The sequence below is a fragment of the Athene noctua genome, chromosome 5, assembly GCF_965140245.1.
Source record: "Athene noctua chromosome 5, bAthNoc1.hap1.1, whole genome shotgun sequence".
Lineage (NCBI taxonomy): Eukaryota > Metazoa > Chordata > Aves > Strigiformes > Strigidae > Athene > Athene noctua.
The window spans coordinates 48,534,800-48,647,446 of NC_134041.1; the positions used below are offsets into that span (position 1 = coordinate 48,534,800).

A 112,647-nucleotide genomic window follows, 5' to 3' on the forward strand; every position below is an offset into this window, starting at 1 on the left:
GGCGGCGCCGCCGCGCCCCGTGTTCCGCCGCGGCGCAGCCCAGCGGGGTCTCCAGCGGCGGCCGAGAGGCGCCGGGGGCCGCCGGGCCCGCAGCGCCCGAGTCAGGCTGTGCCCCAGTTTGTGTCCAATCAGAGAGTGAAGTGCGTGCACCGAGCGGGGCGGCAATGCGTAAACAAGCCCCGGGAAACTCCTCCGCCCCCCGCTCTCCCCTCCGCGCCGCTCCCGCCCGCTCCCCGCGCCGCCCCGCAGCCTCCCCCGCCGCCCGCCAACAACTCCGGCGAGGCGCGCGCTCCCGCCGCCCAACCGCCTCAGCCGCCCTCCCCTCCCCCCCCCCCCCCGCCCAGCCGGCGCCGCCCGCGCCGCCACACGCACCCCACTCCCGCACACGCCCGCGGGTGCCCGTGGCCTCTCGAGGGGGAAGGTAAGGGGCCCGCCGCGCAGGCCGGCGGCAGGGGCGGGTGGGGGCCGCCGGGCGGCGGCGGGGTGTGGATGCGTGCGGGAGGCGGGGGGGGAATCATGTGTCATAACAAGTTGTTGAACGTGACATTGCTCTTGAACTGCGCGGCGGCGGGGAGCGGGGCCGCGAGGGGCAGGGGCCGCCGAGTAACTTTCTCCTCCAATTCGCCGCGAAGGAGGGAGCCGACGCCGGGCCGGGCAGGGCAGGGCAGGGCAGGGCGGCGGTGCTGGCTGCCGGCGGGGACGGCGGAATGCGCTCGGAAGAGGCTGATGCCGTTCGCGATGCTTGTCGCTTCCTGAGGGGGCCGGCGCGCAGCGCGGCTGGGTGACGAGCGCTTCGCGTCTGGCTGCCGCGGGAGCCGTTTCCACCCCGCGAGGATTTTTCTAGCAAGGCGCCTGGGCGGGCTAGTTAGCGAGGAGTAGGTTCTGGTCCAAAGCATCTGTTCCTGCGGGCAATTATCCCCGGCTAATGCTCCGTGGCAGTTTGGCTCGCTTCCGTCGTGATTATCTTGGCTTATTATATAAGATGTCACCGGAGGAGGAGAGGCACAAGTCGTCTGCGTGGCGGCGGGGGGGGGGGGCGGGACGGGGGGCACACCGGTCCGCCGTGCCTTCCCCGCGCCATATACCGGAGCCGAGGGAGCAGCCCCGGCCCGGAGCGGAGCGGGCGGCCCGGGCAGGGCGGGGAGCTCACCTCGCAGCCCGCCGGTGAAATACGGCAGCTCGTTTTCCACGTGGGTTGGGTGTGTTTCACAAACCTTGCCTTTGAGCAGAAACATAACTTGTTCTGGTTCCTCTCCGCACGTTTGATTTATTTTCCTTCTCTCTTCCCTCCCCCCCCCCCCCCCCCCCCCCCATTTGAGCATAACAAAGTTTGATAACTTGGTTTTGCTCTCTTTATCTGCATGTTTAGTATGTTAACGTGATCTGGAGACGATTGAATGAATCATAAGTTCCATGGAATAAAAGCAAGTGAATCATCTGTCATACACACACACAACTGTGAGGGAGCGGAGTTGTTACTGTAGATAGTGAAAGGTTAGTGTCAGTTTCTGATATGCAATGGGATGTAACAAGTATAGACAGTGCTCAGAAACCCACCGTTTCCTGGGGCTAGTTTGTAAACTGTGAAAGTTTTGCAACACTCAGTTGCAGTTTTTCTGGATCAGTGGTTCAATGGTAACCTCCTTCTGTAGCAACTTGCTACCCTTCATTGTAGCCAAATTCTCAAAAGGGGGATGTTAATGGGAAGATTTAACTAAATCTGTTATTTAAAGTGTATTCATTTAAAATAAAATTTAAACACACCCCCACCCCCACCCCCCCCCAATCAGACTATGTTCATACCCTGAAACCAGAGACAGATCCCAGATGCTTTTAATGTGGGGTTTGGTTTGCTTAGTTTTGTTAGGCAAAAATAGTCTCTGTTCGAGTAAAAATTATATAAATAGATATTTGGAAAAAAAATTAAGCCAGTTTATTTAATAGACATGTTAAAATTGTACCTAGATAGACTTCTGTTCCTGGTCCTCTTGCCTGCTACTGTTTGAAATGGAATTGAGGCTGGGTGCTATATATAGTTTTTCTTTGAACTCTGACTTGGTTCCAAAGTGGAATTTCCATCCTCCATGTTTTCTTGACAAGTCTATCTCTTCCTGTACAGAGGCAGATCTGTGAATTTTACAAGATTAATTCCTCTTTTTTTCCTCAGCATATCTGCCACTGTCAAGAAATGAAGTCACTGTTTACAACAGTGGTAGTGCTTTACACATACACTTGGTTTTACAGTATGAGTGTTAGGTAAAGTTCTTTGTATGTCTTACTAGTAAACCATTCTGTCTCCTTTGGCATCAGGTATACTTTATGTCACTGCCCCTGGTTTGTACCTCTAGCCATTCTCCAAACAGCAGTGGAATCAGTCATGGAAAGGATTGATTTGGGTATTTGTTACTGTTGGAGAGAAAGGGCATGTTACCATTTTTGTTTGTCTAGAACTGAGAGCACTTGCACTTCAAAAACAGTTTTATAGCATTAATTACAGGATTGGAACAGCTGAGTGTGGGAAAACTGTATTACTTCGGGGTTCATTGTGTGACTTTTAACACCTCACTATCAAAAGCTAACCAAGTTAAGACTGCATGCAACTGTGAGTGCTGTTTGTAGTAGAGATTCTCTTAAGTTAGGTATATTGGGCAGTCAGAACAAACAGGGAAAATATAATTTTACATTTGCATTTAGATCAACAGTCAAATAGAATGAATCCTTTTTTATTTAATTTTCTTACAAAGGAGATAGAAACATATAGTATGTATGGCATTCTGTCTGCCCAAACCTCAGCTGAAAGCAGTAAAGCAAATAATACTGAAAGTGGACTCATGACTGCTCCAGCTGTTTTTGCCTGCACTGTATGTGCTCTAGGCTTCAAAGTAGAAGTGAAAATTCTAGGTTTCACTTTTAAGCCTGCAGAATGTGCAAATTAAAGTGAGATAAAATGGATTGGTTTAAAGTTGCTTCTGTGCAGCTCCATTTTTAGGATTGATAAGCAGATTACTGTAGGATGCACAGCAGAACTTTGAGAACAGCAGAGGGCAATGCAGATAAAAGTGGAGTGTCTGAACTTTGTGTCTTGGTTTTTGCTGTGTTGGGATACATAGGCTTTGTTCTTAGCATGATAAATTTATGAATATATATCAAATCTTACACTGTCTTTTATCAAAAAAAGAGAGATGAAGTTATAATGTTTATTTGAAATGAATATTACTTTGCTCAAAAAATCGTTCAAGTTATCACCTGCTTTTTAGATTTTGTGCTCTGAAAGACTGGTGCCAACATCATCTTTATATGTCCTTCCAGCTATCTCAACTAGAACCGAATGGCTAACAATAGAAAAATAAAATAAAATTCTTTCCTTTTTGCAGTTTTTGCATTACAGACCCTTTCTAGACAGATGCAGCAGTCCCGAGCAAAGTTTTGAACTATTCTGTAGAAAGGCATACTGCTGGTGTTGAAAAAGAGAATCCTTTCTTCATCTGTTGAAAACTTTGCACCAAATGCACATTAGCATGGGGGTTATTCCTCAGTTAAAAACATTTGTTAAAATTGTCTGGGAGGAAGTTTAATTTCTATTACTAGTCTCGGTATTTAAAACATTAATGGTTAGAAAAAGTTGATACTATACCAAGGTGTATTGCTTTGTATATTAGAGTTGTAACTGATCTGAATGTTGGCAGATAGTGCCTTAGACATTTTTTACAATGAAGTTTATTTCCCTGATTATTGTGTTTTTCCAGTAAATGTAGTGGCATGAAAAGTAACAGCTTGACAGACTTTGAGACTGAAGCCCATGATGAGCAGAGCAGGTATAGCATGGGCAGCAAGTTCTACCGTGCTATGACAAGACTGCGTATATCTAGGTGCATGTGGGAAATACCAGTGTTACTGTCTCTATCTTAATTATTGTTTATAAAATAAAAATTGTTTACTGCCATGTGTAGGACACTTCTGGAATGAAAGATATATAGTGTTACTTGAGCACTGTGGTCACAACAGCTGTCAGTATTAGCTTTTACATGTGAAACAAATAATTTTCATAGAACTGTAGAATAATTTGGGTTGGAAGGGACCTTAAAGACCATCTAGTTCCAACCATGCCTGCCCTGGGCAGGGACACCTTCCACTAGACCAGGTTGCTCCAAGCCCCGTCCAACCTGGCCTTGAACACTGCCAGGGAGGGGGCAGCCACAGCCCCTCTGGGCAACCTGTTCCCTCGCAGTGAAGAATTTCTTCCTTATATCTAACCTAAACCTACCCTTTTTCAGTTTTAAACTGTTACCCCTCATCCTATCACTACACTCCCTGATAAAGAGTCCCTCCCCCTCTCTCCTGTAGCCCCCTTTAAGTACTGGAAGGCTGCTGTAAGGTCTCCCCGGAGCCTTCTCTTCTCCAGGCTGAACAACCCCAACTCTCTCAGCCTGTCCTCATAAGGGAGGTGCTTTAGCCCCCTGATCATCTTCATGGCTTCCTCTGGACCTGCTTGAGCATGTCCATGTCCTTATGCTGGAGGCCCCAGAGCTAAACACAGTACTCCAGGTGGGGTCTCTCCCTTAACCTGCTGGCTACGCATCTCTTGATGCAGCCCAGGATACGGTTGTCTTTCTGGGCTGCCAGTGCACACTGCTGGCTCATAGTCAGTTTTCCATCCACTGATACCCCCAGGCTGCTCTCAATTTACTCATTGCCCAGCCTGTATTTGCACATGGGATTGCCTCAACCCATGTGCAGGACCTTGCACTTGGCCTTGTTGAACTTCATGAGGTTTGCACGTGCCCACCTCTCAAGCTTGTCCCGGTCCCTCTGAATGGCTCATCCCTTCCCTCCAGCGTATGAACCGCACCACACAGCTTGGTGTCTTTTGGCAAACTTGCTGAGGGTGCACTCGATCCCACTGTTCATGTCGCCAACAAAGATATTAAACAGCACTGGCTCCAATGCTGACCCCAAGGAACACCACTTGTCACTGCTCTCCACGTGGACATTGAGCCATTGACCACAACTCTTTGAGTGTGACTGTCTAGCCAATTCCTTATCCACCAAGTGGTCCATCTGTCAAATTCATGTCTCTCCGATTTATAGATGATGTTGTCATGTGGGACAGTGTCAGATGCTTCGCACAAGTCCAGGTAGATGATGTCAGTCGCTCTTCCCATATTCCACCGATTTGCCCTTAGTGAAGCCATGTTGGCTGTTACCAATCACCTCCTTATTTTCCATGTGTCCTAGCATAGTTTCCAGGAGGATCCACTCTATGATCTTGCCAGGCACAGAGATGAGACTGACTCATCTGGTCTGTAGTTCCCCAGGTCTTCTTTATTTCCCTTTTTAAAAATGCGTTATGTTTCCCCTTTTCCAGTCATTTTGACTGTTTGCCTAAAACTGAAACCATTTATCCCATTATTAATAGCTGAATTCATACGTGTTTTAGCAGTTTTTCTAACATCTGGCCAAACTGTTCATTTGCTACTGTGCATTGGTCATTTCTTTCCTGTTACAGAATAATTTTCTTCCTTTGTTTGTCATTGTTTTATATGTGTTATGACACATGCATTATATGTGTTTATAGGTGTTCAAGTTTAGCTGAAATTAAAAAAAATAGCCTGCTAATTTGCCATAATAATCCTATTTTTCTAAAGGACCTAACTAGGAAAAGATGAGAAGACTTAATTTCTCGGAAGAGGTTAAAGATGAGAGTTGAAGTTACTGAGAGGATCTTCACTTCCTTAAAACACTGTTATATTAGTGACTGATGCATCACAAAGAGGGAGGCACCAGGCTTCAGAAGTTGTTGCAGTCTCTTACAGTTCAAGTACTGGTTTCCCATGTTGAATCTTCACTGGCAATTGAGTTTGCACCAGTCGTTTTGCAGAGTGTACCACATGGGCATTGAACAACGACTGCTGAATGCTGAATCCACACTGCAGATGGGGCGCCTTTGGTGACCCCTTGTGCACAGCTTCAGTATTGGTTCTTCCAAAAGGAGGAAAACCACTTTGTAGTCATACCACTTCTACTCAAAGCAAATTCTTACCTAAAAGAACACTTCCTACACGCTAAATCACTAATGGGGATGTACCAAGAAATAGTGTTGGGATCTAAATGGTGAAGCTATGTTTTTCTCCTGATTCATGGGTATGATTCATTCTATGCATATTATTGATGGCAGCGTTACAAGATTATTTTCTGACAAAGATACATTGTTTCTGGCAACTTTCTGGCAGTTATCTGCTTCCTCAGAAAAATCTATGGCTCTGTGCTTATGGATAGCAGACAGCTGAATCCGTGAGTACAATCTGATACCAGCAGGGAGGGTAGTAGTTTGTAATTGCAGTAGAATTGCTTGCATCCAGTTTATTATTCCCATCTTCCAAACTCCACCCTGCACACTTGTTTAGTTCACCTGTTACCGCTTAGCTTTTGTATTATGAGCTGTTGGGGAACACTTTGACATTCATTCCATATTTGTAAAATTTGTGGTGCTGATTTGGCTTCCAGTCTCTATGGAAATAAGTAATAAATCATAGTTTTCATTTTAGATGGTTTTGCTTGAATCTTTCTATCTCAGTGAAAAGAAAAACCAAAACAAGCATTCTGCGGTTTTACTAGAACATTTGTTCAAAGACCAACTCTATAAGTAAAATATGACTCCAAATAGACAACAGTACAAATGAAGGAGAATAAAAAATCTAAATTCACATTTTTGTGAGTCATGTGAAGTTCCAGTGAGGGAGACCATGAATACCACCAAGAGCAAAATTAGGCCCTAAGAAAAATTAGACTTCCGTTTTGTTTTAACATAGTTCAGCAGGAAAAATCTCACAGGAATTTTCAAATGTGTTGAACTTTGGTAAGGGATAGATTGGTTGTAATTTTCATAGTATCTTCTGGTCCTTCAAAAAATGAAAACCAAAAATTATTTGTGAGTTTCTCCTGTAGCCAAAATACCCTGTGGTACCTTGAGTAGAGGTTTGCTTAGTGGTGGACTTGGAATCACACAGTTTTTGTACCTGAGCTGTCCTGGTTCCCTTCACAGAGATGTGGAGTTAGGGACTGCTTACACTGATTATAGACAGATGAAACTGCTACAGTTGACTTCTTCCCTGAAGAACCAAATGCTGTGGTTATAACTTGGTGACAAGAGAGGCAATTTATCTTCACCTTGTAATTACAAGGGTGATTTCACATTGACACGGTATCAGAGTATAGGAAATATATGGATTTTCAGTGTAGTGTTACCTGGTACATTTATATTCATTTCTCTTTGCAGTGGTCTTTAAAAGTATTCATGTTCATGGATTACTTTTTCAGGACTAATATAATTGTTCTGTAACAGTTTCAGTCAGTACTAATGAATTCCATTTTACCGAACAAAACAAGACAATACCCAGTAGTTTGCAACAACTGTGAACTAGAAGTTGTATGATCATATAGATGATTTTATGACTTTTTATGAGACAGTAACATATTTCCCAGTTGCTGCAGCTGACAAACTAATTTGCAGAATTAGAATATCCAAGATTTATCTTAGAACTATAAAATGGAACATTTTAATATGCATTAACATTTACATTTTTTAAACGTGTTTCTACCATCATATAAGAAATCAAAGTGTTTTAATAGGTATTCATACAGGTAGTGTGGATGCATGAGAACACACTTAGATTAATTCTTGTGTTTTCATCTGCCTATAGACGTTTCATTTTTGTTTTCAGTCATTTTAAAGCTGGGATAATTTATGTAAATAAGAGCTTTTAAAAAAAGCCCCTAATATAGGACAAGAACATAGGCTGTATTGTGTATTCTGCCCCAGTTGTTTTGTAGCTTTCACTAACCCAAGAAAAAGTTCCTATTAGGGAACAATCTCAATTTCCAGTCTTGACATTCTCCTAATTGCTGCATTTTTCATAGTCTGTGAATTCATGATGCAGAAGGGAAGCACCTGCAGATTGAAATTACTTGTATGGTCATAATTCCTATTTTAGCTTTGTCAGTACAGTGATAGCGCTTACTGGCCTTGATCAATAGCAGGGCTCGATTCATAAAAGCAGCTGTCCAAGACCTAACACTGAGTCTTCTTAGCAGTTGCCGACATAATAATACAATGTAAAACTGATGGCATGACTTATAACAAGATATTCATTTCCTGAATCTGAAACTCTGTGTAGAATAAAGAAAAAGCATTGGAGTTCCTTTCCATAGCAGAAGACTGCATTTTGCTTTCTAGTTGTTTTAAACAATACTGGTAAAATATTACTGCCTTATGAATTTAATTTGGATTGGAAAATCTGTTTATGAGATTATTCCAGTATGTGTTCAAAGTCCCTGAAAGAGAAATTATCACTTTTCTTTGGGATGTAAAATGTGCTGGGATTATCTGTTTACCTAAGTTTCTTAGGTATAATTTTTCAGATGACTTTCTGCATTGTGTTACATCTCTTAAAATCCTTGTGTACTAACAAAGCATATTAAAGTAATAGAATCCCAAAATTAAATATTCTGAAGGTACATTTCAGTGCTAGTTACTACTGATCAGATCTGACAGATAGATGAATTCTTTCTGCCACAAAAAAGTAGTTGATCTTGAGATACAAGTCTTGAGTGATTCTTAGAGATGCATCACCACTAATTAAAGCAAGTGCAATTATATTATTTCCTCCCTCAAGAAGAAGAATGGAATATGTAAGAAACCAGGCTCTTGATTAATTTTGTAATGAAAACACTTTTTTCAGATGGAAGACCAGATCTTAAATAGCCAATGTGTGGATTGAATGAAGTTAAAGATGTTTCTTTCTTTCACGGTTTTATAAAATTGTTATTTACTTTTTTGAAGAATCATCAGTACTAGCTGCAGAGACAAAAGACCCTTTATATGATATAAATGATATTTTGACTAAGTACTCTTGGTTGATTCTGGCTTGTAGAATTTCCTTGCATACAAAGTGATTTTGAAGAGCTACTTAATCAAACCAATATTTTTCAGCTTTCCATCTTAACTCTTTTGATATATCATAGATACAGTAAATTTTCATGCTTTCATCCCAAATACACATTTACCAAAATTTGCAAGTGTTTTGTGTGGACAGTGATCACAGAATGCAAATGGATTTATTTGAAATAATGTACTCAGTAATGGTGCCTCACACAGGCAAGTGTTTAAAATCTACTACTGATGTGTAACTTTTGTGTGTTCATTGCTGAAAATGTAGAACATAAATTTGCATGGGATTAGTCTACAATTCAAAATTTGTAATAATTGCAGAGGATCTTTTCCAGTAAATTCAGTGTGAAGCTGGATGAAATCAGTTACAAGTTTGTAAGAGAGGAGCCTTTCTATAACACCTGGATTCTTAAGGTATAATAGCTCTTATTACATTAACTAATACAATAGGGAAGACCACACAAACTGTTGGGCATACAAGCCCTTCTTCAGGTCTCAGTAGCAGCAAACCTTGAACTAAGGGTGTAGTTTCAGAAGACATCTGTAGGCACTGCTATTGAACAAGGGAAGTGCTGCTACAATCCTTTATGCTGTCTGAGCCCTGGCAGTTGTTGAACCCCCAAATAAATTAAGTTTAACTAGCCCAACAAGAAACTAATAAAAACAAGGTTTCTGCTGTTTTTACTGTGTTTTCTACTTTTTTTACTGTGTTAAATGGACTTACAGATGGATCAACAGGCTCAAGTGTGGTGTTTCCCTTTTTTTGATACAACCAGTCCATTAGATCAGCTCTGCTGTTCAGTTAACTGAAGAGTTAGGACAAGTTGGGAGTAGTTGTTTTGAGTTTATTGTATTATGGCAATCAAATATCTAATTTGAGGGAAAAGTGTGGTTATCACCTGCAAAAACAGGGGGGATATTAGTATAGGGAGAAATTGTAAGGAGTGCTCCATCATGATCAAAAAGAACACAGGTCATTACCACCAGAACACTGAAAGCTTTAGCTGCAGTGTTATCATGCAGTAGAGGCAATATCTTGAGTAAGTCTATCATTTATGATATCTAGAAGATCTATGAATCCTTGTTTCCAGGTTTGACTTGGTGATCAGGACTGAGAAGTGAGAGGTGGAATCTTCTGATGAAAAACATTCTCATCTAATTCATTCTGGCATCTAGAGGTCTTGCTAATACGCATGTAATTACATTGACAAAAGAACATCATGAATAGAACAGTGTACATCAAGAAAGCAGTTCTTTAATATTTATTTAAGGTAATCTCTGGTCTTCCTTTCTTAGATACTTATTAGGCTGCTGCACTACAAATGAGTTTGGGTCACATGGACATGAGATACTGGAGCAAGTTTGATGTTCTCTGGTTCTGGATTACTAGCTGCAAACTCTGCATCTGACTCTTTTCTTGGCAGTGCAGAACCCTTCTGGCTTCCCCCATCTAGTTGTCCTATACCTAGATTTCTCTGATATATAAAGAATATTTTCAAAGATCTGCTCAACATTGGGCCTTTGGGTTTACTGTTTCCATCTTTTTAGGGGGGTAATACGTGGTAACATTGACAGGTAATGTGCTGACTGAAAAGAAATTTCCTACCAGTGATGATAGCTGCTTACCATGTCATTTTTACTGTATGTTTTCAAAGGAAGTGTCTTGTGTCTCATGAACCCAAGGTAGAATCCGTAAAAATAGAAATAATTTAGAACTTTAGCCTTAGCTGATGAAAACTGCTGTAATTTAAACTTCAGTTGATCCATTTGACTTTATGCCAATATTGAATATACCTGTAGATAGAGGAAAGCCTAACCACAGGTACTGCTTGTACTTACTGTAGTTAAGTTACCATAGACCTGCTTATAAAATTGTCAGTTACTAAACAATTCCAAGAACAAGATTAGGGAAAAGTTGTCGTCTTGCCCAGTTAATCAAATTTTTGTAACCTTTTCCTTAAGTCAGGAATCCAGATTTGGCTTAATTATTGCCCTTGTATTACGAATGTATTTTTTCCTGTTCTTGTGAAAATAGAACAGTGTTTGATCTAAATATAAGCCTTTGAAAAAAAAACCCCTAAGTTTATATATGTACTTAGAAGAGTCTGGTGAGATTTTGGTAGTGACATTTTCCAAAGACAGCATCTGCAGCCAAGTAGTTGACTGTAATTTTCCCTGTCATTGTTCCTTCCTGAATCCCAATGTGGACTCCAATACAAGTATTAAAAAGGAGGAGATTACCTCTGCTTTATCTGTTAGGGGCATGGATACCATAAAGGACAAAGAAGAGGTGACTGCTCTGCAGAGGAGTGAGACTTGCAAGTGGCTTCTGTTTCCAAGTATCAGAGGGTAAAGGAAGTTAGAAAATTAGGAGGGTCTAGACACAGGGAAATGTGGAGATGGATGTTGAGTGATCTGTCTGGAAGGGTCCCCTGCTCAGGGGAAGGTAGGGCATGCAAAAGCAGTAGAGAGCATACTTCCTAAGCCTTTTATTTCCTTTGCTATCAGCAAATAGCAGAGAGAACAACAGGAAAAAAAAACCCATCTCTTCCCTTCGGTGCTTGCTCGTTGGGTATTGCTTCTGTTTATTCATACAGGTGAGGTTTGTTGGGCAGGTGCAGAAGTCAAGCTCCTGACAACTCACACTACACAGAGTCATACTGACTGCAGGAGAATTCCTGTAGTTTGGGCATGATTAAGTGTAAAAATTAGACTATTCTAATATATCTATTTTAAGGCTAAAGGGCTTAAATGTTAAGACATTTCTTATTTTAGGCTGTTGGTGTGACCATAATTTATCCATTGTAGTGCTCTTCATTTCTGTTCTTATGGCTTTCTCCCCAGCACCCCCTTATTCACTGCACAGTTGCAAAGAGTTTGGCTATTTAATGGTAGGAGTTGTCTGCAGCAGGGTGTAGAATGGGCGCAGAGGAATTCAGGAAGACAAAAATTGTTCTCAGTTTAGGGAAGTTGAATGCCGCCTTGGAAGACAAGTTTCTGCCTATCTTGGATGCTAAATTACTGTTTAATTAATTACCTATATTAGGTAATATAGGTCAGCACTTCACAGATGGCCATTCAATTTGTAACAGTTGCAAGACACACTTAGCAAATTTGCCATGTTCCGACATCACCAATACAACTAAAATCATGCAAAACTGAGCTGTTTACTGTTAAGAGTGAGTGTCCTGAAAAATTGAACCTTAAAACTTACATCAGGTGTATGGAACTAAAGAGTACTTGGGACAGTTTGGACGTCGACTTCTATGTCTCCTGTTTCTGTATCTGTAAATTATGGCTGGCACTGTTGTCTGGTTGAATAGGTTGTGGAGAAGATACTTTTTTTACTATTTGGGGAGCACTGAAATACTAGAGGAATGGGGGGGGGGGGGGGGGGGGGCGGCGGAGGGGTGTGGTATCAACCACCTGGCAGTAAAAAAACAAAACAAAACATAACTGCCTTTTATACTAGGTTGTTTGGTAGGAAATACGCATTCATAGTATTAAAACCAGTGTTACAGTTCACATATGCGAAGGCACAGATTTTTTTCTTCAACTCTTTTGGAGCCGGTAATTTTACTGAAGTGATAGTGATCTCAGAAGGCCCATCTAGATACAGAGTTCTGTTGTGTTTGGTTTCATGGACATTTATGAGATTGATTTTGCCTAAAGGTTGTGTATTTACACAAAGAAATGTAATAGACAAATTGGGTTCGGGGAGAGGCACTGGTCATACAGGTATATTTTTCCATAAATGTGCTTGGGTGTGCTGCTTGGAGGTACAAAGGCGCTATTTTATTACTTAATCTAAATATGCATTGGGGCACATCTATGTGATTTTTAAGCAGATGTAATCTCCTGCTGCCTGAGCTTGAAGAAACTGAGAAGATATCTGCCTATGGTTAGTGTAATATGAAGACAGAGTGTATTAGCTGTGACTCAGTGCCATGGTAACACCAGAATATGGTTTATAGTCAGTTTACAACACAGACATATCTCACTGCTAGTAGACCCAGCTTGCAGCTTTTCTTGTCATCAAAACAAAAAAAACTAATTAAAAATACTTTATTAAAACAAACAAACAAACTTTTTTAGGAAGCTGTGACAGTGATCTTATGGATGAGTTCTGAATACGGTATTTGTGGGAAGAAACAGGCAGAGTTAAGGAAGGAACTAGTGTAACTGTAGAATAATAGAGAGAAGCCCACAATACTTAAACTTGTACTATGCAGAACCTTCTTTTCTCTTATACCTCAGTGAGATGTTATTGATCCTGCTTGTTGGAGTGGGTGAGATTTACCTTGTTCAGAGCAATAAACCTACATTGACGTTTAAATGTTGATTCCTGTGCTTTCCTACCAGTAAGAAAAGCGTAAACGTTGCTGAGCATCCTGTATTGATAGCTGTCTCAGGAGCTTGTGCTGCAGGAGCTCTTTGTAGGTCAGAGTAGATCAGACAACTTAGTGTGGTATTGCTCTAAAAGTGAGTGGTAAAATGTTGGCGTTAATGATTGTGATTATTCAGTCAGATGTCTGACAGGAGTGTTACATGAAGTGTTACATTGCGTCCCATATGTTAATTTAGCTGCTAAACTATAGTAACTTTTCATTTTAGTCACTCATTTCTATGTATCTTGTGGGCTGCACAGGTTTTAAATAGTGGCTGAAAAAACTGATAATCACTGCTCATTTTACCATGTTATCATGAGCAACACTTGGAAGACACCAGCCCTGTATTGCAGCAGTCCCTGGACCTAGACCAAATACAGGAAAGCAGCGATTCCATATAAGCTATATAGCTAAAGAGAGCAGGGAAATCCAGCTGCTGACTGTGCAGTTGCTGCTTTTGTCTCACCATGTTCCAAAATGAATCAGTATAGTATACCTGGAAACAGAGCATAGAGCAGGAGCTCCAAAACTTTTTTTGAGTGCTACTAATATAGAAGGAGAACTGTGATAGAATAGTTGCTTTAGCAGCTTGTACTTTTTTTTTTTTTTGGACCATGCACAGATGCAGGAGGAGATGTTTAGGCTGTACTTTCTCTAGAGGAAAGGCAGTGGATCAGTTCTTTGTGGGATACTGGTTAGAAGTACTTTCATAGTTAGGAGGTCCCTGCAGGAGTGAGCTGCATTGCAATTACCTGCAGAAGAGACTACCGGACTTAACCACTAAGAGTCTTTTTCAAGGTTGTTTTCCTGTGAGCAAGTAGGTGCTAAATATTTTCAGTTGGGGGGCTGGAGTTGCTGTCTATGTAAAACATATGTTTGCACTCTTTTGGTTTTTAGGGCTCATGCTTGTGCTTTTCTCTGCAACACTTATGTTTCTGAGTTAGCAAGCTTTATTTTTTCATTGTCTCCTTTTGTTTTCTTTCTTTGCATGTACCCACTTATCTCACAAGCATAAGGAACTGATCGAAACTCCAAGTAGAAGATAAATTTCAGAATAAGAAGAAACTTGCATACACTGAAAACAAATCACAGAGGGATTGTGGAGAAGAATCTGGAGTACAAGTCCTGGTATGAAATTCTAAATATTTTCCTTGGAATTTAGGTCACTGTCTGTTCTGGAGGACAAACCTCACTTAGTATAGAGTATAGCATGTAAAATAGTTCTACCAAATCTGTGCTGGCCAGGCAAAGATTACTTCTTACCAGAAAAACTATATTTAAATGGGTTCAGACTAGTGTAGTTCCTACTCTGTTGTACGTTGTATCCACTAAGATACTTTTCATGCTTTATCCAAATGTTGAAGTGTCTTACATATAAGAAAACTTGTTTGTATGAAAACTAGCCAAAAAGTCTGGGCAACTTTCTAGTACTAGATTTTTTTGCCACTGTTAAGAATATTTTGAGTATGATTTTTTCCCTCCTTAAGATATCAGAAGGAAAAAAAACATATGTAAGTACTATTGAGATGCATACTTCCATCTCCACAATATGAAGTCAAAAGGCAATTCATTTTGTTAATACTGAAGGTGTTGAAATCTTCCACTCATTTAAATAACACTGTATCAGTATTCACACTGAGAATACCTTGGTCTATTTCTGGCTCCATATTTCCACTGAAAAGGCACTGGCAAGAATTTCTGCTAATTTAAGGGGCCACAATTTGAATCCTTTATACTTACGGTAGAAATTCTGAATTTAGACCTCTGAATTTGCATGAAGCAAATCCTTGAAGTCAGTTTATGTTTAAAACCCAAGAAAGCTTATTTAAATTGTAGAAAACCTTAATTGCTCTTTTTTTACTTCTGTAGCATTAAATTTGCATTTTTTGATGAGTAATTATTTCTAGAATTTGGCTATGTGAAAGCTCGTCAGGCTAAAACCAGGTATACTTGCATTACAAGTTGACTGCCTAGAATCAGTCACCTAATCCTAGAGAAATGGGTTGATTATTTTTAGTCTTATGTAGATAGACTTACTGATAAAATTTCAAAAGCTTTCTCTTTGTAAGTGCAAGTCAGAAGACTACAAGGTCGCCATGTATGTTTTCTAGGCCCATATCCTAGGTGCTTTTATATAAAAACACCCATGTAGTGCCCACTGAACTGAAATTCAAGTTATGGTCTCATTGTTGCTAAGTACTGGCTTCAGCTGGTATAAAATGCTGCAGCTAGAAGTTTGTTAGTTCTATGTTCAGGGTGACCAGAAGAAAGGACAGGGAGCAGAGAGAGGAGAAAGTCATTACAGAAGTTTAGTTAGATGACACAAAATCTTGAATAAGGACAAGTGCATCAGCAGAAATTAAATGGAGATATAATTTGGCAGTATTCCTAATATAATTGTGATTTCCCTACAGTAGACATTTGATTTAAATGTTAGACTAGAGTAGCTTAACTGTGAATCAAAAAAGCATCAGAAAGGAGATGGGAGCCAAAGAATGCATACGGGGTGGGGGCTAGGCATTCATATTCTACCAATTCTTTCCTTGCTTGAAACTGCGGAATCAAGTACATGGTGTTTAGGTGTTCATGAGGGGAACACTAGGAAAAAACCTGTGGGGGTAATTCTATGTATTCCATATAAATGTAATTAAGCTCCCTGACATTAGATGAGTTCAAATAGTTTCATACACTTCCATGGGCATATTCCAGATCTCTTGAAGATCTGAGATAATAAAATAGAAGAATAGGATAAATAGCAAAAGAGAAATCACTATGTAGAAACTATTTGTAGGTTCTATATACAGAGTGCCTTATTCTTCCCTCACAAAGCACGGACTTCTAAGAGAATTTTGAAGGGTCATGGTATAATCGGCTGCCAGTGTCAAGAGGAGTCAAAAGAATGAAGGTAGTCTTGGATGAATGGGAAGGGGAATATCAAGCAGTTCTTCTGTGGTTATTAAGGCTGTGATCACTACTCAAATACTGAACTTGGTTCTGCCAATTGCAGACATAAAGGAATGACACAGGACTTGGGACACACGGTTTATCATGAAAGACTGGAGGCACAGCTCAGTAAAAGTAAAGCTAAGGTGGCACTTCCAGCCAGTAGAAGCCATCCCTTACTATTATCTTTGGTAAAGTAAATGGAAACATTTGAGATAAAGTAACTGATATTCAAAACCAGATAGTTTAGTCTTGCAGATTAAAAGAAAATCAAATTATTGCAGTTTAGCAAACGAGGTAATAAAAATCAGACTAATTCAGACTGCAATTAAGGGGGTTTTATTATTAACATTATTATTTTTTGCTAATGATTGTGGTAGGTTTCTCAGTGCTGGTAATCTTGAAAATTAAGAAGGATGATTTAGTCAGAATAACCTGTTGAATTTCATGTGGGAATTAATACAAGCCCTATGGTTTGTGGGTTTTTTAATGCAGCTCAGACTAGATGATCACAGTGGTCTTTTTTTCACTTAATATGTATTACAGTAAAAGTTGTCAGTCAGTTGTTACTGTAACATTTGAATGTTTAATTATAGACAGCCCTGGCAAAGAATGTTCTGCATGCAATCCACCAGAATTCAGATTACTAATTCAGTAAAAGCAGAACAGGACATATATGTCAAGAAGGCGGTAGGATGCTATTAGACAGATGAGACATTTTTAAGAACAGTGTATCTAGTGTGGTTTGTCAGCATTTTATAAAGGTATGACAGGGTCCCTTGTAAAATACCTGGCTATTTAAATTTAAATGACCTTTTGTCTTCCTGTGTGGTGGGTAGTATTCAAAAAGTACATGGAAAGTAAAGCAACAGCTAGTCCTGTAGCTCTGAAAAAGATATCCCTTGGATACAAGGGAGCTACGTACTGTATTTGCATAACATGTTGGTCTCAAAGTATGTTAGATATTTGCTTGGCCATTAGGTTTTCTGTAAAAATACTGTTCTCTATTTGTTCTGTATTAAACCTTTCTCCATTTATATTTTTATGTACTTTAAAAATAAACGTAGACAAGATGTTTTGTTTTAACAACCGATAAAAGCAAACTAGCTAAGGTGCAGAATGGTCCAAGATCAGCGTTCCAGAATAGTTCTTTCTGAAAGAAGAAAGCCAGACTTGAGTGAACATCTCATATTTATTTTGCAAACAATAAGGTTGGAGAAAATAAATGCTGTGTAGAAGCGTATGCCCTAGCTTTCCTTGTATGTTGTGTAAGTAGAACTAATAGATACTTAGGAATCCTAAAAAGTTAGGATTCTTATGTTTCAGGTTTCTTCTCTTCATTTTGGCAGATTTTTTTCATACTGCTGCTAGAAAAAGAAGTATTTTGTTATAGCTGATAAATATCTTTGTTAATTACCACATTCTTTGAGTCATCTTTGTACTATATTGCAGTGGTATGCAAGAAAGAGCTTTGCCTCAGATGTACAGTAATCTTTAAGCCCCTGTAAGAGATACTCAGTTTGCTATAACAAGTAGATTACACTAGTTCTGCAGTACACTTCAGTGTTCATACATTTTTCATACATGTGACAGTGATGCGGTGTTTATTTTAAGAGCCTAAAGCCACAGGTTCAAATCCCCCTAAAGTCAATAGGGAAAATTGATTGCAACAACTTCTAACTTACAGCCTGTGCATTTTGATTTCTGTTTTATCCCTAAAATTTCTGTATAAAAAATTTGTTGCCAAGAGGTTTTTTATTTTTGATGTAATGCAGCATTTTCTTGCTCAGTGAGAGGACATTAAGAATATTTGGTAATACAAATGGTGCTTTACTATGAGTGCAGTAAAAGTACCAAGCAACAGTGAGATGGCACCCAGAAATACTATCATTTGTACCTAGTATATTCCTATTCTAAAAAAAAAAAAGTCAGTATCTTGATATAAATATCTATCTGTTATGAGATCATGTCATTATTCTGTATGGCTTCTTACACCGTGTTTATTGCCATATAAATGAAACATCTTCCAGCAGTATATTAAACAATGTGCCTAACATCTGTCACATGCTTTTAACATATTATGTCCCCAAGGAGAGAAGCATGTGCAGTAGATGGCCATGCTTTGGTAGATTTTATTTTTTTCTTTATTTTGGGGCAAGTATGTTGAAAGTGTTTATGTTGACAACACATAATCACTGTATAGTATTACACAAAATTATTCTCATATAGCTGACTGACCTATAGGCAAACTACAGACTGAGCTGGGTACTCTCTAGGTTAAGTAGTTCATCTGGCACCCAGCCCATTCCCACATTCTTTCCACAGCGCAGAGTTGTTGGTCATGTCATACAATGCACATCTGTATCTGTCCATGGAGAAATGGGACAGCATACCTCTGGTTGTAACACAAATACAGGCTTAGTCATGTCACAAGTGTGCATAAACCCTCGATACCTACTCACACATCACTGGACAACACAGCAGAAAGGTTGGACAGTATTAATAATCTCATTTATGGTTTTTTTGTGGGTTAACCCCAGTAGGCAGCTAGGCACCACAAGCTGCTTACTCACTGACACCCCAGCCTCCTGTGGGACAGAGGAGGAGTAAAACCAAGAAAACTCACACAAGAAAGTGAGGCAAAGGCAATCACTTTCCACCTCCCACAGGCAGACTGATGCCCAGACAGTTACCAAGCAAAAGACAGCTAACCTGCCCAAACCCCCCTCTTTATATGGCCCATTATATAGCATGGAATATTCGTTTGGTTAGTTCAGGTCATCTGCCTTGTTGTGTCCTCTCACAACCTATTGTGCACACCCCAGTCTTTGCTGTGGTGGGTAGTGAGAAAGAGAGAAGGCCTTGATGCTGTGCAAATACTGTTCAGCAATAGCTAGAACAGTAGTGTGTTATCAGTGTTGTTTTGGTCACAGATCTCAAACACAGCACCATATGAGCTGCTATGAAGAAAGTTAACTCTACGCTAGCCAAGCCCAGTGCAGTTATTTATAAGAATGACCTAGGAAGCGTTTGAGACTTAAACTATGAAAACCTATAGATAGCATCTGAAGAACAAAATATTTGTGAGGAAGGAAGAAGACAGTCTTTTATGGATATCCGTACTGCTCTTGAACACATTTCATACTTCTCATGGTGTGGGAGATAATAAGTATTTCTAACTCAGACTGAGAAGGGAATCCACACATCAAAGATATTCAAGGTACATATTTAAGCAGTGTGTCCCACTGAAGTTTCTCAAGACTTGAATGACTCGAAAAATAAGAATTCAGGTTTGTCTTGGACACAAATTTGTACTTAGGTCAGTAAGTGTTCTGTTTCATTTCTTTTACTGCAGAAAACAGACTATTTATATAGTTGTGTGCATTGCATAATGCCCAACTTTCTCAAACTGGAGTGTTTATTTTCTTGTGCAAGAGTCTTTTCGATGTTTTGCCTAAATGTCTGATGTTTCCACCTACTCCTGTCTAACATAATGCATTCCTTTTGTAGAGAAATGAGATCTGAAAGATCATATTTGGCATTAGTCTCTAGTGAAACTGAAATTTTTGCTGGAATCTACTGAGAGTTTTGCAGGTTTACTAGCAGTGCTGTTTTGGGAACAGAGCAAAAAGGTTGCTGTTATTTTTGTTGACATGGAGTCTGTAGGGATATAAGCAGTCTAGCATTCCTCATGTGAACAGTTTTCTTTCCATAAAAATGTTTAAATATTGCATGAAAACTTTATTCTTTCCTCATCTCTGCTCACATAACATTAGTGAAATGAGTCACTGACTCCACTGTGAAGAGTTTGCTCGAATGCTTATAAAATATAGAAGTACTTTAGACAGAGTAGAAGGTACTTATAGTATCTAACCATCCTGGGTTTGGAAGGTGTAGGGAAGGGACTAGAGAAAAGAAGGGAAATGTGGCATTTTCATATGAACAATTTCTGCCTGTGCAGTGGTCATCACAACCTAACCACAAATAACGAAACATCCATGGGATTATAATGCAATCTTTGTGGCTTCAAGACTAAGAGGTGTAATAAAGCAGTAGACCAGAGGACCACTTCAGTTCTTAATAGCATCCACATGCTTCTAGCACACTTTTTGTTAGATAATGTAGTGGTGAAATAAGGAATGCTTACAAGAGTTAGAAGGACTGACACTTTGTTGTCCCAGAGTTATCAGTGCCCTGTGGACACTGGTGGTATCCTCTATTTGACATCTTCCCTCCTAGTTACTGGGAGATTGTGGTACTTGTGCGTGTGTGGATTAAGAGTAGTTTACAAGTATAGTTCTAACCGTGCTGCAAAGAGTGCAATCATGGAGATGTTATCTTTAAACCTTGATGCAGAGTATGATACGTGAGTGCGCTTGAATCTGTAATAACATTCTTCTATTTGCAAGCAAAAATACTTTCAGTTAATTAGAAATATAAAGTGAGACAGTATTTCAGTTTCAGCGATTGTTAATATTAACTGTTGCTTTGGAAATGAGCATAACTGCATTTTTATTTCCTTTTTAATAATGAATGTGTAGCTGTAAAACACTCTATCAGTACTAGATGTGTATTAACCAACAACCTCTTCATCACAGCAGAAGTAAAAGTACATTTAATTACATCACAGAGACATAAAAATAACTTGTTTTAGGAAATTATGGTGGTATTGCGAGGGATTAGACTGTGTAAACAGTGATATTCACATTCATGAGATGTTTCTTAATATGAAAAAGAAAGATGCGTTGATGGGTCTGATTCTTTGTCATCTCAAGTGGTCATTTACTGTTGCTTAAAACTGAGTGCAAAAATGCAATTAAAACATAATGTTCTGTTTCACTCCCATTTTGCAAGTGCATAAAATAATGTATCTATAAATACACAGACACATACTATATAAGGTATTAAATTCTGAAGAATCCATCTTTTTATCTTCAAATATTTTAGCTTGCAAAATCTTATGCCTGGCTCCATATGCTGAAAAAATGTGATTTACCTTTTAATTCCTTACCAATCCTGTTCTATATTTAACTGCAGATATCTTGATTATTTTCAGGAGCTAGTATCAATAGCAATATGAAGGCAATATGTATGTTAAGTGTTCAATATGGCTATTTTTTCTCAAAATAAAGTCTCTCACCTCAGACATTAGGTTTTTGGTTTAAATGCCTGTCAAATGAACATTCAGATGAAGAATAATGGGATTAACACATTGTATTGGAATTTGAGTGTTGGAAGTTTAATTCCTAGGCAGTCATGTCTCTGTGTGTGGCTGACATCAGAAATTTATTAGGAAATCAGCTAGAAATATTTTACTCTGTGTAAAACAGGCTCAGTAGTACATCATTTTCTTCACACTGTTTAGATTGGAGACTCTTTAGACCAGATGGACTCTCAAAGGGTATATTTCCACTGCAGCTGAAGGTATATTAGCTGAATGGATATATTTGCACTAAGTGTAATCTAGCGAGATTTGTTAAATAGTGTTAGGTGTTTCAGTAAATGGGACCCAGCTTGCCCTGGACCCTTGTGTGGCTGATGTACATTCTGTATGTTCACTTCCATAATTACTGGAGTTAGCTTGATTAAAGAGTAGATATGCTTTTCCCTTTCAAAAAATTTGTTTTATTTTGATCAGCTTTTGTTTTACTCCTTTACTAAATTTTGCAGTCAACCTTTAGATTTTCTTCTGATTTCTTCCCCTGTAGAAGCAAGCTTTTTCCATCTTCCCTTGGCCCTCCCTGCCCTATGATACACAGGTTCTTCCTTTACCCACAGAAGACCAGAAGGCATGCCTCTGTGGCTGCTTCACTCAACAAAGGTGTTTTGCTGGGCAATACTAGTTGACAGTTGCCCCAGAATTCCTAAGAAAGATGATTTCCTTGGTGCTTTACAAAAAGCAAAAAATAAACATAATTAAAGCTTGAGTCAGTAGAGATTTGCACAGATTTTCTTAGGGCTGGATAATGGTAATACATAGCCCAGACCCTAAATGTAGTTACCCTCATTTTCATCCTGAACAACCTCTAACAGAGAGCCCATGTCCTGCATGAATTACCCACTTTTGGAATTCAGTTCTCCTCTGTGACAATTGGGCTATGGGTGTTCAAAAGATGAGTAGTGCACTGAATATAAAACTTGAGTAGACTTCTGTACTATGGAAGGACATACTCTGCAGTTTGAGATTGTTGAGTTTCTTCTTCAAGAAGGATTTAGACTCCAGTTACATAAGCGACATGGAGTAACACATCTACCCCAAAGCTGTAATATTTTGAAAAGACAATTATTTTTCTGGAAGTGAACAGGTAAATTTATTCCTCAGATTTTGAGTTAAAATTTGGTGCCTCTTAAGAAATGCATCAACCCATAGAAGCAGAGGAATGCAGAAGGGGCAGGAGAAAGGGAAAAACTTGAATGAAGGGGAAGAAGAGGGAAGCTGGGACATGTGAAGCAGCTATTAACCCAGTTTAACAGGACTGTGTATTTTGCTGTTATGCACTATTCCAGAAAGCTTACTGTAATGGTAAATCTGTCTTGAAATTATTTAGCATGTACAGTAGCCTCTTCATAATTTAAAGTTTTTAGACATGTCATGGAGCAAATGGGAATGGACACAAAGCTGCTGTGTAATATGATACTGATCTGCAATGATTTTTAGGAAAATGAAGCAGCTTTTGTATAGTTTACATTATGGTGCTCACCACAGTGGATTACATAGGATAATGAAGGCAAGGAGGTGACAGAGCCAGTGCATGCTTGGGTGTATCCCTAGTACCCATGCTGCACGCTCACAAGGGACCAATGTCACGGCTGTGAGACAAGACCCCAGCATTCACCGTGGCATACACCTCTGATACACTTCATATTCAACAGGAATTGCTAACACTTTCTGTTCACAGGGAGCTAGAACTGGATGTAGTGAGCATATTCCAAACCTACTGAGTAATTCTGGTTAGTATTTCACAGGATCCCAGAATCACCGAGGTTGGAAAGAATATCTGAAGGTCATCTATTCCAGCACCCCTGCTTAAAGCAGGGTCAACTAGAGCAGGTTGTTCAGGACCTTATCCAGTTGGGTTTTGAAAATCTTTGAGGATGGAGACTCTGCAGCCTGTCTGGGTAAATAATTCTCACAATAAGACCTTTTTTTCCCTGACATTTAGATGGAATTTCCTGTGTTTTAATGTGTGTCCATTGCCTCTTGTCCTTTCACTGGGACTCTTGCTCAGTGTTCTTTATTCCTCCCTCCATCCTCCATCAAGAATTTATAGACAATGATAAGATCTCCCCTGAGCCTTCTTTTCTGCAGGCTAAACTCTTCCAGCTCCCTCAGTCTCTGATAGATGTCAATCCCAGAGTCATCTTTGTGGCCCTTCACTAAGTTTGCTCCAATATGTACATGTCTCTCTTACTGGGGAATCCAAAACTGGACACAGAATTCTAGATGTGTCTCACCACCTCTCTTGACCTGCTGGTAATACTCTTCATAATGCAGCCCAGGTTGTTGTTGGACCTCTTTACTGCAAGGGTGCATTGCTGGCTCATGTCCACCAGGACACCCGGATCCTCCTCTGCAAACCTGCTTTCAAGCCCATCAGTCTCCAGCTATGCCTTGCAAGTACAAGTCTTTGCATTTCCCTATGTTGAACTTTGTGAGACTCCAGTAGGCCCATTTCTCAAGCCTTTTGTGGTCCCTGTGAGTGGTGGCACGCTGGTGTATGAACTACTCTCAGTTTTGCATCATCTGAAAAATCGTTGAGTATGTACTCTGTCCCATCACCAGGTCATTAATGATGATGTTAAGCAGCACTGGCTCCACTATCAACCCTTGGGGTACTCCAGTAGTGACTTACCTTCAGCTGGACTTTATGTTGTTGATAATAACCTTTGAGACTGGCAGTTCAGCCAGTTTTCCATCCACCTCATTGTCCATTTGTCTAGTCCAGTCCCTCTATTCAAAGCAGGGTCAACTAGACAAATTGCCAAAGATGGAGACTCCACAGCCTCACAAAGCACAATTCCAGCTTTTGTCAACCCTCACAGTGGATTTTGTTCCCTTATGTTTAAATGCAGTTTCCCATGTTTCAGTTTGTGTCCACTGCCTCTTGTCCCATCACTGAACAATATTGAGAAGTCTCTTTCTCCTTCTTATTTACTTCCCCCATCAGGTATTTATACACATTGATAAGAACCACCCTGAGCGAGGCTAAACAACCTCAGTTTTCTCAGCCTTTTCTCATGACAGATGCTTCAATCCCTTAATCATCTTAGTGGCTCTTCAGCACTTTGTATGATAAAATCATAAACAGAGGGAGAAAATTATGTGGTGCAGTAGTAGTTGCCTTTCACTCTTTATTGTCAATATTTGCATCTTGTCTGATTAATGTTACTGTATTCTGTGGCTTTCAAGAAGAGTCACTTATCAAAGAAGTAGGGATCTTAATGCTAAATAAATTACTTACAGTATTCTTGTAAGTGGTTACAAGTTTATTATTCTTCGGGCACTAAGTACCATTTGAATTGGCTCCTGTTTACATCAGTGACAGTGGTTTGGACAATGACATCACTGAGAGGTCATGTTCATGGTGAGAATGTTTGCTCTAAAATTATTAGTATTGACCTTGTTACTAAGTAAAAATTATGTTTCTAAAGATTTGGACAGGTGTTTCTAGACTCCAGACAAACTATGGGGCTACTTTTTCCTTCATTAAAAAGTGACTGTATGTGATCTATATACAGGAAAACAGTATACCTCCCATTTCTCTTCTTTATGATAATCTTTGTTACATGGTTTTGCAAGCACCATATTAATTGTACCAAAAATTGTCATTTTCAGGAATATTATTGGGTCTCTCTGTACTAAAAATCATTAGTTCATTAGGATTCATTAATTCATTAGGATTATGTAGAAGCAGTTTCAATACCTCACCTTGAGTGGTTTCAACTGTTCTTACATTTTTTACACAATTCACTGGTATTTAAAAAAAAAAAAAGGGGGGGGGGAATTTGCTTCACTGGTACAAATGTGGAGAACAACAGATGCAGTGAAGAAATATCTCTTTTTGTTGTATTTTGTAACAATCATTTCTCTCATGATTTTGGTAAGTTGCTGCTTAGTGGAAGACTTAACCCCAAAATACATATTTTAGTTCCTGACATGGAAGGTTATGATGGCACCAGTGTTTCTGACAAGTTTAAAAGACACAAGGATAAAACACTAGACAGCATTCCAGATTTCTCAGCAGGAAAATGTAAATCTCCTTAATTTTATTCCTACTGAGCTGTGGCAACTAAGGTCTTGTATTTAAATGTGAATTATTAACTAGACAGCATGATGATGATAGGAGCAGGCTATGTGTTATATGTATCAACAAGTTCCCATAAGCCAAATACCGTGTCAAAAATTCATATTCACATCTATGCATTTGTGATAAAAAATTATTTTAAGAGTATTATGCCTTTTATTCTTAAAAGCCTACCAAGGATATTAGATTGGGGAATGTAGTGAGATTTGCCAAGTAAATTGATAGGTGAAACCTTCTAGCTTTAAGACTCTAGAACCTAAACTTATCACAGTGTTGAAAACAGTCACAACTAAAAAAACTCAGCAAAGTGTATACAGGTTGTAGTAATGTAGAAAGGTGTCAGATATTGTATGATATCTTTAGCATGGTTTATCAATTACTTTAGAAAAATGTTCTTGAAATGTATTTAACAGACAGCTCGATTCATTTCCAATTGTGAAAAATTCTGAAAGTGAAAAATTTTGAGGTTCTTTTGTTTTGTTTTGTTTTGTTTTTTAATATATGTATGTGTTGATACTGTAAATAATAATAAAAAAAAAAGCTGGCAATCTCAAGCTGAGGTATTATATCTGAGATAAATCTCATCTCTTAGAATCTCTTAGCGTTTGGTAGTGACTATAGGATTTGGAACTCTTGCAATCCAGATTAGAAATAGCAACAAGTTATGAAACAACAGTAAAGGATGATGATTGCTCTCTGCTGATTTTATACACCTTTATAAAATGTAAGGAGGTGTCTGTTACATATATACATATACTGCTGCATGGACGTACATACTAAGCTTGATGCAAGTGAATAGTCACCAGCTTTAATCAACTGGACTGTAGACTTGCATAGTGAAGCTTGAATCAGTTTATAGAATCAGGGCCTAAATATGAAATATAAACATAATCCACTTGCCTTTAAGTATAGATACCTCTGCAGGAGAATGTAGTGAATTTGGCAAGAATGTGATTACTAGATCACAGCTTTTTGAAGAGGAAATAAGGATCTGTTTTTCTAAATATAAAGCAAGAATCTTAATAGAATGATCCAATTTGAGCATTTGTCAGACCTTTTCAGTCAGTGCCATTAGATATTTAAGCACCCAGACATTATTTTGTTTTATTCAAACAACTGCATCTCTAGAAGGCCTTTGCCTGTACTAGTGTGCTTAAGAACTGATTCTTAGACTCAAAAGCATGTAATCTCCCCAAGTATTACCTACGTTTCTTATCACAATTTTCTTCCTACAGAATTTTCTAGCAAAGTAGTTCATGATCCTCTCTAGTTGACGAGACTGGAGAAATTAGTGATGTGAGAATGAACTTCTGCAGACAGTACAGCTTTTTAAAAGTAGGACTGTGTATATTCTTCGTGTTCTGGGAGGGACTCAGCCCTGCTCTATCCAGAGCCTAAAAAGAGAGGGTCCAAACTGCCATAGCCTACTCAGCTAAAAGCCACGTGATCTTATTAGCACCACACTGAACCCAGACTTCCAAGCATTACAAAAAGGAAGCTCAAGATACAGGGATGGTAAACGTAGTCTCACAGCTTTTGGTTGATTTTATGCACATCAACCCAGAATATGCTGTTTACATGCAGGTGGAGTCTGAAGGACATGATTCTGTAATTGCAAAAAAAAAAATTTAAACATTTTTTGCATACTTGAGAATTGGTTTATACATCTTTTCTTTATAATAGTCAGTGAGGATAATGTCAGACACAGGCACCACTTACGCATACTTTTCTGATTTAGTGCAGTCATAGGACTAAAGTTGGGAAACAGCACTGTCAACTTCCTAAGCTAATATGACTGTAGAACTGGCATATGATGCCAAGTTATGGGCTGAGGACTGATTGTTCACTTGAGAATAGCTTCTGGCTAGAATCCTGAGCTTGTCTCTCCCTAAAACTGGTCTATTATTCAAATGAAGAATCAGTTAAAAGTATCGGTTTTGTTTAATCTTTTTCCATTAGTATTTTGGATAAAATTATTAATATTTCAAGATAATCCTTCCAGTAAAATGTTGAGTGACTCCCATTTGTTAATGTGAACTGTTACAAACATCCAGAATATGTAAAGAACTTCCTAGGGGAAGGCGGCTAATGTCTTTTATCTAACTCAGTAGGCCAAATTCAGCTGTGACTATGGTCATATGATTGGCTGGACTGGATCACATGAAACAAGTTGCTGCACAGAGTTTGACTCTATATATGCTAAATGCTGTCAAAAAAGATCATACCAGGATGTGAAACTAAGATTGGAGTATCTTGGTCTGTCCTCTATTTTCTCTTAATTTATACAGAAAAAGCATTATTTATTTTACAAATTAAAAATGAAATTCATAGAATCACAGAATGGTTTAGGTTAGAAGGGACCTTAAAGACCATCTAGTTCCAACCTCCAACCCCCCTGCCCTGGGCAGGGACACCTTCCCCTAGACCAGGTTGCTCCAAGCCCCGTCCAACCTGGCCTTGAACACTGCCAGGGAGGGGGCAGCCACAACCTCTCTGGGCAACCTGTTCCATTGTCTCACCACCTTCACAGTGAAGAATTTCTTCCTTAGATCTAACCTAAATCTACCCTCTTTTAATTTAAAACCATTACCCCTCATCCTATCCCTACACTCCCTGATAAAGAGTCCCTCCCCATCTCTCCTGCAGTCCCCCTTTAAGTACTGGGAGGTTGCAATAAGGTCTCCCCAGAGCCTTCTCTTCTCCAGGCTGAACAACCCCAACTCTCTCAGCCTGTCCTCATAGGAGAGGTGCTCCAGCTCCAACAGGTCTGTGTCCTTCTTATGTTGGGGGCCTCAGAGCTGGACACAGAACTCCAGGTGGGGTCTCACGAGAGAGGAGTAGAGGGGGAGAATCACCTCCCTCAACCTGCTGGCCACACTTCTTTTTATGCAGTCCAGGATATGCTTGGCTTTCTGGGCTGCGAGTGCACATTGTCAAATCATGTCCAGCTTTTCATCCACAAGTATCTATATTAGGTTTCTAATGAAGCTGACTGTTTCAGTTGGCAGACAAAGCGATGGTTCCCGTGAATGAGAGTCTTCCCATGCAGTTCAAATGAAATGGAGTTCATCCAACGTTGCGTTATTAAGTTGAAGATTTTATTCTTGAGAGAGCTGGAAACAGAACTCATGTTGAAAATCGATTGAAGTAGGGTAGTTAACTCCCTAGGACACTGTGAATGTCATTAATTTGTCTTGTAAAAGATGAAGCTACTTTTCTATTTCCTTTCAAGCATCTTTGTTTGCTGGTTCTGCCATCATAATGGGCATGAGTAGATTTCTTGAGGATTGCTTTTCTGAGCTTTTTGGAGTTTTAAATTTGTTTTGACTTAAGATCTAGGAGCAAGTCTTGTTTTTAATTTGCAGTGCAGGTTGATTGCATAATTGTGAAGCTGTTTGACATGTGCGATACAATTTGATTTGCATTCTTGCCAGTTTTCAACTGTAAGAAACAAAATCTGTTACTAAAAATTTTAGCGGGAGTCACTGGTGGTTTCTTACAGTTTGTTTTCCATTTCCCAGAGATTGAAAGATGACACTCTTATAAAACTATTTGAACACTTCACATTATTCTTCAGCTGAGCTGTATATGTTGATGTAAGTGGCTTTGGTATTTTCAGGAAAAAAAGAGTGAAAAAATATATATTATATATATATCTATCTCTATTTTATTTATCTAAAATGCAGTATAGAGTGGAAGAGACAATATGATGCTGACAGAAACAAGGATTTTTAAAAAAACAGTAAATGAATTATAGCAAATAGCCATTAGGATATCTTGTGGAAAAGCACAGACTTCATTGAGACCCAATTAGAAAGGTCCAAACCTGACATACTAGTACAGAGGTGCTCTTCCCATGGAAGGATACATACATAGAGTTGGCAGAGCGTTTGCCCCGTGACCAGCAGATCCTGGAAATCTGTGGAGGAGACATAATCTTACCTATGCAGACAACAGCTATTTTTAGGCTGGCCTGTGCGTGTTACACCACTTTATTTTTTCTGATAATGTGGCTCTGATTGTCACTGATTGATTTATTTTTTTCCATTGTGCAGTAGTGGGGAGACTTGAAATAGTATTAATTCCCCGAGTAGATTTTCTCTGGAAAAGCCATACAATAAGCAGGTGATACTATTATAGAGATCAGGGTAAAAGGAAACTGAACTGTCAGAAGCATATAATCAGACAGCAATACAGGTAAAGTAGTTAAGAAGTATTGAGATTATACAGTAATAGAAATGACAACACAGGTGTGATTTCCACGAGTTCAAAGGAAGTCTAATAAACTATGCAGTGGAAGTGAAATAACTGGCCAGAGACTAAAAAAGTAATTCTGAAGATGCAAGATCTTCGTGGTGCATGGAGAGCAGCTGATTTAGAACCAAGGAGGGTTGTTTCAAATTATGTGTCTTCTTTAAGCTGTTACCAAAATGTGTGACCATTACTTGCTCTAAGTACTTATACAGAATTGCTATAATTTTATATAAAATATATGACTGTAAAAGACTACTTTGGTCATTCTCTGTGGCTCCCCACAATTGCAGGCAACTGTGAAATAACAACTACTCCGTTTCAGCCACAAATTTTTTTTTTTTAAATACCGTATTAAAAAAATAGAGGTTATGTAGTACAGGAGACCAAAGTGCATGAAAACTACAGTGTGCCATAAGACAAAACCAGGAGAGATTGAAGATACCACCAGTACTTCAGTTGCCTGCAGATCCTAACTCCGCTGCAAATCATTGTTTGGAAACCAAGTACACAGGCAAATGGAGGCACAGAAGCTTCTTGATTGCACATCTTGTATAATTCCTGCTGTTGTGTTACTCCCTGTGAGCAATCTTTGATGGTTCAAAGGCAAACCCCTCTTCACCATGTCACCAAAAATCAATTACATATGAAGAAAAGGAAAAAAAAAATGTTGTGGTGCAATGCAAGGCTGTATACCATAATGAAGAATTTTTGCCTTTGAAGCCAAAGTAATGTCAATGAGATCATTTTCACATGAAGGATCAGCTTGGCTATGTGTAAGCTTATATTGTACCTATACTGCTCTTAAAAAAAAATAAAAACAGAAAGCAACAGCTGATCACAGTTTGCACAGTTGGACATTAGAGTAACTGAATAGAGAATTTGGTTGCTAATATTTTAGAATTTTGTCTCTCTTTCTCTGGGAAGTTTCTGGACATGTTTGTGTTTGATGCATACAATCATGCCTATTAAAATTATACTTCAAAAGAAAAATACAAAATAGTGACAAAATAATCAAGGCAACACAAGGAAAATACTTTTTTAAAATATGCCCATTGAACTTAGATCTACAGCTGCTTTCAGCTGAATAGTTTGAATTCTGCTGTGATAGACTGGTATTTTTATATTTGCAATACCCCTAGAAGACTGTAGCCACAGTTCTTAAATCTGTTATTCACAGGGGAGGTATGTCAAGCTGGTCACAAGATCTTATCTCAGTATGTTTAATGGTCAACTAATAATATGTTCAAAACGAGGTATTTTTTCACTTCAGCTTCTGCATACAAGTGGCTAAATTGTCTCTTTCATGCTAGTGACAATTTCTAGTCAATTTTATTTCACAGCTGTGATTTTTTTTTTCTTGCAATGGCAGTTTCCCTCTCCCACTGCTATGGCCATGTTCCTTACTTATTTTCTGTGTTTCTCTAGCTGGGAAGAGACAGTGTGTGCTATGGGTGATCAGTATTGTGGTGTGCCAATGAAATGTTTAACAGTACAGATCTGCTCATCTTTCTCTTGGTAGAGTAACTAATTTGATACCCTCTCCTTTACTAGCAGCTAATTATTATAAAACCTGTAGGAACTTACTTTACAATTTATCTTTTTAAAATTTGCTTGAAATTAGTTCAACAAAGTTGGAAGACTTTGTGACACAGTTTTACCTTACTCTTGAAATGTATCTTGAGTGCATTTGTCTTATTTGTCAATGGCGTAATAATACACATGCTAGTGTTTTGCAGCCTTTACTTTAGACTATAAAAAGAGAGTAAGCATAAAGAAAGAAATGCTATATATATCCCAGAAATGTTATTACGTGCCAGTGTACAGCATCTTCTATAGAGCTCAGTAGGGGTGAAGAAAAGCCCTCAGAGCAGAAACTCAAAACCTCATTGCTGATCATTTTCACAAATAAGAGATGGGGATAGGAATAGCCTAATTCCTATCATTTCCTGTCAAATCAAAGACAGTCTTCACACCGAGCATAGCAATATTGCTTATACAATAAACAACGTTACTACTCTTTGCCTAAAATCCAAAGAAATATGACCTACAATCCCAAGATAATGGCAAAGACAGCGATGATGACAATAAGTTTGCTTGCTCTTAGTAAATTGTTCATATATATGGGAAAGTACACAAGATGCAGCAAGGAAAATTCCAACTGGACCTAAGGAAAAAAATCCACTATGAGGATTGCCAAGGGTTGAGGCAGATTGTCCAGAGAGGCTGTAGAATTGCCATCCTTGAATATATTCAAACTTTATTTGGATAAAGCCCGAGCAATCTGATTTAACTCTAACGTTAGACCTGCTTTGAACAGGGGCATTGGACCAGATGGTGTCCAAAGGTCTCTCCAACCTAATTAGTGTATGGTTCTAGTCTAGATACTGTTTTAGTGGATAGGGAATTTAACACTGGAAATAAAAGATCCAAAAGTGGTTATATTTGTCTGTTTTTCATACCTGAGTAAATACGCAGTAATTTCAAGTAAGTTGTCAGCAGTTTGCGGGAGGGTCTATCCTCTCTATTCAGCACTGATGATGTGACATCTGGAGTGCTGTGTCCAGTTCTGGGCTTTTCAGTACAAGAAGGATATGAAGTGAGTCCAGCACAGGGCCACAAAGATAATAAAGGGACTGGAGCATCATTTATATGAGAGGCTGAGAGTGCGGGGACTGCTCAGCTGGGAGAAAAGAAGGCTCAGGGCGATCTTATCAGCATGTATAAATACTTGATGTGAGGGAATGAAGATGAGGACATCAGACTGTTCTCAGTAGTGCCCACTGACAGGACAAGAGGCAATGGGCACAAATTGAAACACATGAAATCCCATCTGATCACAAGAAAACAGTTTTTTACTATGGGGGTAGTCAAAACTGGAACAGATTGCCCAAAGAGATGGTGCAGTCCCCATCTGTGGAGATACTGAAAACCCAACTGCACACGGTCCTAGACAGCCTACTCTAGCTGACCTTTCTTGAGCAGAGGGGTTGGACTAGTTGGTCTCAGGAGGTCTCTTCCAAACTAAGCAAGTCTGTGAGGCTTTCAAGATTTTGAAAGCCATAAAATGGCATTTCCATTATTGTGTAAACATAAGCCTAGCTGATAAAATTGTTTAGAAAAAAAAAAAAAAATCTAATAGGGCACTGGATAAACTGTGCTTTGAAATCTAACTTAGAATCTAGTTTATTTTTAAAATTAATCTTACCGGATGCAGTCATTTTAAAACAGCCAGGAGAGTATCGGCAATTGCTTGTTTTAAATGCACGTATATAAGTTTAATAATGTTGTATCATGCTTAAGTCTACATTCAAGCAGGGCCGTTCTCACGCTTATTCTGAAAAATACCAACTTCTGCTAAACTAACAGAACGTGACTACTAATTAAAATATTCCCATGAGATATATATAGTCTATGGTTGTCTACTTTCTCTGTTGAGAGTTTAGTGTTCTGTAACCTTTGACTTGACAATGTGTGCTTTATGGTATGATAATGCAAACAATGGTTATAGAAGGCCAAAACCATCAAAACACAGCTTTTTGTTAAATTATACCACATGCTGCTTTGAAAGGTTTTTAGCTTTATAAACTTTTGTTCATATTGTGGAGAAACAATCATGCAAGATGAACATTTTATCAGGAAAAATTATGCACATTCTGTTGACTTATTCTGTGTCAAGGTTATCATGCCTTCACCACTGTGCTGTAACTTTAATTGTAAGAGTTTTTAATGCACCTGACTCAGCCTGGCAACTGAAATGATGTAAATGGATATCTACTGGAGGGTAAATATTCCGGGAGTGGGAATGGATGGCAGGAGCAGGCCTAAGTTATTAAAGCCTTTTGCTGTTGCAGCACATACCCAAGGATGAAAGGGAGACTGCACTGGAGGGCCAATGCAAAATGAGTATTTATTTCACATGCAGAATGTGAAAGTAAAGACCTGGCACAGTCACAGGTAATGTGATGGTATTGCAGCTAATACAGGAAATGCCTCCTTATATTTTTGCTACTATTGTTAAAAGGAGCGTAGAAGAAATTTTCTAGAAATAGTGCCATTGAAAAATACCATCAAGGCAGCTTTAGTTTTATGGATAATTTCCTGGTAAGATGGTGCATTTCTGTGAACAGGGGAGCAAAAAGCAGATGCATGGACCCACGGACAGCTTTTACTCGTGCTTGGTCGTTCTCTGACTAGTTGGTCCCGGTTAGAGGGAAGCACACGGATAACATCTATAACTGCTTACAGGATTCGGGCCTAACTTAGTCCCGTGGTTTCCTCCCGAGGGGTGGAAGAATGGGTTTAAGTTTCACCCACGGGCAGAAGCCGAAGCTCTTTTTAAGAAACGGCGGAAGGGCCGAAGCGGGGCGAGGGAGGTGCAGCGGCGAGCGGGCTGGGGCTGCGGCCGCTCCTGCGCGTACCTGGGGCGGGCAGCGCCCCGGCTCCGCTCCCGCCTGCCCTCCGCCTCACCCCCCTCCGCCCGCCCGGGCGGCTCCCGCCCCGGAGCGGCGCTGCGGGCCGTGGCGCAGCAGGGCTCGGCCGGGGAGCAGCGCCTGCGCGCCCGTCCCGCCCGCCCGGGGACCGGCCGCGGCAGCCTGGCGGCGAGGGAAGGAGGGAGAGAGGGCGGGCTCGGCGGGGGTGGGAGGTGCACGCCGTTTCCCTTTCTCTTTCGCTGGGCGGCCGCCCGCCCGAGGCCGCTGGGCTGCGCCAGGTACGACGGGGGCCGGGGCGGGAGGCGCCGCAGGTGGGGGGGGAAGGGAGGGACGGGACCGGAGCCGGGCGGGCAGCGGGGAGAGCCCGCTCGCCTCTCCTGCCGGCGGGCCCCCGCGGGGCTGGGGCTGTGGGGAGGGCTCTTCCCCGCGGGGGCACTCCGGGGCCTGCGAGCGCCGGTGGGGGCGGGCAGCGGGGCGCCCGGCGGGGCTGCCCCGCGGGGCTGCCCCGCGGCCCCGACACCTGTCACCGCTGCCCGGAGGCGCCCGGCGACCTGCGCCGCTGGCGGCCGGAGCCTGGCAGGGGCAGGAGCGCTGCCTCGGACCGCGGCTGCCGGGCGCTGAGCTGCGGTTATGTAAATAATAACGCGGGTGCCCCTGCCAAGTTCATGGCGACACTTGTCCTCCGGGGCACCGTCACCGTGCTGCCAGGTTCACACACCTCTCTCTTTCCACGTGTGTTACAGGTAGGAAAATGACTCGCCTGGCACAGGAGCAGGAGTTACGAGCCACGTCCCTGTGAGACCTTCAGAGTTAAGAGCAAATGCCTGGAGAAGTCCAGCTGCACAGAGCAGCGCCGCAGCTGTCGTGAACCGCCGGCATCAACGCCTCTCAGACTTGCTCCTCTGGCCCCGAGCACTCTGCCAGCGTTTCCTACCCCACGAATGGCTACTCAGAGGAAGCACTTGGTGAAAGATTTCAATCCTCATATCACCTGCTACATCTGTAAAGGCTATCTCATCAAGCCAACTACAGTAACTGAGTGCCTCCATACCTGTAAGTAGTACTTTGCAAAACATTCCCTCCTTCATAAGTGATATTTCCTTGAAGTGTTGATGTGTTTTAATATCATCTCTGTTTACTTCTGAAGTGTTATATGAAATGCTACGCGGTTTCAGGTGGAGTTTCCTAGACACTGGTCTGCTGCCTGGGGTGTCTTGAGGGCATGTCAGCTCTGCTTAACATCTTACATAGTTACAATACCCTTCTTCTTTCCCTCAAGCTAGTGGTGATTATACTGGCTCTAGCACCAAACATGTATCACTGTGTCCTGGTTGATCAGAAGTAAGATCATTAGGTCAAGTATGGTATTTTGATAATATAGCTATGCTTTTGAAACTTAAGCCAAAGTATCTGCTGGCAATGTGCATGATGGACACACTAGTTTGGTCAGTACTGGCTCACATCTCTCTGTAATGTGTTCCATGTCATAATGCATAGAAATATTTCAAAGATGGCAAAATATTTTTTAGGGAGTAGATCTCTTTGAATGAAACTGACTCAGAAAAAATTATTCAGGTTGTCTTATGCTCCTAATACTTCTAAAACATTGGTGTGAATTAGATTAAACATATGAATGGTTTTGTCGAGCTCTGTCATCTTACTTTCACAAGCTAAATTACTTACGTGCTTGGCTTTCTTACATTTACTCCTGAATATAAGATAGTTTGCTTCAACCTTCTTGAGAATTTGGCATCTTTCCAAATAAAATTGAAATTCTCTAAAAGAAGAGTAAGGGGAACTGTATGTTTTCTGGTAGATTTCCCATTTTGAAACCTTTAATATCAGTTAAAAGCCTTGTCTTAGCATTTCCTGTCATTTCTATGCAGTGTTGTTCTTGCAGTTGTTATTGTCTTCACTGTTAATTTTTACATTATGATGTTATGTCTCTAGTATATCAAGCACATAGAGAATTAAAACATGTAATTCCTAAAACATGTTATTGATAGTACAAAGATATTATTTACCATTATAGTAATATTACTTTTAGTTTAGTTATTGAGAAAGAATAATGTTGAACTGACTTTTTCAAAGTCTGATATCAGCTAAGGATTGCTATGTGTTTTGTGGTATTATTCTTCTGGTTTGGGTTACTTGGTAAAGGAATTTAAGTTCAGGAGGAGAGAAGTTAAGCAGTGTCCTTATAAGAATTTGAAATAAAACAGGAGGAGGATAGGCATATTAGCTATTAAATTATCTTTCCCTTTAAAGAAAATGGAAAAATTCCAACATCAGTTAATTTTTTTATGGTTGAAGTTTAATGAACAGTAGTAACTTTTAAAAGGTTGGGGTGAGGGGAGGGGAAGAGTTGCATCAGAAATCAGCTCAGAGTTAGGAAAAGAAAAAGTGTTTATTATGGTATCTTTCTGTTTAGACTATTTGCTTATTTACTTTTGCTCCCATTACAAAACAATAATGGCAGAAGGAGCATTTTTTTCTCAGCAGCATCTGTTTCTTTTGTTCACTTGTAGATTGTGAGCTCTTCACTGAGACAGCTCTGTTACTGCCTAGTCCCCAGATTAGTGTATGTGAATTTTACTGAGCTGCCATATAGTTGCACAGGTCTCCTCACATAAAAGCTGCCACATGTTTGGGTCATTAAGCAGAACTGCAGGAAAGACAGTGGTGTTTCTTTAAAGCAAATTTTAATTGCCAAAATGTGAAGCTTACAATGATGGAAAGGAAAATAAAAAACTTCAAGTGGTGTTATAGAAGTCTTATGGCTCTAGAGGAAAAGGTGATCTGTATGTGGCAGAATTCAGGAAGATACTCTGATAAATTATTTTACACTTTGGCTTTTAGAGAATGTTTAAACTTTTTTTTTTTTTTTTTAAGTACAGGTATGGTTCTTCAGTCATATCCAAATAGTTACCACAAAATATGATTTTAACTGTCCTTTGTTATTTGTCTTGTACTACTAATTTCCATAATTCAAACCAGTGTTGCACAAATGATCAAAATGTTCAGATATTAGTGGTTTAAAAAGCAGCAGAAATTCATTAGATACTGGGAGTACAATGTATTGCTCCGGACAAGATGCAAAGCATGTATTGACGTACATGTTTTCCTGTGGTCGTAGAGGAACTAATGTGATCAGTAGTAACCAAATCAGTTAGCGGTTAATTCACATCTTCTGTGTTGCTGAAAAATGTTAAGTAGTAAAGTTCTGCTCTTAGAAATGTGTGCCTTTTTAATAAGAGATGTTTCTGATGGAGTTTTTAGAGATGTTGGACAAACAACTCTACCATTGACTGGGAAGAATAAACATGACTCGAGCATCAGCAGTACAAACTTTACTGTCTGTTGGGAAGGAAAGGCTTATATTACTGCAAAATATTTAATTAATCAGTACTTTGTTTCTTTTTTTACTACTTGCAACAGAATGGTTTTGGGTTTTTTTCCTAGTCTGTTACACAGTTGTCAAGGATGTTTAAGAACTACTGGTTGAAGAAGGCTAGATGTTAACTAAAGGGTATGTCCCATCATCTGAGACACTCCATTGTTTAGTAGAGTGTGCACTTACAAAACTTGGAAAATAAACTTTCCTCAGGAACATCCTTTAGTGTCCTAAAAAGTATCAGACTGTTTACACAGTCATAGAAATGTTGGTTGGAAGGGACATCTGGAGCCTGTCTAGCCAACTTCATGCATGAGGCAGGTTAGTTGCCAGCACTATACCACGTCAAGTCATGGTTCTGTGTAGTTGAATTGTGAATTCCCAAGCATGGAGTCTCCACAGCCGTTCTCAAAAACCATGGCCAGTGTTACGCTATTTACCTAGTGAAGAAATTTTACTGAATGTCCTACCAAACGACAGCTTGTGACCATTGCTTCTTGTGATACTATTGGCCACTACTGAGAAGAGCTGGGCTCTGTCAATCCTGTAACTGCTATTCAAATGATGTAGGCTGTTACTAGATCACCTACTAGCCTCAATCATGATTTACTTTTGGTAAATCAGTACTGCCTATTTCTGATTAAGTTTTTGTCCCTCGGGTAATTGGAAATTGATTCCAAGGGACATGACCTGATCAGACATCTTTCCAGGGAGCTAGGGGAGACTGTTTAACTATAGTTACCTGGGTCATCCTTCCTATACTTCTTGAAGGTGGGCATAACACACTACCCTTTTCCAGTCATCAGGCATGTCCCATAATCACCATGATTTTGGTGATAAACTTTCAGCTTAGTGACTCCTACCTCACAGATAAATTTGAATACATCCAGCTTTTCTCAGTAGGCCCTAACCTGCTGCTCCCTGGCTGCTGGTCGTCCCTCTCCTTCTCAAATCATGCTAGTATGCATGGAGATCTGGGATCGGGGTCTGTTTGTGAAGACCAAGGCAAAAAAGATATTGAGGACTTCAAACTTTTCTATATAATCTAGTCCTAAGTTGTTTCCCTCATTCATTAACAGACCCACAGTTTGTCTAAACTTGCTTCAGCTACTGACCTACTTGCAGAATCCCCTCATGTCCCTCATCAGTTTTAACTATGGCTGGGCTTTGGTCTTCCTGATTTTGTCCCTTTTGTCCCTTTTGTCCCTCAGTGCCAGAGCAATGATTTTGAATCCTTTAGTTTCCCATTCTTGTTTCCACTTCCAATATGCTCTAAACATTTTCTTAAAAAAACAAAACAAAACACCCAGTTAGTTCTCCTAAGCACCTTTCTTCCTAATGTTAGCCTCCTTGGGAAATCTGACTGGCAGTTGCTTGAACAAGCTGAAGTCCTATCTCCTGAAGCTCAGGGTCCTAACTCCACTGTTTAACTTTGTATCTTTCCTCGATATCCTGAACTCAGTCCATCCTGTGATCACTGCAAGGCAAGCTGCCATCTGTGGCTGCATTCATTGCCAGTTTTTCCCTGTGTATGAACAGCAGATCAAGTGGTGCATTACTCCTAGTTGGTGTCTCTAGTATTTGCTTTAAGAAATTGTTGACCAATGCAGTCTAGGAACTTTGAGAAATGTCCTTCCATGCAGCAAAATGACCTGAGATGTGATTTTCAATATCAAAACAATAATCTTGCAACCAGACTGTTTTTCAGATTTTGCTAAAAACTTACACTCTCACCAGGAGATCCCAAAAGAACTTTACTGCAGCAAAATTTCATACCCTCAGACAAGCAAGCCGAGCTGCTTTCATACTTCTCCTACAGAAGCTTCAGTCAGTGGCATGTAGCATGTCTTAAAGGTTAGCAAATCTGTCTTATTTTAAAACAGAAGATTTCAACCCAAAAAGTCTTTCTTGATCACCACTACTGAAATTATCTCTGCTTTTTAACAGAAGGGAATCCAGTCTGAATATGTCTGGTAATGGTAATGAACAGTGGAATAGTCTCACATGTATAGTTTCTGAGAAGGGTGGTTAAATATATTAAAGTTTCCTGTCCTGATTTTATGCAGACACTTTCCCTAAAAGTAAGTGCTTTTAAAGCAGATTTAAGGTAGCTAATTAGATACTTTATTAAATATACCAAACGACTTGTTACATCTCTGTGCCATCACTGAGATGGGTCAGATGTTCCACTAGTGATGCTTATCCTGTGCCCCTCCTTTGCTCACTGAATCAGAGTGTTTAACCTTGAGAGAGGAGATCCTTGGAAGAATTCAAAGGATGAATTCTGACAAGGAATTTGTCCCACAATTAACTAATTAAACTTTCTCTTGTGGAATATTTTGTTTAAAAAATTAAGTATAAAGTTTTATTTAGGTACCTTGTTATTCAGCATTTAAAAAAACAACCTAGGAAGAGTCTTTATTGAACAATATGTGTGTAGATATGCATAAGATGTGTACTTTTTTTGTTTGCATAAGATGACATACAGTACAGTCATGACACTTCTATCTGTATTTTTCAGCTGATTACAAAGATCTGAAAGAATGCATGAACTAGATATCCCTGTATTGGAAACCATAGCGTTGTGTAGTATGTTATGGTTGCCAGCCAATTAGCATATGTCACATGAGTACTTTTATCACCTGTAGCAAATCATCTTATGTGAGTTAACTTTTATTGTGGCTCATCAGAAGTGTCATAATACAACCATGAAAATCAGGTCCTCATTTCACAGGTCTGTGTAGCACATATATCAAAACTCTGCAAACTGTGTACATTTTGGTTAAGCTGTTTCCTTTTGCCTGTTTGCTGCCACACTGACCTACAGTAAAGCAAGAGAAACCATGTCATTTTGTTAAGCTGTAGCAGAAGTGTTAAAGGTTTTTGGTTGCTTGCTTTGTTTTCCCCCTAAGGTGATGAATTAAATACATCTGTAATTTAATTATATGTAACGATTCCCTTTTTCTCGAACCTTTTCACCCAATACAGAGACTTCATCCTGTTCCCTAAAACTTCAAAGTAATAGGCTTTGAAAAATGTTCAGCATTTTATATTGAGAATAACAGGATGATTATACCTATCATATCTGAAAATACTGGTTGATGATCCTACTCCTACTAGGAGTATCACATATCATCAGTTCATTATTCCTGAGTGCAAGAATCTGTGTGTATTTTTTACTTTTACATTGCTATCGGTAAATCACATTTAGTTTTGACAGGCAAATCCTCATAGCAACATAGCTTTAAATAAGAAAAAGCAAAAATTGTTGTAGATTACTACAGTATTGATTTACAATTTCAAGGGTTTTTCATGGTATAAGATGACCTCATGATTTGAGCTGGCTGCGCAAAGACTTGATCCAGATCTGTATGTTTTTTGGGGTAAGGAATACGTCCATTTAGGATTGGCTTAAGGTTCTTGGTTCGTTATGATGTTTTATCTGCATATATTCTAAAAGACCTCTCTTACACTGGAGATTAACCTCTTCATTAATCATCAGTCCTTTTCTTGGACTACACATGGCTTCCAAGGGTGCCATCTTCTCTCAAAAAAAGGTATAGAGAGAGCACACAAATATATTCAGACTAAGGAATTCAGCTCCTTTCCATGGATGGGTTTTTATTATAAATATTTCTTCAAGTTACATCATTGTGGATTTTAGCAGGCTTTACGTTTAGCAGTGGTTAGTATTTGGGAGGTTTTGGGGAGTCAATCATCTGACTTCAAGTATCTATCCTGTGGCATGGAGTTCTTCTGAACAGTAATAATTTCAAATTTCTTCTAGATGTAAATGAAAGCCATAGGTCAGATACCTCCTATTTATCTTTAGTTTGGAAAACAAACAAAAAACCCAGCAAAGCCAAGTTTAAAATATGCTTTACAAGGCAAATGAATGAATCCTTTCAGTGTCATCTCGTCACAGACTTCGAGAACTTCTCTGGCATGAATGGAGCAGAGATCCCAAGAGCAAGTGAAGGGAATTAAATTCTCTTCAAAGAGTTTCAGACATATCTTTCTTAAAACACAGGGAAATACTTTCTGAAGGAGGCTAGTACCAATTGCTTACTGAAACAAAATAAACTACTCTGATAATGATATGAAGCTGGAGAACCTCTATTTAAAGCTCATGGGGAAAAAAAGGCTGAGAATCCTTTTTAAGAATTTTTGTGTTGATCCTCTTGAAGTCTCCATTGCTAAAAATTTCCCAAATAAGAGAGGGTTAGGGGTTAGACTTATCAGTTCCAAAATTAATATTGACCAACACCAATTACATTTATATAATCTTTTCCATTTTTTTTATTCTTTATCAATCACTTAAAATTGGTGTCAGGTTAGAAAGACTAACTCCATAGAGATGCTGCTGTTTCTACTGGACAGGAGGCTTACAAAAAACAATTAAAGACCAATTCCTTCCTTTACTGTAGGAGTTAGAAGAAGAGGAACGCCATCCCACTTGCAGTTCTGCATTGAAAGAGAGTTATCTCTAAGCTGAGTTTCTGTAAAGTTGAGTCAGAAAAGGTCTAGAGTAAACCAAAGCCTTATGTTGCTTACTTCAGCAACTTTCAGTGTTAGACTTCACACTTTTATCATTGTACTAGCTTCTCAGCCTTTTTTTTCCCCATGCTCTTTAAATTGAGGTTCTCCAGCTAATGGAATTTCTGAGATAGTAGATGATTCTTAACATAGTGGTTCTCATAAGTATTGTCATCACTCGCCACTAATCTGTAGACTTTCTCCTGACAGAAGTAGTGTGTCATCTCCACCTTCAGCTTGATGTAGGTATCAGTATTATGAGATACCAGGTGCTGCAGCTGAGGAGCTCTGTTGACAGTAGCATATTTCACATATTCCTTAAGAACCTTCAGCAGAATATGGTTATTTTCATTTACTTTGAAGTCATCAAAGTAGTGCTTATTTTAGGACTCTTGTTTCAGACTTTTACTATACCTGATATCAGATTTAATAGGTTAATCTTATTTAGTCTTTTGATTTGCACCACACAGACTTAGAATCTCTACATTTAATTGCTTTGATGCTCTCTACTTCAGTAATATAGAAGAATCATGCCCCCAAAATATCCAGATGAACAGGGAAAACACAATTTTCAACAATCTTAACTACTTCCATTCATGGCAATACCTCCTTTTCTAGACTATCTTCTTTCTGAAAATCTCTGTGTTGCTTAAATAAATTTAAATGCTGTTTAGCTGCTGTGTCTGCATACAATCTTCTGTTTGAAATATTTTTAATTTTTTAGAGTGATGTTATGGTTTAGGTCCAGAGGTAAACTGAGCACCACCCAGCCTCTCACTCACCCCTTCCCCCTCAGGAATGGGAAGGGGAAAAGAAAGCAAAAGTCTCAGGAATTGAGATAAGGTCAGAAAGGGATGATTCACCTATTATAGTCATGGGCTAAAGACAGACTCATTAGGGGAAGAAAAAGAACATGAATTTAATTCAAATACTAACAGCAACAGCACTTAACAGAGTAGGACAGTGAGAAGCATTACCACATCTTAAAAACACCTTCTGCCCACCTCTCCCTTCTTCCTGGCCTCAGCTTTGCTCCCCATTTCTTTACTTCTTTCCCCACAGCAGTGGAGGGATCAGGGAATGGGGGTGTGTGCAGTTCTCAGGGGGAGGACTCCTCACTCTCTTCCCCTGCTCCAGCGTAGGGTCCTCCTCACAGGAGACAGTCCTCCACGAACTTTCTCCAACATGAGTCCTTCCCATGGGCCACAGCCCTTCTTGAGCTGCACCAGTGTGGGTCACTGCTGCAAGGCTACAGTCCTCCCAGCGCTGAACTACAACAGTGGGGGCTTCTTCCTACAGATCCCAGCTGTCTTTGGGTGCAACCATCTGCTCCAGTGTGGGATCCTCCATGGGCTTCAGGGGGACAGCCTGCCCTCTTACCACAGGCTGCAGGGGAATCTCTGCTCCATTGCACCCTCCCCACCTCCTCCTCCTCCTTTCTTCCACTGACCTCAGTTTTGCATAGGTGTCCTTGCAGCTCTTCCTCCCAGGTTGCCCCTTAATGCATTATCACATAGGTGCAGCATTTGAGCTGAGAATCTTCACATATTTTCAGTTTCAAGGATAACTTCTATTATTTTCAGTTCTAGAGGAGATTCTCAGTCATATTAATGAGGAGAGATCATAGAAATCTTAATTTTAAAAGTTATTTGGACTTGTAATTTAAGCATGTTCTTAAATGCTCTGTTGGACTGGCATGAGGGCTTCTGTGTGGGTGATGAAATTCTTTGTATTCTGTATCTATAGTAGCAAAATGTTTGGTTTTAATTATTATTAGTTATAAAAAGTATATAGAAAAGTGAAGAAATGTTTTAGATATGGAATATCACATTTGCTGCTCTGTACTAGACTTCTTACCCTGTGGAAGTGCTAGGGAATGCATGTGCGAAAATCAGTTAAGTCTAGTAATTTAACAAATTATAAAAGATCTGTGATATAAGAATAGTTCTGTGATTACAGGTTCTTGCATCTGTATGCCAGTGCTAAATACCTCACAACTTGAGGTTAAGAAAAAATTAACTCGTGTCCTGAAGGCTGAACAGTGCTCTCATAGCATCAGTGTTCTCAGCTGGTTTGGAGTCCCTGTGTGCAGAGGACAGCACTGCACCCCACTGACTGGGCTTGTTTGGCAGGACTTGACGGCTTCCTGAGCTCATTTTACCAGGCCATTGGAAATCTGCCCTGTGCCCAGCACTGCTAGAGCCATTTAGCTTGGGGAGAGCATCAAGAGCCAGCCAGAGAGCTCTGAAGTCTGTCCATCAGACTCAAAGGGGAAGGTTTACTGTGATTTCAGCCATAGCTATGAAGTTAATGTCCTTAAGTTAGTGTTCTAGAGCAGCTGTAAAAATAGCTACAAGGATGTTTAATGCATGTGCATTATCAGCATCAGCTGATTTGTAGTAACTCTTCTGAGCATACTAAGGCAAATATAAATGCAGGTTTTGCTTGTTAGATGACATTTGTTACAGGAATTTAAAGGTTCCTTAAAGATTGTCACATAATCAGGATTTACCAGCTTGTTTAGAGGTATTCTTAGTTCTTTAGGTGTTTCAGCAGAAAGCATATTGCAATTGAAGCAGTCCCTTTATTTTTTTCAGTCCATTTACTGATGAATTTGCAGTTCTCATTTCAGTTTAGGTGAAGTAATAATAAACAGAGGGTAGAGTTTATCTCCATCCAGAATGTTGTAACACAGTAATAATAGCAGACATATTTGTTCTCATCAGCTTGGCTTCCATTTTCTTATTAATGGCAGTAAAATCTAGAGTCTGCCATTAATCATTTGGAAGCAACAGTAATGTAGTACCTTGTTTAGTTTGCTTTCAGTTTATTGGATTTTAAATTTACATTGTTGGTGGTTTGGATTTGTTTATACTTGCCATGGTCATGATCCTGATTTTTCATTATAAGATTCAAGTATTAAATGTTTGCTGTAAGTTCTGTCTCTGATTTTGAAGGTGCTATGTCAAAAGGGAAACATAGCCACTTTGAACCTGTGTACAATTTATGTGAACTTTTCTCTTACAATAAGTATTTACAACAGTATTTTCAGTTGCCAGCAACACTGTTGGACAGAAAATAATGTGCATAAGTAATTTTCAAATTGTCTGAAGTGATGATTGGCTCTGCTGGGCTAGAGCTCCCCAGCATGCACTTTCTCAGAACCATGTGCTACATGATACGGGTTTTGCATTTTATGATGCTGGGAGAATTCCAAGTAGTAAAAATATTGCATACTTCCAAGCAGCACTTTTCTAACCTGGGCTGCTGAACTCAGTGTCTTGGCAGAGCTTCTGCCAAGCTACCATTCTAGCTATGGCTTTGAGGAACAAGAAGTGGATAAGATACATTGTAATTACTTGCTTTAAAATAATACTGTTTTATCTTTCATGCATGAAGTTCTTAGCTGGTATCATTAGGTCATGTTCAAGCAATATTATTTAGATCTTAGTCTAAGTTTGTTTTTTTTTCCTTTTTTTTTTTTTTTCCTTCAGTTTGTAAGACTTGTATTGTTCAACACTTTGAAGACAGCAATGACTGCCCCAGGTGTGGTAACCAAGTGCATGAGACCAATCCACTAGAAATGTTAAGGTAAGTTGACATTGTACAACATTTGCTGAAGTGGAAGAACAAAAAACTAAAACAAAATTAATCTTAATATCTTTATCCTGAAAGGGAATTAATTTTTTTTTGCTTATTTGTATAATACATGTATCAACTGCTTTTGGCCACAGATTCTGTCAATTTCTCATCTCCCAGTAAATTGCAAATTGAGTTTTTTTCAGATATATTAAAAGGAGGAAAGATAAGGGAAAGACACGGAAAGACTGAGTATATTGTGCAAATTAAATATTTTAATACCTCTATTAAACAAATAAACGGATCAGATACTTTTTATTCTTTACATAAAATTAAATTCTAGAGTTTCTTTTTTCAAATGGTTTAGGGTGTTCCAGACTGCATGCAACTTTTTTCTTCTTAGAGCAATGTAGAAAATGAATCATGAAAATAACTGAATGTTTTCCAGGGTGTAGATCTACCAATCTTCATTAATCTGACAGCAGATTTCAATTCAAAGACAGTAATGAAAGAAAGTTTTAACACTAAAAATATCCTTTCTTGAGAGTTTGCATTTTTTATATCACAGTAACATCTTTTTTAAACAATTATTTTTCTTGAAATTCTGGATTCTCTTTTAGTGATGTCATGTTGATCTAAAGGTGATAGCCATCCTACAAGTGTAGTACAGAGAAATCAAGAAATGTCATCATAAGGGAAAGAACTTCATGTTTTCCTAAAATGATGAAACCACTCCCTGCTCTCACTCCCAATTCCCCCCAGTATTGTTAGTTTGTAATACTGTTGTGAACTTAGGGAGAAATATTGTTACATCGACATTAAAATAAATATTTACATCTCGAGTTTACTGGGATTGGTATTATTTTCTAGTATCATTCTGTTTGCTACAACTTGTCACATTTTGCTTTGATTTTTGACCTGATATGTGTGTGCATAGCAATTCCCATGCTTCACTTATATACCAAGAGATATATAAGGTGAGAGAGATTGAATTCAGCAACTGTAAAGGTTGTTATTAGCTTAAGTCTTTATCATCTGAATATTTTTTGGAATGGTAGGTCTGAAAGAGTTTATGTAGATGTATATAGTATTTTTCTGATCTGTCAGTGTCTGAGGTGCTGTCAGCCATAATAGAAGATGCTATACAGAGTGCATAAGGCTACTAATAAGCTGAAAACAAAAGCATTTCAGAAATGTTTCTTTTATTAAGTGGAAAATTGTAGAAGAGTGAGAAAAGTTGAGACCATAATCCAGAAATGTGGAAAGAGCTATTTTCTCTGCAATTATTCCCTGAAACTCCTTTTAGAGTCATAGGGTTTATTTGCCAATAAGCTGCATATAGCTAGTAGTTTGCTGGTTGAGTTTTATGAAAGAGTTTTAAACATTTGCTAAACTAATAATCAGAAGAGCACATAGTTTGCTGGTCGCATTTTATGAAATAGTTTAAACATTTGTTAAACTAATAATCAGAAGAGCACACTAGCAGTGTAGTGGAATTATCTTTTTTGGATGTTGCCTGCATAACTGAATACACGTCTTATACTCGGACTGCAGAGACCAGTCCCATCATTGCTCAAGAATGCAGTCATTTTCTGACAAACGGCCTTGAACACTCTAGATAGTAATTTTAACTGAGATCTTTGAGATAAACTTTATAAACTACTTTATAAACTCAGTTCTGAACAACTTAATAACTATGTGAGTTTTTTAGAGGTATCTTTTAGTTGGCAGCATTTAGGGTCTGTTGAAACTATAAGCCTAAGTCTGAAATTCAAAATTGAGCTCTAGAATAAAAATATAGGAAGAGTGTTAAATTTTAGAATTCCCTTTCCTGATTTAGCAAAATTCTGCATTATCAGTATTGGGTAGAGACTGCATTGGTTATACCATGAAGGCAGGCTCCTTTTTTCCTTAGTAGCATGCTGCTTTGGATTCAAGTTTTCCTAAGTGATAGTCTTCATTTGCTTCACTTCAGATAATTAGCAATTATCAGAGAGTAGCTTTGATCTTGTAACTCAGTATTATAGAAGAGGCGAAAAAAGAGGCTATACGAAGCTTGGTTCTTCTTTCTGTGTACATTCTGGTTTGGAGGTTGGAAGATGTGGGGTAGAAAGAGGCATGTCTAAAATATTAATGTTCTTGTGTCAGCATTAACAGGAAGTATCATATTAAATGACTGAGACCAACTTTGGAGTTATGTCAAGTAGTTTCATTTTGGAACGGGTTTGATGCGAATCACAGAAATACAAATCTTTGTTAGAGGGCTCATCGGCATGGATAATAGGAGCACTATGAGATGCATCTGAAATAATATTTTTATAATTCCTTTTTTTTCCCCTATAGTTTAGGTTTAGTTTCTCTGTTCTTAAAGATCAGATAAGTGTTACTTTTTCTGCATGTTTTAAAGTACTGATTAGTATTTACATTTCATAAGGATGAAATAGCTCTTTTTGTTTAGATTTTTTAAGAAAATAAATTCATTTACAAGAGTATGAAGCCAGTTCTTGCTGCTAGCATTGTAAATTTGCTAAGTATACTGGTTTTCTTGCTATGTTAGCATTACCAGTGACTTTTGTTTTGGGCTGTTGAAAATGAAAGTGCTAAATGGGAATTTTGAAAAATAAATGTAGAAAACCCAGCATGTATTATACCATCCTGAGAAATGGTTAATGGGCTTTTGAATTAAGGTAGTAATATTCTCTTTTGAAGTCTTTATTTCTTTTCTCTTAAGTTATGACGATTGGAGCTTTCTTACAGTGTGAAGTGAATTCCATTTCCAAGACAGGTTCTCAAGTTCGCGGTGCTCTGCTGTGGGAACTTCATAGAAAGCAGTACCACCTGATTACATTAGACATTGGTAGGAGAGGCTAGAAGAGATAATATACCATTTGGAAAGGTAGACCTAGATTGTCATCTATGAGAAGCTAAGTGCTCAGACATCCCATGATTTTGATTTCCTTCTTATATGTGAGAAAGTACTCTCTATGCTTCATTGTTTTAGGGGAGGTCTGTTTCACTTGCTGAAGATTTTTTTTTTTTCCTTATAAGAAGAAGCAATTAAAAAAATAGATAATTGGATCATGCTTGTAGCTTAAACATGAGTATTCTTATGGTACAACCATTTCCATGAACTGACAGATAACACAGGGAACTAGTCTCGGAACAAGATGATTGGGTAATAGGTCTAATTGTAAACTTTCAATTACAAATACAAATTCTGTAAAGAAAAGAACCTGGAATGCTCATGTATTTATTATAAGAAGGTAATTATTATCTATTAAAATGGCTTTTAGACATTCCTCAATAAAATCATTGTCACCTCCCTACTTTGCTGCTGCTAGTGAACAAAAGAGAACAGTCATATGTTTTATAACAGGCTTATAGTGTATTTTTAATAACATATACACATATATGTGTATATATATGTAAGTATAGAGATATATATCGAGATGAAAAAATAAGGCAATTGAAAATATTCCAAATGCAATTATTGTACTGCATCTCAAGGTACTTAATTTCTCTGGCTGTATTACTTAGTACTTTGTTTTGCATGGTTTTTTATTAGGCTGTGGACAGTGACAGTTACTCTTCACAACAGAAGATTTAGAGAGCAAAGGAGAGAAAGGAAAAGGAAACAGAATGAGAGACAGAGGAAACTGCAGGATAAGTGTGACAGGGAGAGGAAATGGAACTAGACAGTGGATGCTAAATTAAATGGAAAGGAGAGTAGGTAAAATTCAGAGAAAAGGGAGGAAAAATATTTTAGCTTCAGCAACAAAGGTAAATGCATTGTATCCTCTGGAAGGGACGGTAATAGCTATTCCTGGCACTAATATCGGAGTATCAGAGGTCATGCCTGTACCATGTACGGTCATCTGGTAGACAAACTCATGGCAGATTTCAATAGTTTCAATGAACTGTGTTGGGTACTGAGAACTGTCTATCCAGAGCAGCACGGATGCTCTGTGGTCTTCTGTATCCTGCCAAGACTTGTTTGTCTGTGTTGTAATGAGCAGGGAATAGTCTGTTCAGTTTTTCATAACAACCTTATTACCAAAGCACTTGAATACTTAATATGGTAATGGAGTTTATAATTTTCATGCTTACTACTGGACCTTAAAATTGGATACTACTTTGACAGTTTATTCCTTTTAGTAACACAATTGTTTGAATGTAACAGAAATTAAAACAGTGAAAATTTTAGAGAATAACTTTTTTTCTCTTTTGCGTTATTTTTGTCTTTATACATTCAAAAATAAATTCCTTGGTTATTTCTAAAAGAAATCCACTCAAGAGGTGGTTGAGATGTTTTAATGCATGTTGTCTGTAAAGCTAAAATCAATTGGTTTTTGCAGGGTATATTATTTACCAGACATATTCAATTCATTTTATTATTCAAAAGTTCTTGTCATTTAAAGGCTAAAAATACTTAAAATGCTAGTTTCTACTTAATGTTAAATGTATTTTTTCCCTTTGAAAGGCTGGATAACACCTTAGAGGAAATTATATTTAAGCTGGTGCCTGGACTTCGAGAACGTAAGTTTCTCATTTGGTTTTGGGTACCTCTTTGGATTGATGGGGGAAATACGGCTATTTCTAATAATATACATGTACTATTGATTTAAAATTCACATTACTGTTCTTTGATGTTAACTAGAGGAACTACAGCGAGAGATTGAATTTTGGAAGAAAAACAAACCTCAAGAAAATGGACAAGGTGATGGTTTTTTTTTTCCACATCTTATGTTAACTAACATTGCTCATTAAGCCCTGTTTCTCCAAACACTTATCCATTTACATTGTTTTTACTGAATTAAAAGATACTACAGAAACTCAGAACAAATCTATATAAATGTAGTCTGGGACTTCATGTACTGCTGCTTATCTATTAACCAGTTGTTTTATAAACACTAGCTGTCTTACCATCATTTTTATTTCCATTTCCCTAAGCTCTCACTTCCAATACTCATGCAATTTTCCACTTGAATTCTTAATTTTCTTAATACAGCAAGATGCAGAACTACTTGAGTTTTTTACAGATTATTTTCTGTTACAGAATTTGACCAGCTGTTAAGTAGGAGGTTGTCAAGAATTCGTTATGACAAGTAGTAAAACAGTTTTCTACACATGCTAAACAATTGATTTTTATAGATTCAAAAAGGCTTTTTCTTTTTTCTCTTTTTTTTTTTTTTTTTTTTGTAGTTGACCTATGAACTTTGAGAGCTCAGTATTGAGATGCTAAGTGAGGACTACATTGAACTGGTTTTATGCCCCTTTAATTTGACATCAAGGTTTAGATACCATAGCCTGTTTGATTTGGGCATTTTTAAGAATTTTTGAAAGGCTCTGCTAAGCTAAAGACATAGCTATTTTTAGTAAAGGATCACTGTCAAGTAAATGTCTTGCACTACTCTTCTGCACTCAATTGTTTAGAATATCTTATTTTCAACTTCATAACATTTAATTTTCTTTCTCACTAGTTTTGTTGATTTGCATTTGACATCCATTATAAGGGACAAGGTTCTTTGTTACATAATTAAATGAAAAACTGCAGGACAGTTTAGATGAAATTATATTAGTTTACTGCAACATACTGTGCAGTGTATACCTATGCAGTTTTAAAAATATTTAGAGAATATTTTAATGAAATATAGACATGTATTGACTTAAGAAAATTATTTTCTGCTATATACATAGTAAAAAATAACATATAATTTGCAAGTTTGTAGAATGTCACTTACTTTTAACCAATTTCTTCTTCTGGTTCTTACCTTCTTCCCATAATGTAATGGTAAACCTAATGGAGATCAGTTACTAAGCGTAATGAGTGATTAGATTGTTTTGTGAATCAGAGGGGAGCTCTAACTCTCAAAATATACTTTTAAGTAGCTACAGATGTATCCAGCTCTGTTGGTGACTATCCTTGGGCTATGGAAATTTGGCTCTACAAAGCATTTGAAAGTTGTGACAACTCATTGAGAAGAGTTATGAACATTTAAACTATTTTCAGCCATAAACAAGCAATTAGAATCTTGCCTAAGAGTGAATTATGTGGTGAGAATAATTTCAGTATGAAGGGAGTGTTTTCGTTGTCAATACCATGCCCTGAAATCACATAGTCAGTCTAGTTTAAAAGAGTACATCAGTTATGTCCCGTCCCACAGGTCACAACACAGTTCTCAACCTTAGCATCTAAGATCTGTAAAAATACCTCAGGATTTACAAGTTTTACATATCAGAAGAAAAAAAGCCCAAACAGCAAAGCATATCTCAGGTATTGCTGACTCCACTAGGAGAGTGGTTACTAGAGAGAGTTGATGGATGATGATAGGAGACATACTGTGATATGGTGTCTTTATTGGCCCTCTCCAGTCTGAAATGGAGAAGGAAGAGGACAAACAGCTTTACACTGTTTCACTCTCTGGCAATCAGTTTTGTATTGAATATCTGAGAAAAGCGCAGGAAGTAGACAATTTCCAAGGTTTGCAAGAAAAAAAAAAAAGATGCCAATTTAAGGAGAGAGGGGGTGGAGGTAAATGGCATTTTGGTTTGTTTTCTGTCTTCTGTTCTTGGCTTGATGCTTTTGACTTGGAGAACACTGAGTCCGTTTTGATGAGATTAAAATTTCAATTTTTTCTTTTTTTCACTTCTGTCATATAAATAACATGCCTCTAATGGACCATCACATTGATTTCTGGAGGCTGTCTGTACAAACACCATTAATTCTAGCATCTACAAGGATTTTTTGGTAAATAGTCTGGTGCCATTTACATTTGAATTTCTATCAGAATACCTTGAAAGAAGAGAACATTTTTGTGCATGTACCTGTTTCTGGAATGATTGGAAATTTGCTGAATTTCCTAGTTCTGTAGTTGATTTGCCTTTCAAGACTTTTCAAACTGCATAACTAAATCTTCATCCATTACTCAGCAATGATAACCATTGAAAGTTGCGGATGTGTTTGCATTGCCAAAGAAGCAGGTAGACATCAAGCAGGTACATGCTTGCTTAAAAGACTTTGCTTCCTGGACTTTCACAAAAAGAAAAAAAATAATCTGTAGTTTGATACTGTAAATTCTGTTCATAGCAAGATGATAGGAACAAAGTGTATGAATGGTACACATTCAACTGGATGTGTCAGTAGCTAGTAGGGACTTGTGGACAAATCTTTTATAATTATAAAATACTTCAGTATTCTAAGAAAGAAAAGTAACAAATGTAGATTAAAACTCATCCTGAACATGTAAACTGAACAAAATTAATTACAGTATCTAGAAGCTCAGGCATAGCTTGATATTTGTTAAGGTTTTCGTTCTGTCTTCTCATCTTAACTCTTCTAAATGACTTTAAAAGTTTGTGGTAAATGTAGGAAAACAACAGAATTTGTATGGAAACTTTTTCAGGAAATGCAAAAGTAGCTTATTCAAGTTACTTGTGATAATGTTTTATTCCAACCGAGAGCAGCCTTTGTTTATAAAATAAATGAGAGATACAGAAAAACCCAAATGTATATAATAGGGTTGTTGTATACTGTATTCCAAATCTGTAAAAATACTCAATTTTATGGTTCATTTTATGGTTATTATTTACATACATTGCAGCCTTATCTAGATGTACTTGCTAGTCTTAGCATACGAGTGTTCAACTATGCCGAACCTTTGAAAACTAGGAGATGGTACCTTTTCGGAAGAGTTAGATTTTTAAACTAGGAGTCAGTGTAACATGCAACAGCATCAGTGAAGAGACATAACATGCGGTATATGATTATATAGGATTTATGTGCTCTGCCAAAAAGTTATGGAGACCGTTGCTCTTTTCTGATATATTTTGTTTTTAAAGGGGAATAAGTAAGTATATGGCTGTTTAGTTATAAAACCCTTGTGGAGAGAGATGCCTGGAGTTTTTACAATTCCATTCTTAGACCATATCAAAACAGGATGAAAGTTAAGCTTTATCTTCCCTTAGTTTACTTCATGATAACATTTCAGGAACTTGTCTTCACTGGGTTCTTGCAGCAGACAGTGAATATGAATTGATTACCCATGTTACTTTGTTATACAAGTGTTGGCATTAGTTATTCCACTGTTTATTTAAAAGCAGTATTTTTTGGCAGTGAACTGCCACACCGTAGAGTAAGTTTAGGTGGCTGAGTGATCTTGATGCATGCACAGTTGCAGCGTTTTAATCACTGGACACAAACAGAAGTAGACACCCATAACCATTAGTGGTCCATCAGCCTAATTATTTTCTGTCACATAGAAAACTGTTCTTTGCATATTACATTAAATTCAATAGTAAAACTTTGCTTTCAGAGATTTGTAAATTGATTAATTTAAGAATGCACTGAATTCACATTGTATAAAGTTAATTTGAAGAAAAAATATGTTCTTGAAAATGAAGTATTACTTTAAGTATGTGTTTGTTGCTACTGTGACTTTTAATTATTTTATACTTAAATAATATGATCTTCATATTTTACAGATGAAAGCCCAAAAGCTGACAAACCCAAAGTAGATGAGGAGTGTGATGAAAATGAAGAAGATAAAGATTATCACAGGAGTGACCCACAAATTGCTATCTGCCTTGACTGTTTACGTAACAACGGGCAGTCAGGAGATAATGTAGTCAAAGTGAGTAGAAAAGATAATCTGTACTGCTGTTACTGTTGACAGAATAGCATCTTACAGGATCCAAATAATTTTATAAACATTAATGATAAATTTTAATGTAGCGACCCATCTCCGCTTCCATGCTTATTTAGTTCTTTTGTTTGAGGCATTTCAATGCATCTTCAAATTTTGTAAAAAATACAACTCCATACAGAAATCCATCTGTGACAGTGGATTTTTTTTTTTTAATGGATTATTGTTTTGTAGTCTTCAGCTTTGATGGTATATAACTGCATTACAGAACAGATTACAGCGTACCACAGAGGTACTTAAAAAGCTAGCTGTAGGTGAGCTGCCTCACACTTTCAGGACTGATGTCTTACCACATCAGCATGAAGCTGCTTTTCAGATACGTTGTTCACTGAATGAGTGGGATCCAGATCTTCTGAGCTGTAAACCTGATTCTGACACGTGTTGTCTGTGGCCTTGGGCAGGTCACTTACATCATAAAATGTGTAGACTAATACCTGCTAACTGCTGTTTTGAGAATTAGGGATATTTGGTTTCTATTCCAGAAGGGAAGATTATCTAATGGTATCAAGTCTAGAAGAAAGTGTTTAGAAATCCTATTAGATTTTAATCATGTTTTATTAAATTACAGAGACAAGAATTTTTTTTTTTAAAATTAACATTTGTCTAGTAAAACACTACTTATATTTTCTGTGTGCTGTGTTACATGTATAATTTTAGAAGTTCTTACACAGTAAGAAGTTTTGATTCAGCAAGAAAACATTTGTATGTGTTACCACTGTTTATGCTATATAGTGTAAGAAATATCTATCTGCATCACCATGTAGCAGTCTCAGGTTTCCAGCTTTGCAGTTGAATCAAAACTTCAATTCTGGATCACAGAATCTGTGATAATAGATCACATCTCAGGTTTGTAGCTTCCCTGTATTTTACCTAGATTATCTGAGGATGTTTTTACTTCCTTTTTCTCTCAAGGACTGAAGACATTCTGAGAAATGGAACATCTGTTTGACCCCCAGTGTCAGACACTTAGATTATTTAAGTTCTTCTGGGGCTTTTGGTGTTTTTTTATTTCTTCCCTTCAATATCTTTTGAAAATTTCTTTAGAACCAGAGATGGGTCAAATGAACTTGTTTGTCCTCTTGTAAATTTTACAAAAAAGTGAACAAAAATGAACCTATGGTGCCATTATGAACTACAAGAGTTCAATTGATTATTGGTTGAAAAAATACCAATTGCAGCTTTTCTTTCACTAAAGATTGCTTACATGCTCCAAAATTTCTAATGTGGTTTTTCTGTTTTGTTGCTTTTGCTTTAGGGTTTAATGAAGAAATTTATCCGCTGTTCTACTCGAGTGACCGTGGGAACTATCAAAAAGTTTCTCAGCTTAAAATTAAAACTTCCAAGTTCTTATGAGGTACATTTGAAAGAATGATGCTTGTATTTTTATTTCCCTGCAAAGTAATAATTTTTAATGAAATTTAATCATATTTGAACTTGAGGAATATTTTTTTAGCCCAATCACTAAGTAGTCTTCAATATTCCAAGTTATATTTTCTGCCCTTAAATGAGAAGTAAACATTTTATTGCAGTGGCTAAAGTTGCTAATCAAGGAACTCATACAATTCCAGTAACTTCAGTTTGTTGCTCACCTCTGAAGGAACAGACACATTAGGTTTTGATATTTTTATGTAAAAAATAAATGCTTTCTCTTTCCGTGTGGCTAATAAAAAAGTCATTTAATACAGTTTGAGGCTTGTACCTACTGGAGAAAAGGAGAGCTTGACTAGGCATACACCAAATTACTCTGCAATTTCATTTTCTTTAGATACAAGAAACTATATAGTAATTATGAAGAAATGAGGAGTAATACCATCTGAATCTTTCAAAATGCAGATACTTTTTTTGCACCTTCTCTGGAATTAGGTGGAGTTTGATGGAGAGAGGGTCTTTGCTGCATGAGTGATTTGATCTCAGCCAAGGCTGTTCCATGGGGGGATTTCCTAACATGGTAGAAGTTGTGATGCAGTGTGGAGCTGGGAAGTGTGGGACTCCTGCCTCTGTTTCCCCTCTTCCCAGGAATATGGAAATTTTGACCTCAGCACAGACTGTTTCTTCAGCCAGTTCTCTTACAGGACTCCATGAACCGCAGGCTGCCTTTAACACAAATGGCAGCATCCCGACTTTGGTCAGAAGTAGGGCTGAGTTAGGGTAGGTGCACAGGTTACTGCAGAGCTACACGCAGGAGTTTGTCACAGTATCATGACATGCTGACGAGCCATTTTGATGTCATTTGGATTTGTTAATGATGTTAATTAAATGTCTCTGGCATATTAATGGCTTCTGTTAGATAGTATCTGCTTATTTCAAAATTTTGACCTTTTTTTCCTCTAAAAACCACAAAAGCATTGTGGCTATAGTAATGAAAGGATTGTCAAACATTTTCAGTGGAGGGTAGAAGTAAGATGCTATAATACAGTTTAAACCAGTCATTTTTCGTGGTAAGATCATTACTTCTATTTTGCCTTCAGTTAATGAAGAATCATGTTCGAATACTCAGAAGTGCATTTTCCTTGTAATCTATAGCTATTTTTAAAGTATTTTTCAAAAAATATTACTCATTTTTAAAAAATTAATATTACAGTACTTCTGGTTTGTATCTTTGGGTTTGAAAGAACGTTGACATAGTAAGAAGGCCTTCAAAATACAGCACAAGACTTTCTCATCAAACAGATACTGTGTAGTATTGGTAAATGTAGGGAGTATTTGTCTACTAGTGATTTCCTACCTAGTTTAGCAGACTTTCTTCTGTCTGCTTCTTAACTGAAAACACAAAAGGGAAAAAATAAAAGTGGAATACTATTGTACAATACATCATATTGTCAGCATGTTGTATTTGTCCGGATTTGATATACGTCTGATGGAATTATTGTATAATGATAGGAGTTGGGGGATTAATTCTCAGAGTTTCACATAGGAGTTCATTTAGATATTAACATTTTGCATCTTTTTGTCTTACTGTTTGTTCTGTTGTATTTTAAGCTGGATGTACTATGCAATGGAGAAATCATGGGGAAGGATCATACTATGGAATTCATCTATATGACAAGATGGAGACTAAGAGGCGAAAACGTAAATGCTGTTACATTATTAATAAATGATGTTTTGGTATATTTATTATAGAGTATACAAGCTTTCACAGCTTGATCCAAAATATATTCTGTGACCCTTTGAAAAAAACCTCTTATTTAAAAATGCATTTTGCATGTTTTCTGGATTTCTTATGTTAAACCCTATGAGTGAAACCCTGCAGCACGTATGTTGTGTAGATTCTGAAACTTAAAAATAGCAGGTATCCAAAGTTTACATGCAAGTTCTTCTCTGAGTTTTAAGTCAAATATCTGAAAATCCAAGCACTTGTTCTTTTTAAGCAAATACGTTTTTAGTGACCTTTTGAGTTAGAATAGTTGGGAAATCTGCATCCAGCAGTTCTTTATTAAGAATCTGTTTTATTCAGTCAGTAAACTGAAAGTGACACTGAAAAAATACTGACAAAATCTAATTGGTTTATCACTGTTTCTGTTAATACAACAGCCATTTTTTTAGATATGCTGTATAACACTAACATCCAGATAACACAGCTAAATGGGTTTTCCTTGCCGCATGTGTATATTTTAGGATTGCAATATTTAACTTATTAAAAGACATTTCTTTCAGGTCTGATATTCAGTTTGATTCAGTAGCCCTTGTATTGCTTTGTATATGTAATTTTTTTTGTTAGAAGTCATATCCCATTTTTTCTCTTTCTTTTATACATTCATTTGTGTGTGGCTGTTGATTGTTCTTCACTCTGTTGCTTTGTAGTATATGCAGATTTGTTGTCTGCCATTACAGTGGAGGCTATATTGATGTGCAGCTAAGGTTAAGCACTTAACATATGTTAATGGACTAATCTGTAGAAAATTCCGTACTTTTTTTTTTTTTTAGCTTCCTAGTACTCAGAATAAAAAAGCATTGGGGCATGAACAGAGAAGACAGGATTAAGCACACTGTGGAGTTAACAATTCACAAATTTCTTAAAGTTTTACCTCAATCTGAATGGGGAGGGGGAAGGATAGATTTTGATAGGAATTAGAGGAGTTAATGTATATAGGCAAGTATTAATTAAATTTGAAAGTATTGTACTGAAATTGGATGATTGCTGAAATCCCAATACTGCACAAATTAGGGAGCTTTAAGTAGTATTTTCTTCAATGCAGTCTTGAAACCAGCGGGTGTTTGGCTTGCCATTTTATATTTTTGTTAACATTGGGTGTACTATTAGGAAGTATTGAGGCAACAGCTTTAATGATAATGGAATTCTTTCATGACATTTAATCCCGCAGCCCCTGCCTACAAATGGACTTTTGGCAGTTGCATTGGTTTGGAAGCAACAGTAACTAATATCTTGACAAAAAGGACATTATTTGTACTAATTAAATTTTTTCAAAAATCTCAGAACTATAGTTTTTAACAGTAAGTGAATATAAGAGTTGACAACTCTTGATTAAATTTGTAAGTTGTTTTTATATACACATAGTATAGTCAGGTATGTATTAATCTTTTCCTTTATGTAATAGTTTTAAATTACTCCCCTGAAGTCAGAGATGACAAACTAAAACCTGTAAAAATTGTGTTGTGTTGGTAATAAATTCAGTAACATCTAGGCTTCTATGATTCTGTTTTCCTTAGCTGTGTTGAGTCTTGTTACAAAACAGAAGTTTTGATGGTAATTAATTAACAATCTCTTTTTTTTTGATGAAGACCAAATAAATCCATTATCTACGTCTTTGGTTCTATTCACCATGAGCTTTTACTGGCACACCTGTGGACCTTACAAGAGGTAGAGTAGTAAAGGGAAGATATCCATTTATTCATTAGAGAAGTCTTTCCTGTTTTAAATAAGTAAATTAAAGCTTTATATTTAAAAAAAAAAAATAAAAAAATGGTAAATGTATATGTCCAGCTGCGGATGCCTCTTATCTGATCAGAAAATCATCTCCTTCGCAGTTTCGGTGTCAGAACTGCTCATCTTCGCAAGTCTGCTCACAGGATGGCACTTTTTATCAGGTAAGAGGCACTCACAACTGTACATACTACAGTAATTAAGGTCCTGTCAGCACTTCAACTGTAAGCCAAGTTGTGGAGTTTTTATAATTCCTCACTGCGAAGTGCTAAAGCTCTATGAGCAAAGGCCTGAGCATTTTTGTTCCTTCAGAGAAAGCTTTATTGAATGAATAAATCGAATCCATTCAAAAGGCTTAGGGGTTTCTTTTACTTTACATTAGGCCATTTATCTTTTTGTTAGAGAGATATCACTCTGTAGGCTGATACCTGCTTCAGTCTGGGAGGATTATCTACCTCTGCCTATCTCATCCTTCTAACCAGTAGCATTGGGCAGTCACAGACAAGGAATCCAAAACTGAAGTGTGTGAATCAAAAGAGACTATGTTCATTTCTTCTCTTGATGGCAATTCGTATCTTCTTTTTAAGGGAATAAAGAAATGTTACATTTTTCTAATACTGTATTCCTTTCACATCTTTTAAAATCAGAAATGGAATAATGCCTTGTCTCTAGAATGTAACAAACCAAAACTTCCAGAACCTGCAAACTGAAGCTGATTTCTAAATTTTGGTGATCAATCTGGTTCATACCTATGTGAAACAATATTTCACTTTCCTCATAAAGAAGTTTGATTTGAACTAATTTCTAAAAGTTACTTTGGAAGTATGAAGTAATATTTTTGCTTAAGCAAAAAATTAAAATTTAATGACTTCACCTGTGGATGGGAGCGACCTACTGCAGTTACACCTACTTTGATAATTAGAGTTGTTCCAGCATAATGCATTTTATTTGTACAGTTGCTTTGTAATTTTGTTTGCAAAAACACTGAGCCTTGCTGGTTTACATGGCGATTTCAGTGAGGTGACTGCTCTGTCTCTGCCTGTGTGCACTTCCAATTAGAATTGAGTACTTTTAAAGACAGAGTGAAATACATGTGAAATAACATTTAAATAATATGGTAGTCATATCCTATGAAGAAAATCAGAGACCAAGTAATTTAAGATTCTACAAATACATGTTTGTTAATTGCACATGCAGACTACAGGTGGTGCTCCCTGTCTTCTCTCCTAAATGCTCCTGCTACTGTTGAATACCTCTGGGTTTATGTTGTGATTTCTCTGCACCCCAGTTTGTTAATCCCCAGCAAGTGTGATCACATTAATTCTGGTGATCATTTCACTACCATGGCATGCAAAGTTTATTAACCTGTATAGGTCTCTGCAGTGTTACCTTTCTTTTTTGGTCACTGAAGTTCATCTCTGTTGCATCTGAAGGATGCAGTAAAATATTTCTGGTTTTAATGATAGCTTCTGTAATAATTCTTTATATTTCCAAATTTGCAATAAAAAAGACTTAATTAGCTATGTTCCTGTGCCTCATGGCAGGGAGGTAGTTAAACCCATACAACTGCTGAGACAGTAAGATTTTCCTGGGTTTTATGTTGTAGAAACTGTCCGGTATCCTAATGAAGTTAACAGGAGAACATCAGACTTAAATGAAATGCTGACAAACTGAAAAAATAAGACATTTAGTAAAACAGCACTTCCAGCAACAAGTGCCCAGGTATTCCACAGTACTTTCTGGAAGCTCACACACTCTTCCCTCCCATTCCACAGGTTTTGTCCAATTCAGGGATCCAGTTGATTTGTCGGGGTTTTTTTCGCCAGTAGGAACCAATAAAAATGTATCACTAGATCTGTAGTTGAGGAGTTTGGATTTGAGGGAGAAGTTAGCCCTCATCTCAGAAAATCAGCTAACAGCAATTTGACCTGACTTTTTTTTCTTTTTTTCCTTTTTAATACCTGAGTAGCCTGGCTCCCATTAATCTAGTGCTGACTACTGGTATAGCTATGGAACCTCCATTTATATAAAAACCAAATGAAGTATTTAATCTGTAAACAGACTTTGGTTTAGAAAATATACAATTTCAAGATTACTTTTTCTCGAACACAGCAACACAGAAATAAGTGGTGTTGTTTGAGCACTCCAAGTATGTATGTTGTAAAACGTAAATCATGAAACATACAACAGATACAGGGATTTTATATTAATGACAAATAACTACAACAAATTGACTTAGACATTAAATACAGATTTGAAGTACAGGCATGGATTTAGCTGTTGAAATGTATAGAATTATATAAATAAAACTGATTGTCATATAAATGTGTCTTAGTAATAAGCTCTGACTATTTTTAAGGCAATCTCTAACTGCATTTTCTGTGTATTTTTTAAGAATTATTTTTTCATGTTTTCTTGTCTGTTCTTGTTGTTGTTTTTCTCTTGCTTTTGTTTTTAGTCTTACCCTATGGTACTTCAGTATCGACCTAGAATTGACTTCGGTTAGACCAAAGGGCCAGATCCCACTGAGATGAATCCTGCACTATTTGTTTACCCATCGACAGATTGCACAATGAATGGATGTGCCTGGATTAGGGGGACACAACCAGATTTTCAGCATGCAAATAAGGACATTGTCTTTCTTAAAACTGTCAGTTGCATCTCCGTTGTTTCTATTAGAGCAAGCCAAGTGCCATTCTGCTACTGAAATGTGCATAAGATATTTGTGTATCTTACAAGTGTGCTGCAAATCATAGCCAAAATCATGAAGTGTACAGTCAAGATTCAGAACCTATGGAATATTTTTGCTTGCGTGTTAGAAAATTTTTCTGGTCCTAATATTGATTACACTAGCAAAATGGCAGAGTGCTCATTCCATGTGGTGTTGCAGTTTCACACACTTACTATTTTACTGAATATTGTTGTTTAAATCATAGAGTACTGTACAAATAACTAAGAATTATACCTTGAAAATATTTTGTATAGAAAATATATTTAGAAAAGTGGTGATTGGACCACTACCTTTTTCTTGATAAGCTTCTCATGGGTCCAGGTATAGCTCACTCATGAGTGTGCAACAGTCCTTTTGCAGTGAATGAAGATTAATTACCCTTAACAAGAGATATAGAACATGGTAACTCAAAACAGTAATTTTAAAACTTCTAAATAGATTCTGCTAATATTGCTTAAAAGCATTGCAGCCTTTGTGATTGCACTTTTCTATGGTTTCCCTAAAGATTGGAATTTGGGATACTATCTATTTTTGGAAAATGGCTTCTGGTCAGATTACATTTCTTCTAATAAAGCCTCCATAACAATTAAGTTAAAAATAATGTAAATGTATATGGAACAAATAAATTTCACTATAACATTACAACCAAGGCAAAATTTCACATAATTACTGCCTTTCATAGTAAACATTTCCTTCTGAGATTGGTTGCAGGTATATAATACGCTAAGACAAAAATAACACATAGCTTTAATTACATTATATATCTCTTGTGACTCTCTGGAGTTTAGAATTCATTATAGAAATTTTCATTAGTTAAAGTCACATCATAAAACTATTTCCATAAAATTAGAGATAATGCAATACTGAAGATAAGCAATCTGACCAAAATAATTGTTCAGGTCATTTTTTTTTTTAAGACCTGGTAGTGCTGGATAAAAAGTGATTGTTGCCTTAGGTATTGCAAGCGTAATGGTTCTAGTGTAGAATGTTTGGGGGGGGTTCTGGTAATGTTGCAGGGAGCATAGTAATGCATATGTTTTCTGTAGTCTTCTGTTGTCTTTGCTCTGCTTAAAAGTCAGTTGAGTTTTTCACTTCAAATTCTGTGGAGATACTTACAGTTCAGTACCTTTATGTAATTTCTACTTAATACACACCTGCTAGTATCATAGGTAACTATTTCCTTTCTTATGCCTTTTGCATACAGCAAAACAGAATTAAATCAATTTTTCAGAAGCTACTATAGAGTGAAGTTATAATTCTTAGATAAGACAAAGTGAAAATTCTATCTTGGGATCAAATATATAGATGCAAGGGTGTAATTCCTTTGTAAATTTATGTTCATGTAGATTAGTATGTTTCTGTAGGAGAAATAAGCATGTTGTGGATTAAATCTGGCCCCTTTAATGTTAGTAGGAGTTCTAACGTTGATGACTTGAGGAATCCATATAGAGTCAGGTTGAATTCTACCATTGCACTCCAAAGCCCATATGACATGCAGAAATAAAGATGCTGTCAGTAGCAGTCTGTTTAGGAAACCTGCCATTGCAGGTCAAGGTTGCACATATTGTGCAGATAGGTGACAGTAAACCTGGGGAAGCAAAATGTTAAGGAAGCTGCTGCTTCTTTCTGCAGGCCTAGTGTGCTGATACAAGCACTGCTTTGCCCACACTGTAGATGGGAAGGGTGCACATGCTGGCTGCAGGAAGCGGTCATCTTTTTGCCCACCCAGTCTATGTGCTACTTGACAGAAACAAGAAGATACTCCATGTAGGGAGGGCCCTTCTCCTCTGCAGAGTCTCTAGGGAAAAACAGATTCTTTGTGTATATGGAGGTCCTCCTCATGGAGCAGCTTGGAAGAGCAGAGCATGCATTCTAATTGCAAATCAGTCTTCTCTTTAGTATATACAGTTGTTTTGTACGGTAGAAATAGGATATTATTTGTAAATATTTACATGCACATACAAATGACACCTTACAGTTTTTATATATTTCACATGGTTTTCTACCAGAATTTTCACTATAGATTCACTTGACAAAACACCTTTCAATTCATCACAAAACTAATGGTAGTACGCTTAAGCTTAATTTCTGCTTGATTCAGGGGACAGTTTTTTTCTCAACAATTGTACTTACTGTTTTGACAAATTTGAACAGACTTGTTTTAAAAAGAGAAGAACACATTATTTTTAATCCGTTTTAAGTTATACAGAAGTTTGCATCCACCTAACAGGACCCCTGAAAGAGGACTAATTTGTATTGGTTTCTGAATGGCAACTAATAGAAGATTTGACTGTTAATGACGTTCTGTATTCACAGTTCAGAGAACTATGAATTCTCTTGATCAGAATTGGACATTGGTTTACTCACAGTATTTTCTTGATGCAACTTAAAGATAGAATACAGAAGGCAAATCTTCATTTTAAGCATGGAAAATACTGACAGATATGATTTAATGTTCCCAACTGAGTGTCATGACATTAGATGCATACGATCTAGCCACCTACACTTTATGCATTTCTGATTTGATGGCACAGTGCCTGAGTGCCGTTATCGTTTAATAGTTTTTGTAGCAGTGAAGTGCCAGTGAAATACATATCTTAACTGGGCAGCTTGTATAACACAGGCATTGCCTTCTTTACATGAAATTTCTCTGTTGTATAGTACGTATGTGCCATGTGTCTACAGATATGCACATTTAATTCATTTGTGCCAATTAAGAATATCTGAACAACATAGGAATATGAGAATGTCTGTACAGATTCCTGTGTGCCAAAGATGGGGTAAAGTGAAATGAGTACCTAAGCATTCCATTAAAACTGCACCATATGCCATCCTAGAGCAGATGACTGTATACAGTCACACTTTCTGAGCATTTCCATGACAAAGTGTCACCACTGCATGTTTGTAAAGAATAGGAATATAAAATAAGTGTTGCTGCCACTGTGTTTCTATGGCTTTCCCATACTGGCAGTACCTAGCTGCAGAGGAATAAGACCTTAAAAATTCTGTACTAGTACCTAACCATGCTGTCTCTTATTTAGCACATTGGTGCTTTTTTCTTTTTTTCCCTAAAAATGAAAAACTTTTATCAGCTTTTAACTCTGGGGTAACTCATTATTGAAAGTCATAAGCAACTTTTTGTTGAGCATAGCTATGTGCTGCATTTGTCTAGTAAGAAACTAAGCTAGAATTTACAAACAAGACCCTGTAATAGCTCAAACAATATGGAATTAGATGATTAATCAAGAATATATCTTCCAGTGCATTACTACACTGCTTGTAGCTAAGGCCTAGTCCTATAAACGTACTTTTACTTGGATGAAACACCAAATAAGATTACTACAACAATCTAAATGACTCATCGCTATAGTAGGTACTGTTTACACAAAAGCTGGTGGTTTGGGTCCTAGGAGCATGCAACACTAAGTATATTGTGCATGCTCAGCTAGCTTGCAGTTATTATGAAAAAAAAAAAAAAAATATAAAAAGTATTATTTTGACTTCACTGAAAATGTTATGTGAAACAAAGTACCTGTTTATTAATACAGAATACCTTTTAAGCCCATTATTGGCATTTGGCAGGGTAATATTTGCTTGTGTATTTTATCTGTGGTCAATATTTTCAACAAAAATATTTCATAAACATGCTGTATTGAGAAGCTTTCTTTCATGGGAAACAAGCAGAAAAATAAAATCTGTTAGATAATTTAAAATCAAAAAACCCTATCTCAGTGGTAACTATATGAAAATAATTACTTTTATATGGAAATTATTTCATTTTCTGCATGAGGAACCCTTGAATTCTGGATTTTGGTCTGTTTTTCTCCATAGGTTCCAACAATTTGACTTGACTTTTCTGCAGTTATCGAAAACAGTGCCAGTAGATCTGCAGGAGAAAAGAGATTGATTGCATTCCTTTTAGATATAAGCTAGGCTCTTGTTCTCCACTGCAGACAAAGTAATGGTCCAGAGTTCCATCTCATCTCTCCCATGTGTAATTGTTAGACGTGACTTTGTAAGAGAAGTAAAGAATTTTTCCTTCTCTGCTGTTTTCTAAAATAACAAAATAGACCAGGGTTTAGTTGAAACAATCACTGAGTTGCATTGTTCCATTTGTGTTTTTTTCACATTTTCATATCACTGAAGACACCAAGAGGCATTCACTCTGCGGAAAAAAATATTCTTGGGAGTACTTGCAACAAAAGGAATAGCATCGAGCTCAGCCAGATACTATGTCTGATAGAAATACTAGAGAACAGACAGTTGTTCAAAGCCAGTCTTAAGTCTCAGAAGAAACAGATTGAGCCCTGTTTATATAGGGGCTATATAAACTACAGGTCAATTACATGGACTGATCAAACTCATTTTTATCCTGGAAAAGACCAAAGGCAGTTAAGACATCATATCCACAGCAAATATATAAACAGAGGTGCTTAAATCAAGAGCTTGGTCCGGTTTCTTCACTTAACCTAGACAGATTGAAGACATCTGTTTGCTTGCATCGAAAATACATACACAATGCAGGATATTTCCCTCTCATTTTAATTCATGTTACCTTATTTTATTATTTATCTCATGAAAATGTCTATTCAGGCACCCTCTGTCCTGTAATTAATTCTAGGTTCTTACACATCTTTTGCCCATTCCCATACCCCACTCCATTTCATGCCCAACAAGTAGAAACATTGAAGAGTTACAAAGGAGAAACTGCACATGAGGAATCAGCTTGTAGGTTTCATTCATTAGGCAGCTCTCGTGGATTTCAGCAAAGTTATCATAGTTCCCCATTTTGAATCCTTTATAGCCAGTTTGAACAAGGTAATGCTTTGACAGGGTATTCAGCTAAAAATACTTGTTTGAGGAAGGATTGCAGTCTACTCGAGCATGTTCCAGGATGAATTCCAAGACACAGGGGAATTGATTCACCCTAAATGAAATGTGAAAGGCTTCCAACTGCTCATTTACCACTAGTTTTATCACATATGGGTATTCTGGCCTTCAGACCTCAGCTGAAACATCCTTCTGTAGTAGTGTCCTCCAAAAAATGATCTTATAATGGTAATATATTTTTCTTCATAAGCAGATCTGCCTGTTGAATTTTTTTTTTTTTAAACTGCTGTATACACTGTAGATCAGATTAAAAGATCAGATTCCAGAATAGGGAATTGATTAATTAATTCCTGATAGATTCTTCCATCCAAGGTATGTGCTGTAAATCTTCTGAATTCAGGTAGCTTGCTACTACAGTTGAGTAAGGATGTTGTTTCATTCTCTAGTAAGCAATTTAGATCCATAGCAGTTCTGGGATGTGGCAGTGAAACAGAGGAGCTCTATAGATGGGTGGAACGTGCAGGCTACCTTTTTTTACTTGCAGAAAGAGACCTAGTTCTATAGGCTCAAGATGGAGGAGACATTCTGGAAAGAGAGATGTCTAGAAGTGGAAGTTTTTGTCATTACATTAATTTTAACCAAAGAGAGGCATTAGTTTGAATTTGAATGTTAATCTGAATCATTAGGCATACATTTATTTGAAGTAACTTTTATGTGTATTTTCAGCAAATGCTTCTAACAAGGTTAATAACATGGTAGTTGACAGGATGAGGTGAACAGAATGAGGTGTGCATTTTCCTTTTTCCTCGTGACAGTGAGTGGAAAACAAAGTACACGTTGAGAGTAGATTGCTATACAATATACAAAATTGCTGCAACAGTAAAACGTTTGTGCTGCTAGTTAACATACTGAGGTTTGTACTAAAAATGAAGTTGTAATAAAGATGTTTATTATTAAAGTTTGAGGCACATTTTATGATGCTATTCTACTCCTAAAATTCTGGTTTGTATTATATTGAGTATAGTAGACATTGTTGCTGTTGTGTCATTAATTTTGATGCAGTAAAATGAAACATGCTCCATTTTTACTGAAAAGTATCACATACTAATTGATTTTAAATTACTCTCTGTTGTTAGATATTTAGTTTGTTCATAAAAAAGTTATTTTAAAACAAACTATTTTTATGGATAATCTGATTGCCTAATAGTTTTAAGGGACCTATTTAATACCAAAGGTAAAGCCACCCAGAAACTGACTTGGAATAAGGCATTGACACTTCTGGAGTGCAGTGGTCAAGAGTTACACCTGGAATCAGTCAAGCAAAACTTAACTGGTGGTAGCTGTCTATGTCATCGGGCTAAAGGGTTAGACACACCTATCAGTTTCCAAATAGAAAAGGAAAAGAACAGGAGTAGCAAAAAGATTGAGTTAACAGACCTAGAGTAGCTTTTTGAGTCATAGCTCATGTTCCTGAAGAAAAGCACAAAGGCTTGCATTACTGATGTGTCCGCTATACCTGACCTGTGAACTAACAAAAAACTTCAGTGTGCTGTCAATCCTGTAAACCTTCCAAAGCACAAAATATTCACCAAGCTACTTTTGGGTTTTCTAGTTGTAGTTCAGTGATATTTTGGAGGGTGGAAAGGACAGACTTGGAGGATAATGAGAAGATATTAGGTATGTTTTACAGATTTTTATAGATATTTTTTTAGCAAATGGCATTGCTGTCCTTGACATGAGACCATTGATTAGCAAGAAGTTGATTATTTTACTTGTGCAGTATAAAATAGAAAGGATAAAGAAATCCAAATACCTTGATTTCCTTTTCCAGGGTAGTGATTAACTAAGCTGGAAAGTAATAGGACAATTTAATTATTTAGCTGTCTAAAATATTTCATTCTAAAAACTTACTGATCTTATTTTTTTTCTCAAGTACAAGCTTCTTAGAATAAACATGAAGCAATGCATCATTTTTTCCCTTATTGCAGACTTAACTGTTGAAAGGAAAATATTTTGTGTTTTTTAAAATTAATGCTAAGCCTGAATTGTTGGGTGTTCCAGGCTACTGAATAGATGATATAGAGTTACTCTCAATGGATTTTTTTGGGGGTGGGGGCTTAAGTGTCCTTATATAAGCTGTGATCCAAGTTACGATAAGAAAGGAGCCTATGGTGAGCAGTGATAATGTTCTAATGCTTCCTTGCATTTGATCAGTAGTTACCAGTTTTTAATATAACATCCCTCACAGTACTTAGGAGCTCATAGAACATATTGTGATGTTATGTTGCTAATTTGTTTTAAAATATAAAAATGTTTTAAGCTTTTTGTCAAAAGTGATAACATCATATTACAAATAAACCTTTTTGTGGTTGTAAAATTTAGCTTATAAATCATTCAAATTGAAGTGAAAAAAACACAGGTCATTGTTAATGACAGTCTATCCTACTATTAAGAATATATGTATTTTTGTAAAGGAAAAGCACTTGTAGATATTTAATCAGTCCAATATCTATCTATGTTAATGTTTTGGAAAAAAAGAAAACAAAATGCTGCTTGGAGAATCACTTTGGGTTTTGGTTTTTTTTTTTTGCTCAAATGCATTTTCTGTTGATTTATGGAATGTTTATTCTGTGTGAAGCTGTATAGTTAGTACAGCTGGGCTAAATGCATTTCTTAATCAATTGTATCTGACTATGAAAATACATTTTCTGTCTAATCAGAAAGCAGACTGAAAAACATAGACTGGTGGTGCTGTTTTCCATCTTTGATATTAGCCTCATCCTGCCTTATAACATTTCTACTTCATAATAATTATTAAAAATACTAATATTTTATGTGATGTTTGCGTTTTAATGGAAGTTTTATGGTATATTTGGTTCAGTTGTATCTTTTTATACCTATAAATGTTTTTACAAAATTTTGTGACAAAATTTTACGTACAGTATTTAAAAACCAGTTTCCCAGATGAAAAAGTATGCCAGATCAGTCAAGTTTAGTATTTACTTTCCTCCGAAGGAAACTACTGCTGGGTACATGCAAGGAGCCTGATTGCATCACTAAAGTTTCTAAGCATTTATACAAATAGTATTTTTTTAAATTCAGGTAACTCATTTCTTATAATATGTGGCTATTTTAAACCTCACTCTTAACTGTATTTTGATACAGCCTAGTGGATGAACAGAGTTTCAGAAAAAAAGAATTCTATTAAAGTACAGTAGAGAGTGGTGACCACAAATTTTTTTGTAGTTATTAGTGTACATTTCAAAATCTATTTAGTTATTTCTGTGGGATTGTACAGGGGTCTACTCCATGGGCTTGATGCTGAGTTAAGCTCTTCAGCTTGACCTCAGTAGAGCTACTTTCTTTAATTACCCTTGTAGCTGCAACTTGAAATGACCCAGAGTTCACACTTCTTCACTGAATTTCCTTTCATGGCTGGCTAATATTCTTTAAATTTACTATATTAACTTTCCCGTAAGTAAATAAGTTTTGCAACAATAAGTGCATACACTAGCAGTACAATTCTGTGTGATAAACTCGGCTGAGTAAATACTTGCATAATTGTCAAACTGGGGGAGAATTTCACTCAGACTATGAACACTTGTAATGGCACTGTCTCATTAATACACATGCTTCACAAAGATCTGCAAGTGATGAGGTTTTGATGTGTTTTTATTATTTGAATATTGTCCGTTTTTATAGTTTTTGTCAAGAGCTAATTTCTGTATTAATTCATTGGGGGCTAACATCTCAGGGTCCACAAAGTAGCATTTTAAAAACTTAACTCCACTTGAGCTATGAGTGCAATACCAGTATTGCAGTCTTTTATATTTTAAAGAACCAAATACATTGTGTTTTGAAGTATTTAAAAAAGCACTGTAAATTTCACCCAGTTCTACCAAAGGAATGTTTTTTTTAATCTGTGCTAAAATCCATAGAAGTCGAGTGTGGCCCTGGAAGAAATGAGACACCTCTAACTGAGTTAGCACCAGTAAGCCTTTGGGTAAGGGAACTGTTGGCACTAGGGGTTTTTTGGCAAAACCCTCTGGTCCTGCCACTTGGTGTAGAGTGAAGTGTTCATGTTCAAATCTGCATCTACATTTGTAAGCGAGATTTATTTTAGAACAACAGCTCATGCAAACACTGTAAATGGATCTTTTAGAATCTTGTGTATAAATTATCTGATATGTAATTATATTTCTAATTATGTAACTGTATGGCTCAGTACCAGTGATGTTAAATTGCATGCTTCATGCTAATATCAAGAATGTTCACAGCACCTTTGTACCAGCTGATCACAAATGACAATTTGGTCTGACCTGTATGCTGCAAGATGCCTCTAGCCCAGTTGGATTAATTTTATGAAAAATCTAGATGAGCAAGAAGTATAACTAATCTGCTTACTAGCACTGAATTGCTCCTTTCTCAAAGCAATAAATATATTCATGTTGTAACATCTGTTGTGCAGCCTACAATACGAGTTGTTTTGTTGCATTGTTTCTATATAATTTATTTTGTGCAATAAAAAATCTCTGGTTTTATCTGACTTTTCTAGTTTGTAATAATATTTGAATTAAACCATTTACTAACTTTATATCTTAATCATTCAAGCATACTATCAACTCACAGAAGTGCAGAGGAGAAAATGGAATACAGTGATATTTTGCCATATAGAAAATTCAGAAGTACTTACATGGCTTAATTTTGTTCTCATTAATGTCATAGAGAGTGTTACCATTAATTTTCATGGGTGCAAAGCCCACCTAACAGTAAAGTTGACTGGATTTGGCACCCCATTTGAAAATATAACCAGGTGGGTTACACAATGTGACTGTGTTTGAGGCTTTTTTTAAAAAGTACATTTCAGTGCTTAACAGTCCCATAGAGCTTCTGCCACAGTTTTTTTAAACCTAATTTCACTGCTGGTTATCACATTAGCTTTATTTTTTTCCTTTTTGTTCGCTCCCTTTTTGATGTTTTTCTGTGTTAATATGGTTTCAGTAGTATTTATTGTTCTCTGCACTTACCTTCTGATAGCCCTTTATTATGTTGTTGGGGTTTCTTAACTCTTAAGATAACATGAAATAAATGTGTATCCATACATGCTAAAAGATACCATTATAAACGAGACCTTGGTGTGAACTAACAATCTTCATACTATATATTGAATTATTGCAAAGAAAAACAATGGAGGGAGAGCTGTTTTCAAGAAAACTTACACCTTTTATTTGAGATGCCACTGTGAAACCTGCAATACCACTGCATGAGATCAGAGATGTGGTTCAGATTTGGAAATGATAGAAAGGATTGGTGATTAAACTAAAATGACCCAAGACAAACAGTGTTTTGCATCCTCTTGTAAAAACCTTCTAGATGTTAGCAGAAGATTATAACAATTGCTTATGAACACAAAACGTGAAGGTATATGTAGTATATTGTAATATGTACATACAATTAAACAAAACATGTTTTGATGGGACTTGTTAGTAATGTTTCAGTTTACTGATACACCGGCAAAGAGCAGTCGTGGCACCACTGGCTGCTATGTAACTTGTGCAGCAGAAACAGCGCAGCCTCACTGGCTTGCTTTCTCATGTTGAATATTTGACCTCCAGATTTGCCAAAGGTCATAGACTAATATTTCCCCTTCTTCTAAAAATGTTCTTGAGACTTAGGGTCACTCAGTGGAAAAAACCCCAAACTTTACATAATGCTTCTACGTAATGCTACTACACTCTTTATGAAACAGAAATTGAATCATATTTAAATGCAAATTCTACTCTTTAAGTAGGGAGCAATGTTTCCTCAAGCTAGATTTCCATTAAAAATGTTGGTGATTAAATTATTTTAAAGAATTACTTTGTTTCAGGTAGCTAAAAATCACTGTGGGGAAAAAATGGTACATAGAACTAGTAACATATGTCTGATCAGTCATAAACCTGGATTGTGTTTTATTGAAGGAGGAAAGTAGGTGGTATACAAACAGCTGCTTACATTGGGGTGCAGCATATGAGTTTCCCTGTTAGAAATGCCATTCAAACTGCTTTCTAGCCTGAGTATTTTTCTTCTGTGATTTTAGATGAGAACATGCTATGCAACATCATTACAGGCAAGAGTAATGTTTTTCAAAAGGAAAGTGATTTAGTAATCTAGTTTTCATTAAAGAAACAGAAATTTGCTGGCAGTATGTAATATGAGAGCCTCATTCCAGTGGCAGACTTCCAACATCTTCATTTGGAAAGAAGACTGCTGCATTCATAATTCATAAAAGCATTGGCATCTATCCCATTAAACTAACACAGGAAGAGAAAACATTCTTATATTAAAAAAGTCTGTCCATCTTTTCTAAACTATTTATAGGTGAAGTTCTGTCCTTTCCTGCAGCACGCAAGTAACTACACTAAGTGCATTTATAGATACAGAAAATAATTACAATAATGAACATATTCTTAAGAAAACCTGTACTTAATACCAGTTTTGGGAACACTTTAAACTTCTTGGATTTTATTTCATTGTTTGGTGAGTGAAGATGCACAACATGTGTGTGTCAGTGCCCCTGCAGACTTTCAGTCCAGCTGCCAGTAGCCTCTACAGATTTTAATATTCTAGTACATCTGTAGAACTGGCAGAGCTTGTTACTAGCCAGTGTTCTTTAATTTTTCTGTCTGTTTCTTTCTCAGAGTGGTATGATTTTGTCTTGACTACTTTCTAAAAGGTGTTTTATTCCCATGCTCCTCCCTCTAAACTACTAAAAGTGATGCAGACATAAAGAGATTACTCCCTATGCTCAACTTGTCCTTATACTGCACCCAGCATCAAGATTGCTGAAGCTCTTAAAAAGTGAGCACAGGAAGTTTGCTGCTGCTCCTGTGCTTTTCTAGTTTATGATGCTGAATTTGTAAACCAGCTTATTACTCATGAAGAACTCCCAGCAGAATAATGGCTTTGAATAGCAGATCTAATGGTCTCTTCTGAGACAAATAATTCATGACTCATGTTAAGAAATAAATTACTTAGTTGTGATATAAGGGGCTACTTGCCTAATTTCACAGGACTCACAAAATTCAACACAGTAACTTGAATCTGGTTCACATGAACAATTTGACTGTCACCAGCCTTGATGTAGAAGAATTTTGTCACTGCAAAAAATGTCACTTGTTCTAGTGTACATCTAAGTGCGAGTGTAGCTGAAAATAATGGATTTCCTACTATTTATTGTAAAACCTAGTATATAGCGGTGGTATAAACTATGTCTTCGGTTTTATACTGCATATATTAAATATTTCCATAGATTTCCTATGGTACAGCATCCAGGATTGGCTATCTGGACAGCAGTCACTTTCTCTAAGGTCTGGAATGTATGTGAATCCATTAAAAAGGAAAGGGAAAGGGATATACTCCCAATGGGTACCCCTGGAAGCAAACAGCCTCCAGAATAGCTGTACTTCTATATGTATTCTTTCTTCATCTTCAGTGTTGATTGCATTATAATGTTAAACAGCAATCTCATAGACTTCTTCTAGACCCTTTTTCTCTTTCTGCAAATATTCAGCTCGGATGGTTTTTCTCTGGTAATTGAAAATGCCTGAAACAAGAAAAAACCCACCATGGATCTGTACTGGTAAATAGTTCTGTAACTTGTAGCAGTTAACCAACCCCTCTCTTCATGTTCTGCTGATTGCCAGAATCTTTTTTCTTACAGTGAAAATGTGTTTCCAGAGTACCTTATAAATATATGAAAGAACATTGCTGATCTGCTTGAGGTAAGCAATATGTAACTTGTTTTTCAGTTTTTGACTAATTGCTATTTTGAAGAGCTCTCTGGCTAATACTTTGAGAGGATGATTGTGCATGTTCAGAGCATTACCTATCTAATTTGACATATTTTTTATTTTTTCATGGACAATATAAAATCAAAAATGTTTGGTCATTGTGATAGGCTGGTGGAAATTTGTGTTAATACAAGAATCAATCAATGAATAAATAAATAATGCTATAGCTTATTTAGAGAAGTTATACTATGAAGGATAAAATCTGCACTGTTCTTGTTTTCAACCAAAGGCTGCTATAATTTAATTTTTGATACTTGCTATGAAAACCACAAGGAATTATGTTGCAGCATGATAACAGCATGAAACCAAAGACATGTTATGTAAATGCTTGATCCTATAAAAAGGCATGTGCTTAAAGAGTACTCACAAGTGTAACATGCAACACATATACATAGGCTTTTAGTGATGCTGTTGTGAAAATATGAATTGTCCTACTGATAGCATGTTCTCCATTTGTTTTACAGATGATATGTAAACCAAGAAAATCAACTGGAAAATAGATGCCTACCGTGTCAAAGGAATCCAAAGTGTTTTGTAGGTTATGTATTTAAAACATACACATGCAGGAGTGACTTTGCCATGGCAACGTGGCCGTAGGTGAAAGTAGAATAGAGCAACTTAGCACAAGAAAGTAATTCAGCCACAACTGCAAGGTAAATTTTCAAGGTAACAGTAATGTGAAATCAGAATTCACACCTAAATGAGTTCAGGTTTGTGCCCTGACTTTGGAGGAAAGTGCCCAGAAAAGCCCTTTCAGTGACTGCATATGGAGAGCTGCTTACCATCTGCATTCAGCCTCAAAACACTCTTATTTCTGCCTGCAGCTCCTGGCCAACACCTAATCTGCAGCAAACAAATTTTCAGGAGTAAAAAAATTCTTTCATCAGGAAACACGGAGTGAAATGCTTTATCAGTATGAGCCCATATATAGGCTCATTTCCCAACATGGGGAAACTACAATTATCACTGCTTAAAGAAGCTGAAGAGAAGCTAGATTCTTTTAAGGTCCTTGTAATATCTGCTGGATTTGCAAAAGGGATGGATGTGGTAGGAGAGACTGCTTGTCTTCCCAAGGGAGAGGTCTGTGTACTGATTTTCTTTATTCTGATTTCATCTACTGCTAGTCACAGGAGCAGACTGGCTAAAACCAAAATTGAACAGCCTGTAAGGAGTTCAGTCTTCAGCTTTTGTAGTTCTCCAGTCTCTCAGTTGCACAACAGCAGGTGGGGCCAAGAATTTCCAAAGATGTAGCATTGCAGATAGCACCATGTGAAGGAAACCACTCAGCATGCCAACACAAGGGAACACCAGGCAGCCACCCCACAGAGCAGCAATGAGGCAACCAGTTGAGTACAAGTACCATAGCTGCATTGGTGCAGCACTGTTTAAGCTGTTAGCAGCTCTGTGCAATGAGTGTGGAAACTGGCAGCAGATACGCAGTCGCTGTGGGTTTTGAGCCCAAGTACAAGCTGGGGTCATTGCTAGCCAGGGTACCTTTATACCATGCTTCATGGGATACAGGTTGTTTGTCCATGGGTATTGTTACGGATACTCTCAAATAAACAACCAGATCAAAAATAAAATAAAAAAATTATTATTAACACAGTTAACTAGCTCTCCATAAATTACAGGTTCGAATGTCTGTGAGAGGAGAACAGAACAGCTTTCTAGGGTTTAACGGCAACCCAAACTGCAGACAAAATCCTGCTCCCTGGAGTTTAATGACAACCCCAAACTCTTTACAACGCCCTGCTACCTAGGGTTTAACGACAACCCAAAGTGCTTTATCACTCACCTGACAAGTGAGGGCTCTCAACCTCGAGGACTTGCTCAGGGCAGTGTCCCAACCCAAGGCCCCTTGAGGAGTTTTCCTTGGGCAGCGTCCTGACCCAAGGGGAGAGTCCTCGACCACAGCTGGTGCTCCAGGGGACGAGCTCAAAATGGCTCCCAGGGGACTCCATTGATCCCCAGGCCTAATCTGACCTGTAGTCAATAGTGGCTCCCATTGGCCAAAGGCGCCAATTGCCACGAGGCCCCGAGAACAAAGGCAGCCCAAAGCTTTGCTTTCATTGGGCGGGTGCACCTACCACAGGTATACGTAAAAAACCCCTGTATTTCAAAGTATATTACCTTTCACCAATAAACACATTTTAGTATCACCCATCTTCTTAAGTGCTGCTAAGCCATGTCTCAAATTAAAATAAGTGACCAGCAGATATGACTATATTTCCTAAATGTCCTCACATTTTACTACTAGGAAGCTTAAACTTAATTCCAGCTACTGTTTGCAGACAAACATTAAAAGTTACTAAAAAGCTTGACCTCGGAAAAGAGTAGAAGGGCATCCTAGAGCCTTACCATAGAATTATAGACAGAAACAAAAGGTGTCTCAGCTATGTCAGAAGATAGGAGGCTTCTCGTGTGGCCATAAGCCTGAGACTGAGGAACACAGTGCAAGATGCAGTCTGTGGATTCACAGGTCTCTTGTTGCTAAATACTTTGGGAGCACAGGTCATGGGGAAGGAAAGCCACCTGTTGTCAAGCAGCTATATTGTCTGGTCTGCTTTTATTTGTCCACAAGCAATCACTTGAATAAGAATATTTACTTGAGAGCGGTAGTGGTAGAAAATAATGTGGTAAGGAGTGCACAGTTGTGAATATAAATAAAACATTTTTTTGAGAAAGTAAGCACTAGATAGTGCTTCATACTATTAATAGCTTCTAAGAAAAGATACCTGTCCCAAGAGAAAAAGCATAGTGGGTTGTAGCCTGCTGCTAAGAGAACTTATCTAAATGTAGTCCCCGCAGAGGCTGACGATTGTTTCCATTTACTCTGTAAGTCAAATGTGTTTTTTTCCACTTCAGTACAGGATCAATTATACACATCTCTAAAAGCCTACAGGTACAAGCACCTCTAATGCAACAGACCACAAAGCACATATACATTTCTAATTTGAGGAGCTGAAGCTGAACTGAATCTGTATCTCTTCATGCATCAGTAATATTTAGAAAAGGAGAAAAAATCCAGCTCTGGTGAGTGATGACCCATGAAGGTTGCATTAAGAATGCTCAAAGTGTCATAGATTCCTTCCAAGCAGCACTTTAGGTGCTCCAGTTCTGCTTCGACAAAATTCACAAAGGGAAGTGGCAAGATTTTCCCTAACTTCCATGAGTAAGTGAGCAAGCCAGCAATGCCCAGATGCTGAAGTGATTCTGACTAGAAATGGGGCGCAGCAACACAGCACACAGCTGATTGCTATTAGCAGATCATTGTGGATTTATGCAAGGCCCAGGTTCAAGAATGGGACACAGAGTAGAGGGGTGCATCCCAAGGAATGGGAGGAGAAGTTCCTCCATGCGTCTCCAGAATCAGATAGATCAAGGCTTATTTAGCTTTCACCCACACCCAGTGCTTTTGAAATGAGTGGAACACATATAGAGAGTTTGTGCTTTGCATTCAAAGAAAAGTTACTTTTTGACAGTTTCTCAAAAGTCCCAAGCATTTTTTTTTTCCTAAATTTAATGGTAAAACCCAATGCTGGAAGGCCAGACGGCAGAGTTCCTCCCCTAGCACTGAGACACCTTCAGCAGCATGGAGAGACTGCAAACATGACAGCAGCAGAAGAGGGTTCTGTGATTGGAAAATGTCTTATTAAATAGAAGAAACTACAGAAGATTTTAAAAATAACTCATTGAATTGTACATCAAAGTAGAAGCCAAGGAAAGCAGAATTAAAAAGAGAAAAAGTTCGTTAACAGTTTTATAGATGCTTTCCATGATCATTAATATCTGGCCTTTTTCCTGCACAAAGACAATAGTCAAGCCCTAAGCTGTGTTGTTAGCATAGAATTTACTGCTGTTAATGATCAGTCTAGAGCAGCTGTTCCCTGGGTTCAGATGTGTCCAAGTCAGGATTTTGAACTGTAAATTATACCTTTACAGTAGTTAGTCAAAAACTGAGTAAATGTGGGAGACAGCTGCTGTATAGCTGGGGAGGAGGTGTAGAGAGTTATCTTAAGGTTTGGAAATTCCATCTGTGTGCAGGCTGTCATCAGCCCCGACCCTTAGGAGCCTGGGGTTAGTTACATAGAATGACTCCATACCCAGGTAGGATGACACACCAAACACCACTTTGCAGCTCTAGCTCTCTTATGTGGTAAAGATTTCCAAAACCATCTTTAATCTCCAGGATCTATTATTTTCAACAGGTAATACAGCTGGAGCTGGACTCTTCTAATAGCATCTATGCTAGGTAGTTATGTAGAAAAACTAAGGTAAGTTAACCTGATACTCTGTTGCCCCACAATAAGAACAGTTACTCGTATTCAGAAGCTGTTGCTAGGAATGTGCTGGACCTTCAAGTTTTAAGCTCATTATTTATGATACCTATCACAGATATTTGTTTAAATCATGGCACAATTTTTCTCACCATCTTTTGCTATCAATTCAGTTCAAGCAGCCAATGGGCTTGTGAAGCCATCAGCTTTTGCCATTGATTTTACCAGCAACAGTGACTGTTCACTTCGCTCCCAGCACCAGAAGTCCCATCTGAGAAGCCAGCTGTATTGTGTTGACAGTTTCCATCCTTTCAGGTTGGATCTCCTATCAAATCAGGTGCTGACTAATCAAATCTTACAAAAGATTTTTCTCTGTTTGTCATTAAAAACTCTTTGTCCTTTTAATAGCAACCGCTCTGCTTGAAATTGCAGCAGTTAATTTCTTTGCAGCTGGCTCTCCCAGTGCCAGTTGTGTCAGCAGGATGGAAATTGCTGCAAAACCAGCAGTCACAGGTATGTGTAGTTGCTAAGGTCTGAATGCAAAGCTGTTTTAGTCCTCAGACGCAACTTCCTTATGAGTGCAACACGAAAGCATGGGGCATCCTCCTCAGTTGGCCCCTCATCTGGAAAATTCCCATCCCATCCATGTGAGGTGGCATAAACCTGCAGGGAGTTTCCCAGGGCAGCCAGAGCATCCCCTACCTGGCCCCTGCCCTGACTCATGGGGCAAGTAAGTTGATAGGTGTCGTTGTCATCCCCCCGCCCTTCCAAATTGGAAGGCTCCCAGGAGATAAAGCCCTGGGAGATGGACTAATTTTGTTTCTTAGATGGTGACACCTGTAGCATAAAAAGTGCCCTGGGGTAGAGAGACCCCTGATGTTGTAGAGATAGGAGAGTTATTTTAGGCATATGAGTAGATCTGTTCTACAAGCCTCCTGACTAGCCATACTCAGTTAAGAGCACATTATTTTCTTTTTCTCCTAGTAAATAGATAGTACGTAGATAGATTGGTTTTTCCTTTCATTCTATTTCCTGCTATCATTATTCACAGTGTTTTTCCCTTGGTTTTAGCTTCATATCATAGGCTTACAATTGATGGTCTCAGTTCCTCCACACTGCTCTTACATTATGCTCTACATACTGCAAGGATGGATGCTCTACATTGGTACTGCATTTCTGAGTCATTTCATGATGTTTGTTTTGCCTGTGAAATCCCCTTCCCCATAACTGAGTGCTTTTTCTTTTTTTCTTTTTTTTTTTTTTCCTTTTCCCTGTGCCTCTTGCCTCTGTAGAGACCCGTTTCAGTTGTTAACAACCTTTCTTGATATTTTGCCTAGGAACAACTGTATTTTTTTCTTTTTTTTCTTAAACATTAAATTTAATCTTTAATTTTTCTGTCTTCTTCTAAACTTTATCTAAGGCCACCTAACACACTCACCCAGTATTGCTTAAGGTTGCCAGTGCTCCTTCTACCCAAGTGTGACTCCCAAGGAAATTCAAAGTAGGGCTGACTTCTTTCTGCCTTTGCCAACACATTAGGATCAGGGGGACTGCACATGGCAAGAATTTGGACAGGGTAAGACCCTTCTGGAGGGGAACTGAATTCTAACCTTTCTCAGTTTAAATCTGACTTGCTCCATGAACATGTTTTTATGTAAAGCAGATTAGATTAGATCCCAAGATCCTTTTTTTAGTATACATATGCAATATTGAGTCTAATTTTTTCTTATTACAAACAAAAGAGATGTAAAAAAAGTGTTGTATATTTTTCTCCTGTGATTAACATTATTGTGCATGAATTGCCACAGGTTGCACATCTGCAAAGCCAAGGCCTAAAGAAGTTTTGAGCGTCTCTTCAGTGGCATCTATACATAAACTGAAGTAATACAGCTGCAGGATTTCCTCAGGACCTCCAGGTAAGTCTTTGCTCCCTTTCCAGTGTGGACCCCCTCCTGGGATGAAACAAGGCAGTGAGACTAGTTCATCTGTCCCACTGGACTAATTTCAGAAATGCAGTAATTTGTGCCATACACAGGGAAGGCCTAGTTAGGGATAATGTCACCTTTGAATTTGTTTCAACATGAAAACAATATTTATAGTAGAAGTGGGTTGACTGTAAACATAGTGAGAATGGACCAGAGCTCATAACTGCTGTTTATTATTCTTTCAGTTAGCTAATTAAAGCAGCAGAACATGGTCTTGCTCTCTGCATTGCTTCCTAGTATAGATGAAGTATTAATTTCAACCTTAGCTGCAGGAGGACTTTGGCAAGAGATGTTTGGATCTGAGTAGGTTTCCGGCTTTGTTTTAGACTGTTTCTGAACATCTGCTGGGGTGGGTGGCTGCTTCAGGGGGGAGTGAAAATTAACTTTTATTGATCGAGTAATTTCCTTTATGAAGGATCTGAAGGGGATGGCTGCCTGCAGAAATAATATTTGTTAAGTGGCCATATTTGGAAAATGAGTCAGTGAGAAAATAGCATGCAAATCCCCCAGTTTATCTCCAGCAGGGAAAGAACGGAGATGTGCTAAGAAAGGGGAGAGATGCTAAGCTAAAATGACCCTAACAGGAATTTTGTTTAATTTTGAACTGAAAAATCAATTAGGAAAGTGTTGTAACTGGCCATTTCAAATGCTAAAACTTTTTCCTAATGAAAAAATTTGCACTGACATAATTGTCTGCCTGCAAAATATGTTTGGGTTCACAAGTGTCCATTAATGTTGGATATGTAAGATTTTGCAGCTCTATACCTACCTTCATCTACTTTTTCTAGAAAAAAGACCTAAAGGAGGACACAATGATGCATTTAAGGTATGAATAATAAAAGAAAGGGAAAAGAAATATCTTTGTGTTGTATGACCTACGCTGGCATAATATGTAAGACTGGTGAGGACCCAAAAAATTAAAATAAAATATCTCACAGAAAAAAATCCTTGCGTTTCAGACAGCTAAGCAACAGCCCATCTAATTAGCTACAGTTACTGTCTCTTCAGCAGCTTTGTCACTGCTGACCTTCCTCATTTACTGTGAGTCTTTGTAGAGGACATTTTCCATAGTCTTTTATCCTGGCAGCTGGCTCTTTAAACCCATGAGCAGACTGAAATAGTTTCTAACTTCTACTAGTTCGTGGGTGTCTTGGGTCTCATTTTGCCATGTGTTCCTGAAGAGATGCCATGATCTCGCTTGGCTTTACGTTGATGTGGGCTTGGAGTAACTGCTAGGGAAGTGGTAATGCTTATTGTTTAGAAAAATTGGGAGAGGGGACGGATGAAAAGGGACAGGAAACCAGCAGCAATCTGATCAGAAATGCAAAGTTACATCATTGCTTTTGTCCTTAGCCTTGGGACTGGGATGGGAAATGGTAGATGAAACAATATGAAATCTGATAGTTACTAAGTAAGCTTTTAAAACTCATGCATTAGTCTGGGAGGCTGCCTGTGGAACAGAATAACTCTGCACTGATGCAACAGAAACGTTCCTTGCCAGAGATAAAACCAACACAGCACAGCAGCAGAGAGGCGTTCGCACTAGCATGTTGTGGGGTCGAGCAGCCACTCTGGGAGCACTGTGGGGATCACTGTGCTCAGGACTGTCGCATCCTGGGCAGCCCCTGAGGCTACACTAGCCGTTGGGAAATGCTTTGAGGCCTTGGGCTGGAAGGTATAGAAGGTTTAGAACAGTGTTACTCATTTTCACCGCAAATTCCTCCCCACCTTACTGTGCAGTATAGACATCTCTAACATCAGTAATACTCCTGTTTTGAAAAAGCATGCAGCAAGCCAAGCAAGCCCTCTGCATATCTGGGGCTTTACAGGACAAATACACAGCACCAGGAGGGACCAGGTAATCTGACTGTGCCCTAGCACCAGCACGTGTCCTTCTCTTCCCTCTTGGTGGGCACTGTTTTCCATTATGTCTGTGCTCCTCTCCATGAAACTGTTGTGCAGTCAGGTGACAGTGCAACAGTCTCTTAAAAATACTTTGATTTGTCTGATACCAACATTATTTTCTTTCCCCACTGATGTGAAACACATACTGCGTTAAAGCAAATGAAAAACTCCCAAATCTCATCTGTGACAAGGAGTCTTTTCCAGCCCACCTGAAAACTCTCATCTCTGGAGTGGTTTTGCTGTATAATTTTTCAAAGATGTAAGTTCCAAAGGTTATTACAGGAAAGCAGTTGATCAGAGTGATACTGAAATACAGTGCTGCAAATACAAGCAACAAAGGGAGGACTGCAATGTGTGATACATAGACAAAGCAAGCTGCAACACAGCAAACTATAATGGAGTGTGTGTGTGATGGCCCTTCATTAGGGTATGGGGTTGTCATAAAGACAAAACATTTTAAAAAATATGACTCCCTGTATGTCAGAGGGCATTAGCTCTGGCTACTGAGGGTTTTGGCAACTCTTTAAAAGATGATCCTTCTAAGAATAACATTCAAACCCTTTATTTACAGTAAGGGTTGTGTTCTGGCCCTGGACTGCAGAGCATTGTTATCCTAGTTCTGTTTGCTTTAATAAAGATGGATGTATTGCCCTCATGTCCCAGTGAAATATGAATTAGGTTATTTCCTTCTAACTGAAGCTTTCTCTATGTCTTAATTGGATGTACTCTAATTTGCCTTGTGAGGTTGGGGAAGAGGAACATGCTGTGCAGAAAATCCTGCCCAGTCCTGGTCGTGTAGGAGGTCTAACGAGCAGGCTGCTGAGGTTGTTCCATCAGCTCCCTTGATCTGCCATGGAGCCCCCATTTCAGTACCCATCAGCTTGCAGAAGAGAAAATGACTAAGCATTGCATTAGAAGTTTGCACAGTACTTACAGATGGGTGTAGATCTGCACTATTGTATGTAATGTAACACAGTAATTTAAATGTCCAGCATGTTTAGAAATTCCTAAAGTCTTCCATTGACCTTTTTTCCACAGGCAGCATATTCAGAATTTGAAGTAGGTGTTGCTAATGCCTTTTTTTTATGCTAGCTACATTGCCTTGAGCTGCACCCTTCTATATATTAGCTAGCTCCTGCACTGGGGTTGTCTTAGGAAAGTCAGACAGGTATCAGTTCCAATCTCTATTTCAAATTAGCAAACATTAATCTGCTTTGGTATTGGATTTGTTGTAGAGCATCAAGCCAGTTACAATTGTATGAAGAACAGTGTCAAATGCTGGACTCACTGCATTTCCTGTAGTAGATTTACTCTAGCTCTGTATGGACTTCAATAGGGGCACAAATGACTTGTCGAGTTGACCACAACTTGTTCTATAGGCAAGAAGCAAAATCCCACCTTTAAAAAAAAACAAAACAAAACACAAAAAAAAAAAAAAAAAAGAAACACCAAACCCAAACAAACCACTTTTAATGTCTTCAACCTGGGCTCTAGTGTATTTGGTCTTACTTCCAGTAGGAAGACCAGCAATTTTTTTTTTCTTCAAACAAGAACAATTATTAACAAAGAGATTAATTCAGTGTTGAGCCATTAAAATGGGGGGTTGAGTAGGATGCTGAGCATATGATGGAGGAGAAGAGAGCTAAAGAGGGTGGGTTTGTTTATCCTGGAGCAGAGAGGGTTGGGAGAATCTAACTGCATACTTCTGCTATCAAAAGGAGTGTTAAAAGAGGTAATTTCAGTAATCAGAAACTTCATTAAATACTAAAATCTCTGTAGGCAGAGGAACAGGGACTCCCACTGAGGTTACACAGTACGGAGAGTTAACATATGCCTATGTACTGGTAATACCTGTTCACTGCTAGAAGAAAGCCAGCTTAAGATATGTTCATCACATATTCCCTTCTCAGACAATATCTGGGGTTTTCAGCATTCTTGTGATTTCTGAACATCTATTGCATCTTTGTAGTTGCTGTCCTGACAATGAGTGGGAAAAATAAAAAGCTTCAAGTTAAAAGCCGAGTTTCATGGGAATTATAAATGTCTCAATGAATTTCAGTGGATCTTTAAACAAGCAAAATGAGACACTACTCCAGTCCCTCTGTGTAATCAATTTCAATATTTATGACTCGGACTATGAAACATGCAATGCTGAATTATTCACTCAGGGCCAAGAAGAAAAATAAGGCAGCATATCTTACCATACTGTGAAGTATTATTACAGGACAGCAGTGGTATGTAGAACTTCTAAAAATCCTGTTAGTGTAAATTAACTGAAAAGTAGAAAAACATAACAGGCTTGGCTTTTGGACAAACACAATTTAATTTCACAGATTTTTTTTTTTTTTTAAATTAACTTTTCTCAAAGCACGGGAAAAGCTGAAGTGAAAATATGTATATCTGTGAATTGAATCAATGTGATGTAACATGTAACTGTTATTTCATTTGCTTTTGATCTTTTCAGTACAAGATGGTAGGTCTTAAAAGACTAGCAGAGTCATAGCCTCTGCAGCTTCTAGGCCTTTGCTATGGATGCCCAAAGTGGTTATCATCTGACACCTTCACAGTAGCCTACAAATCGCAGCATGTGATCTAAACCCAGCTTGTGAATATATGTTGGCATTTTTTTCAGGAAGATCATGCCCTGAGACAACATTTTTTCAGTTTGATTAGCTCTTAATGACCCAGACCTAATACTAACATTGCTTGAAAAGAAGTTATGGGGGAAAAGCACTTTTCAGCCAAAAAAATAACTAAATCAGATATAAGACCATTTCACCCAAACTGTAAGGTTAGTGTAGTGCTTGTATGTATAGGCTTAATTCAGAAAGCGTCATTAGTACCATACCAATTTTTAGACAAAATCACTGATTTTTTTTTTTTTTTCCTCCCCCTAACATTTTAGATTAGCAGTCAGAAAGCCTGAGGAAAGGATCATGAAAAGTCTATATGCTCAGCAATAAGTTGCCTGGACAATTACCTGAGTGAAATGTCCTACTACAGGCTTCAAACTTCAGGGAGAAGGCTTCCTGCAGGAGCCTGGTCCTGGCTCTGCCCTGGGGACGCTTCCAAGGTTCGTTCCTTCAAGGAGAGCAGGGTTTGGATTGCTGGGTGTGTCAGACGTGCACCTTTCCCATAGCAATGGGTGGTTACAGCCCTTGCAGAGAAAGCAGGGGATTTACATTTGTTTCCCCTCTCAACCTGAAAGAATTCAAATCCATGTGTCCTATTTTCATGGCAACCACTTATCCTAGAAGAACACCCTTCCCCTCTCCTTTTGAATGTGTGCCACAAAATAAAAATTAGTTAAAAAGAGAGAAAGCATGAATACAAAGGAACAAAAAGCTTCAGGACTGTAGGCTAATCCTTAGGGCACTCATGAGGAAGAGGGGAGTTGTGAGCTGTGGTGCCTGCCCCCAAGATGAGTTGTGTTTGGCACTTGAACAGTAATATATGTAAGCATTTCTGACAGCAGACAGAGTAACCAGAACTCCGTGTTAGCACTGGAGTGCCCTGAGCATGGTGAGTGCTTCTTGGAACAGTGTAGGCAGCTTCAGCTGGTGGGATGGGGCGTGTTGCCTCATGGAGGATGAAGCTATCACCTAGTGACAAAGACATCCTGCTCAGAATCACAGCTTTCTTGCCCACAGGCAGAAGCTGCTAAGCATCAGACTGATAATGAATTAAGAGGACCCCACCTCATCCTCTATTCTACAAGAAGACAGGAGCCACCGTGGCATCTGTCTGCATCTCTGAGACCTGGAAACTGACTGCACCATGACTTAGTGATTCCAGCCACCTGGCTGAGCTAAAGCCCTGCCTCTGGGTGTAGAGCAGGTTGAAGCAGAGCTGGATGCTGAGCTCCTCTGCTCTGCCTAAGCTGAGACAGTTCTGGATGTATAAAGTTCTGCAGCTCAGGACATCTGGGCTGAAAAGTAGAAAATGTAGGTATCTGTCAAATTGAGTTTTCTCCAGTGCTAGGAGGCAACCAGGCAAAGATAGTCTGGGATCAGGTACTTGAGTCTGCATAAGTCCTTTTTGATGTTGCCTTGTATTCTTTTTTGAGTTTCTTTTTTTTTTTTTTTTTTTTTCCTCTTTCAAGTCTGTTGGTCTGAATTCCCTCACTGCAAGGACCCTAACAGGTCTCTGAAAAGGTGAACATTTCAAGGGATTAGGTATTATTAGTGCAGTTAAGCATAAGAATTGCCTTCCAGTATAAGGAAAAGCTAGTTTTAAACTTCCTTCAAATTTCTCCATTAATTTAAAGGTTGTCTGTTCAAGGAGCTTCTGATGACAGTGCTGTTCATTTTAGTACTTAGTGATACTAGCTGCTTTTGAGGATGTGTAAGTTTGGCTGTAATGTCTTTTAAGTCTGGACATGCTCAGCCAGGACATGTTACTGGAAGAGGGATCAACACTGGCTCATTCCTGCTGCATTGGCAGGCATTCCCTGTCACTGGTGTCTGTTTTCTTTGCTGCTGGAGCCAGCGAGAGGAAACTGAAATGAAAGTTAGGATTGGCAAGGAAATAGTGAGGTGTAAAAACGTGAATCTCAGCATTCTAATCACAACTATGGTTATAATTAATGATACAGCAAAGATAAAATATGCTACATGCCTTCAGGGACGTATATATCCAACTGCTCCTGGATTGCTATCTGACAAGTTAATTAAGCACAACAATGATGAAATACATACTCAGAAGGATTGCTTGGGACTAGACTGATTATTCTCTCATCATAGTGACATGGAGAGAGCAAAGAGAAACTTAAGGGAGTAAAAAAAGCAGTGAAATGAGAGAACTATTTCTCAACCAGAATAAAGTTCAGTCTAGTAAACCTGCATTACAACTGATATTAAAGTTGAGTGAGCTTCCTCACAACCACAATCTGGACTCACAGCATGCTTATGGCCAGCCCACTTGAAACTAAATTTTAAAAAAAGACCTTTCCTGGTTTTAAGGAGGTTTCTTTTCTTTTGCTTCTGTTTTACAGTGTCTTCCATTTTCTTTTGCCCAAGAGCGGGCAATTCTGAATCACCGGGCTTTCTGTGGATGGCAGAACAAGAGCCTAAGCAGTAGAATGATGATGGAGCATTTCTTCAGAGTAAGCAGTACGAGGCTCCAAATTTGGCTTACTAAATGAATAGCTTGCTCAGCTGTAGGTACTCAGGTACGAAGTGCTGAGTAACTACACTTAGATACGTCATTATTGTTTGGTGTGTGCTAACACATTCTGATGCAGAGGAATAAAATCCTTTATCCAAAGGAGAAAAATGCAGAGGTGGCTGTAAATGACAATTTCTGTCCTGTATGAACTGCTGATGTATCAGCATTTGTTCTTGTCCTGTCTGCTTGGGACAGAGAGGCGAAATAGTGCACTTTTTTTTGATGTGACACTGTGGAAAATATCAGCCACGTGGAAACTGTTTTCTGGAAAATTTCAGATGGGTTTCTATACTGACTACACCTACAAGGACTTGGCAGGGCACCTTGATGATGTTTCAGTGGCACTCTGCCACACCAGTAGCCTACGCTTGTTCACATTTTGGTCTCTTTGCTGAGTGTACAGCAATCCTCCTCTCTGTTGCTCCAAAGGAGATGGACTGTTCCAAGATCTGTAAGTTCAAATAAGTGGATCTGTCTGTCTGCTCAAATGTGGAAATTTGAACTGGAAACCATAACTCATGCAGTGAAGTTGCCCACTGTTGAAATCATATGTCTAGCAACTTGAAACTATTATAAATAATTATGAGTGAAATAGGAGGCCTTGTAAGTGAATTATAGATCCCTAGTCAGACCTAGCTTCTCTCTTGTCGCAGGTAGAGTTTGACGTGTGTAGTTTGTCGGTAGAGAAAAGGCGTATCTGTAGGACATGGCACATCAAAGAGATGCATCATAATTTTCCTTGGCTCTCTGTATCTACATTCATTTGAAAAATACCTTTCAAAACTTCAACTTCTTTTCTGCTTTATTGGCTATAGAGGTGTATTTATGCTTGGTCTGATGCACCTCTTGTGTATCTTGTGTTTTTGTAGAAGTTTGCTATTAAAGGGGCTGCACACAGTAAGTGGCAGATTTGTGGTGGAGGCTCCTTTCTGCATGTGAGTGTCGGGGCTACCATCATTTCCTGAACAACTGGTGAGCAAATGGGAGTATCTCCTCCAAACTGAAAATTAATTGTAACCAAATTGTAGGGAGTCCCAATGATGATAAACTAAAACAGACCACCTCATAAAAATCTGAATTGAATAAGCTCATGATTTCTTCTGCTCAGAGATAAACATCTCCATTTAAACAAAATCTTTCCAACTGCAGTTTATTAACCCACAAGCACCACAGCATGTTTTCCTACCCTCGCCACAATTCCTTGTTCTCTTTCAAACCACTAATACCCCATTCCAGGAAGAAATCTGAAAGGAGGGCATGAGGGGGATTAGGAGGCCAGTAGAGCCATACTTGATTACTGCAGGCAGTAGGAAAATGTCACTGTTTGCTTTAACTTAGCTCCTTTGCAGAAGTATGAAATGTCACTGTGTTTTGGATAGATGTTTATAATTACTGAGAGAAAACAGTAAGATGTAGTAGACGTAGCTGAGTGTTCATTTTCATTTTAATATGTTGAGTATTTCTAATTGAACAAGAAAAGCCCACAATGCTGATAACCAAAATGACATTTTGGTGCAAAAGCCACATCTTGCAGTCCTTAATCAAGCAAATCTCATAATAATTCAGATGGAAATCTTGCTGCAGGAAGGATCATTTTTTTGGCAACAAAATATAAGAGCTACAGCAAAACATGAATAATTTTGACATAATTTACTTACTTTCTTCTTTGTAAATGACTTTTTTCTTATTTGTGCTTGTAACAATCTCCTCCTTCCTGCACAGCCACAGAGCCTGCTTTAAAACCCAAAAATTGTTATTGGCCTGTTTTCAGCTGCTTCTCTTGACGTCAGTAGGGAGATCTGGCTCTCCCTGAAACACATTAAAGTAATGGATTTGAATGTTATAAATATACCAAGAAACAAAGACATTTCTTCAAAATAAGTGAGCAGCATCCTACCTCAGCAGACACCCTGCCACCTCCACTCAGCAACAGGCAGAAGCATGGCTGTTTGGATAGATGCCCTTCTTCTGAGCTGTTGTCTTCTGTTCCAAAGAACATGTATTATTTCTAAAGGATTCAGTCATATCAAGTTAAATCTAAACAAAGGAAGGTCCTGACAAGTCAAACTAAGAGCCTATATTGTTTCACTACAGAGTCAGAAATAAATATTTGCTATAATTTTGTATTCCCTGTGCAGGAAAAAAAGCTTATTATTCGGTCATGATGACTGATTTTTTTTTCACTGCACTTTCATGTTGAAGGAGATGCAGAGGGTAACCCAGGACATCAGTAAGTGGCTTTTCTTGTAACATGAGATTTTCATGCAGCACGCATACAAGCAAAGCATTTGTGTGTAACTCAGCATGAATAATCCTGCAAAGATGATCATACTTTGTTATTGATGGAAAGACGATACGGCTCCTCAGCTGCACAGAAGCAGCTCTCCTGACAGTTTGCATTAGTTCATATAGAAGGCATCCAGACTATGTTGCTAGCAGACGGCTCTGCCTTATTAGGATGAGGCAGTTTTCTTCTCAGAGTCTGCGCTTTCTGGGTTGCTCAGGAGCCTGATGAATGGGTGGATACCAAACTGACTCTCACTTTTTTCATGCCAAATTGATTATAATGTTTTGACATAAACTAGAGCCCCTTTCCTTAAGCTATATGTTGGCATTTCTTTGAGTCTAAATATGTAATTTTCTATCTTTAGGAAGGCATAGATAGTGTTCATCGCCATCTGTGGGTGAAAGCTTTATTCTTCATAAGTTTAGGTCCACAGAAAATCCTAAAGATGTGTATGCAAGAGGGAGAATTTTTACCTGAACCTCTTCCCTCCTCAGTCTGCCAGCAGTGGATTTTTCATGCTGGAACTTCCTGAGAAGCTGCTGTAATACTATTAAGAAATTATTCTTAAGGCTACTTGGACATGTCAGCTCTGGGACTTGAATGACTCTGAGAAGTAAACACGGATATAAAACATTGGGCACTGGAATTTTGGCATTAGGCACATGTATGCTTTTTTACACCAATAAATTCTATACTTAAAAAAGATGCAGCAGTAGAAGCAACAGCTTCAATGAGACTAATTCTAGTCTCTCTCCTCCCTAAAGTAGATCAACATGACAAACATGACTTTTTGCAAAATTGAGCAGAGCCTGGTGCTTCATGCAAGTGAAGGCATTGGTCTCCACTTGCAGATGCTGAAGTCACACTTAAAATACGTATCTGTAGGGCAGCTGCTCACTCACACCCTTCTGCAGGTCTGTGGACCACAAATCTTCCCTGGGTACAAGCAGCGAAGTCTGACCATGGGGCAGCTCAGCTCAGTGTCAGATGATCAGTTACTGGAAACTGGAAAATAACTGCTGAACTTTACTCTTACTTCCACCATTTGATGTAGTCTGGTCCAAAGAGTTCAGAGAAGAAGGTATCCTCATAGTTGCCTCCAGCTTCAAATACATAGGTTTGCTGAAGCTGACAAATTACTTTGGTTTGTTCTCTGGTCTAACTTTGCAAACATAGCACAACTTTCTGCATACTCATAAAAGAACTGACAATATTGTTCCAGAATAGACTTAACCAGGTGGGTTCTGCTTTTAGAAAAATAAGTCAGACGTGAGGCCACATGACTACTATGAACATTTTCGGAAACCATGTTTGTCAGTAATGGCTCTTTCCAGTAGTAAGTGTAGGCTTTCACAGCACCACCTTAGGAGCAGGTCTGGGCTCAGTGGTGAGGAGGGCAAGATTCGGAGTCCTACTTGTTTTGTATAAATCACAAAATAACAGTCAATCACAAAATGCTGACAACTTCCCCAACTGGTTTAGAAATTCTTTCTGTTGCCTAAATTGCTCTTTCAATCATAACTAACAAAATAGCAAAATGAAAACCAGAAAATTGCCCTCGCTGCTTCTCTGAGAGAGAGGTCCCAGTGACCACCCTGGGGGAACCCATCATTGCTGTAGCATTTCATTTTTTTTTCTGCAATTAACAGTTAATTCTAGAAGGAAGATACTCCTCTTCTAGAGTCTCGGTAAGAGATTAATTTCTCCTAAGGATTTATATCAGTTCTCTTACCTAGATTTTCCCTTTTTTAGTTTTTGTTTCTGTAAGTTTCCCCAGGGACATCCCACAGTACTTCCTGCTCTGGACTTTCACCAAAGCCAGAGAGTGCTGCAGTTACACCCGTAACTTCCTTAGAGAGATTCCTGAGAGAATGCATAATCTCTATGCCCCCCCTCCCCCCACCCCCTTTTTTTTTTGGCTTACTGTAACATGTTTAAATTCTATAGGCATTGGACTTTTTAATGCTTTCTAAATTTATGCCACCAAAGAGATGAACAGTATAGAAGAGCCCTAAATTACATCTATTATGTTGCTCTCTGTTAAATGTACTTCAGAATGCAATGCCTCTCACCTCACAGAGATTCCACTTTGTATCAAAGACATGTACTTTTAATTAATAAAAGCTGAAAGAAGGCCTCAAGCAGAGGTGTTGTCTTCAGTGTTGTAAATCATTAAATTCTTAATTCTTGATCTGCAGAAAAAAGACAGGTTTAGACTATTACAGTTGTGCAGAGCCTCACTACCTTCTCTCTCAAGGATTATAGCCTTCAACAAGAAAGAAATGTGCAGATGCTGTGAAAAAAAGAAAATCAGAGGTGAAACATAATGCTGACCTGGGTAATGCACTGTTTTTTTAATTATGTATGTATTTATTAGCTACTAAAAGCTTATTTCTCCATTGTCAAATACTTGCAGTAGCAGCTTCATTACTGTGACAGAATTCTGCTTCCAGTTAAATTTGTAACACTAAGAAAAATTCCTTATAGCTGTTTTTACAATGATATCTGCTTAAGATAAGCTTGAAAACTGTCTAACATTTCATTCTTCTTAAAGACCATTCCTTGGCTGTTCATTATATTTGTTCCTCTGTTCCTCTTTTCTTGGAACTTCTGTATAAAATCAGAGTATTGCTTTTCAGTTCCTCATGGTGGGTTTTCCCTTAACTGTAAGGGAGAAAGGACATTTTTCTTTTTTAATCCTCTGCAGTGTTGGTTGAAAAACTGTTTGAGTTTGAGAATGTTCATGTTTGGTCTGAAAAGAATAGATTATAGTCAAAGAATCTGAAGACATCTCCAACAATTGCTGAAGTTTGAATGACTTAGAAAAAGTCAGAGTAGTTCCACTATAAAGTGTCTTCCGTCTGGTACGTGCCTTCTTTAGCCTTGCAAAGGATTTAATATACTCCCCCATGGTTCTCATGAAGCTGTGCATGAGCAGTATCAGAGAAAGAGTTTTATAAATTACAGGATTTGGGGTTTGTTTGTTTTTTTTGGTTGGCTGGCTTTGCTGTAAATAGGTTTGCATCTAATCTTGCCTCCATTGGTTGTAATGAAAGTAATGACTGCTAGAGTTGACCAAATGACAGTAGCATAATTCCTACCATAATGGAAGTGAAGCATTAGAAAATATAAAAATGAAAATCTAGGAGTCCCTGGATAATACAGACATAAAACAGATTTGTGATTTTGTACTAAACATCCAAATTCTGTAAATTCTATTTTAGGTAACCTTATTGTCACCCGATCACCTAGCAATTTCCCAAAACAGCAGCTTTTAAATTTGAAAACACCTCCAGAATGGCGAGCTAAAACCAGTTTTACCAGCTGGTGATTTCGAGAGTATCAGGCACCTGACTTCATAGCTTTGCAAATTTTGTGTCTGAGAGCAAAGTCCAAATTTGCTATTAGTAATACACTTCCTACTGTATGAACCACAGAACTAAAACCTTCTAGGGAGTAAGATGAATGTTTCTCTCCTTGTATCGTTGCAGGTCTTGGCATGGGGTTTATTGTGATGGAGCAGTTACCCAGGTCTCCATCACTGACTTGTATCAGTTTGGTTACAGTCTGGTCCCATCCAGACCGTAATACCTGTGGAGACTGGATCCACCTGCCAGCACCCATCTAAGTCCCCTGTGTCTGCACAGTGACCGATGACTGTTTTGTAAAGCCTGGGTGCATAAAGACCATCCAATCTTTGCTGGGGCCATGGGACCCTGCAGTTCAGCTCCACACATGCCAGAGCCACTGCCACCATGAGCTGCCTGGGCTTGCTCTGAAATCTTAGTGATGTCCATCTAATCCTCTGCAGGTTGCTGATAAATCTGTTAGCTGGCTTGTGTCTTAGCCTAATATGCAGCAAAAACGGGATCACACGAAAGTAGAGTAATCATGTCAGTCTTTTGGAGCTACTGTGATGAGAGATGCATGCCACTGCTCATGCTGCAAAGGCTGATGGAGCTCTGCTCCAGTGCACATCCATCCCAGGAAGAAAGACATGACAGCAATAGTGCTAGCATTGGCTGCCAACCTGAGAAATCCACTGAATGCCGTGGCCTGCTCACCTCTGCCTCCCTCCAACACTTGAACTAGGCTGGTAATGGAAACAATTTACAAGGCAATAATTTTTAATTGCTGTCACCCATTAACAGCTACAAATGCAGAGGCAGAGCAGAAACTCATCTATTACTATTCCAAGAAATAAATACCTCAACCATTTATTTAGCCTTACAGTAAAGAAGAGCATATACAAGGATTTATCTGAAATTTTCTGCTTGTCTGAGCAGATAGCTGGTATAAAAAGATGAACACTTTCTAACAAAACAGGGCAGGGTTTGCTTTCATTTTATAAAGACAAGAAAGCAATCTTTGGCTTTGTAGAATGAAATGAAACACAGAGAGAGGTGGGAATGCTGGCTTTGCTGGGTCCTGTGTTCAGTTTTCCTCTCCATGATTTCTGACCCCTCCTAAACTGATTATTTCACTATTTAGTGTAGTCATGATAGTGAGTAGGACTAGAGGACTAAGGGGATGGCATCTTTCTTCCCCTATGGCATTTTTAAGACCCTTCAGAGAGTTTTTAGAGCATACTTGTATCTCACATAATTTGAACAGATTTTTTTCTAATAAGATTTATGACGTTCTTCATTTTAACTTTATTCCTTTTGCAAATGAGAAATTATTTCATGTTGTTAAAAAGTCACATTAGAATCAGCACCAAATCCAAAAATAATCTGAGGTTTTCTGAGGGAAAGCTGTAACATAAGTCAGGGAACAGTTTTCCTATGTTACTGGCCTGCTCAGGGCAGCTGAAGACTGGTATGGCATCTGATGTAATTTTATCCCAGGCTTTGCTTGGAAAGTGATGTCTTGTTACACTCCTGGTGAAGCCTGAAGTGCAGTACACTAAGCTAAGCCATCACCTGGCCATCTTTGTCTCTGCTGTGCTGGAAGGAGAGACAGGACTGACATAGTTCCTTCACTGGGAGAATACTTCATACTGTACATGTGGCAAATTTTGGTTGAAGTAAATAATACTTGAACTGTGGCACTCTACCTGTGGAGCTGCTGTGTGAGAGTCTTAGCTGAGGCCAGAGTTAGTTCCTTTAGCTTTTAAGCTTGACATTTTAACTTCACGTCTTTCTAATTTATTTAACTGTGAGCCACCAGTACTGGAGTCAATTACATAAGGAGGTTAATTTGTGCTCTTGTTCATATCTGTTGTGATACTTCACTGGTCTTCTAGTCTGCATGACAGGAAGGGAGAGGTAAGGTTTGTCTTTCTCTTGCCTGCATGTTGACTATGCCAGGATGGAACTAACAGCATTCAAAATTATTGCTCCAATAAGGTCTGCTAAACACTTTGTCATCATTGCTTGATATGTTGTAAATTATCATGGGCTTGAAGCAGAGATTCAGGGCCTGCGTTTCTTCTTCTTTTTTCTACATCTGCTACAGATCTGCTACAAAGTTCTCTTATTGTGAGAGTGAATAATCATCCCTAATGATATCTGCAGACATGTTCCTATGTGCTGCCTATGTCCTTTTAAAGTCATAGTCCTGTATTGGATTAGTGCCAGGATTAACATTTCTTCAGTATGGGTAAGTGGGACATCACATGACTATTATCTTTGAATTGCCTCTGGCTGGTTTTGCCAGCCATCTGTCCAAACCATGCAACAACAATCATTTGTTTAGACTGAATATGGTACTCTGGTTCAGATCTGTATCACTGCTCCTTTCCATAGGATCTAACTTGCTCCCTCCACTCTAACCAGCACATTCCAGCACAGAGCGCTCTCTATGAAGTGCTTAAGTCACGTTTTTGTTGTGTGTCAGAAAGAGAAGGCTCTCACTCTGAGAGAGACTTGCTCCAGAATGGCCAGCAGCCTAGTGTTTAAGCCTTATGCACCAGCAAGGCGGCACACCCAGGGTGAAGCAAGGGCTCTGCCTGACAGGGAACAAGAACTTAGCTTGGTCATCCCACAGGTGCCTTGAATGCCAGGCTGCTGTTGTTACAAAGGTTTCTCTCTTCATTTATACCAAGCAGAGAAGCTTTTTCTCTCAAAGCTACTCTAAAAAAAAAAAAATAATAAAAATCTACCTTACTTTGGCGACTAGTACCTAAGAGCCTGGCAGTTTAAGTTCTCCTAATAACATCTTGGGAAGTGGGGAAGCCTCTCTCACTACCATTTTACAGACCAGGAGATGAGAACAACCATCCTGCGGGATAAAATAGCCCAAATAAAACATCACTGACACAGCTCTTCTCCCAGTTGAACCAGGTCATGCACCTCATGGTCTCACATCCTGTGCAACACAGGCTATAGGCAAGCATGCTAACCACTGAAACTTTCACACCCGGTCACCCTCTGTGGTATACACCGTCTGGCTGGAAGACCTTTCTATCTGCTACCCCTGCCTATGTAACTGATGGAGTCTGGATCTGCCCTCTCATGTCTGAATATGGATTCAGAAATCAGGCTTGTTTATACATTTTGAAGATACTTCTCCAAATTTTCTAGTAAGGCAAGCTAAAAAGGCTACAATTTATACAGGAAAAAGCACATGAAGTATGCTTTTTAAAGGCCTAACTATAGTGATGTGTAGTAATTGCCAACATGTGTATCTTATTTTCAAACCATAATCCAGCGAATTTCAGTTAATAAACTGGATCATGTATTTGTTTACAGTACTCTTTGTTTAAAAGAGAAGTCACATTTATAATAATCACACATACACATGGAATTCATATCTTATCAGCTGTTCATGGTTTTAGAATATTCCTTATTCAAGTTTCACTGAAGCAAGAATTATCTTAGTTCAGAATCTGATTAAAGAAAAAATAGTGAAATGAATTTGTTTGCTAAACACTGCAGATGACGTGAGCATTATTTCTGTCCAGTAATAGATCTGTCCTGGGGTTTCTGTTGAAGTACCACACTGGTATACTCTTTGCCTGACCAAAAACTTGGCCACTTGCCAGATAAGACTTTGTAGCTGCAGCTGAGTGACCAATATCACCTTATTTTCCTCATTTATTCCAGTCTTTCCCAGAGTGAGATCATGTTTCAGACATTTGACAGATTGAAGTGCTGCTGTCACCCAGCACAATCTTGTAAACAATGTCTTTCAAATGCTGCTGTCCACATTGTCCAGACTGCATCATTCCCATGCAAACTAAACCAAATTAATGACTTTTTTGAGTCCCTGTTACAAAAGAGTAGAAAGTGTGTACATAGGAGTTTAAAGGAGCAAGGACTTCCTGCCCAAACCGATGGCGAACTTAACATCATATTCAATTGTTTTTAACAGTTGCAAAACAGAATGTTCTCTTTTTCAGATCATTTAAGTTTTACGATGGGCTTAGCCTAAACTATGATTGTAGTAACAGAAGGAGGTAAATAGTAATGGATTCTCTGCTGGAACATAGACTTTTTCATTGTTGTGCCTCAGCTTTCATGTGAAGAATCGTTTTCATTAGTCTTTATTTATTGAATTAATTTATTTATGTTCCCTATTTTCCTGTATTTTGCAATACCAAAATAAGTATTTAACCATACAAAAAGATTTTCTAATATATCTGCCTGTTCTTGCTCCCCTAAATTCCACATTCCTAGTAAGCAGATCAACTGTGGGATACCCTTATTCCCTTTGAGCAGCATCTTGCTTCACAAATACTTACTGACATCAGCGGATGTCCCTGTTAGGTCTGGCAGCAGCTATTCAACTGCGTTCTATCAGTCCAGTGAGATTCTGGCAGTTCCAACAGGGTGACTAGCCTGACAGAAGTACAATTGTTCATATGGTTTACATGGTCACAAGCCCAACAGAAGCAGGATAAAACAGAGGAAAATTTTGGAAGGGCTAGGATAAAAGCTAAATAGCTGTGAACAGATATTACAATCTGGCCATCAATCATAAACAGTGTTTGTGATGCAAAATAGAGAAGCATTTGAAGATCATCTGTTCATGCTGGCATTCTTCATACGTACAAACATCAAGTTTGCACCCCAATGGCTATCTGCAGGTACCCTTTCAGCTCTGTTGCAGCAATTGTTGCAATAGCAAATATGGATAAATGGAAAATATTATGCCTTGAGTTTTTTAGCTACAATGTCATGAGGGATTTTTCTTTATAAGATTTAATCCTACTCACACCATGTCTCCCTAAATCATCCTACTTGTTTTGCGATTTCAAAAGAACCACCTTACAAACATTTATTATTGTTTTTGCTAAATAACTCAATAAGAGCTCAGGTTAAAAGCAGAGCTAATCCCACATTTCATTTCAGCTAGTTCATTGTTTCATCATATTTATTAAGTGTTTAAGAGGCCAAAGTCACTCTTGTAATAGACAAGGAATGGGAGTTAGCTAAGATCCACATCTAAAACTAATAAACTTGTCAAAGCCTATAGGATCTGATAATAAACAGAAGGTTGGTTTGTGATGATAACTCCATCCTTACAGAAGTCTACACTTCATAAAACTGGGATTGAACTGTTAGTTTCATATGTCTGAGTACTGTGAAGAAGGATGCTAGGCACCTGGGAGACTGGCTGTGGGAATGGGTAAGGGCATGCAAAGCCTTCTAGTTCTCCATCAGAAAAATTAGTGTGGATGAGTAAAGGCCATATGTAGGTATTGAGGGAAAAGCTGCCTTGAGTATTTGAAGCAGTGAAGTGTGGTTCCTGTGAATATAAATTTTAGAAAGTCAAAACTGATCTAGGCCATTCAGCTCAGAGGTTGGAGGATGAACAGCGGAAGTCTGAAACTCGGTCTCTTTCCACCTTTGATATGTTTCCCCAGCTTCAGGCTGCTCAGTGACACAAAGAGAGAAATTATTGCCACTGTTGCTCATTCTGTTCACTGCTCTTTGGCTGCACTGGTCTTACTTTATGCTGCTCTGGCAACACAGAGCAGCCATCAGCCCTTAATGCTCTCACCTGGAGGATTATACCAGCAAGTGGCAGGGAGAATGCCACTGTGAGATGCTGTGCTCCCTTGTAGGCCATTCTCAGCGTCTTTTGTTATTCACGTTCTCCATGTGAGAGTTGACCTGGATGCTCAGATAGACTTTGAGAGTCAGGCAGAAGCCACGACAAAGGAGGACTCTCTTTCCGAAGTGCAGCTAATGAGAGATGGGCTGCTGAAGGTTGAGTATGAGTACAGAGAGAAGGGAACTTCAAAGGAGATGAAGAGCCTGGACTTTGCCTTACATGTGTTTTCCTCGGTGTGTGTAGTGCATGAAGGAACTGTGGCAAGAGCCACTTAAAGTGTGTCTGAAACACTGACACCTCAGGTGACAGGTTGTGCACAGGTTTGTCTTGACCTTCGCCAAGGTACATGGAAAAGATTTCCAGCTTGATATTGCATGTCTTCCCACTTGATCAAATGACATAATTTTGGGTTTGGAGGGCCCATCAGATTGTGAAAGGAATACAAGTGGAAGGTTGATTGTTTTGTGTTTTGTTTTGTGTTTTGTTTTTTTACTATGACTAAATGACTATGACTTTTTACTAAGAGGAGTGAGGTCTAGTGGAAACTAAGTTTCTTAACTCCAAAAATGTAGGTGTCTAAGCAGACCTTGCTTCCTTGCTCAGGCAATATGTACCATTTCAAACTGACCTGGAGGGTTAAACATTAATTTGTTTGTGAATACTGCTATTCCAGTATAGAAATTGAAGGCGGCTTTAGCTTGAAGAGAAAGGGAAGTAAGGATGTAAGGATAAAATTTTAGCAGTCTTGCTTTTTTTTTTTTTTTCCTAATGAGGCTATAACGGGTTAACTGCAGGTTTTCCAAACCCTGCACCTCTTCAAATTGTGTCACTTCTTTACATGGGAGACACTAAAAAGTGAAAATGAGGAAATACCAGAAACAAGAACTTTAACTGTCATATGAAGCTAGTTTTATAGTGTTAATGCAGATAATATAGAAAAGTGACAGGATTTGCCTTTAGTATAGGTCTTGTTGAAATAATTAGCACTAAATAGATGAAGCTTTGAAGAACAGAGTCTTGATATGCCATGAAATATTCATTTCTAGTAAGTCATTTAAATTAGAAGTGTTGAAAAGGGAAATTATTCCAACACTTCTCACAAAGCCTGTTGAACAGTTAAGATGGGAATAAGGAGGGGGAGCAGGGAAGTGTTGTTTGTTTTCTTTTTTAACTTAAAATCTGACATGTAGCTTACCACTTACATTATTGATGAATCCCTTGTTATTTCTCTCATGTAGTCATATAATGCTGACCAAAACTAGGAAGGAAATGTTTGAAATGTGTACCTAAACCCCTTCTCCCCTTTCAGCAATTTGTATTGTGGGATATAAAGTAATATGAACCAGCAAAACTGCCCAAGGTGTTGGTTCCGGAAGATTTATTACCACCCAAAACATGAGAAATTTTTCTCAGTTGACTGACTTTATAGTAGTAAGATCTCAACTGAAAAAAAAAAAAATGTACTATGGCAATGTTTGAAAAAATTCCCTTTGTACTACTATGTTGTAACAGGCTGCCAGCCAATGTCTGCTTGGTAGCAAAAAAACATTTCAGCATTTCTTCTTACTAAAATGAAACATTTTTTATATATTTCAAAAGCATCCTGCAATTTTAAATTAGATCACATACATTTAGTTTTACTTTGAAAAGGAAAACAAGGTTCACACCACTTATGGTTTGGCTTCACTTCCTATCTCTCACTTCTTCCCTCCTTTTTCAATCAACTTTCAGCAGAGACTCCATTATGCCAACCAATTTTAAGCAGAATTCCTTAGTTTAAATGGTTTCAAGTTTATGCAGCAGAGAATAAAAGACACAGTGCTACAACTCTACTTCAGGAAACACCATGAGTGGTGTTATTCCCACAGACTGGGAGTCTAGAGTCTGACTTACATGAACCCCGAGTTCATCACAGTTAGTGCTTTGCTCACAAGACTAGAATAAGCCAAGAAAACAGTCATTGGAGACATTTGCATTGTGAGCAAGTGGAAAACTACTGAGGCAAGGACTTCTTGTGTCCTTAATCTGTGTTTTCAGTTGTACAGCAGTCTGTTGCCATTAATAATTCTTATTTGTATTGTGCAGCTCCAGTTTGGATTGGGACTGTATTATCCTTGGTGCTATACAAAGACCTAAGAGACTTTTTTTCTGTTTGGAATCATAGCATCATAGAATGGTTTGGGTTGGAAGGGACCTTAAAGACCATCTAGTTCCAACCCCCCTGCCATAGGCAGAGGCACCTTTCACTAGACCAGGTTGCTCAAAGCCCCGTCCAACCTGGCCTTGAACACTGCCAGGAAAGAGGTATCCACAACTTCTCTGGGAAAACTGTTCCACTGTCACCACCCTCACAGTGAAGAATTTTTTCTTTATGCCTAATCTAAATCTACCCTCTTTCAGCTTAAAACTGCTACCCCTCATCCTATCCCTGCACTCCCTGATAAAGAGTCCCTCCCCATCTCTCCTGTAGCCCCCTTTAAGTACTGGAAGGCTGCTGTACTGGAAGGCTGCTGTACTGGAAGGCTGCTGTCTCCTCAGAGCCTTCTCCTCTCCAGGCTGAACAACCCCAACTCTCTCAGCTTGTCCTCGTAAGGGAGGTGCTCCAGCCCCCTGATCATCTTTGTGGTCTCCACTTGCTCCAACAGGTCCATCTTCTTCCTATGTTGGGGGCCCCAGAGCTGGACACAGAACTCCAGGTGGGGTCTCACAAGAGCAGAATAGAGGGCGAGAATCCCCTCCCTCGACCTGCTGGCTACATTTCTCTTGATGGAGCCCAGGAAAAGGTTGGCTTTCTGGGCTGTGAGTGCACATTGCTGGCTCATAGTCAGTAATACCCCCAAGTACTTCTCTGCAGGGCTGGTCTCAATTCACACATTGCCCAGCCTGTATCCATGTTTGGGATTGCCCCGACCCACATGCAGGACCTTGCACTTGGCCCTGTTCATGAGGTTTGCACGGGTCCACCTCTCAAGCCTGTCCAGGTCCCTCTGGATGGCATATCCCTTCCCTCCAGCGTGTCGACTGCACCATACAGCTTGGTGTTGTTGGCAAACTTGCTGAGGGTGCACTCAATCCTACTGTCCATGTCTCCAAGAAAGATATTAAACAGCACTGGCCCCAACACCAATCCCTGAGGAACACCACAAGTCACTGATCTCCACATGGACATCGAGCCATTGACCACAACACTTGGAATGTGACCATCCAGCCAATTCCTTACCCACCAAGCAGTCAATACATCCAATCCATGTCTCTCCAATTTATAGACAAGGATGTCATGTGGGACAGTGTCATATACTTTGCATAAGTCCAGTAGATGACGTCAGTTGCTCTTCCCTTATTCCACCAATGCTGTAACCCTGTCATAGAAGGCCACCAAATTTGTCAGGCACGATTTGTCCATAGTGAAGACATGTTGGGTGTCACCAATCACCTCCTTATTTTCCATGTACCTTAACATAGTTTCCAGGAGGATCTGCTCCATGATCTTGCCAGGCACAGAGGTGAGACTGACTGACCTGTAGTTCCCTGGGTCTTCCTTTTTTCCCTTTTTAAAAATTTGGCGTTATATTTCCCCTTTTCCAGTCAGCAGGAACTTCACCGCACTGCCATGACTTCTCAAATATGATGGATATTGGTTTAGACACTTCACCTGCCAGTTCCCTCAGGACCCGCAGATGCATCTCATCAGGTCCCATGGACTTGTGCACCTACAGGCTTCTTAGATGGTCTCATACCTGATCTTCTCCTACAGTGGGTGGTTCTTCATTCTCGCAGTCCCTGCCTTTGCCTTCTGTGACTTGGGTGATGTGGCTGGAGCACTTGCCGGTGAAGACTGAGGGGAAAGAAGGCATTGAGCACCTCAGCTTTCTCCACATCCCAGGTAACCAGGTCTCCCATTTCCTTCCAGAGAGGGCCCACATTTTCCCTAGTCTTCCTTTTATCACCAACATACCTATAGCTCCAAAGTACCTACAGATGAATTCTCCAAGATTCATAGACACTGGCAGCAGCCTGATCTCTGGCTTATTCTCTTGATAAATCTACACCAGAGCCAGAGGTGCTGTATTTCTTGCTGCATAGCACCACCCACAGTGTACAGTGATGAACTCTGGTGGGACCAGATTCAGCCTTGGGAGAGACCCCTAAGGTTTAGGGGATCCTCCCTAGTACAGAGGATTTGTGGCCAATAACTTTGTGGCCAAGAGGGTTCCACAACTGTTCATCAAGCATGCACAAAGTATAAGATTAAATACTTCAAACTCACTAAATACCTATCAGTGTCAAGCAGAATTTCCAGCTAGACTGTAAAAAGATTCTGAGCAAAGTCCTTCTATTTGGAAACAGACTTTTTGCTAGAAAACAGGAAGTTTTACCCTCTCTTACCTTCCCTGCATACCAATTCTTCAGATCACCAAGTAGTCTATAAAAGACTTATTTCCTTATTTCCATCCATTAGCACTCATTTATCGTCTGTTGTATCACACACAGATTGCCAGTTTTCTTTAGGCCTGTGTTTTCATTCCAGTTCTGTACAACATTCAGCACAACAGATTTAGGGACTCCAGAAACAGGGATGAATAATGCCTGAACACAACTCTGCTAGCTTCTCAAGTGTAATTCTCAGAAGTGTGGATACAAATTCAAATTAATATCATTTTACCTCACTTTTCCTCCTTCATAAGAGCAGAAAAGTGAAATCTCTCACTCCAGAGCTGTTGCACTGCTGCGCCAGTCTCCCTCTCAGTAATGCTCCTGAGAAGAATGGGCAAAAAGGGAGTCTTCTGGAGTCACTTCTCATGGGCAGTATAAAAAACTACCAGCCACTTCCTAAATGTACCATTGCTCAGGAAAGAGATGTTACCCATCACTTCATACAAAATTCTGCCAACTCATTTTCACAGATTAAGTACTGTACACATGCATGTTAAAGATCATGACTTTTTAGCTAGCTATTCTCCTAAATAGCCTGAAATACTTCATGAAGAGTATAAAAGAAAATACACAAACAACTCTTTTAAAGAAAACTTGCTGCTCTAAGCCAATACATGCATAACCACCCCTTTATCCTTGTAGCATAGAGTGATTATAAACATAAAAATGTAACAAAACAAAAAATATTCTAAAAAAACTTCATAGATGTCACTTAATACTTTACTAAAATTGCTAGTTACAGTATAAGAAAATGGAGAGTAAATTTTCCAAATTATTAAAGTTACAAAACCCTTATCTTCGTACAGGTTCTAGATTGTTAATTTTGGGAGCACACCTTTTAGATGCAATTATAAGGCACATCTGGTTTTATAGCAAATAAATGATTACTGTGTGCAAATCTAACCCCGCTGGTATTTGCGTGGTATTATGTTCAGCAAGACATGCAGTTCTGTGTGCTCAGCATCCCCCTTGCGCATATCAGATGTTGTCAACATTTTAGCATGGAATTCACTCAGTCCTGCTTTCTGGATCCATGCTCATGGCCCCGAGGTGCCGCATGGCTCCTGTGGGCAGAGGGAGCAGACGGTTGCATCATCCCGCTTGTGCACCTGTTCTGGATGTATTTACTTTTCCTCTACCTCTTCTGTGTATGCTATATTGACACTCAGACAGAAAAGGGAGATTGAGTGGTTGAACACTAATGTGAAGAGTATTTTGCAACATGGGAGTATAAAAGCACAAGTTTTAATGGTTATGACTAGAATTATTAAAATGCATAACAATAGAGAAGCAAAAGAACAAGTTTAATTGTTTTTATTATAACTGGCAATTTACTAAGAAGCAGATTGTTGTTAATGAAACTACTCATATGGATAAAATGGGCAAGAGTTGGCTCTACAGCTCTCTAAGGCTGAAATCCAATCACTTTGGTTAATTTGTTATTTATCCAGAGCATTTTGTTTATTACTTTATTGTCCTTCACAAGTAACTCCGTGTATAAATTTCTCTGCTCCCTCTCTTCTGATTATATGATTGTAGAAACTGAATGTATCAATTTAAATAATTCAGCAGATGCCGCTGTCTGTAACCACAATTTCAAACAGGGTCATGGGCACTTTTTCTGAAAAGGTTATCAGAACAACTCTTCCCTTCCGGCTGCTCTCTTAAATCACTGTCATTGTGTGCCACCCAGAGTTGGGATAGAAGCCTCAGAGCCAGGACACAGAGTGGGTTTGGAGGGGAGGATGACTCACCACAGTCCTTACATGTCAAGCATGCCCTCCCATGTTTCCCTAGAGACGAGGGACTTTAAATACAGCTGAAAAATAAATGCGTCTTCCCATGACAAAACACAGGGAGGAAAACGACATCTTCAGTAGCTACAGAAGGCAGAAAACTGATACTTAATACGGTGCATATTAATATATATTTTATTTACATATGACTTCTAAACTGATCATTTTTCATCCTGCAAGGGACAGAGAGGAGAGAGGAATAAAGAATGTCAACCCAGTCACAGCTTATCTTGCTGGCAACACAAAAAGGCTTACCTTAAAATCTTCAATGCTACATTTTCCCCCTTGTGTGGTGACTTCTACTGGGACTGACATTCCATCTCCCCCTCTGTGTGCGATAACACTCCACATTTCCATGTGCCCAGCAGTATTTTTAGCACATATTGCAGTTCCCTAGATGGGAAGCAAAACCACAGTGTTGTATCTCAGTCCAATGGTATCACTTCAGACCGCTGCCATGAGCTGGTACTTAAGTCATACATCCTTAATTATATCAGATACATACTAGAATTGCATTCTTTGCCCTGGAAGGCTGCTGTGGTATGTCATGTGTCAAATCACACTACAAGCAAAAAACACTCTCTGTACCTTTTTTGGGCAGTTCTTGCAAAATATGCACATTCCCCTTCTGTGCCATAGGCAGCTGGGCACCAGAAGTGAATTTGGACTCTGAATCCCAGGGGTGCCCCGTTTGAGTTTGTCCCCCCCCAGGGGTTGATTTAGTTGCCCTTTCCTGTCCATCACCTGCATCAGTGTGGTTTGTTCCAGCCTTGGAGCTGGTGCCTGACATTCAGCCATTGCACTGAGCCACTGCTGAGCCTAGGGCCTACCTGATTTACCAACCTTTCTTCGTTTTATCCTGGTTTAAGCACAACCAGCTCTCCATGTGACCACACAAAATGCTCCTGCAAACATCAGGGCAGGGGAGTGGTAGGATGACAGTAAGTAGCTAAAGGGCGGGGAGGGTGGACAGCTTCTTTCAACACCAGAACTGGTTTATGCTACCTGAAAGCATTTGTGAAACTACAGCCACTGCTGACTATCAACATGAAGTGCTAAGGCTTGGACAACCAGCCCAAGCCAGAGTTGACCTATAGATGAACCCTGTATATTTTATAACTGAAAACCATTGTCCTAGTAGGTATTGTACTACGTTATAACAAACCACTTATTCTGATGTAAAAAGTGCTAAAACATTGAAATACTGAAGCCTGAACAACAGGCCCCAAGCCAAAGCTGCTAACTTAGTCTGTAATCATTAACGAAGTATGTAAACTTGCTAGTGAAAGATGCAGTTTAGACAAAATATAATCAGTAGTGAGGAGAGAATGTATCCAATGTCCCTTGTTTAGCCTTGTTCAAGGCTGAGTACCCAAGTATCTGACCTTGTTAGAAACTCCCTTGGTTTCCACACACACACACCCCACACCCCCCCCCCAAGCCCTGGCCAGGCTTTGGGTGGAATCCAACAGGAGAATGAAACCAGAAATTTTACGCTCAAAACAAAGGTGCCAGCTATTCTGGCTTACTGATTTTTAGGTATATAAGGCTGGGCCCGCTCACAGTGACTTTGGAAGCCTCACGTACGGGTGGACGCACCGCGTAGGATTTCCCACTTGCAGGGAAAGGCTCTCCAAATCCTTGCTGTAACCAAGGCTCCCCAGCCCCTGCGGATCTGGATGATGGTAACACATGCAAGTGGTGATGTAGCTTTCTTAATCTCTATTCTCTCTCTCGTGCAGTAATGACCCTGTATTTTCCTGTTTGCTGCTTTAAGTGCACTATTCTGTTTTTCCTTACTGCATGTTTTCTGTATTACACTGTTACATTACTTCGTTATCACTAGTAAAATACACCTAGTCTTTTCACGCTGGTGTCGGAGTTTAACTGGTATCCTTAATCAGCAAAACACAACAGCATGAGTAACCTATTAAAAAAATCCAGCTTCTATTTGTCTCACTTGGAGACAGGTAAAGAAGAAACTCTTGGGAGCTAGAAAGCTCTGGCATCAACCATGATGCTTCCTGATGGGAAATGTTATAATGCCACCTGGGGTCATGGAGGCAGAGGAGACACAAAAAGCTTCTGGCCAAGGTGTGCTCCTCCAGCCCATTCCCTCCAACAGCTCAGCTCCAGGAGAGGCATGGAGCTGCTGCTGCACACCACCGGGAGCACATGCAGCGAGCACAGATGACACCCTCAATGCTCTGGACTGAACCGAGTGTTCCAGAGAGCCATGGCGACCTCTGAGAGTGTGAGTGCTGGGCACCCTGGCCATTCTGTGCTCCTCTCTAACCTGGGCCTAGGCTTCCTGAAACCTCCTTCAAAGGAGGGTATAGTCTTAAAGAAACACCAGTTTATGCCCACACAGCAGCAGCAGATGATGCATGGTGTGAAGATCCCCCCATTCATGCAGCTCCAAGAGATGGTCTAGGCAGACACTGGCACAGACACAGATTCTTCTGCCTGTATCTTTCTGGGCTGTCTCATTTTTCTGCACACTAGGAAAAAATGCAACCTCTAAATACTCATAGATCTTTTCAAAAACAAGGGATTGTTTAAGATGAATCACTTACGGGTTTGGGTTTTTAAATTTTTTCATTTGTAAAATTAATTTAACATTTTGAAATTATTGAAAAAGATTCAGATTTGTACCACACCGACGGTTGGTTTTTTTAACAAACATGATTTGGTTCAACCTCCAGGTTTGTGGAGGTAAGAAAATAGATCCCTGAGTTTTCTGTAAGTAAGCTTTCAGAGAAATAATTCACAGAGCACACAATGACCAGAAAACATGTTTGCTATTTTTCAAGGACAGCTGTAGCAGGAGGGGAAGGGACTTCTGACCAGGTTCCCATCAAATGATGATGTGAGATATGTGACCTTCCAAATAGCATACTGGAGCATCTGTTTGAAGAGCAAGCTCCTGCTGGCATGATTTCAAAATCTGACCATAAATTAGCTCTCATCCACAGCTGTCTGAAACGCAAGGAAATTAGCTCAGATTCTTCACATTGTTTCATTCTGACAGGAAGGACTAAAATCTTTGCATGTGATGAGTACTGTAGGTGTGTGTTGTTAAATCTTGGCTACTAAAATAGAGCTTGATATGGTATCATTATCTATTATTTTGATACAGCTGAACATTAGATGGAGTAAATTTTAGAGGAAAAATTGCTGATGAAAACCTCTAAAAAGAGGTATAGTCAACCAGTGTTGAAATTCTACCAACCCTCAGAGAAAAAAAAAAAAAAAAAGAGCATTGGGTATGTATTATGTACAAGCAAATGTTTCAAGCTTATAATCTTGTGACTGGTCTTTATTTATATTTGGGTCTAGTTAGATTCAGTGGAATCAAAGGATCTAAACTTAAATGTCTGTAACCATTGTGGCAAATTCTTTTTGCTTTATTAACAGATGGAGCATGCCTCCCCAAGAGAAGTAGAATAAAGAAGTAGTCATGCACATTAACTTGTATTGGCACAAGTGCTTCTACCAAGAGTAAGTTGCTCACTGAAAAAAATATATCTATGAATTTGAAGGTCATGTTAAATGAGCAAGTTCAGTTGAAACCTGACCACAGCCTCTGCATCCTGTAAGTAGTCTTAAAACTTAGAAAATTAACAAAAACCTACATATGATAGTACAAGACACTGTTTATTTATATATAAACATGCTTGCAAATAATTATGTGTATTTTGCCTCTATTTGTTACAAATGGAAACTTGTGCTGGAGACAGATCTCTTGACTAGGCAGGACCTCCTTAGCTTTGTTATCTCTCCCATCCTATCTTTCAGGGCACTTAGAAAGAATGGGGTGTATGTCATGTTTACATTGATCTGCTCTTTCCTGCAGCTATTGGCAGGACATCCTGCAAGAAAGGTCCCATGTTTTATAATCTCCTGGTTTTATTGTCTACTTTACCAGAGCTCAGGTTTATTCACTTCAGGATATGAAAGAGGGCATTTCTTCACCTGTACAAAATTGAGTAAATGGGTTCACCTTTGGATATATATTTAGGTTGGTTTATCCTATGAGGGGCAGCTTTTACCATTCAGACAGTGTTGTAGATCACTGAACATAAGTGATCAACACTATTATGAGTTTTCTGAATTGTGATGCCTTGGACTTTAACACACATACTCAATAAATATAATGGTGGATGTAGACCTGTCCTCTGCAGTAATTACTGCAGAGGAGGAGAAGGAGATCATAGTAATCCCTTGGAGGAAGTCTAAATGGGAGTGGGTGACTCTGTGAGGATACTTCTGTTTCACCAGAAATGACTCTTACTTATGCCTGTTTCCAGGGCACACCATCCTTAGATTATTACTGCAGTGTGATTGCTTGTCTTCTTATTCTTCACTATTCAGGACTGTAATGTTGGAGAATGGAGGAGGGAGAGAGGTGATACAGTAAGCTTTTGTATAGTTGAAAGAGCCAAAAAACTAAAGCATCTGCAACCAGTGCATAAATAAGCCATTTGACACCTTTAAAAGCTTTAACATACTCTATTTTTGGAATTAAACTAGCATCTGTGCTGACAGGTTACATGCCAAGTTTCAGCTTGATGCAAATTTGAAAATTCCTGAATAAAAAGTGCTAAAACTTAGGAACGTATAAACACTACCTGATCCTAACTGACACTCAAAACAGACAGTAGTTAAGCTGCAGTATTTATATAGCGCACTACTTTATACCCGGGAAAGATAGAAAGTAATCTCTTTCTTTAGAAGTGCTTTACCAAGTATATGATTGGGTCACCTGAAGTGTTATTATAAATAGAATTACTTGGCTGAATACAAATGACATTATAAACTGGCACCACTATCTTGGGAAGGAGCCTGTACTCCTGCAATGCTCTCCAGCAAGTCAGACACCTTTATACTCAGTAACAGTAAATTTTGCAGTATCAGCTGAAAATGTGGGAGACTGTGCTATAAGCACAGCCAGTTTTCTTGTTCTTGTGCTGCCAGCTCAGCCCCTTGAAGGGAGAAGAATCATCCTCGCCCAGTTTCCCGTCTACACCCTGCCAGAGGGGGCACCTCTGCTTGCCCCCATCCAGGCTTTGCGGCACAGGAAGGATCTACACACATCTCCTTATTGCCTGTTCTGCTGAACAGGGTATTCACAGAAAACTCAGCAAGAGCTTCGCTCCACTTCTTTTCTTTTTGCATTGAGGTCATGTAGAGCAGTGTGGGGTGGGTGACTGGGATGAGCCTATTTCATCACTCAAAATGAAAAGGAAAGTGGTGTCCTGCTCACACTACCAGCACTGGTCAACAAAGCCAGGAGCTGAAGCCAGTCTCAAGAAAAACACTTTCAGATTTATTTTCAGTAGAAAGTTTTCAGTTTAAAGAATTGTAATAATTTATAAAGGGAGCTGATACAGCTGTTTGTTTTAATATATCTTATTTATATATGAAAAGTGGTTTGTAACTACAGGATTCTTTACTGCCTTACTATGTGTCTCAGGGACTCCAGTGAATGTGGCCTTATTAGAGATTACATAGACGTGAAGATCTTTGTGAAAAATATCAGAATATTTATTTTTTAAGGTAAGTGCAGGAAAAGTACAAAGGGAAAACATTTATTAAAGGAGAATTATTCAGGAAGAAGTTTGATATCTCAATCCTATTATCTACACCAATGCTTTGCTTTTATAAAGTTTCTACCACTGGAGTCAAACACTCTGGTGTTTGGGTTTTTTTAAATACAGGGATTCTTGTGGGGCAAGGACAGAATATGTGATTATTAATCACTTCATGAACCTTTCCTCAGAAGACAACAGAAGCAAAACAGCATTATTTGTTCATTTATTAAGTAAATTCAGTCACCATTGCATTAGTTGTGTTTGCGTCACTCCTTTTGTTCCACACACACTGAGGGATGGGTTTTATGCTTTATGTTGGAGACAAGGAGTTTTTACTAGCATATATGCTTTTTAGGAAGGAACAAGTTTTGAGGAAGTATGAGTATTTATGTAAAAGTATCCATAAAACACATCTTATTTACTTTGTACATTTTTTTCACAAGGTCCTTGGGGAGTATGCTGGCATGACCTGCACTGCAGTTCCCTGTCTGCAGTCACGTGCCAACCATTCAGGGTGTTTGAATGGCACCCACACTGCACAGCACAGGGATGTCTTCGGCACCCATCCGATCCATAAGCGCTTCTGGTGCCTCTTGCTGGCACGCAGGGAGCTTCTGGTGTCAGAGTCCATACTGACAGGGTATATCCTGAAGTTGCTGTCTTCCCCCAGAGCTGCTGTGAAACCTCAGGTGTGCTTCTCAGAGGTATGGTGAACATTTCAGTATGCCTGTGTGATGGGCCTATACTGACACTATAGCACAGTTTGGGGTCTTGGGAGTTTTTCTGCCTCTTCTGTGGTTTTAGTCTGTGGCTGGATAGCACAGCACAGTGTTCCTCATCTCTGCTCCCTCTCACAGCTACTCCAGGCAAGCTGTTGAAAGGCAGCCAGCGGGTCTATAGCAGTGTCCAAGGAGAATTCACAACTGATAGCAGTGTGGGAAAGTTAAGAAAATCTTGTGAAAGGGGCAGAGCTGGGTTTGGAACTGATGGTGTTTATAGGAGGTAGGGAAGAAAGACCTGGGACACATTGTGAAACAACTGACTTTCTCAAACAACTTACCCTGAGCAGGGAAGAAAGTAAAGCAGCCCTGGAAGAGGGAAAGCCTAGGAAATCCCTGTTTTATGCAGCACCCAACCAACAGCTACCCCCCGGGCAGGTGCTGAGCTGGGGCACATCACTGCCCATGCTACAGATCCACAGGTGGATCCACACCTGGCTCCAGCTGCATGTGAGGAACAGAATTTCTGGAGAGTTGTCCTCAGGGCTTGTTCTGCTGCAGGAACACCCCCACTAGTACAGTGGGAGAGGCTCCTCCTCCGCTCTGGGTTCCCATAGGCTTGTAGTAACAGACTAAAAGCAGAGCTGATTTATCTTACAGACCAGCCTGGAAAGCATGGCAGGAAAGGAGATTCATGGGCAAGAACGGCACCATTCATCGTGTAGGGGCAG

General features: G+C 38.7%; 1 protein-coding gene across 3 annotated transcripts; it reads left to right on the plus strand.

The window, feature by feature from the left end:
• The first annotated feature begins 319 nt into the window (after positions 1-319).
• PCGF5 (polycomb group ring finger 5) lies at positions 320-71,467 on the plus strand. 3 transcript variants are annotated; one of them, XM_074907427.1, is made up of 11 exons: positions 320-421; positions 14,346-14,463; positions 35,011-35,320; positions 45,692-45,788; positions 50,257-50,312; positions 50,434-50,493; positions 54,258-54,406; positions 55,734-55,832; positions 57,458-57,547; positions 59,465-59,524; positions 61,819-71,467. In XM_074907427.1, exons 3-11 carry the CDS (start codon positions 35,209-35,211, stop codon positions 61,864-61,866), a joined length of 771 nt encoding a protein of 256 aa, XP_074763528.1. In that variant the 5' UTR covers positions 320-421; positions 14,346-14,463; positions 35,011-35,208; the 3' UTR covers positions 61,867-71,467. The 3 variants fall into 3 exon arrangements, with proteins under 3 accessions (XP_074763528.1, XP_074763530.1, XP_074763529.1); XM_074907429.1 differs by lacking the exon at positions 59,465-59,524; XM_074907428.1 differs by lacking the exons at positions 320-421; positions 14,346-14,463 and adding an exon at positions 34,440-34,545.
• Positions 71,468-112,647: the final 41,180 nt, after the last annotated feature.

Excerpts from the sequence above, each read along its gene's own strand:
- PCGF5 (XM_074907427.1), top strand. The coding sequence starts at position 35,209 with ATGGCTACTCAGAGGAAGCACTTGGTGAAAGATTTCAATCCTCATATC. Across the intron at positions 35,321-45,691 it reads AACTGAGTGCCTCCATACCT|TTTGTAAGACTTGTATTGTT; the intron begins GTAAGTAGTACT and ends TTTTTCCTTCAG. Across the intron at positions 55,833-57,457 it reads AACTTCCAAGTTCTTATGAG|CTGGATGTACTATGCAATGG; the intron begins GTACATTTGAAA and ends TTGTATTTTAAG.